This window comes from Carassius auratus, unplaced genomic scaffold, assembly GCF_003368295.1.
Source record: "Carassius auratus strain Wakin unplaced genomic scaffold, ASM336829v1 scaf_tig00214644, whole genome shotgun sequence".
Lineage (NCBI taxonomy): Eukaryota > Metazoa > Chordata > Actinopteri > Cypriniformes > Cyprinidae > Carassius > Carassius auratus.
This window is the reverse complement of record NW_020527747.1, coordinates 12637-156815: the sequence shown is the minus strand read 5'-3', so window position 1 is coordinate 156815 and position 144179 is coordinate 12637. Positions and strand designations below refer to the sequence as shown.

Genomic DNA, 144179 nt, shown 5'->3' with positions numbered 1-144179 from the left:
TATTAACTCACACATAACATTTAAAGTCACTGTATCAGAGTCTTTCTCTCCATGTTTGTTTCTGGACTTGCACTTGTATTCGCCACTGTGATCAGAGCTGATGTTTGAGATGCTGTAGATTCTTCCAGATCCTACAATGTTCCTCCTTTAACCAGCTCATTTCTGCAGGTGGGTTTGAATCACTGCTGCAGATCAGAGTCACTGAATCTCCCTCCACTATTACACCAGATGAACTGATGGACACTGAGACATTCCTAGGGGGGTCTTAAACAAAACTGCATTTAGAAAATTATGTATCTTTTTTTTTTTTTCGTTGAATATCTGTTGTTTCCATTTTGGTCACAATAATAATGCAAGTTCTCACAACAACATTTTTCACTCTTGATTTCCTGTCAGGAGATACTCATTTAAGATGTAATGTTTATAAAATTTATAGTTGATCAGCAAATTATTATATAATATTTTCTTTTCATATTTACAGTCAACAAACTTTTTAACTTTTCAATTATAACCAAATACTCACATCTATTGTTAAACAAGTAATTGTGTGCACATACCACCTTCTGGCAAGTGCAGGACAAAATAAACTACTAAAGTGAAAAAAATTAATATCCACAACACTGCTTTTAACTCCAACACAGCAAAAAAATCTGAGTGAAATTAACTCTACTGGGAGTACATGTGAGACCACACTCAAGAGTGTGAAAGTGTTAAAATAGGAGTGTTAAATTAACACTGAAGCAGAGTTAAAGTAATGAGATAATTAAGTGATTAATTGAGTGATGATTGACCATTATTGACGAGACCTGATGTTAACATGCAGAATCAACAAAGATGAAAATCACTATTTTTATGTCACCATTATAGTGGTCAGTGTTTGCTTTAGTTGGGCTCTTGACCCTTAAAATGTTAAAGTTAGATTTTAATTGGCTGTTATAACTGAGTTATAAACTGATGGACAAGCAAAGACTATTGTTATTCCTGAATTACTGAGTTAAAGTTACATTGTTGATTATTGCAGCCCTGTGATTCTTCAATAAAGCATTTCCAACATTTTAAATACAATCTGAGGAATTTCTTAAAAGTCGTTTGCTCAAAAATCTTTCAAAAGAGTCTTTCTGTAGACACGCAAACATCAAGGAATCAACCTGTGAATCTCAACAATGGTGAAAATCCAAAAAGCATGTTGCAGTGCATTCTGGGTGCCACCTATCAAAATTCATCCATTACTCCCATGATGCTTTGCGGCATTAATAAATTATTATCTGAATTGTTTCAGTAATTTCCTTCATTCTTACTATTCTATTTTTGTTTTTTATGTTACTTTTAGTAGTTTGTTTTCTAATGTTTAGAGTTGTTCTGTTTTTCTGAGTATGCTGTTTGTCACCGTTGGTGAGATTCCTACACAAATCTTTGATGTATGTGTGTGTCTAATACAAGCTTTTTTTAAATTATCAGAACAACTTTCAAGAAATACTTTTAATTAGCAGGTACTGTACAATCAAAGGGTTGTTATAATCAATGAGGTCAATCAAATCTGTTTAGGCTTTAATTGAGTCTTGTGATTCAGGTCAAATGCCCATGTTTGATTTTTTTCTCGTCTGTTTGTTACAATTCAGTTGTAACAGCCAAACCAAATCTCACGTCAACATTTTAAGGGTCAAGAGCCCAACTAAACCAAACACTGACCACTATAATGGTGACATAAACATAGTGATTTTCATCTTTATTGATTCTGCATGTTAACATCAGGTCTCGTCAATAATGGTCAATCATCCCTCAATTAATCACTTAATTATCTCATTAACTTTAACTCTGCTTCAGTGTTAATTTAATACTCCTATTTTAACACTTTCACACTCTTGAGTGTGGTCTCACATGTACTCCCAACAGAGTTAATTTCACTCTGGATTTTTTTGCTGTGCATTTTTAATAAAAGGCAAAGTTTTGACCCTGCTGGGTCTTCTATAGGCAAATTGTGAAAACAATTGAAAAAGGGGAAGTCATGGCCTAGTGGTTAGAGGCATTTGACTCCTAACCCTAGGGTTGTGGGTTCAGTCTCGGGCCGGCAAAACCATGACTTTGGTGTCCTTGAGCGAGTGCCACAGCATAATTGATGCTGTGTGTACTTGTGATGAATTAAATGCAGAGCATGAATTCTGAGAATGGGTCACCATACTTGGATGTATGTCACTTCACTAAAGGGATATATATAAGCCGCCTTGCAATCAACTGACCCACTCTGTTTGATTGGGTCTAAAAAAGCCTTATAGCCCCACCCTTTACTCAATTAAAGCTGCAGTAGGGAACTTTTGTAAAAATATATTTTTCACATATTTGTTAAACCTGTCATTATGTCCTAACAGTAGAATATGAGACAGATAATCTGTAAAAAAATCAAGCTCCTCTGGCTCCTCCCAGTGGTCCTATTGCCATTTGCAGAAATACATCGCTCCCGGTAAAAAATAACCAATCAGAGCTGCGGTCCATAACTTTGTTTGTGTTCAAAATGTAGAAAAATGTATATAATAAGCGAGTAAACCATGAATCCATTTTCCAAACCGTGTTTTTAGCTTGTCCTGAATCACTAGGGTGCACCTATAATAAGTGTTTATATTCGGACTATTTTAGTTTGCTTCGGGGGTACCGCGGTGGAGTAACCCAGTACCTTTGTGATTCTTTATAGACATAAACAGAGAGAAGTAGTTCCGGCTACGATGTTCTTCCGCAAGACGCAAGCAGTTCTGTTTATTAACCGCTAGAGCGTCAAAAGTTCCCTACCGCAGCTTTAACAGAACACTTGCATAGAAAAGCACTCAATGGAAGAAACAGTTCTATATATACACAAGCCAACCCCAAATAATTAGAGAACATTACCCCACATATGCATAAAACCAACTGAAATGTAGTCAGCAGACAATTTCCTACAAAAAATATATATGCACATATAAACACATGACTACTTTTTATAAGAATGGCTTTATATCAAATTCTTCATTAAGACCATAGGGAGACATTATATTTAAATAATGTATCGTAAAATTATTCCCGTTGGAGAAGCCTTTTACCATGATTTCCTCCTCTAGACGGTTTATTGACCTGCTCCACCCCAATATTTCTAAGAGCGCTGACATTATGCCCTGCTAGTTTAAAATAAGCAGCGACAGGGCTGCGTTCATCCCCAGTTCTAATGGTAATTCTGGTCCGTAGCCCTCTTGTTGTTTTGCCCTCATATGATAAGCCACATGGGCAGTGAATAAAATAAATAACATGTGTGGTGCTACATGTAATAACACCACGAATACATAATGTCTTGCCAGTGTGTGGATGATTAAAATTTTTGTACTTACTGTAGGAGCACTGGCCACAAATGCCACATCTAGTTACCATCTGGCCTTCTAAGAAAAGACATTGTGAATTGTGGACATATAGGCCTTTTAAGTTAGGGGCATAATTAAAAATAAGCTTACGTTTTTCTGGGAAGATTCTGATTAGTTTAGGGTCCGAATCAATAATGTGTCAATGTTTGAAAACAAGTGGGGACTATTTTACGCAACAAAAAGGGGACTTGTTTGGATTTTTAGTGCACTTATTTGAGTGAAGATACTCATCTTGTTTACTCATCAAAAAACAATTTGACCGAATCAATACAATCTTGTTTGTACCCTCTATTGAGGAATCTTTTTGTCGAGTCCGCAGCCTTCTTTGAGTAAGATGAATTATCGCAGCATATTGGACATACACAGTTAAACTGACTGATCGGAAGACTTTTGACCAACGGCCCTGGGATGAAAACCTCATGCAATACAGTATTTTGATCCGTGGGCTTGTGAAAAAGATCGGATTTCATGGTCATGCCATCTTTATATACCTGAATATCCAGGAAACTGATGTGATGTTTATCATATTTTAAGTAAATTTCAAATGTTCATTACAAGAGTTCAGATACTCGTGGAAGCCCATTAATGTGCAATCAGTAATAAGAAAAATATAACCCATATGTAAGCAAGGCATAGGGGCCATTTTGCCTCCCATAGCAGTGCCTTTCTTTTGTATATAGAAGTCATCTTGGAAACAAAAAAAGTTATTGGTAAGAACTATGTTTGCCAAGTCTAATATGCACTCAGTGCTAGGTTTTGGCTCAACCTTATGTCAGATGGGGAAATGTAGAGTGGGCTGAGGGATAGTATGGGCTTTGTAATTTGTGTGTTTTATTTCGATTGCAGTGAGATCCTGCTTGCAGTGTCTGTGTGTAAAAGTATTGAGCACGTGTGATGTGTGTTTATAATGAGCACGTGTGTTGTTGACATTGTCTTGTTGGAAGCCTACTGTGGGTGTGGTATGTAATGGACTACTACAGATGGTCCCCATTGACTAAATAGCTGCTACACCTCCCGATCGTCGTAATCATAAACTCACAAGCTCTATAAAATCTACCATAAGGCAGAGCTCTGAACGCTGATTCTCCCTTCCTTACGTGGGTGCTCCTCAGCTGGCAAACGGCACAATCAATTGAAGATACGAGTAAACAACACATGCAGGTATTCTTAGAAACGGACATTCTTTTTCTTCCTCTCTTAATCTAGGGCTGCTCGATTATGGCAAAATCATAATCACATTTATTTAACATGATCATGAGGGGGGCCGTGTGACCAAAACTTTATAGGAGTCATTTATTTAAAGAGTGATAAATATCAAATCTGTATTTCCTGTAAATAAAGTTGCTACAATCATTATATCTGCACTGTTTACTTCACTGGTTTACACTCTTTCTACCATGTGCTGCTTTACTTATCTTTCTTTTTACATGACCTATATGTCCTCACTATAGACCGTATCACTCATCATGTCATCACTCTCTGTCATGTTCGCATGCTTAAACACCAGCAAGAGCCTATTTCCCTGCCTGCCCTTGACCAGGTACGGTAACTATTGACGCTACTGTCGTTCCAAATGTCCAACGAATCGGCATTAGCCGAGAGTATAGGCTCTTGCTGGCGTTTAAGCATGCAAACATATTCATAAAAGACACTAGGCTACTCTTCAAATACAGTTTATCCAAACATGTGTATTATTTTAGGTAGTCATTATCATGATAATCCATGTCCAAGAGTCAATTTCCTCGGATGAGACCGTTTTTTTTCCGTTACTTATTTGACACAATGTTATAAACACACACTGACCTCACCGAGCTTTTTATTTTGGCACTTCCGGTAATTTTTATTTTCAATTTGCATATTAGCTAAATATTTAGTTTCAAGCGAAACATTTAGATTGAATATTTATATTTAACTATTTAAAATATCTCTAAGTTGACAAATATTCATACCAGTTTTTAAACATTGTTTGACGCTAAATGTGACAAAATTTTGCTGTTGTTTTCAGCATGAGCTGCTTTAAAAATGGCAAATGGTGGGGCTATTAGGCTTGTTTAGACCCAATCAAGCTCATTTAAATCACAGGGTGGGTCAGTTGATTGTAAGGCCTATATCGAAACGTTGCCTTTTATTAGAAATGGGAGTTAAAAGCAGTGTGGCAGACTTTATATATAAATAAATATATATATATATATATATATATATATATATATATATATATATATATATATATATATATATAAATACTCACAGGTGACATTGAGCTGAACAGCAGGAGAGATGTAAGTGTGTTCCTGTAGAGCACAGCTGTATCTGCCTGCATCCTCTCTTCTGACTGACTGCAGCAGGAGTTGATTGTTTCTGTCTCTTCTCTCAGTTAATGGCTGTGAGTTTCTGTACCAGATGAATGTTGCTATGTCAGTCAGAGCGCAGCTGCTTTTACATGACAGACGGACTGAATCTCCCTCTGTCACTGTCTCAGGAGACTCCACCTGAAGATCTGAACACAACACACACATTATATCTAGTGCTGCTCTCATACACTGATTATTATTCAACATAATGCACAGAAGAAGAGTTGAAACCTTATCAAAGTCACCTGTGACAGTAAGATTCACTCCTGGATTACTAGTCTGTTCCTTGCTATCATCATCATCATCATCATCATCATCATCATCATCATCATTGTCATCATCGTCATCATCATCATCATCATCAGTTTTATTAGCGATGAATCTGAAATAGTACATGTGTTCATCCTTCTGTGTCACATGACTCAATCTGATGGTGCAGTTCTGCTGTTTATCTCCCAGATACTGAAGCCTCTGACTGTATTCAGGGTCCTCAGACAGATCTGTATGTTGCTCTCCTTCTTCACTTGATTCTTTACTTCCATTTTTAACAAGTGTTTTGGTCCAGAACACTTTCTTGATCTCATCTCCAGTAGGGTATGTATAATTGCAGCTCATTATCACTGATGAGTTCTTTAGTGCACAGATGTGTGAATGACTGTAATTCACACCCCAATCAACACTAGAAACCCCTGAAACACAGAATTCATAAGAAAAGATTAGTAGCAGTTACTAAAAGGTCAGGGTATATTCTGGCAAACAGTTTACAAATCACAGTTTGCAATCGGCAAAGCAATCTGTGGTACACGCCTCTACTAACACGTGATGGGTAACTGGCGAAGCACAATGTTCTCTGTGTTTTCCAGCACTATATCATAGAAAGAACAAGGTTTGAGAAGTAGAAGGTGGGAAAACAGTTAAAATGCTTCAAAGTTAAAGTTCATGCAAACAGATATTAATAAACAAGTTTAGTCAAATATTGATGGTTTAGGCCTATAACAAAACCCAGTGTTTAAGCAGAGTGCAAACAATTATATCACTGTAAAACCCGACAAGTAACTTAACTCAAACCGTTTGAGTAAACAGATTGCCTTAAACCATTTAAGTTTTAAAACTAACAGTTATGAGTACTCTGAACTTAATTCAGTTGAGTTCAGAAAAAGAAGCTATATATTGCAATTAAGTGATTAATTGAGTTATAATTGTGAATTAGTGATGAACACCTGTTAACAAACAGAATCACTGAAGAAAAGTGAAAAAAAGAACTACAACTGACTTCAGACAGCCTTAGATTAAATCAACTGAAATGAAATGCATTAAAGATCTGACCTCAAGATCAGATTAAACAACCCCACAAACAGCATCACCAGCTCCACTTATTAATAACCAGACTGACTTTATTTCTGTCAGACGTCTACAGAAGATCTTATTGAGAATGAACTAAGGTTTAGATGTTGATTTATTGTTTCATTTGAAGTAACCATGTTAGAGATCATTTGTCCTCTTGAAAAATTACACGCATGCGCAGTATCATCAGTTCCTCAGTTCTCAAATCGGACGTGTCCGAAAGAAACTGATGCAACCGGTTCTTATATTCTATATATTTATATGCTAACTACTTGTTTTGTGTGTGTGTGTGTACAGTAGTCAACATTTGAAGTGGATCAAATCCTTTAATCAAAGTTGTCCTAAAACATAAATACAAAATGCGATATTGTAATTTATTTATATAATTTATTTATAATATATATATATATTATATATATATTATATATATATATATATATATATATTAGAGGTGGGCATAGATTAATTTTTTTAATCTAGATTAATCTCACTGTGATCTTGAAATTAATCTAGATTAATCTCACTGTGATCTTGAAATTAATCTAGATTAATCTCACTGTGATCTTGAAATTAATCTAGATTAAAATGGCTCATTGCCGATGGCATTCAGAATATATGTGTTACCCAAATAAAATGGACAAACAGTAAGTCTTTGAGAAGGGGTTTATCAAGCTAGATGGTGCATTAGAACATCGAGTCCGTGCTGCACCACATACGTAACGCACACAGACTGCATAAGCACTGCAGACGGATTATGTGTGAAACAGGCATGAGCAGAGCCGTAGCTGGGGTCAGCGGGGACCCGGTGAAGGTTGTACCAGTGGGCCCTGTTTGAAATTGTTTAATTTGTATGTTCGTTTATTTTTATTTATTTGCGCTATTTACACAATGTTTAAGTTTTTTTCAAGTCTGTAGGTGTCAAGGTACAGATACCAAATAATTAAATGTAAAATAGCACTGGATAGTCTTCAATGTAAAAATGAAATTTTAAAATCAAACCTACATTTATTCAGACACCTTCAACATTTCTCACATTATTACAGTTTTGCTATATATATAAAAATATATATCTGGTGTCTGAATCATTTTTGGTTTGACTGTTAAAACTAAAAAGTAATTCAGTCAAGAGCAGTGAGTGATTTTCCTTCTTTCATTTTCTTGGATTAACATTACAGCAGCCAGTCGCTAAATTAGGTGCGGTCACTTTAAGAGATGATGAACGCATCCAATATAATACTCATCCATTTTTTTCATCAACTGTTTACTTTCACATAAGAAATAACTGACAGTTTTTTCTAGCATAATTTCCAAGGTGGATATTTTGACATATTTTGTATGTATTTGTCGGCACAAAAGCAAAAATAAGCAAATTCGATGTTCAAGTGTTTTTAGACGCCTTTCACTGCGTGAGCCTGAACACCAGACCACCGCGAGTACTGAATTGGGCTCTTTCACATCTTTTTTGTTTGTTCAAACTGCGATTTGTATTCATTCGTTCAGGGGCAGGAGGGACTTTGAGGAGAACTTTTCAGAAGAGAGCTCGGTTCAGTGTCGCTGTCCAGTTATATAAAATATCAAGGTGAAAGTCGTCATAGCTTGCTTAGTATAGACTCAGATCCCAACCCAACTTTGAGAATAGATTAACGGCAATATTTTTTTAATCGCCCGATAAGATAGCACGTTAACGCCGATAACGGCCCACCACTAATATATATATATATATATATATATAAATCTTGCTACTTTAACTGCGTTGGGCTAACCGAGACTTGTCATAGCAATCTGCATTTTGTAGTTTTGACTGCTTTTATTGAGAATGAACTTACTTATTTTACTGAGATGAAGGGTGGGACAAGGGATAGTTCAGGTGGGCTTGGGGTGTATGTGAGTGGGGTTGTTTTTCCCCCCTATATTCTTTTAATGTTCTATTCTTTTTCTATTATATTTTGCAAACTATTTTCTGTTCTAAGAAAGCAACACTAGACACTCAACACGGAATACTCTAAGGAGTATTCAAGCCATGATCTTTAGGCCTACAAGAGGGATGCATTGGGAACAGGATCCCATTGGACCCAGTCCAAATCATGTGGGAACAGGCGGTTTTCCTTTTGCTGATAACCGTGATTTGGCACATAACAAGAATAATGAAGTTACATTAAAACTAGGCTTACTGCGCTGGTTGATGTTACACATTGTTTGGTCATACACTGCTTACATTACTTGACCACCACCCCCACTGTCATTTTGCATTGTTATAGGATCTGCTCCACAGCAGGATTGACAGGACTGCATGACAAAACAAGCCCTATGTCTAGTCAAAAACAGCCCAAAGTAGAGCAATGACCATATTCCAAATATCATTTATATTCCTAAAATAAATATTTTACAGTCACTGTTGTGCAGATTGATCATAAACACAGTTTAAAGGCTTCCTTCCAGTGCCCCTCCTTCACAAAACTTAACATCCAGCACAGTTTTATCATAAGTACACTCTCAGAAAATAAAGTACATAATTGTACCTTTAAGGGTACAATAGCTTGTCACTGGGGCTGTACCCTCAAGGGTACAGCTTTTGTACCCTTGGCATAGGGTAAAAATTTGTACTCTTGTGATTTGTACCTTAAGAGACCAGTTTTGTACCTGTGGTGACAATTTTGTACCTTTGTTTAACAGTACAAAAATTCACCCTTCAAAAAGAGTATAATCGTTGACTATAATGAGAAAATATTTTATATATATTACCACACACGCTGAATTAAAATCAGAATTTACTTAATCCTTTTCATTTTAAAAACAATGTCTAACTATAACATAGAAATGCTCATCTACTGAGTGAGTGTAAATTGTCTGTAAATCCATTTCATCTCATGGTTTCAGTATAGTCCCTTTTTATCAGTCTTGACACTGCATGCATGAAAGTGACACTCATAGGACAAAGTATTCAACATTTTTCCACAAAGGATCCACATGGTGTCTATGTTAAAGAGATACTTGATTTGCCAAAACAATGGAATAGACTCAGAATGCAGTACATCTCGAGTTGGTTACTTCTATGCCTGCTTCTGATATTTTTTGAAGGACCTCCTTGGTTGAAAGCCCTGTAATAACCAGAGGTGTAAAGTCCAGGGGCCAAAGAGTAAAAGTCATGCCATATTTTTGTTCCACCCATGAACTCAGCAGCCAATTTCACCAGAAGAGGAACCACCCAAGTCTCAAACGAGTCTTGAGTGAAATCCCAAGTCCTCAAAGAGTTAAAGTTAATGAGATAATTAAGTGACTAATCAAATGATGATTGTGCATTAGTGATGAACATCTGCTGTTATTGAGTATTACAGAGGATCAGATGTTGATGTTTTATTGGTTAAAATGATGCCACCATCATAGAGTTCAGTGTTTGGTTTAGTTGTGCTCTTGACCCTTGACTTGTTGTGTCAGATCTCTCTCTGTAGCTCTGCATGTTGTGTTGTGGAGAAGAAAGAACAGTGATATATGAAGAACATATAGTCACAATGAGCTGTTTTAACTGTATCTCAGTTTTTTTGTCTTTCTTATCACATGTTTAGGTTTTGAATAATTCCAGTGGAACTATAGCATGCACACAAAAAAAGCATTGCTCTAATATTTACAGGGTATTATTTTTTTATTTGTAACACACATATAAGTCTGCACTCCAGTGCTTTTTAGACACACACATATATCAAGAACCAGCATATTAATCTCTACAATGGTGACAATCAACAAACTGCTTCATGTTGCAATACATGAATTACTCCCATAATGCAATAATGCACTCATGCATACTGAGTTTTTTACACTGTTAAAGAGTTGGATTCCCATGCTAAACATGGACAAAGTTTCAAAAATTAAGTTGTAAGTTTGAAGGAGTATTTTTGGAACAAAAATACTCCTTTCGGTTTGTCACAAGTTTAAATATCTCTGTGTTGTTAACTTAGCTATCGGCGCGTAAGCACATCAAGTAAACCTTGTACACCTTTAAAGGAAAAAAAAGACGACATAAAGTGGAACTTAGTCATTTTCCAAAACCGCTAAGCAAATATATACAGTTTCAATACATACCACATAGAGATGCTGTTGTAGTCATTGCTGCTGCTGCTCTCGTTCAGTTTCAGCCTCTGGATCTGATTCTGGATCATAAATAAATGGCTGAATCTGACTGTTATCCATGGTTTGTTTTGGATGATGTTTTTTTTTTCCTCACGGTAATGTCACAGCTTCCAAACGCTCTCAACGCAAAAGCCTACTGGCGCTCGTGATTCTTTAGCTCCGCCCACACGTCACGCCTCCAGCCGCTCGTGTTTTTCCAAAAAAAATCGGCACAGACTATTTTTCTCTTAGAAATATAATAAAACTAAAGACTTTTTGGAGATATGAAGGATGCAGTACTACTCTGTAGGTACTCAAGATTAACAGAAGATTGAGTGAAAATTAGTGATGTGTCGTTCGTGAACGAATCGTTCTTCTTGAACGAATCTTTTAGGTGAACGAATCGTTCTCGTTCACGCTATCCACTGACTCATATTTCTCGTTCAGTGAAGTTCCTCCCTCCACAGCAGCGCGGCGCTATAAGCAGCGCATGCGCAGCTCGGTGAACCGGGTAACAAGCATTTCATCTTGTCAAAGAATTACTCAACCTCGAGCCAATAGCCTTCGAGTATGAGATGTGACAGAGTATGTGATTTGTTCAATGTAGTGAACGAATACGCCCTTCAATGAACGAGTTTCATATGAGTCTGAACGAGATCTAGAGATCTTATCGTTCGTGAACGAAATGACTGAACTGGTACCCATGTCGTTCGTGAATGAGTTGAATGTGATACATCTCGTTCGTGAATGAAATGACTGAACTGGCACACATGTCGTTCGTGCACGAGTTGAATGATACATCTCGTTCGTGAATGAAATAACTGAACTGATACACACATGTCGTTCGTGAATGAAATGAATGAGAGTAAACCGGGTTAGTCTGCCATTTAGCATGTCAATCTCGCAAAAATGCAAAGCGCAGTTATAGTTACTGTACTGTGCACATACGCTTGTTTTGATATTTAGCAATTCCACGTTTAATCCCCGATTTATGAATGTGAATATATAATATACAAACTGTCGGACCAAACAATTAAAATGCTAAGAAGGCAAGAAAACCTTGTGCTTTGTTCATCTGAACAACTTAATTAGACTTTATATATTAAATGCGATTATACACACATTAATAAAGCCAGATCAGTTTTTGTAACAAGTGAATATGTTCGTTGATTTAAGACATAACACATAACACACTCTTTTTGCCACCTGCTGGCTTATTTTGTGTAATACGAAGAAATGGTCACTGAACGAATCAGTGAACGATTCTGAACGAATCATTTTGGTGAACGAACTGAAAATGAACGAATCTCTAGAAAGAATCATAATTTCCACCACTAGTGAAAATGAGCATTTCACCCCCCTTTAAGTATGCTGACCCATACTCAGAATTTGTACTTTGCATTTAACCCATTCAAAGTGCACACACAGAGCAGTGAATACACGGCGGTTATCTCTAAGAACTAAGCCACAAACTCTTCACTTCAGACATATAATCAAAAAATGTAATCGAGATCATACAGTCATCAAAAGCAGAAGTCATCTGCTAGATCAAGAGTTGTATCAGCATTGCACAAATGTTTTCTGCAAAACAATAATGCAATTGTTCAGAAGCAAATTTATAAAAACTGCTTAAAGGCTCAAGAGCTCAACTGAAGCAAATACTCACCACAATTATGGTGGCAAAGGTTGTTTTTTTGACACTCAAAAAGGTACATACATGTACCTTGAGGTCCAATAATAAGCCCTATGGGGTACGTTAGTGTAGATTGTACCTTGGGGGACAGAAATTGACTCCTACTGTATCCCTATTTCTGACAATGTAGAACACAAAATATTTCACTACAAGCATTTTGATTAAATTTAATTGATGCAATATTTCAAACCTTAATAAATCCAACTGCAACAGTTTAAAAGCTGTCCAAAATGAACTTGGAAACCCTGCTTCCAACACGATTATTCACCTTATTTTCCATATAAAAGCAGTAATTTGTCAATTGTATGGGTCTGGCTTCCAGTCTCATCCATGTCCAGCTATTTTTAGCTGTACAAATCAGCTTGTTTTGCTGCTTGAGATTGCAAATTGGTGTGTCTTACCTTAATACATTAATTAATAATTACTACATTAATTACATTACTTAATACATTAATTACGAACACCGTTAACTGCATGTTGTTATTCTTCTGTTATTTCCCTACAATGGCTAATGAACCAGAAGTCTTGCCCATAGGCTTACAACTGAATATCGCAATGCTTTTGTGACCGGCCAATTACAAAAAAAAAAAAATATAAATCTGATGTTTTTACGTTTTCCGTGGCGTGAGAACCTGAAAAAGATACACTAAGCCTAATCTGAGTGGTCAGACGGAAACGGATTTCCAGAAGGAAATGAAAATATGAGGATTCTAATCGGATATGCACAAAAATCTGAAAGTCTGAACAAGCCTATTAAGAAGCATCAGAAACTCACTGTGAATCATGAGAGAGAAGATGAGAGGAAGAAGTAGAGCCATTCTGACTGACATCACCAAAGAAACACCTGCAAATTCCAATATGGTTAAGATTTACCAGAAAATCTATTTCAGTTTTTCTACCTCAAAATTGTAATTGTAATTATTTGTGAAATTTACTAGCAATTTCTGAGTGAAATTTTTTTTTGTTTTTTGTTAAGTGTAGAAACATTGAAAATGTATAAACAAACAAACAAAACATGATTAGAAACTGGTCATACCGTAGTGCAGGACGACTCATCAGCTGAAAGCAGATGACACATGAAGAGAAATAAAGAAGGTTTAGCAGCCTCATTTATAACCAGAGTGGCGTCATTTCCACCTCATTTCCCCTTTCCTCTCTCCTTTTAACCTCTGATTAGTGACGTAAAAATAGTACATTAAAAAGACACTTAATATAAAATATTTTAAAAACACATATTATTTAACATGATTTGAGAATTTCTTTATAACATTTAATGTATTATACCTTCAGTAAAACATTTGAGTTTTTTTAAGCTGTTATTATGCATGTTTTAGCTTGAGTTTTGTTGCATTTACACACTTTTGACCAGCAGGCATCACTAGTGTGGGGTGTTTGAATCCTTTGAATCAGTTAATTATTTTGCGAGACAATTGGTTCAGCTTATTTGAGGCTTCAAAAAGGTTTGTTTCTCCCATCACTACAATAATGTAAAATTACCACACCACCCATATAATCAGAGACTGGACTCAGAATGATGTAAGGTATAACCATACGGTTTATGTTACAAAAACATGCCCAACAACTTAACATATTTCTGCTGTTTTCTCTGCCATATAAATGTGTTTAATAAACGTATAAACTCTTTCCTTCAGTGATTCTGCTTGTTAACATCAGGTGTCTTCACATGGTCAATCATCGATCTAGTAATCCCTTATTCTTATTAACTTTAACTCCAGTTCAGTGTTTATTTTTAAGCGTAGACTCAAATAAACTCAGTTTTTGCTGTGTGTACATCTGCTGACATATGAAGGCCCACGTATAGTTATTATTTATAGATTCTGTGACAATCCATTAATAGTCAAATAAAACAGCGGCTGTGTTTTCTGTTTCACATACGTACGTCTAATGAGCAAATCTCCAAAGGGTCGAAAAAAAATCAGCAAAAGTTTTTGTGCCTTGTGGCTGTTTTGCTGCTTTGATTTTGAATGATTATATGTTTAAAAAGTTTTAATTCAGTGAATTTCATTAGACACATTTAAAATCAGTATCATTCCAGTTAACCTTAAATTTGGTTTTGTTGGTGTAACCTTTGTATATATATATATATATATATATATATATATATATATATATATATATATATATATATATATATATATATATATATATTTCACTTCCCTGACACCTACCACAAGCTATAGTGAGACTTCTAGTCACTCACACTAAACAAAGTACTGACCAACGCCAGTGTTATTAATATGCCTGAGTGACGGAAATGGGCCTTAAAGGTTTGAAATAATAACTCACTCCATTTAACAATGGAACAACTTAGTCATCTGCATCATTCAAACAAAATTACCTCTACAAGGATCTGTGCAATTTTAAAGACATCCATATTGACACAATCAGGTCAAATAGGAAAATATATTGGCTATATCGCAACATGTATCCTAAGATTATTTTGGATATTGTGCTTACAGTAGGCAGGTCATGAAAATTATGACATTATGAAAATTTCTGCCAAAGGCTGACAGATAATTTATGATGTGGCAAGCTGTACATATTCCTGGTCTTGTACTGAGAGACTGTGCAGTGGAATTCACTGAAGTCTCTTCAACATCTCACTTAGTCAGGCCGTTGTCCCCACTTGCTTCAAAGCTACCACCACCATTCCAGTCCCGAAGAAGCCATCTCCATCCTGCTTCAGTGACTACCGCCCAGTTGCACTCATGAAGTGCTTTGAACGGCTAGTCATGCACTGTATAAAGTCTGTCCCCCTTCCACCCCTCACTGGACCCCTTCCAGTTTGCATATTTTAGTTTCCAACCGCTTTAACCGCATCACTACCCTCCACTCAGCACTCACACATCTGGACAAAAAAATACTCATACGTCAGAATGCTGCTTATAGACTTAAGTTCAGCATTCAACACAAGAATCATCCCTCAACAGTTCATTTACAAACTGATCCAGCTGGGGCTCAACACTTTGCTGCTCAACTGGCTGTTGGAATTTCTGACTAGAAGACCTCAGGCAGTACGGGTTTGCAGCAACCAGAGGTGGACACTCCAGGGGTCAGAAAGTAAAATTCATTCCATATGTTTATTCCACCCATGAACTCAGCATCTGATTTCACCAGAGGAGGAATCAAGTCATTCCTTCCAAGTCACCAACAAGTCTCAATTTAAATCCCAAGTCCTCAAAGAGTTAAAGTTAATGAGATAATTTAGTGACTAATTAAATGAAGATTTAATTAGTGATGAACACCTGCTGTTAACAATCAACATCACTGAAGAAAAGAGAAACGCAAGAACTATAACTGACTTTAAGCACAGCCTTGGATGAAATCAGTTGGAAGGAAAATAAAAAATAACTTTGTCGCCATAATTTTGGTGAGTATTTGCCTCATTTGGGCTCTTGAGCCTTTTAACAGTTTTGATAAGTTAGCTTCTAAGCAAATGCATTACTGTTTCACAACAAATATTTGTGCAATGCAGAAACAAACTAGCTGTAACTTATGCTTTTGATGACTGTATGATCTTGATTCAAATGTATTATTCTTAAAAAAAGTGATATTTTATTATATATTGCCACCATAATACTTCAATATTAAGGGGGGTCTGTTTAGGATTATGCATTTATTCATGATCATTTATCATATGATCCTCAACAGTGGTGATGAATAATTATTCATACTGCAGTGTGTTATGGGAGTTTTTCATGTATTGCAACATGAAGAATTTTGTTTTGTGCAATAATGCACAATCATCATTTAATTAGTCACTTAACTATCTCATTCACTTTAACTCTTTGAGGACTTGGGATTTAACTTGAGACTCGTTTGTGACTTGGAAGGAATGATTTGGTTCCTCCTCTGGTGAAATCAGCTGCTGAGTTCATGGGTGGAAAAAACATATAGCAGGACTTTTACTTTCTGACCCTGGAGTGTCTACCTCTGGCAGCAACACATCCAACACCATCACACTGAACACTGGGGCTCCCCAAGGATGTGTGTTGAGCCCCCTCCTCTTCACTTTGCTGATCCAGGACTGCACACCGTCACACAATTCCAACCTCTTTATTAAGTTTGCGGATGACACGACTGTGGTGGGTCTCATTAGCAACAGAGATTGAGACAAACTACAGGAACGAGGTGAGCCGCCTGGCCGGATGGTGCAGTGACAACTATCTTTCTCTGAACGTGGAGAAGATGAAATAGATTTTTGTTGACTTCAGGAGAGTGCACACTCAGCATGTTCCTCTGACCATCAACGTTGTGACTGTGGAGAGAGTGAGCAGCACTAAGTTCCTGGGTGTGCACATCACAGAGGACCACTCATGGACTGAAAACACAGCTGCACTGACAAAGAAATCACAACAGCGTCTCTTCTTCCTCCGCGTACTGAGAAGAGCCAGAGCCCTGCCCCCCATCATGTACACCTTCTACAGAGGCACCATGGAGAGCATCCTGTCGAGCTGCATCACTGTGTTGTATGGCACCTGCAACACTTCCTGCCAGAAGTGATACACCCCCCACAAGAAGTTTACAGAACCTGTCTCACTTGCAAAGCCCTCTGTATTGCAGGTGATCCCACACACCCATCACACAGCTTCTTCAGTCTGCTGCCATCAGGGAGGAGACAGCGGAGTCTCCAGGCCAGGACCAGCAGACTTAAAGACGCTTCATTCATCAGGCTGTCAGGAAGCTGAACTCCCTCCTGACCTTGCTCCACTCCTTTCACAATTTCAATTATCTGTATGTATGTGCTGTACATGTGGAACAATTGACAAAAAAGCAGGCTTGACTTGACTTGTTGGCAGAAGCGTCTCTAGACAAAGCATGCCCAATTTCATTCAAATTGAATGAGGAGTTTATTCTTTTTGAGGGTTTACCAACAATAATATAGATAAAAATAACATAGTCATTATATTTCCAAAAATCAGAAGTGTAAAGTCCAGGGGTCAGAAAGTAAAAGTCCCGCTCTGTGTTCAAGAGTGAAATAAATATGGCAGGACTTTTACTTTCTAACCCCTGGACTTTAAACTTCTGCCAAAAGTTAATCTGCTTTTACCAACATTTTCTGGGTCTCTAGATTTCATACAAACTGGACAAAGAATTCAGGATCTCAGCAATGTCCTGATCAGAGGACCAGTGAGAAAATAAATGCCCTTTGCAAAAACAAGGACTAATCCAGCTCATAGCTAAAACTAAAAATAATAAAATTACATTTCAGTATCAGACAAGCAGTGCCACAGTCCCCCACACGAGGGCGATGTCAACATGCAGATCAGTTTTCCCAGTAACAGCAGTTTCACCAAACTGATCTGTTGATCATTTGACTGCGCTGTAAATCACTGATTGATCCTCCACCATCTGATCAGTAGATCTGTGAAATGGAAATATCCAGAGATAATTACTGTACCAATGATCTTTAAAGATGCCTATTAATAATACAACCTCAACCAGTGCTGGAGCAACATTCAAAAGTGCTCAAAGTGTTCTGATGATTCAATTTAAAATATGTTTATTACGTTATGAACATGCTATGTTTCTCACCTCCTTGCAGCATCAGTCTGGTATTTTCTAATGTTGTCGTACTGGCTTTCATTCTCTTCCGGTTGGTTCATCTCATTGTTTCTATGATACAGGACAGTTACATACTGGACCTCTTCTGTATCTTCAGAATCAGACGCTTTTTCTTTTGTCTGATTGTGACTGAAATTGCTGAGAGTAATTAAGGAATACAAGGCATCGTTTTGATTTGTGGCATCAGATTCAGATAGAGACCCATTGTGAGCTGATACATTAGCATAAAGATAATCCTACAATGAGAGAAACATATTTGTTACACTGTATTTATGCCAAAAATTATTAATATCTTTGAGTATAACATTTGCTTAATACTCATTTAATAATTTGCTTTACCTGCTTTTGTGTGGTGTGAGTAGGTCTCTGTTTTTTCCTCCTGCAATAGAGAATCATCTAAAATGCATTTAGGAAATATGCTTGGTATACTAATGTGTTTCCTGACACACAACATGAACTTACATGAGCAACACAATGATGAAAATGAAGATTAAAACTCCCAATCCTCCAGTGACTCCACCAACTGCATATAGAAAGGTCCTTCCTACAACAAGACAAGTCACAAGACCGTGCTTTTATCTTTATACACCATGAGAAAACAAAATCATGATTCATAGTGTACAGCTGCATTGCAACACAATCCCATTTTCATGTCTGGTGCCCCCTTTTTTACATTTGAATGGATTTTTATCACTTCTTATGTTAACATCTGTGTGTATTTTGGAAACTCTACATTTATTGTAGATGGCACACATATGTTTACAATATGTCTGTTAAAGATCACTTGATCTGGAAAGCATCTGCTGCCTACAAAAGTCTGACATACATCTTTAAGATGTCGGTTTTACATAGACTCTAAATCATAGACATCTTAAAGACGTCTAATAAATGTCTATTTAACATCTGATTGGAAATATCAAATAGATATATTGCAGATGAGCAAACACTTATAAATACATCTTGCAGATGTAAATGCAGACATCAGATAGATTTCTCTGTGATGAACGTGCTATCGGGAGCTCACAACTCTTTTGTGTATTCAAATATCTGAAACTTCAAATAAACATGTCGTGTTTTCAACCACGTTATAATTTAGATTATATGAGAAGCGCGTCTGCCTACGGCTCAGTGCCAGCCAAAGTGCAAAGGCAAATTTTGAGTTTGGCAGTTATGTGACGTTATTGACCATTCTGAATCACATATGTGAGACTGTACTCCCAGGGGCACAGATATAACAATAAAATTATAATGCTCAAAAGGTTAATAAAATGTGGAAATTAAAGCAGACTAAATGCATTATAATTGTGTCTTAAAGGGACTGTTCCAACTCCAAACTGAGTCTGCACCAAATGTTGTTGTCTTTCGGAAATTGTATAAATACAACAGATTTTATCATTCTTGATTCCCCTCACAGACATCTTCTTTTCATAACTAATCAGTAGCATACATATTTGTCCAGTCACAGAATGACTCAGTGATACACACCATGTACAGTGACAGTAACAGCATCTGATCTCTGAGACCCGTGTTGATTGTGAGCTTCACAGTAGAAGCGTCCACTCTGTAGTGCACTGAAACTCTGTCCAGATCCAACAGAGGAGCTTTGATTCTCCTGAAACCAGGTGAAGTTCAGAGCAGGAGGGTTTGAATCACTGCTGCAGATCAGAGTCACCGAATCTCCCTCCACTATTTCACTAGATCCATTTATGAACACTGAAACATTCCTGGGTGGGTCTAAAACAGAAAAAAAAAAAAAAAAAAAACATATAATTTACAACCACAATAAATCCCACAGACAGTTACTGAAGCATCATTAACTTACACATTATGTTTAAAGTCACAGTATCGGAATATTTCTCTCCATGTTTATTGATGGACTTGCACTTGTATTCTCCACTGTGATCAGAGCAGATATTTGAGATGCTGTAGATTCTTCCAGATCCTAAAAACATTCTTCCTTTAAACCATCTGATTTCTGCAGGAGGGTTTGAATCACTGCTGCAGTTCAGAGTCACTGAATCTCCCTCCACTATTTCACCAGATGGACTGATGGACACTGAGACACTCTTTGGTGGATCTAAAAAGGACAAGAAATGAAATGTCACAATAAATATAAGAAAATTATGAATTTGGAAATTTTAACAATGTACAGTAAAAATGGTCATTAACTCACACATGATGTTTAAAGTCACAGCAGAGTATTTCTCTCCATGTTCATTGCTGGACTTGCACTTGTATTCTCCACTGTGATCAGAGCTGATGTTTGAGATGCTGTAGATTCTTCCAGATCCTACAGTCGTTCTTCCTTTAAACCATCTGATTTCTGCAGGTGGGTTTGAATCACTGCTGCAGCTCAGAGTCACTGAATCTCCCTCCACTACTTCACCAGGTGGACTCACTTCTACAAAAGGTTCCTTTGGAGGATCTATAGGTCCAGTATAAATGAAAATAATATGAATAAAACTTTAAATATTTCTAATTTGATTTGGTTGTTGAAACGTTTGTAACACTTTATTTTGATTGTCCCTTTTGAGCATTCTTTTGACAATAAGTAACTTGGCACCTACATGTCAACAAACTATCCGAGTGTTAGTAGATTGTGTGATTAATATCTGCTAACTCTTTACTGTGATGGTTTCCCAGACATTCTTCTGACTATAAGTAACTTTACAAGTACATCTCAACTTATTCTAACCCTAATCCTACCAGTGTACTAACCAGAGGTGGGACTTTCAAGTCACAAGCAAGTCTTCAAGTCATATCCCAAGTCCTCAAAGGGTTAAAGTTAATGAGATAATTAAGTGACTAATTAAATGATGATTGTGCAAAAGTGATGAACATCTGCTGTTAACAATCAACATCACTGAAGTAAAGAGAAACACAAGAACTACAAATGAATTTAGCCACAGCCTCCAACTGAAAACAACAACAACAACAACAACAACAACAAAACACTATGCCACCATAATTGAGGTAAAGGTTTGCTTTAGGGAGTCTCTTGACCCTTTTAGTAGTTTAAAGCAATTGCAGTATTGTTTTCGCAACAAACATGTAAGTATTGCTGAATCAAACCTTGCAATAATTTTTATTTTATGTTTTTTCTGCTTATAACTCATGATGACTGAACATCATTAAATAGTCTTTATCTTTAGATTGTTGATTGACACTCTATTACTGAAGTAAAAAATTAAAAGAAGAAAAAGCTCCTCCAATAAACACTAGCGCAATGCTTCAACATTGAAAGACAAAAAAGGGAGCTGTCAGTTCAGGCTTTTAGACATGCAACCTTACCATACGATCCTCATCAGTGGTGACAGTTTTTCATACTGCAGTGCATGATGAGGTTTTACTATGGTGTTACCCAGCATGCAACATTTTATTGATTGTCACCACTGTTGAGAGTGAAATGTTGGTTCTTTATGTCTGTGTGTGTCTGCAGAGTAGTGGAGCTCCAATTTTGTATTCACTTAGTAAATTTAAAATTCAACGACTGTAATTTCTTTTGCACGCTGTAGTTTTATTTGGTCAATTATGTGAAACTCAAATAAAACAGATGTCCATTTTACTGTTATCAGACCAGGTCATGAATACTAGCTTATCACATACAGACAGTTAATATTTTCTTCTGCTTTACAGCATCTCATGCAAAGGCTACAGAAAGAGATCCAACACAATAAGTCAAGGGTCAAGAGCTCAACTGAAGCAAACACTGATCTCCATGATGGTGACATCATTTTAACCAATAAATCATCAACATCTGATAATCTGTAATTCTCACTAACAGCAGGTGTTCATCACTAATGCACAATCATCATTTAATTGGATACTTAATTATCTCATTAACTTTAACCCTTTGAGGACTTGGAGTATGACTTGAAGACTTGCCTGTGACTTGAAAGTCCCACCTCTGGTACTAACACTTCACTGAGAGTAGGGGTGCTCCGATCACGATCGGCCGATCGTTATGCGCATCTCGTCAGTAAAGCCGGTTTTCTAATCAGCGGTTAATTCCATCAGGTGCGTGATTTCACATAGAGCAGCTGTTACTACACAGAGCCGTTGTTAATAGAGAAGATGCGCAAATCCCGTTAATTTTCAGCGTTTTTTGGCGCATCTTCTCAGTTAACAACGGCTCTGTGTAGTAACAGCTGCTCTATGTGAAATCACGCACCTGATGGAATTAACCGCTGATTAGAAAACCGGCTTTACTGATGAGATGCGCATTAACGATCGGCCGATCATGATCGGAGCACCCCTAACTGAGAGTTAGTAGATTTGTACAGTAGGTGCAATGTGAATTATAGTCAACAGAATGTGTTAAAGGGACCATCAAAATGAAGTGAAACCAAAACTTTTGCATAATCTGAATTCTCTGCTGTGTGATATTTAAACAAATTTACTCAGTTGGCCAAAATGTATGATTGAACCTGTACTCACATGTGACATTGAGCTGCACATCAGTTGATTTGAGATAGTGATTGTGTCCCTGTACACCACAGCTGTATCTGCCTGCATCCTCTCTTCTGACTGACTGCAGCAGGAGTTGATTGTTTCTGTCTCTTCTCTCAGTTAATGGCTGTGAGTTTCTGTACCAGATGAATGTTGCTCTGTCAGTCAGAGCGCAGCTGCTTTTACATGTCAGACGGACTGAATCTCCCTCTGTCACTGTCTCAGGAGACTCCACCTGAAGATCTGAACACAACACACACATTATATCTAGTGCTGCTGTCATACACTGATTATTATTCAATATAATGCACAGAAGAAGAGTTGAAACCTTATCAAAGTCACCTGTGACAGTAAGAGACACTCCTGGAACACCAAGCCATTTCTCACCAGGTTTATTAGTGATGAATCTGAAATAGTACATGTTTGAATCCTTCTGTGTCACATGACTCAATCTGATGGTGCAGTTCTGCTGTTCATCTCCCAGATACTGAAGCCTCCGACTGTATTCAGGGTCCTCAGACAGATCTGGAGGCTCTTCACCCTTCACAGGGTTTTTGGTCCAGAACACTTTCTTGATCTTATATCCAGTAGGGTATATATAATTGCAGCTCATTATCACTGATGAGTGCTTTAGTGCACAGATGTGTGAATCTCTGTAATTCACTCCCAAACCATTTTTACTGAAAGCATCTGAAATTATTTATTATTATTATTATTATAATTATTATTATTATTCAAATGAACAACATCTGTCGAGCTGGAGGATGTTGAAAAGCAGAAATAGTTCAGACTCACTGTGAATCACAAGCAGAAAGATCAGAGGAAGAGGAAGAGCCGTTCTGAATGACATCACCATAGCAACACCTGCAACACAATCAATGTACCGTGCCTTATATTTTAGCTTCAGTGAAGGTGAGTCGCATGAAATCCATCAAGAACAAGATCAGGCCATTGTAAGATTTTTGTCATTAGAGTAAAATAAGTACACCATATATATATATATATATATATATATATATATATATATATATATATATTAGTGGTGGGCCGTTATCGCCGTTAACATGCTGCGTTAACGCAAGACTCTTATCGGGCGATAAAAAAAATATCGCCGTTAATCTATTCTCAAAGTTGGGCTGGGAGCTGGGTCTATACTAAGCAAGATATGATGACATTCACCTTGATATTTTATATAACTGACTGGCTGACAGAGGTGGATACTCCAGGGGTCAGAAAGTAAAAGTCCTGTCACATTTTTGCTCCACCCATGAACTCAGCAGCTGATTTCACCAGAGGAGGAAACAAGTCATTCCTTCCAAGTCACAAACTAGTCTCAACTCAAATCCCAAGTCCTCAAAGAGTTAAAGTCAATGAGATAATTAAGAGACTAATTAAATGATGATTGTGCATTGGTGGTGAACACCTGTTGTTATTGTGCGTTACAGAGGATCAGATGCTGATATTTTATTGGTTAAAATTATGCCACCATCATGGAGATCAGTGTTTGCTTCAGTTGGGCTCTTGACCTTTGGTTTCTTATGTTAGATATTTCTCTGTAAAAGTACATGTGCTGTTATAAAACAGTGCGATCAGTGCTGTGCAGAAAACCATTACTAGCTGGTTTTACATGATGTAGTAATTATTAGGCATCAGCCTGTTTATTTCCAAAACAATTTTATGTATTTATTATTAACAAATGTTCAGTTTTTAAATAACCTACCTTGTGGAACCGTTGGTTTAATTACTATAATGAATACATTTCCTAATGTATGTAATAAATATACATTTTTGAAATCTTTTCCTAATAAGACGCACAGACATCATGACCCAGCATATGAATCTCAACAATGGTGACAATCAACAAAACGCTTCAAGCTGAAGTGCATGCTGGGTAACACCATAGTAAAAACTCCGATTATGCACTGTAGCATGAATAATTATTGTAACCACTGTTGAGGATCATATGATAAGTGCTCATGTCTAAAATCCCGAGCCTGTACAAGTTTTTTTCCCCCCAATATTTAAGCATTACAATAATATTTGTTTAATAGGACTTTTTTTGTAGTTCAGTAATTGCTGAACATAGTTTAACAAACCAAAGAGAGACATCTTCATGAAGTTAATTAAAATGTTTTAGATAAAAAAAGGGCAATTAAATTTTCTACTTCAAGCTTTTAATTCAGCAATGTGTTAATGTTTACTACGTAACACAACCGCAAGTGTTTAAAAGCGAATTATTTTGAACTATTAAAAGGGTCAAGAGCCCAACTAAAGCAAACACTGATCTCCATGATGGTGGACTCACCACAATTATGGGGACAAAGTTTTTTTTTTCTTTTTTTCTTCCAGTTGATTTCATCCAAGGCTGTGCTTAAAGTCAATTGTAGTTCTTGTGTTTCTCTTTTCTTCAGTGATGTTGATTGTTAACAGCAGGTGTTCATCACTAATGCAGAATTATCATTTAATTAGTCACTTAATTATCTCATTGACTTTAACTCTTTGAGGACTTGGGATTTAACTTGAGACTTGTTTGTGACTTGAAAGGAATGACTTGATTCCTCCTCTGGTGAAATCAGCTGCTGGGTTCATGGGTGGAATAAACATATGGCAGGACTTTTACTTTCTGACCCCTGGACTCTCCACCTCTGCACTTTGTGATACATTTTGGAAACAGGAGATGAGCCCCTTTTCTAATGCACCACCTAGCTTGATAAACCCCTTCTCAAAGACTTACTGTTTGTCAATTTTATTTGGGTAACACACATATTCTGAATTTCTTCGGCAGAATTCGAATGAGCCATTTTAATCTAGATTAATCTAACGCCTTATATGTGTATATATATATATATATATATATATATATATATTTATTTTGTTTGTCATTAGAGTAAAATAAGTACACCCTATATATATACTGCCAGAGAAAACACAAAGACAGAAATCAAGGGTCAAGAGCCCAACTAAAGCAAACACTGATCTCTAACATGGTTACTTCAAATGAAACAATAAATCAACATCTAAACCTTAGTTCATTCTCAATAAGATCTTCTGTAGACGTCTGACAGAAATAAAGTCAGTCTGGTTATTAATAAGTGGAGCTGGTGATGCTGTTTGTGGGGTTGTTTAATCAGATCTTGAGAGATTTCATATATTTTATTTCAGTTGATTTCATCTAAGTCTGTGTCTGAAGTCGGTTGTAGTAGTTCTTGTGTTTCTCTTTTCTTCAGTGATTCTGTTTGTTAACAGCAGCTGTTCATCACTAATTCTCAATCAGCACTTAGTTAATCACTCGATTACTTAATTGCAAAGTTTTAAAACTTACATGGTTTAAATCAAGGCAATCTGTTTACTCAAACGGTTTGAGTTAAGTTTACTTGTCAGGTTTTACAGTGCATGTACTCATTTGGCAGATGATTTTTACTTTGGTTGTTCGTTAAAAGCAGCTTTATTAAGGAAAAAGAAGCAAAACACAAAAACAGCAATAAATGTTTTGAAAAGTCCCGGTTTGTCTAAAACCAAACATGTAGCAAGCAAACAGAGAAATTATCTTACCGTTTTTCAGGGATGAATACAGTAAAGAACAAGTTTACAATCATTAGATGATTTCTCTTGAAGATTAATGATTTATCTTCATTTTATCAAGTACATTTACTCTCAGACTCTGCTTAAAAAGCAACTTTGTTTAAATCATTTAAAACATATTTTGATAATGAACAAAAAAATCTCATCATAAAAAGGACAGGGTAAATGAAGCACCATCCCCCAGTGCATGACAACTAGTGAAACGGGGAAAAAGAGGAAGTGAAAAGAGAACAGCATGCAAAGTTTTTCACATTTTCAAAGCAAATATCTTATGCAGTGGAGCTTTTAATTTCTCAGACAGGATTGTCCACAGATACTGAGTTCATTCACAGAGAACAAATGCAATCATGGGATCTTTCTTCTTCTTCTTCTTGGAGTTAGTTTAATGAGTTTTGTTGGAGCTCTTAAGATCATACAATTCTGTTTTACACTAAGTTTCTCTTCCTCTTTAGTCTGTTGATAAGAGGCCAGTGGACTACATCAAACCTTTATGCAAATCCCCAACCAACAGTTTCTCTCAGAGCTTCAAGGGAGCTCAGTACCACAGATACTATCTATCTATCTATCTATCTATCTATCTATCTATCTATCTATCTATCTATCTATCTATCTAAATGAAAAATAAATCCAATAGTTCGATTTTGTGATTTTTTTAATACACAGTTGTTGTAATAAATTATTCAGTTTTCAATACATACAGTGAAATACAGAACAACAGTTATTTCTGGTCCTTGAACTTGACCGGCTGAGAAGAGTGTGATATTAGTGTGCTATCAGATCTCCAACAGCAGTTTCACAGTTTGTATCACTCCCCTAGCAAGTGTCATGGAGAATGCCCAAATCCAGTGTTATTTTAGAAATATTACTGTTTTTGTGTCACAAAATGTATTTTTAAAAGATTTTCAGGCAAGAGTTTACCTGTTTACAGTTCAGATATGCAGCTTATCAGTAAAGATAATATTTATTTTATAATTTGCTTTGAAATTTTTGGACATGTGAGCCCCAGTTGTTCTGCACTCATGACACCTGCAGGGTCTTCTGTAATGGGATGCTGGCTCAGATGTCTCTGTAGTGGTTAAACATGATGTAACACCAAGCTGAAATGTTCAGCAGCCTAGATAGGAAATTTTTTATATTTATACATATGTAATATATGACATATATGAGAATATATACTCATAGTGGGCAATATATGTTACCTATAAGGCCATATACTGCAAATAATTGTCCTGGTAATTCACAGTTAATACGGCCCCCACACACACACATACACACACACACACACACACAAGCCAGTTAGTTACTATTAATAGTACAATTTTACTTTAAGGTTTAAGGTGATTTGGATAAACCGAGTGCCTTATATTGGCATACAGCCATTTAAATTGCATTAAAGATCAGACCGGTGAGTTTGTTGTAAGGTCTGGTGTAAAACGGCTCCTCCTCCAACATGAGGCACTCTGAGCAGCAGGCTAGTCCATTTTGCCAGCAACTCAAAATGGTACTAGTTTGTAAGGCCCCCGCGTGCTTGTATCCATGACAATGTCGGGGCATGCTAATAGGGCTGGCTGCACACTAGAGGATTTTGTGTCTGATGTTAAGCATAATTTGCACCCCTGAATGATCAGGGGGTGTGGCATCATTATAATAATAATTAAAAATTCCTTACATTTATATAGTGTTTTTCATATCTTATTTTCTTATTCTCATTATCAAAAAATATTTGCATTCAGTCTAGCCAGAGTTTGGGCCTTCTCAAAAACTCCCATTAAAATCACTCAAGCTGTTAACAGTACACTGTGGAATGAATATCTTACATTTGTATGCACATCAGCACTTTGTTTTTTTCTGAAAAGAATTTGGCAGAGAATTCAGTCTGCGAGCTAACAAAACAGCATTTCAGTGATGACTTATCTGAACTTCTCTGATTGGCCACGGCATTCATGAGCTCAACAGAATCGCATGTGATTGGTTATAATGCAGCACTGTACAAATGCATCTCTCTCTGGCCCAGCGCCAGGCAGCGAACGCAGATTTGAATTTTGCAGCTGATGATGTGCTGCTCTGAACAATCTAATCGCACTGGTGTGATATTATCAAATAAAAAATTTAAATAAAAACACATATTGTCTTTTGGAAGCTGCATTCAAAATCCACATATCACAAATCTATGTCACTATGTGGGAAGATTTGCATAAAGCTGCACAGATGTTCACGCAAATAAAGAAGGTATACCTTTTATTCTCGTTGTACACAGCAAAAAAACCCAGAGTGAAATTAACTCTGCAGTGAGTACATGTGAGACCACACTCAAGGGTGTGAAAGTGTTAAAATAGGAGTGTTAAATTAACACTGAAGCAGAGTTAAAGTTAATGAGATAATTAAGTGATTAATTGAGGGATGATTGACCATTATTGACGAGACCTGATGTTAACATGCAGAATCAACAAAGATGAAAATCACTATTTTAATGGTGTCACCATTATAGTGGTCAGTGTTTGCTTTAGTTGGGCTCTGGAGCCTTACGTTTTTAAAGCCATATTTTGTTATAGTTTAAGCGTAACAAACAGACAAGAAAGAAATCAAAACATGGGCATTTGAGCTGAATCACCAAACTCAATTAAAGCCTAAACATATTTGATTGACCTCATTGATTATAAAATCCCTGTGATTGTACAGTACCCGCTAATTAAAATGATTTCTTGAAAGTTGTTCTGATAATAAAAAAAGCGTGTTTTAGGCACACACACACATAAAAAATCTGTGTAGGAATCTCAACAACGGTGACAAACAGCATATTCAGAAAAACAGAACAACTCTAAATATTAGAAAACAAACTAATAAAAGTAACATAAAAAACAAAAATAGAATAGTAAGAATAAAGGAAATTAGTGAAACAATTCAGCTAATCATTTATTCATGCCGCAATGCATCATGGGAGCCATGGATGAATTTTGATAGGTGGCACCCAGAATGCACTGCAACATGCTTTTTGGATTTTCACCATTGTTTGGATTCACAGGTTGATTCTTGATGTTTGCGTGTCTAACTGAAAGACTCTTTTGAAAGATTTTTGAGCAAACAACTTTTAAGAAATTCCTCAGATTGCATTTAAAATGCTGGAAATATATTGTTGAAGAATCATAGGGCTTTAATAATCAACAATTTAACTTTAACTCAGTAATTCAGGCGTAACAATAGTATTTGCTTGTCCATCAGATTTATAACACAGTTATAACAGCCAATTAAAATCTGACTTTAACATTTTAGGGGTCAAAAGCCCAACTAAAGCAAACACTGACCACTATAATGGTGACACCATTAAAATAGTGATTTTCATCTTTGTTGATTCTGCATGTTAACATCAGGTCTCATCAATAATGGTCAATCGTGACTCAATGAATCACTTAATTACCTCATTAACTTTAACTCTGCTTCAGTGTTAATTTAACACAGCTATTTTAACACTTTCACACTCTTGAGTGTGGTCTCACATGTAGACTCCCAGCAGAGTTAATTTCACTCAGATTTTTTTGCTGTGTAGTATTGTTGTTGCCACTGCCGCCATGTCGCATAGATGCTGTGTGTGTCACTGTGAAAGCGAAACCACTTTGTTTGGCCTTCCAAAAGAGGACAATATCTGCTTTGTCATGCCTGGAGCTGATACATGCTGGTCGCTGAGGAATACATCAATATTTCATCAGCTCTGTGGATGAAATGGAGTCCAGCCTGGGGTCATCACAAGTGGTTGCTGCAAGACCAAAGTATGCTCCTTCATAGGATCTGCCTGCCACACCGTTCTCAAGCTGGTCGCGGCTCACTTTAGGCCTCCAGCCTCCGCTCACTCAAGACCGCAGTGTGACGCAGTTATGGGGAGAAACTACTTTGTTTTTGCATTCCAAAAGAAAACACGACTAGAAACAATGTTTATATCACAGTTACAATGAATAAACACTTTCAGAAAGCGAGACATGGAGAAGAAACAATAATGTACAATGCGGAAATTATTATTATTATTTTTTTAACCTTAAATCACATAAACACATTTCATTACACCAAATACATTAAAAAATATATATTTTTGGCAGCATCATATGACCCCTTTAAGACCCCCCAAAATTTTTTTGGAAAATGAGCATCCGATGACCCCTTTAAAACCAAAGCAGTGGAAACTTATAAACAATTAACAACACCAACTGCTACTTAACTGACCAGGGGTGCGTTTCCGTACGTACAACGACACAACTTGCTGATTAACCACCATAGTACAATGCATTGTTGTTGAAATTAACTAACTAGTTACGACTGTTTCCTGAACACGGTCGCGTCTCTGTCATTCGAACCACATTAGATCAACAACATGGTGGAGAAATAACTTCTGCTATTTAACTGATTAGACGTCTCTAAGATGATGCTGTATTGAACATGGCACCTGATGACTAATTTACTATTTTTTGTTCCCTGTCACTTTGCTTTATTTGATGTTTGATTCATAGCAGGTTCCCTCTTATGCCATACTCCAGAGTTCCTTTAAGTATTTGTCTACATGCGCAGTTTTAGAGGAAGCACAAACATACATAGATTAAAATGCATGTATATTTCGATAGAATGCAATATATAGATTGCACTGCATGTTAGCTTGCTTTCTGTGCCCTATTTATTTAAGCCCATATCCCTTACTAACAAAAAGCTATATTTCTAACCATGCACAGCTCAAGAGCTGTAGTTTCTACCATGCAAATTTGCAACACTGTTGGTGAATGTTCGTTTGAACTATGGTTTCGGGAAACACAGACTCGTTGATCTATGAGGATAACGACGGAACTTGCGACCATAGCTAATGATGCTTTTGGGAAATGCAACACAGATCAATATCCTAGGAGTTGAATTGACTTGATGCTATACTCTGATTACAAAGTGTTTTTTAGCAGTGAATATTGCAATTATCTTACAGTTTATCTTAAGCAATGCTTAAAGAGCAGTGAACATGCTTAAGTGGATCCAAAATAACACATTTAATATGCATTTAGAGAGATGTACAAATAAAATATAATAAATGCATCAATATTAGTACAACTGAAGTTTATTTATTTTGTACATGGGTTGTAACTAGTGATGGGAAGATGAAGCCTCATGAAGCTTTAAGCTTTTCAGCCAAGTGGTTCACAAAAGGGTTAATTTCTGGAAACTTAATTTGCTCACTATACTACCTGGTGGCCAACAAGTGTAAAACAAGCAGATATATTACAGACAGAGGTGTAAAGTCCAGGGGTCAGAAAGTAAAAGTCCTGCCAAAAAAGACGTCATAAAAACTTTTATTCTGGCTCAGTGGACGTCTTTTCAACATCAGCAAAGACATTTAAAAGACGTCCACTGGACGTAACTTGATTGAAGAACAGGTACAGACAAGGATGATTAAAACACAAGTGAACTAAATAAAGTAATAATCTGAAACCATGACAAATAACAATGATCAGGAAAATAGGACAAAGGAATCCAGGAAACTGACGCAAGCAAACTAAAAGCACAAACTAATATGACTGTGACATAGTGTTGCTGCATTAGCTGATTTAAACAGGTAAACTAAAGAAGCAGGAGACACCAGAAATCTTCAGAATAGACAGTTGACTGAGATGTTTATCAGGTCTGTGAAGATAAACATTCTTTAAATACATATCTCTAAACAAAATGTCCTTTTGTAGGACAAAAAAAAAAAAAAAAAAAAAAAACTACAAAAAAACCCTGTTGCTGTCCTGAAACGATGCGTTCAACGTGTTGTTTGACCTGTTCTGTCTTATCAAGAACTTCACGTTTTTTTTTTTTTTTTGTGTGCTTTTAGAAACCAAAGTTATAGAAACCAAACCTGTCTGTCATATTTTGTGCCTTTGCAGTTCATGATAATATTAACGAACCTCATTATTTCACAATCTTGTTTTGCTGACCTTTGGTCACAACCTATGTAAAAAAATTAAATAAAATAAACTTCAGTTCTACTAATATTGATGTATTTAATATATTTTTTATTGTACATGTCCATAAGTGCATATTTTGGATCAGCTTAAGGATGTTCACTGCTCTTTAAGATATGCTTAAAGGTACAATTTGTAAGATATTTGCAGTAAAATATCAAAAAAACACTAGGCTAGTGTTATACATTTTGTCCAGCTGATTACTAACAATATCTCTAATGTTTTATAAAGTATCTTCTATTTATATTAAATATACAGTGGGTACGGAAAGTATTCAGACCCCCTTGAATTTTTTCACTCTGTTATATTGCAACCATTTGCTAAAATCATTGAAGTTCATTTTTTTCCTCATTAATGTACACACAGCACCCCATATTGAAAGTTTTTCACACCTGGATTTGCGGATCCTCTGCCATTCCTCCTTGCAGATCCTCTCCAGTTCTTTTAGGTTGGATGGTAAACATTTCAGGTCTCTCCAGAGATGCTCAATTGGGTTTAAGTCAGGGCTCTGGCTGGGCCATTCAAGAACAGTCACAGAGTTGTTGTGAAGCCACTCCTTCATTATTTTAGCTGTGTGCTTAGGGTCATTGTCTTATTGGAAGGTGAACCTTCGGCCCAGTCTGAGGTCCTGAGCACTCTGGAGAAGGTTTTCGTCCAGGATATCCCTGTCCTTGGCTGCATTCATGTTTTTGTTTTTCAGTCGTCCTGTCCTTGCAGCTGAAAAACATCCCCACAGCATGATGCTGCCACCACCATGCTTCACTGTTGGGACTGTATTGGACAGGTGATGAGCAGTGCCTGGTTTTCTCCACACATACCGCTTAGAATTAAGGTCAAAAAGTTCTATCTTGGTCTCATCAGACCAGAGAATCCTTCCCCACTGGGCAAAGTTACGTCCAGTGGACGTCTTTTTATGTCTTTGCTGATGTTGAAAAGACGTCCACTGAGGAGCCAGAATGAAAGTTTTTATGACGTCTTTTTTTGACGTCTTCTGCACGTCCGATTTAGACGTTCACAGAACCTGCTTAAAAGGTTAAAAACTAGTTCAAAAGCATTCATTAGAAATATTTTCAACATCATTTAAGGTTCATTTAGGCATAAATTATACTGTTTCTGGATCAAATCAACACTCTCAGGATGCATTAGATTTAGAGTCATGTTATATCAATGTAATTTTCAGACACTGTGTTTGTCCTAAAATCAAGAAAATAAAATAATCTTTATGAAATAATGAAATAACTGACGATTGAGCATGTGGTAAAATCAACTGCAAATCAAAGACATTAAATCTCTGAAGATCTCAGCAGAGGAGGATCAAACATCTCCACAAACACAAAATCATTAGATTGACTTTATTTCTGTCAGACATCTAGATAAGATCTTATTGATAATTAACAAAGGTTTAAATGTTGATATTTGATTCATTTGAAGTCACAATTGTGGTGGACATTGTTTGGTTTAGTTGGGATCTTGGTCCAGCTACTTCTTCGGTTAGCTTGTCTCTGACTGCAGTAAAGAGAAACAAAATTAAGAGAGCACAGGTGGTATCAGTTCTTTGTTGATGATGAAAAATTCATCGCATATTAATTACCTGAGGTCATGAAGATAGCTTTGTTTTTTTGTTTTTTCATTTATCACCCCCAAGCCTTTTAAATCTACAGTATAGAAACAAAGAGCAAAATATTTTGATTAAAAGCATCATGTACTCAAACACAGACATCAAGATTCCAGCTATGCATCACAACAACGTTGACAATCAAAACCGCTCCATAGCACAAACTCATCCTTATTTTCCAGACTTTTTTGTTTTGATTGTCACCATTGATGTGATGCATATCCAAAATGATGCATTTTGAAAAAAAAAAAAAAAACATTTCTATCCAAGAAAATAAATATAGCTGCAACAAAAAAACTAATATCTTATTTTGTTATAATTTTGTCACCATTAGCAGCAAGATGTAAACACCTGAGCTCAATGCTCTCTGCCACAATAAGAGTGCTTTATAACACATTTACAACAGCCAGAGACAAGCTAACACAAGAAGTATGAGGACCAAGATCCCAACTAAACCAAACACTGATCACCACAATGGCGACTTCAAATGAATCAAATATCAACATTTAACTAACTATATTGAAATAACACTTCTAAATCCTGAGAGTGTTGATTTGGTCCAGAAACAGTATAAATGATGCCTAAATGAACCTTAAATGATGTTGAAAATATGTCCACTGACCACTTTTGGACTAGTTTTTAACCTTTTAAGCAGGTTTTGTGAACATCAAAATCAGACGTACAGAAGACGTCAAAAAAAGAAGTCATAAAAACTTTCATTCTGGCTCCTCAGTGGACGTCTTTTCAATGTCAGCAAAGACATAAAAAAGACGTCCACTGGACGTAACTTTGCCCAGTGGGTCAGGTGTTTTTTTTTTTTAATCAAACTCTTATGCAGGCTTTCATGTGTCTTGCACTGAGGAGAGGCTTCCGTCGGGCCACTCTGCCATAAAGCCCCGACTGGTGCAGGGCTGCAGTGATGGTTGACTTTCTACAACTTTCTCCCAACTGCATCTCTGGAGCTCATCCACAGTGATCTTTGGGTTCTTCTTTACCTCTCTCACTGAGGCTCTTCTCCCCCGATAGCTCAGTTTGGCCGGACGGCCAGCTCTAGGAAGGGTTCTGGTCATCCCAAATGTCTTCCATTTAAGGATTATGGAAACCACCATGCTCTTAGGAACCTTAAGTGCAGCAGAACATTTTTTGTAACCTTGGCCAGATATGTTCCTTGCCACAATTCTGTCTCTGAGCTCTTTCAGGCAGTTCATGTGACCTCATGATTCTCATTTGCTCTGACATGCACTGTGAGCTGTAAGGTCTTATATAAACAAGTGTGTGGCTTTATTAATCAAGTCCAATCAGTATAATCAAACACAGCTGGAAGGTGTAGAACCTCAATCTCAAGGATGATCAGAAGAAATGGACAGCACCTGAGTTAAATATATGAGTGTCACAGCAAAGAGTCTGAATACTAAGGACCATGTGATATTTCAGTTGTACTCTTCTAATAAATCTGCTAAATTGTCAACAATTTTGTTTTTCTGACAATATGGGGTACTGTGTGTACATTGAGGAACAAAAAGAACTTTTAGAACTTTTAAAAAGAGAATTTTAGATTTTAGTGACCATTATTAAGCCAATTATTTTCAATCAAATAATTCGGGACATTCTGAGCTTAACATAATGTATAATAGACCAAACTCAATAAATGCATTAATAATACAACTTTATACAACTTTATTTTCAAAAAACAAAAAAGTAAAAAAAAAAAAAAATAATAACCAAAACTTCATGCAAAGTCCTTGATAAGACAGAACAGGTCGAACAACACAATGAATGCATCGTTTCAGGAGAGCGACCGTTTTTTTTTTTTTTTTTTTTTTTGCCCCACAAAGGACATTTTGTTTAGAGGTATGTATTTAAATAATATTTATGTTCACAGACCTGATAAACATCTCAGTCAACTGTCTCAATGCAACACTATGTCACAGTTTGTGCTTTTAGTTTGCTTGCGTTAGTTTCCTGGATTCCTTTGTCCTATTTTCCTGCTCATTGTTAGTTGTCATCATTTTCATCTCATTATTTTCGAGAATATAGCCTGCTGCTATATATCGTAAATTAACAACGTTCAAATATTTTTTTTAAGCGTTCAGTCTGGTTAGTAATGTGAATCTGGTGAAGATGTTTTAGGAGTTGTCCAAGTACTAACCAGGCCCAAACCTGCTAATATTCGGAGATCGGGCATTGAGAAAATGGGACAGTGTTTTCTCTACTTGGGACAGTGTTTTCTCTACTTCCTGTTGGCCTTCTGTAGCTAATCGTAGCTCTATGTAGCTGTTTTTGTTTTATTTTTCTCTAGAATCTTTATCTTACTATCATTGTCTGTTTGTCTGTTTTTTTTTAAGTGGTAAAATATAACTTAATTCACACCATATTTCTGATATTATCGATCAATCTTATCAGATTAACTTTGATCGTTCACTTTTCCATAAGTGCAGTACACCTGCAAAGCGTTAGCACTCGTTAGCTTGTCATTAGCATTTTCTTTTCTCCTCTCGCTGCAGTTTTTCACAAGTTCATCAAACTACCGCAGTAAGAATATTTCATCAAGCACGGTGAGTAATGGCTTCTCCTGCTATTGTTATTTGCACCTCTTGCCACATGTACAGATTATCTATCTCTGTCACTGATGAGGGATTCACATGTGATAAATGCAGAGAAAGAGTTAGGCTGACAGAAAAGATTTCAGAATTAGAGACACACATCCAAACTTTAATTGAGAACAGTAAGAATGTTAGGGCTCTAGATACGGCTTTGGATACATCTAGCTCAGGAATTCCTGTACATTGTTCGGTTCCAGGAACAGAGCCCCTGCAGCAGGGCAACTGGGTGACGGTGAGGCAGCGTAGTCGTGGGTCAAAACACCGCTTTTCTGTTCCAATCCAAACATTAAACAGGTTCTCCCCACTCAGTGATGCACCCACTGAGAAACCTGATGAAAGTGCTACACTGTAAAAAAATGTTGCCGTTAAATAACAGTAATTTTCTGGCAGCAGGGGTGCCAGTAAAGTACTGGTAATTTACAGCTCTTAACCATTAATTTACCACTCTTATTTTTTAACAGTATTTTACCGTAAATTCTACCATGGAAATTAACTCCACTCCCACTGCTTCAAACAGTTCGAGTTTTTAAAACTAGCATTCCTACGATGTTAGTACTATGAACTTATTTCATTTGAGTCCACTGAGAAGGAATATTTCTTAATATAACGATGCAAACACTTAATGTGCAGTAATAAAGTAACTAAATACATGACTTTTACTCAAATCACTGCAGCTCATTGTCAGCTATAGCATACATGTATGTGCTGAAGTACTTAACACAGAGATCATCACTGTATCAGTGACTCCACAAACGATGAATATTACCCAGAATGCACTGTTTTACTGAAAAACAGTATGTTACTGTCGAAATTTGGCCGTTTTCGAAAAAAACGGCCAAATTTCGACAGTAACATAATGTTTTTCATTAAAACAGTGCATTCTGGGTAATATTCATGATTTTTGAGAAGGTAGCCTGCTGCTATATATCGTAAATTAACAATGTTCAAAGTCGACACTCAGCGGCTGTGTTTCAAATCACACCCTACACCCTCATTCACTATTCCCTACATGAGTTTACTAATATAGTCCACCTGACAGAGAGAATGAAAATTTATGAGTCAATTCAGACAATGATCAACAGCTGCTGTTAACCATTAGAATCACTGAAGAAAAAAGAAACAAGACACACACAAGAACTACAACTGACTTCAGCCACAGCTTTAGATGAAATCAACTGAAGATTTACCAACTTCACTCATTACTAACCAGACTGACTTTATTTCTATCAGATCAGAGATCAGAGATCGAAAGATCTTACTGAGAATTACAGAGATTTAGATGATAATGTTACTGTTTCGTTTGATGTTACCATTGTGGAGATCAGTGTTTACTTTAGTTGGTCTCCTGACCCTTGACTTTTGCACTTTACATTTTGTTTCATTGCTGTATTTGTATCTTCGTGATACATCTGTTACAGCAGTATTAATTTTGATAGTCATGTGATTATGACTGTTTCTGTCAGGCATGATCTACTAGACTGACTTAAAGTGTTGCTATAGTAATCAAATATTAATTTAGTGTTGAAATATTTGAGTGAATGACACAATTTTCTTTTTGTTTCTTCAATTTTGTAACATTGAAAAGTAGTGTGATAACCAGTATTTATGGATTTAACGACTAGTTTCAGTTAAAAAATATTTCGGGCAGCAGTCTCCACAACACTCAAAGAGAGAAATCAACAATCAGCATATGAATCTCAACAATGGTGACAATCAAAAGGTTCATGATGCAATGCATGCTGGGTACCAGCACAGGATAAAACTCATCCATGATTCCCAGCATGCATTGCGGCATGAATAAATTATGCCCCTGAATTGTTCACTTATTTTCTTGAATTCTTATGTGCTTATAATTTGGCATTTGTTTTAAGTTTTAGTAGCATGTGTTGTGATGTTCAGAACTGATATGTTTATTTATTTTGTGGATTGTCACCATTGTTGTGATTCATACGCTGATTCTTGATGTTTCTGTCTAAATTTCAGCAAAGGTTTTTTTTTTTTTATTATTATGAGTGAAATTTTCTTAACAGTCTTTCATAACTTATGGCTCAGCAGTGTTCCTTCTTATGCTGTAGTATCAATATTCAATAAGAAAAGAGACATGGGATTAGATCAGAAATAATAGTATTTGTTCTTGTCAATCTATAAACAACAATATCAGATTTTTTCTCTTCTGTGTACTTTTGTTTTGCTATAACAGGTTCCAAAGGCGCATTGTTACAGCATGTAAAAAAAAAAAAATACCTTAGTTGTTGAAAAGTCATTTTCAAAAGCCCAACTAAAGTAAACACTGATCTCCATCATGGTAGTGAAAAAAAAACACATAAATGTATTTAACTCTCCATAAGTTCTTCTGTAGACATCTGACAGAAATAAAGTCAGTCTGGTTAGTAATGTGAATCTGGTGAAGCTGTTTTAGTAGTTGTTTAATCAGATCTTGAGAGATTTGATGTATTCTTTTATTCAGTTGATTTCATCTAAGGCTGTGGCTGAAGTCATTTGTAGATCTTGTGTTTCTCTTTCCTTCAGTGATTCTGCAGGTGCTTATCACTAATGCTCAATCATCAATTAATCACCGAATTATCTCATTAACTTCACTGATTCAGTGTTACTCAAGCACTCTGTAGTTTGCACACATTATAAGTGTTCATTTAAAACTGAGGATTTTCTTGTGGGGTTTAAAGGGTTAAAGATTTAAGATCAAGAAAAAACAGCATGAAACATAATTTAACAGTAATAAACTGTAAATAATTTACAGGAAACAAACTGTAGAAAAACAGTTATTTACTGGCACCCCTACTGTTTCTTGCCGTAAATTAATGGTTGCCAGCAAAAAAAAGTGTTTTTCTACAGTTTGTTGCCGTTAAGTCAAGGAAAAACAGTAATATACTGTAAAATGTAAACGTCGGATTTACCAAATGAAAAAAAAGTTAATTTAACTAAAATAATTGTGAACATCCATAGAAATTCTTTTTGGCAAAGTCATACACTGATAATGAGACTAATTACTGAACTTAACTGTATTAATGTGTGTTTGCACAAGAGAGATTGTTTAGTTTAATGTAGTTTTGTTGTTCACCATTGTGCTGGAGAGTAGAGCCGGTGCTTCAGTCAATGATGAGCCGCAAATTCTAATTTTCTGCTGCTTTATATAAAGGCAGTAAATGTGGAGTGGCTGATACAGTGATGATCTCTGTGTTAAGTACTTCAGCACATACATGTGCGGTGTAGATGACAATGAGCTGCAGTGATTTGAGTAAAAGTCATGTATTTAGTTACTTTATTACTGCACATTAAGTGTTTGCATCGTTATATTAAGAAATATTCCTTCTCAGTGGACTCAAATGAAATAAGTTCATAGTACTAACATCGTAGGAATGCTAGTTTTAAAAACTAGAACTGTTTGAAGCAGTGGGAGTGGAGTTAATTTCCATGGTAGAATTTACGGTAAAATACTGTTAAAAAATAAGAGTGGTAAATTAATGGTTAAGAGCTGTAAATTAACAGTACTTTACTGGCACCCCTGCTGCCAGAAAATTACTGTTATTTAACGGCAATTTTTTTTTACAGTGCACTGTAAAAAATTTTACCGTTAAATAACAGTAATTTTCTGGCAGCAGGGGTGCCAGTAAAGTACTGGTAATTTACAGCTCTTAACCATTCACTATTCCCTACATGAGTTTACTAATATAGTCCACCTGATAGAGAGAATGAAAATTAATGAGTGAATTCAGACAATGATCAACAGCTGCTGTTAACGAGTAGAATCACTGAAGAAAAGAGAAACAAGACACACACAAGAACTACAACTGACTTCAGCCACAGCCTTAGATGAAATCAACTGAAGATTTACCAACTTCACTCATTACTAACCAGACTGACTTTATTTCTATCAGATCAGAGATCAGAGATCGAAAGATCTTACTGAGAATTACAGAGATTTAGATGATAATGTTACTGTTTCGTTTGATTTTACCATTGTGGAGATCAGTGTTTACTTTAGTTGGTCTGCTGACCCTTGACTTTTGCACTTTACATTTTGTTTCATTTCTGTATTTGTATCTTCATGATACATCTGTTACAGCAATATTAATTTTGTGAGTCAAGTGATTATGGCTGTTTCTGTCAAGCATGATCTACTAGACTGACTTAAAGTGTTGCTATAGTAATCAAATATTAATTTAGTGTTGAAATATTATATTTTTTATTTCTTCAATTTTGTAAGATTGAAAAGTAGTGTGATAACCAGTATTTATGGATTTAATGATTAGTTTTAGTTAAAAAATATTTCGGGCAGCAGTCTCCACAACACTCAAAGAGAGAAATCAACAATCAGCATATGAATCTCAACAATGGTGACAATCAAAAGGTTCATGATGCAATGCATGCTGGGTACCAGCACAGGATAAAACTCATCCATGATTCCCAGCATGCATTGCGGCATGAATAAATTATGCCCCTGAATTGTTCACTTATTTTCTTGAATTCGTATGTGCTTATAATTTGGCATTTGTTTTAAGTTTTAGTAGCATGTATTGTGATGTTCAGAACTGATATGTTTATTTATTTTGTGGATTGTCACCATTGTTGTGATTCATACGCTGATTCTTGATGTTTCTGTCTAAATTTCAGCAAAGGTTTTTTTTATTATGAGTGAAATTTTCTTAACAGTCTTTCATAACTTATGGCTCAGCAGTGTTCCTTCTTATGCTGTAGTATCAATATTCAATAAGAGAAGAGATACGGGATTAGATCAGAAATAATAGTGTTTGTGCTTGTCAATCTATAAACAACAATTTCAGATTTTTTCTCTTCTGTGTACTTTTGTTTTGCTATAACAGGTTCTAAAGGCGCATTGTTACAGCATGTAAAAAAAAAAAAAAACCTTAGTTGTTGAAAAGTCACGTTCAAGAGCCCAACTAAAGTAAACACTGATCTCCATCATGGTAGTGAAAAAAAACACCTAAACTTATTTAACTCTCCATAAGTTCTTCTGTAGACATCTGACAGAAATAAAGTCAGTCTGGTTAGTAATGTGAATCTGGTGAAGCTGTTTTAGTAGTTGTTTAATCAGATCTTGAGAGATTTGATGTATTCTTTTATTCAGTTGATTTCATCTAAGGCTGTGGCTGAAGTCATTTGTAGATCTTGTGTTTCTCTTTCCTTCAGTGATTCTGCAGGTGTTTATCACTAATGCTCAATCATCAATTAATCACCAAATTATCTCATTAACTTCACTGATTCAGTGTTACTCAAGCACTCTGTAGTGTGCACACATTATAAGTGTTCATTTAAAACTGAGGATTTTCTTGTGGGGTTTAACCTGTTAACTGTCACTCACGTTTTTGAAGATAGACATGAATGTGCATGATACAAACCTAAATTTTTATAATTCATGACTGAAAACATTTTGTAACATGATTCTGATGTGCCATTTACATGGTAATGCAATGTCTGATTTTAAAATGGGTTTTGAAGGATGAATTTTGAGATTTTATGTTTTCAAGTGATATATAACTTCTGATGATTTCTAAAATGTGATAGAGAAAAAGGCAACGAGGAAGTCTTTTTTTTAAACAAAGGTCAAAGCTCCTTTTGTAATGTAGATTTCTGAGGGTGCACTCTTGTCATAAATTCATCTATTACTTTTCCTACATAATTTTTAACAAAAAATATTGGTAAAATATATATTTGGGAGTCTTAGACCTTTCCAACGATATATAGTTTGTCAAGATTAGATTAGATTTGATTGTAATATAGTATAGTCAACGAAGGCGTCCCGTATACGGGACGGGGTGACATTTAACAGGTTAAAGGGTTAAAGATTTAAGATGAAGAAAAAACAGCATGAAACATAATTTAACAGTAATAAACTGTAATTAATTCACAGGAAACAAACTGTAGAAAAACAGTTATTTACTGGCACCCCTGCTGCCAGTAAATAACTGTTTTTCTACTGTTTCTTGCCGTAAATTAATGGTTGCCAGCAAAAAAAGTGTTTTTCTACAGTTTGTTGCCGTTAAGTCAAGGAAAAACAGTAATATACTGTAAAATGTAAACGTCAGATTTACCAAATGAAAAAAGTTAATTTAACTAAAATAATTGTGAACATCCATAGAAAAAAAATTAGGCAAAGTCATACACTGATAATGAGAGTAAATACTGAACTTGACTGTATTAATGTGTGTTTGCACAAGAGAGATCGTTTAGTTTAATGTAGTTTTGTTGTTCACCATTGTGCTGGAGAGTAGAGCCGGTGCTTCAATCAATGATGAGCCACAAGTTCTGATTTTCTGCTGCTTTATATAAGGGCAGTAAATGTGGAGTTGCTGATACAGTGATGATCTCTGTGTTAAGTACTTCAGCACATACATGTGCGGTGTAGATGACAATGAGCTGCAGTGATTTGAGTAAAAGTCATGTATTTAGTTACTTTATTACTGCACATTAAGTGTTTGCATCGTTATATTAAGAAATATTCCTTCTCAGTGGACTCAAATGAAATAAGTTCATAGTACTAACATCGTAGGAATGCTAGTTTTAAAAACTAGAACTGTTTGAAGCAGTGGGAGTGGAGTTAATTTCCATGGTAGAATTTACGGTAAAATACTGTTAAAAAATAAGAGTGGTAAATTAATGGTACTTTACTGGCGCCCCTGCTGCCAGAAAATTACTGTTATTTAACGGAAATTTTTTTTACAGTGTAGCAGCAGGCTACCTTCTCGAAAACGATGAATATTACCCAGAATGCACTGTTTTACTGAAAAACACAGAGGTGGAGAGTCCAGGGGTCAGAAAGTAAAAGTCCTGCCATATGTTTATTCCACCCATAAACCCAGCAGCTGATTTCACCAGAGGAGGAATCAAGTCATTCCTTTCAAGTCACAAACAAGTCTCAAGTTAAATCCCAAGTCCTCAAAGAGTTAAAGTTAATGAGATAATTAAGTGATTAATTAAATGATAATTCTGCATTAGTGATGAACACCTGCTGTTAACAATCAACATCACTGAAGAAAAGAAAAACACAAGAACTACAATTGACTTTAAGCACAGCCTTGGATGAAATCAACTGGAAGAAAAAAAGAAAAAAAAAAAAACTTTGTCCCCATAATTGTGGTGTGTCCACCATCATGGAGATCAGTGTTTGCTTTAGTTGGGCTCTTGACCCTTTTAATAATTCAAAGTAATTTGCTTTTAAACACTTGCGGTTGTGTTACATAGTAAACATTAACACATTGCTGAATTAAAAGCTTGAAGTAGACAATTTAATTGCCCTTTTTTCATCTAAAACATTTTAATTAACTTCATGAAGGTGTCTCTCTTTGGTTTGTTAAATTATGTTCAGCAATTACTGAACTAAAAAAAAAAGTCCTATTAAACAAATATTATTGTAATGCTTAAATATTGGGGGAAAAAAAAATGTACAGGCTCGGGATTTTAGACATGAGCACTTATCATATGATCCTCAACAGTGGTTACAATAATTATTCATGCTACAGTGCATGATGGGAGTTTTTACTATGGTGTTACCCAGCATGCACTTCAGCTTGAAGCGTTTTGTTGATTGTCACCATTGTTGAGATTCATATGCTGGGTCATGATGTCTGTGTGTCTTATTAGGAAAAGATTTCAAAAATTTATATTTATTACATACATTAGGAAATGTATTCATTATAGTGATTAAACCAACGGTTCCACAAGGTAGGTTATTTAAAAACTGAACATTTGTTAATAATAAATACATAAAATTGTTTTGGAAATAAACAGGCTGATGCCTAATAATTACTTCATCATATAAAAGCAGCTAGTAATGGTTTTATAACAGCACATGTACTTTTACAGAGAAATATCTAACATAAGAAACCAAAGGTCAAGAGCCCAACTGAAGCAAACACTGATCTCCATGATGGTGGCATAATTTTAACCAATAAAACATCAGCATCTGATCCTCTGTAACGCACAATAACAGCAGGTGTTCATCACCAATGCACAATCATCATTTAATTAGTCTCTTAATTATCTCATTGACTTTAACTCTTTGAGGACTTGGGATTTGAGTTGAGACTAGTTTGTGACTTGAAAGGAATGACTTGTTTCCTCCTCTGGTGAAATCAGCTGCTGAGTTCATGGGTGGAGCAAAAATGTGGCAGGACTTTTACTTTCTGACCCCTGGAGTATCCACCTCTGACAAACTACAACTAGTCCAAAATGAAGCAGCAAGAGTTCTTACTAGAACCAGGAAGTATGACCATATTAGCCCGTCATCACTGCACTGGCTCCCTATCAAACATCGTATAGATTTTAAAATATTGCTTATTACTTATAAAGCCCTGAATGGTTTAGCACCTCAGTATTTGAATGAGCTCCTTTTACATTATACTCCTCTACGTCCGCAATGTTCTCAAAACTCAGGCAATTTGATAATACCTAGAATATCAAAATCAACTCCTTATCCTATTTGGCGCCTAAGCTCTGGAATAACCTACCTAATATTGTTCAGGAGGCAGACACGCTCTTGCAGTTTAAATCTAGATTAAAGACCCATCTCTTTAACCTGGCATACACATAACATACTTATATGCTTTTAATATCCAAATCCGTTAAAGGATTTTTAGGCTGCATTAATTAGGTAAACCGGAACCGGAAACACTTCACATAACGCCCTATGTACTTGCTACATCATTATAAGAATGGCATCTACGCTAATATTTGTCTGTTTCTCTCTTGTTCCGAGGTCACCGTGGCCACCAGATCCAGTCTGTATCCAGATCAGAGGGTCACTGCAGTCACACGGATCCAGTACATATCCAGACATGATGGTGGATCAGCACTTAGAAAGGACCTCTACTGGCCTGAAATACAGCGGAGACCAGGACAACTAGATCCAGATCCAGATCCCCTGTAAAGACCTTGTCTCAGAGGACCACCAGGACAAGACCACAGGAAACAGATGATTCTTCTACACAATCTGACTTTGCTGCAGCCTGGAATTGAACTACTGGTTTCGTCTGGTCAGAGGAGAACTGTCCCCCCAACTGAGCCTGTTTTCTCCCAAGGTTTTTTTCTCCATTCTGTCACCGATGGAGTTTCGGTTCCTTGCCACTGTCGCCTCTGGCTTGCTTAGTTGGGGTCACTTCATCTACAGCAATATCGTTGACTTGATTGCAAAAAAATGCACAGACACTATTTAAACTGAACAGAGATGACATCACTGAATTCAATGATGAACTGCCTTTAACTATCATTTTGCATTATTGACACACTGTTTTCCAAATGAATGTTGTTCAGTTGCTTTGACACAATGTTTTTTGTTTAAAGCGCTATATAAATAAAGGTGATTGATTGATTGATTGATTGAGTTGTTTAATCAGATCTTTAGAGATTTGATGAATTATTTTATTTCAGTTGATTTCATCTAAGGCTGTGGCTGAAGTCAGTTGTAGTTATTGTGTTTATCTTTGCTTTAGTGATTCTGTTTGTTAACAGCAGCTGTTCATCACTAATGCTCAATCATCAATTAATCACAGAATTATCTCATTAACTTCACTGATTAAGTATAACTCTAACACTCAGTGTTACACTGCACACATTATAAGTGTTCATTTAAAACTGAGGATTTTGTTGTGGGGTTTAAAGGGTTAAAGATTTAAGATGAAGAAAAAACAGGGGTGCCAGTAAATAACTGTTTTTCTACAGTTTGTTTCCTGTAAATTAATTACAGTTTATTACTGTTAAATTATGTTTCCTGCTGTTTTTTTTCTTCATCTTAAATCTTAAACGAGTGTTAACTTTTATAAAGAATATATCGTTGGATTTGAGACTTCAGTCTTTGCAACTTCACAGATCGTCTTTATTTACCAATAACTTGTAACACTCCTAAGAGAAAGGAACATTTGAAAATGCCTCATATGACCCCTTTAATGTGTTAGTGTGCATTTGTGAAGTTACCATTGTGCTGAAGAGTAGAGCATGTGCTTCAGTCTAGCAGAAGATCAGAATCTATTGATGTTTTGCTGAATGTTTGACATATAATTGCTTTGTATCATGCATGCTGTTTAAGATATTTATAAAACAGCAGTTTTTCTGTAAAGTTTTTTGTTGTTTAAATATGTGTCTATTTATATTTTAATAGCTATTATTTTTTTTTTTACAATTAAATATTTTTTTTTTGCCTAATAATTAAATAATTTTTTTTAATCCTCTATGGTCGGAGTTGCCACATGGCAACCATTAATTTATACTCATTTCCTTGTTATTCTGAAAAAAAAAACTACGATATATCACATTATGGGAATTAAAAGGGTAGGCCCTAAGGTAGCCAATGATGTGCTGTTTTTTAAATTACATAACAACTGAATGTCCTCCCAAAACTCTTTTTTCCCATGGTCAACCTCACACAGAAGACACCTGTTGAAGTGCTCCAGAAATTGCTCTATTAATCTAATTTCTAAACATCTTTTCTCAAGGGCGATTTTTTTGCAACATCTTTGGTAAGTAAATTAGATATTTTAATTCAGAAATCAATTTTGTCTAACATAGTTTTACTGTAATTTAAGAAAATATCAAGGTTGCCATATGGTAACTCTGTACCACAGTGGAATTGCAGTAATGTATTTAATGATTTGAAGTGTTTATTGTACTATAGTATTTATGTATAAATAACAAAATTATGTCTTCTTTTCAGAAAATTAATAGAGCTATATTTTATGGAAAGGGCCATAGGAAGAGTGCAGAGTTGACCTGCAAATACCCTGGCTGCAGGTGGATCGTCCACATGAAGTGAAGCAAATGTGACTTCACAGCTGAAAAGAACTGCTTTTTTGCAGTTTCATGGGATGTCATGAAATTTGTCATGAGTTTGATTGAGACGGGTGCACATGGATGGACTGGGAAAACCCACACTGAGGGGCAGCTGTGCCCTAATGGTCAGAGTGTTGGACTAGTTACCCATAGGTCACCAGTTTGAGTCTTGGTGCTGGCAGGAGCTGTAGGTGGGAGGTTGTAAATGAACAGCGCTCTCTTCCACCCTCAATACCCATGGTTGAAGTGCCCTTGAGCAAGGCACTGAACCCCCATTTGCTACCCGGGCACTGGATATATAGCTGCCCACTGCTCCGTATGTGTGTTCATGGTGTGTTCACTTCTCACTGCTGTGTGTGTGCACTTGGATGGATTAAATGCAGAGCACCAATTCCAAGTATGGGTTACCAAACTTGGCAAATGTCACAACTTTCACTTTTCACTTTATTTCAGGGAACCGCCTATCGTAATACCTGTATTTTATGTTTTCATGTTCTACATGGTACACAGCAAAATATCCAAGGCCCGGTTTCCCGATAACGCTCACTCTTAGCACGCTAAGAAGACCTCAAAAGATATATCTTACCAAAGTTGTTTATGTTCCTAAGTGTGTTCCCCGAAGTGTCCCTTAGGAAGCTCTTAACACGCTGCCTCTTACGTCCGACGTAACAAGAGCGCTGTTCAAAGTGAGGGTGCTGAATTAGTTGGCATCGATTGCTCATGAATCGATTTTCCACTTCACGCGATGGTGCAATACAGCTGTTACGAATAGATTCGCATGTTGCCAGGGTAATCCGCAGCGTGTGTGTAGGTTATCTTCCTGTCTGTGTTTCCCTGTCTCTCTCTCTCTCTCTCTCTCCCGCTGTCTCTTTAATTGATTGTAGGTGTCGCTGATTGGGACTGAGCTGGTTGGTGACTGGAAGGATCGCGGCAGTATTTAAGCCATCCGGCGGAAGGAAACGTTGGCTCCCCGCTCTCCTGGTGTTTTTATAGTTGATCTTGCGGTGTGATCCGTGTTAGCGATAGATCACTGTTGTAGACATTTGTTGTCAACCATTCACTCAAATAGTGGCTTGATTGTTATATTGCTTTATGTCCGGTGTTTCGCTCCCCCTCCATGTTTAAGTGGCGCTTGGTAGGGAGGTGGCTGCCTGTTTGTTATGTTAGTTTTCTCCTGTTTATGTTGGCAGGGAGGTAAGCATTTGTGTTTTATTTGTTATTTGATTTTCAGGTTAGTTGAATATAAAATTAGTTTTGTTTATTGTAATTTACTTTGGCATATTGCCCCTCCCGAAGTTATGATGTTTCTTTTGTTTATCTATTTGAATAAATTTATTATCTACTCTTTAATTCCTGTGTGGTGGTTGAGATTAACGGGGATGAGAGCGGGGACCCCAGGGATCTTTCTTAGAGGGATCCCTGTTAATTGTTACGGGTTACTTTTATTAGGTCTTTGAGTAGACCCTTTAGTTAGTCGTTCGTAACACAGCGTTAAGAAAGACAACATGTTCTATGCAAATGAAATATTCCTCAAATTATTATAGTAACATTTATTTTAACATATTTTAGTTTATCAGTAGAATATAGACTATACATTTAATTATCAAATTGTCAGTAATATGTTCACACGATATGTTGTGACGGTTAGACTAACCGGGTATCCCTCGCTAATCTTCCACCCTCCTTATCCCGTTGTGCCACTTGTGCCCCTTTTGACATGGGTTTAACGACTTATAAAAATTATATAATACAATTTTATATTAATGGTAAGGTACTTTACAATCAGAATTGATTGGCAAGCAGCTGCAGTTACTTATGTTTAAAGCGGTATTGATTGCAATTGGTTTATGTTTTTAATAAAAAGCAACCTATCTACAATGAACAGAAAGAGAGAGAGTTAGATACAGAATATGCTGGGGAAGCAACGTAAAAAAGGGCACCAAGCCTCTACCTCAGAGGAAGTTGAAGTTTTGCTGGACCTTGCCATGAGGTCAGATATCACACCCCAATGGTCCACTATAACCTGCACGTTTATGGCCGCGAATCCCGTTCGCGATAAGTAGCCTATGCCTGATCAATCACTGATGGATTGGCGATAGGGACGAGTGTGCCATCCACCAGGATGTAATCCCCGGCATGGCGCAGAAGGGCGTTGGTGACAGTGTGGACGCACCTCCACACAGAGGTCTTGATTAGACCGTAGCCCTCTCCCACATCCTCGATGAATCTCTCTGTAGCAAAAAAATTAAAAGAAAAAAGAAATAAAAAAAAGTAGCACTGGGCATCAGTGCTTAAAGCAAAATCCCACCGCGTTTGCCTGGCAAGCGCAGGTCTGAGAAGGTCCAGCAGCTCCATAATGAGCTGTCTTGGGAGGCAATTTTTTTTTTTTAATATAGCCACGTCAGGCAAAATGTCAAAAGGGCTTAGGTTTTGCCGAATAAAAAAAATTAACATGGACTAAATGGATCCGCGTCCGGCTCCGTCTTTGATTCAATACAAGGACACGTTGGATGGCTGCCATAGTTGGTCGCTTACAGGACACCACGATGCTTACACGTTTATAGATCTTAGCCATTTAGAGCCAAATTGTTTGCCAGATTTTAATTATAAAAACATTTATTGTCAATTCGCTTTAATTACATTACGAAAAAGCCTAGGCTAATTACCACCATATTAGTTCTGATACCACATAAAGTCAACTTCATAAATAGGCCTGTATCCATTGCGAACATAATTTATTATGAGTCTTAAAAAATAACATAAAATCATTGTTGAGCCACAACATTGTCAAAATACCATAGTTTGACTTGTACTTCGCTGCGCTGATTTCTAAAGACTGCTGTACAGTAGGGTCTTGAGCTCAAACAACGCTAAGAGAGAGCTTACGAATGGTCCAGACCAACCTTACGAAAGTGTGACTTACAGAAGATATACTTAGCGTACGAAGCTGTCGGGAATCGTGCCATAAGGTTAAGAGAGAGGTTAAGGAATAGGTTAAGAACCACTTAGTGATAAGAACGTTTTGGGGAACCGGGCCCAGTTAATTTAACACTCTGAGTGTGGACTAATATAAACACTGAAGCAGTGTTAAAAGTAACACTGAAGCAGAGTTGAAGTTGATGAGATAATTAAGAAGTTAATGGAGTTATGATTGACCATTATTTAAGACACCTGATGTTAACAAGCAGAATCACCAACCGAGAAAATCACAATTTGTGTGTCACCATTATAGTGGTCAGTGTTTGCTTTAGTTGGGATCTTGAACCTTCAGTTATTTTCTTTAGACTTTGTGGGGCTGTGGTAACAGAATTATAACATAGAGACCAGAGCAAAGGCAATCATGTGTGCTATTGATTGTGGTTTGAACTAATTGTCATAGAGTGACCTGAATGCGTGAGTTCAGTTTTTTTTTTACTGTGTACATAAATTAGGTGGATAAAAAAGATAGCAATCCAGCATTTTTGGCATAATATGACATGTTTTTAAAAGTTAGTTCTACATAAAGAAGGGGTTCTTTAGTTTAGATACACAGACATCAAGAATCAGCGTGAGCATCACAACAACGGTGACCATCAAAAAAGCATGTTGTAGCCAATTAAAACTCATCCATGGCTCCCATCATGCATTGCAGCATTAATAAATTATGAGCTGAACTGTCTTTTTAACTTTTTATTCTAACTATATTTTATTTTCGCTGTTTTTATGTGAATTCTTAGTATCTAGTTTTGTGATGTTCAGAGTAGATCTGTTTATCTGAATATGGTGTTTGTCACCGTTGTTGAGATTCATACGCTGATTCTTGATATCTGTGTGTGCCTGAAATAAAGACTCTTTAATAATAATAATAATAAAAAAAAATAGAATCACTTTCAAGAGATGGCTACACAATGCATAGAAAATGCAGATGCTTTCATTGAGGAATCAAAGCTGTTAAAATCAATAATGGAAGTTCTATTTATAGAAAACACTGTAAATTAGTTCAGTAACTGAGGTCTAACAACAATTACGTTAAAGTACAGTCATCACTACCCAATGACTTTTGCTCTTTGCTTGCCAAACAAATTTTAAAAGTAAAAAGCCACAAGCCAAGATCACAACTAAAGCAAACACTGACCACTTTAATGGTGACACACAAATTGTGATTTTCTCGTTTGATGATTCTGCTTGTTAAAATCAAGTGTCTTCAATAATGCTCAATCATAACTCAAGTGACTTCTTAATTATCTCATTAACTTCAACTCAGCTTCAGTGTTACTTTTAACACTGCTTCAGAGTTTATATGAGTCCACACTCAGAGTGTTAAATTAACACTGGAGATTTTGCTGTGTATTAGTGCATGTTCCAAGCTACCATGCATTTACTTAACTTAAAATAAACTATAAAATACTTTCAAAAATATTTGTTTTGTTGTTGTAAACTTTGTGGATGTAAAACAATAAAAAGTTGACAAATTTGATATCCATATATGGTATTTTTTTGTCCATTTGCAAGCATTATAATAATACTTCTAAGTACCATTTTGAAGGTTAAATGATAGGAACCTACCTACTTTTGGTTTGCATGAGTTCCAAGTATAACAGTCTATAAATATATAAAAGAAATGTCAATTTGAATAGAAAAGATAATCATAATTTAATAGAAAACTACTTTTTTGGCCATTTTCCATTGTGGTTCACTGTTGCCATATGGCAACATTTCCTAAATACCCCACCCCCAAAGAAAGAAAAAAAAATGGATTTGTATAATTGCAGCTATTTCATGTAATAAAAACTTATTTAAAAAATATTTCATGGTTAGAACATAATGCGTACCGTAGAGGGTTAAAATAACCTTGCTTATATGCAAATATGCAAATTTAAATATATCCTGTCTGGTGGAATTTATTAATTCACAGCATTAGCCCTTCCCTGAAGCCATATTCCACTGTATGTTTTTGCCCTTGTTCTCTGTGCTCCATTTATCTAGAAATAAAATGTTGAAACCCTGACGTTGTCCTGCCTTTTTTTTTCAATACAACTCATCATTTTCAGAGCTGTACAAACATGTTCCTCACTCACAAGCTGACGTAAAATAGGAGAACAACAGACATGGTCACGCCGTCTGAGAAGAAATCAAATGCACCAGGTAATTATGAGTCTATGGACATTATTACATTTTTCACAATATGGGTCAAATATATGTTTAATGTTTTAACGGATTTTAAAGTTGATAATTTATATGTTTTATCAGTCTGCAGATTAAGACCATGTGCATTACTACAGGCTTGTTTAATTTGGACATTTTTCTGTTTGGTAAGTTTATGATCAATTTTAAAGCTGATGTTACAATAAAGATCAGATAAATAAGCATTTTATTTCTCCCTAAAATAATAACATTAATAAGATCATAATTTCTGTGTGATGGCATTTAACTCATTTTGAATTCTGAAATATATTTTTTAGTTTCAATTGAATTCACAAATCATAATTTAAGGATCAATAACAAACACATGCAGAATTAGAATGTGTACAAATTGGTGTAACAGCTGTAATTTTGGTTTTAAAGTAAATTAAGTTTTAGTCGGAATCTATGAAGTTGTAATTTTGATATACGTTTGCACTTTTTTGAAATATTTGAGTTGTTTTGATGTTTGTTTTTCTCAGCTCTTAAATATGTTACACTGTTGGGTCTTTATTTTTAGGCTAAATATTAGAAAATGGCAAGATTATTTCTGTTTAGCATACAGGCTTTGCAGTTGTGCCAAACAGATGGACCACAAGGGAATACTGTAATGATTTTGACTAAATACTTTTTCTAATTTCATTCTTTTTTTCTTCTTGTTGGAAATTAAATGTGCATATAAAGAAATTTGTTTTCTGAAGTTAGGGGGAATCACACGTGACAACCCTCAGGATGGTTTGTGCAAGTAAAAATGTGTAACAGGACATTGCTAACAACACCTTTTTTCACTTCACTAAGTACTTGTGTACCAGGAATTATATTTATTTATATGTTGTAAAAACATGTACAAAAGTAATTGGAACCATTTGATCCAGGGGGTGGAGATGGGAACACTGAAAAATAATGCTTTAAAATAAATGACATATTCTGACAGTGACAATTTGTATTTATTTTTTTACTAAAAGTGCAAAGTCCCGTGGAAAAAAAAAACTGCACTCTGGACTGTAAACATTTACTGTGTAACTCACAGTAACTTATTAATAGTGATGGCTGATGGCGAGAAGAAGCCTTATGAAGCTTTCAGCTTTTTAGTGAATGGTTGACAAAAGAGTAAATTTTTGGAGGCTTAGTTTGCTCACAACACCATCTGGTGGTCAAAGAGTGCAAAAAGCAGATATATTTATTACAGACAGAAGTGTAAAGTCCAGGAGTCAGAAAGTAAAATAAAAATATATCATCAGGTGATGTTGGTCACTTACTGGTATAAAAAAAAAAAAAAAAAATTCCCATGTAACAATCTGGTCAACTGGATTTATCAGAGATCCAACCGATGCAATCAATTTAATATTAATGACAATATCAGATGTGTTGCATGATTGTTCATGACTCACTCTGAACTTCAGCTTAGACGCACAGAGACTTCAATAATTAGTGTATGAATCTCAACAATGGTGACATGCTTCATGCTGCAATGCATTATGGGTGCCACAGATGAGTTTTGCATGATGTACCCTGAATAAATTGCAGCATGAAGCATGTCACCATTGTTGAGAGTCATACACTCAATCTTGGTGTTTGTGTGACCAAGAGAAGGTTTTTTTTTTTTAAATTACCTGATATTAATTCAGCTGGGTGTTATATGTTGACCCATTGAATCACTTTAACAAAAAATATATTTAATCTTTTAGCCAGAACCACCATTATGGAAATCAAAGCTGAAAGTGCATCTAACTTATAATTGTAACAGTTTCCTACTTCACTGTGTTACAAACATAATTTTGGAAAGAAGACCCTTTGGGCTTTGCTTGTTATCAACCAGATTTAATAATGCTCAAAAATATTAAAAATTATAGACACTGAAGTGCATTTTATTTTTTTTAGCACCAAATAATATAATATAATTTTTTACCATACTTAAATATTTTTTTATTTGATATAAAAATACATTAAATGAGTCCTGGAGCAATCTAGAAAAGTAATGGGTTGAAAGCCACGTGTCTCATGAGTTACTATTTCAAATCTGAATAAGATATCATGAAAAATGAGACTCCTGCAAATATTTTTTTATGAGACTATGACTAGACCCCCCATCCCCCCAAATATACAAAAATATATTTCCCAATAGTATTGAAGGCTTCTACAAACTATTTAGTCAGTAAACATACCACTGCATAGTTTTTTTCAATTATAAAACACTAGACAGAAACTTAAACATCATATATGTGATTTATTTGAGAACTAGAAAAATACAATAAGAATAATTTGAGTAAGAAAAACAAGAATAATAAGAAAAATAAAAAAAGATTCAACTTTGTTTGCCAATTAGAGAAAATCATGAGATTGCTAGAAATGCAGCATTTACAATGAATTACGATGCAAATAAATGCTGATGTGCTGATGGCCACTTATACAGATGGTAATAACACAAATGCATCATATAGTAAATAATCCACTCTCTCTATTCATATAGAAGCGTTCACTTTGATAGCTGTGATTAGTGATGGGAAGATGAGGCCTCATGAAGCTTTAAGCTTTTCAGCCAAGTGGTTCACAAAATGGTTAATTTCTGGAAACTTAATTTGCTCACAATACCACCTGGTGGCCAACAAGTGTAAAAACAAGCAGATATATTACAGGCAGAGGTGTAAAGTCAGAAAGTAAAATGCATGCCATATTTTTGTTCCACCCATGAATTCAGCAGCTGATTTCACCAGAGGAAACGAGTCATACCTTTCAAGTCACAAACGAGTCTCAAGTTAAATCCCAAGTCCTAAAAGAGTTAAAGTTAGTGAGATAATTAGGTGACTAATTGAATGATGATTGTGCAGTAGTGATAAACACCTGTTGTTATTGAGAATTACAGAGGGTTGGATGATTTATTGTTTAAAATGATGCCACCACCATCATGGAGATCAGTGTTTTCTTTAGTTGGGCTCTTGACCATTTTAATAATTCAAAGTAATTTGCCTTTAAACACTTGTGGTTGTGTTACATGGTAAATATTAACACATTGCTGAATTAAAAGCTTGAAATGGCAAACTAAACTGCCCTTTTATCATGTAAAACCTTTAAATGACATTCATGAGGGTGTTTCTCTTTGGTTTGTTACATGATGCTCAGCTGTTACTGAACTACAACAAAAGTCCTATTAAACAAATATTATTGTAATGCTTAAATATTGGGGTAAAAATTGTACAGGCTCAGGATTTTAGACATGAGCACTTATCACATGATCCTCAACAGTAGTTACAATAATTATTCATGCTACAGTCCATGATGGGAGTTTTTTTTTTTTTTTAACCATGGTGTTACCCAGCATGCACTTCAGCTTGAAGCGTTTTGTTGGTTGTCACCATTGTTGAGATTCATATGCTGGGTCATGATGTCTGTGCGTCTTATTAGGATAAGGTTTCAAAAAAATGTATATGCATTACATACATTATATTTCAAATTAATTATCACTGTTAAACCAACAGTTAATTTGCATGTGGCAGTTCCACAATGTAGGTTATTTAAATACTGAACATATGTTAAATTATATATATATATATATATAAAATAAACAGGCTGATGCCTAATAATTACTTCATCATGTAATAGCAGCTAGTAAGAATTTTCTGCACTGCACTGATTGCACTGTATTATAACAGCACATGCACTTTTGCAGAGAAATATCTAACACAAGAGGCCAAAGGTCAAGAGCCCAACTGAAGCAAACATGACTTGGTTCCTCTGGTGAAATCAGCTGCTGAGTCCATGAGTGGAACAAAAATATGGCAGGACTTTTACTTTCTGACCCCTGGACTTTACACCTCTGTCTATAATATATCTGCTTGTTTTACACTCTGCTTTTGTTGGCCACCAGGTGGTATTGTGAGCAAATTAAGTTTCCAGAAAATAACCCCTTTTGTGTACACTGAAAAAAGTAATAAGTAAATTTACTTAATTTTTATTTGGCAAGTTTTTGCACAAGCATTTTTCAAGTAAATTTAACACATTTGGAAATTAAGTAAATCTACTTAACTAAGTTAAGTAAAAAAATAAAATAATAATAAGTACATTTTATTGAGTAAAATTTAATTAAATAATATTAAATTAATGCATTTAGCAGACACTTTTATCCAAAGCAACTTACAGTGCATTCAGGCTAACAATTTTCACCTATCATGTGTTCCCGGGGAATCAAACCCACAACCTTACACTTGCTAATGCAATGTTCTACCACTGAGCTACAGGAACACTTCAAGATCTTGTGAAAAATAAGTGAAAATTTCACTTACTTACTTTTTTATTTTGGAAAAGTTTTTACTCTAACACAAAAGCCCGAAACAGATATTCTAGAAATTTCTAAATGTAAAATTATTTTTTTCAAGTTTTATCAAATGAGGGTAAATAAGTCTCTCACTTCTGTCTCTTTAAATCAGTTTACAGCAAAGACAGCACGAAGAACTGGATGCACATGATAAATATTCTGCAATTAAGAAAACAGAAAAAAGATATAGCACTGTAAAACCTGATAAGTAAACTTTACTCAAACCGTTTGAGTAAACAGATTGCCTTGATTTAAACCATGTAAGTTTTAAAACTTTGCGATTAAGTAATTAAGTGATTAACTAAGTGCTGATTGAGAATTAGTGATGAACAGCTGCTGTTAACAAACAGAATCACTGAAGAAAAGAGAAACACAAGAACTACTACAACTGACTTCAGACACAGACTTAGATGAAATCAACTGAAATAAAATACATGAAATCTCTCAAGATCTGATTAAACAACCCCACAAACAGCATCACCAGCTCCACTTATTAATAACCAGACTGACTTTATTTCTGTCAGACGTCTACAGAAGATCTTATTGAGAATGAACTAAGGTTTAGATGTTGATTTATTGTTTCATTTGAAGTAACCATGTTAGAGATCAGTGTTTGCTTTAGTTGGGCTCTTGACCCTTGATTTCTGTCTTAGTCTTTTCTCTGGCTGTTATAACCATGTGTTTCTAAAACATATTTGTTGTAACTCAAAAGCCCAGAAGAAATATCATCAGGTGTTAACCTGTACCCAGGTGTAGGATGTTATACTTTATATTGGTGATGATAATCATTAATTACTGAACTGTACAGAGTCTAATCTCTGATGAAGTAGGTGTTGTGTAAAAAGTAGAAGTGGTCCTAGTAAAAGTGACACTAAGAGCCAGTGATGCGGTGATAATCAGTTAATATAAAAATGACTTTCTAAATAGTTTTGTATCAATCAATCAATCAATCACCTTTATTTATATAGTGCTTTAAACAAAATACATTGCGTCAAAGCACTGAACAACATTCATTTGGAAAACAGTGTGTCAATAATGCAAAATGATAAAGGCAGTTCATCATTGAATTCAGTTATGTCATCTCTGTTCAGTTTAAATAGTGTCTGTGCATTTATTTGCAATCAAGTCAATGATATCGCTGTAGATGAAGTGACCCCAACTAAGCAAGCCAGAGGCGACAGCGGCAAGGAACCGAAACTCCATCGGTGACAGAATGGAGAAAAAAAACCTTGGGAGAAACCAGGCTCAGTTGGGGGGCCAGTTCTCCTCGGACCAGACGAAACCAGTAGTTCAATTCCAGGCTGCAGCAAAGTCAGATTGTGCAGAAGAATCATCTGTTTCCTGTGGTCTTGTCCTGGTGCTCCTCTGAGACAAGGTCTTTGCAGGGGATCTGTATCTGGGCTCTAGTTGTCCTGGTCTCCGCTGTCTTTCAGGGCAGTAGAGGTCCTTTCTAGGTTCTGATCCACCATCTGGTCTGGATACGTACTGGATCCGGTTGACTGCAGTGACCCTCTGATCTGGAAACAGACTGGATCTGGTGGCCACGGTGACCTCGGAGCAAGAGAAAAACAGACAAATATTAGCGTAGATGCCATTCTTCTAATGATGTAGAAAGTACGGTGTTATGTGAAGTGTTTCCGGTTCCGGTTTCCCTAATTAATGCAGCCTAAAAATCCTTTAACGGATTTGGATATTAAAAGCATATTAGTATGTTATGTGTATGCCAGGTTAAAGAGATGGGTCTTTAATCTAGATTTAAACTGCAAGAGTGTGTCTGCCTCCCGAACAATGTTAGGTAGGTTATTCCAGAGTTTAGGCGCCAAATAGGAAAAGGATCTGCTGCCCGCAGTTGATTTTGATATTCAAGGTATTATCAAATTGCCTGAGTTTTGAGAACGTAGCGGACGTAGAGGAGTATAATGTAAAAGGAGCTCATTCAAATACTGAGGTGCTAAACCATTCAGGGCTTTATAAGTAATAAGCAATATTTTAAAATCTATACGATGTTTGATAGGGAGCCAGTGCAGTGTGGACAGGACCGGGCTAATATGGTCATACTTCCTGGTTCTAGTAAGAACTCTTGCTGCTGCATTTTGGACTAGCTGTAGTTTGTTTACCAAGCGTGCAGAACAACCACCCAATAAAGCATTACAATAGTCTAACCTTGAAGTCATAAATGCATGGATTAACATTTCTGTATTTGACATTGAGAGCATAGGCCGTAATTTAGATATATTTTTGAGATGGAAAAATGCAGTTTTACAAATGCTAGAAACGTGGCTTTCTAAGGAAAGATTGCGATCAAGTAGCACACCTAGGTTCCTAACTGATGACGAAGAATTGACAGAGCAACCATCAAGTCTTAGACAGTGTTCTAGGTTATTACAAGCAGAGTTTTTAGGCCCTATGATTAACAGCTCTGTTTTTTCTGAATTTAGCAGTAAGAAATTACTCGTCATCCAATTTTTTATATCGACTATGCATTCCATTAGTTTTTCAAATTGGTGTGTTTCACCGGGCTGCGAGGAAATATAGAGCTGAGTATCATCAGCATAACAGTGAAAGCTAACACCATGTTTCCTGATGATATCTCCCAAGGGTAACATATAAAGCGTGAAGAGTAGCGGCCCTAGTACTGAGCCTTGAGGTACTCCATACTGCACTTGTGATCGATATGATACATCTTCATTCACTGCTACGAACTGATGGCGATCATATAAGTACGATTTAAACCATGCTAATGCACTTCCACTGATGCCAACAAAGTGTTCAAGTCTATACAAAAGAATGTTGTGGTCAATTGTGTCAAACGCAGCACTAAGATCCAATAAAACTAATAGAGAGATACACCCACGATCAGATGATAAGAGCAGATCATTTGTAACTCTAAGGAGAGCAGTCTCAGTACTATGATACGGTCTAAATCCTGACTGGAAATCCTCACATATACCATTTTTCTCTAAGAAGGAATATAATTGTGAGGATACCACCTTTTCTAGTATCTTGGACAGAAAAGGGAGATTCGAGATTGGTCTATAATTAACAAGTTCTCTGGGTCAAGTTGTGGTTTTTTTATGAGAGGCTTAATAACAGCCAGTTTGAAGGTTTTGGGGACATATCCTAATGACAATGAGGAATTAATAATAGTCAGAAGAGGACCTATGACTTCTGGAATCACCTCTTTTAGGAGCTTAGATGGTATAGGGTCTAACATACATGTTGTTGGTTTAGATGATTTAACAAGTTTATACAATTCTTCCTCTCCTATAGTAGAGAATGAGTGGAACTGTTCCTCAAGGGGTCTATAGTGCACTGTCTGATGTGATACTGTAGCTGACGGCTGAATGGTTGCAATTTTATCTCTAATAGTATCGATTTTAGAAGTAAAGTAGTTCATAAAGTCATTACTGCTGTGGTGTTGGGAAATGTCAACACTTGTTGAGGCTTTATTTTTCGTTAATTTAGCCACTGTATTAAATAAATACCTGGGGTTATGTTTGTTTTCTTCTAAAAGAGAAGAAAAGTAATCAGATCTAGCAGTTTTTAATGCTTTTCTGTAGGATAGGTTACTTTCCCGCCAAGCAATACGAAATACCTCTAGTTTTGTTTTCCTCCAGCTACGCTCCATTTTTCGGGCTGCTCTCTTTAGGGTGCGAGTATGCTCATTATACCATGGTGTCAAATGGTTTTCCTTAACCTCCTTAAGCGTAAAGGAGCAACTGTATTTAAAGTGCTAGAAAAGAGAGAGTCCATAGTTTCTGTTACATCATCAAGTTGTTCTGAGGTTTTGGATATGCTAAGGAATTTGGATACATCAGGAAGATAACTTAAAAAGCAGTCTTTTGTGGTAGAAGTGATGGTTCTTCGATACTTGTAACAAGAAGTAGAATTTACAATTTTGGCTATATGAAGTTTACACAGAACTAAATAATGATCTGAGATATCATCACTTGGCTGAATAATTTCAACACTATCAACATCAATTCCATGTGACAGTATTAAATCTAGAGTATGATTTCGACAATGAGTAGGTCCTGAAACATGTTGTCTAACACCAATAGAGTTCAGAATGTCTATAAATGCTGATCCCAATGCATCTTTTTCATTATCGACATGGATGTTAAAATCACCAACTATTAAAATTTTATCTGCAGCCAGAACTAACTCGGATGTAAAATCACCAAACTCTTTAATAAAGTCTGTATGGTGCCCTGGTGGCCTGTATACAGTAGCCAGTACAAACATAACAGGGGATTTATCATTAACATTTGTTTCTCTGGATAATGTTATATGAAGCACCATTACTTCAAACGAGTTATACTTGAAGCCTGCCCTCTGAGAAATCCTGAAAACGTTGTTATAAATTGAAGCAACTCCTCCCCCTTTGCCTTTTAGACGCGGCTCATGTTTATAACAGTAATCTTGGGGGGTGGACTCATTTAAAATAATGTAATCATCAGGTTTTAGCCAAGTTTCTGTCAAACAGAGCACATCTATATTATGATCAGTTATCATATTATTTACAAAAAGTGTTTTCGTAGAAATGGATCTGATATTCAATAAGCCAATCTTTATTATTTGTTTATCCATATTGCATTTGTTTTTTATTTGTTGAACCTCAATTAAATTGTTAACCTTAACTTGGTTTGGACGTTTTTTGTATTTTCTAGTTCGGGGAACAGACACAGTCTCTATAGTGTGATATCTAGGTGAAAGAGTCTCTATGTGCTGAGAATTAACTGACCTCTGTGACGGGAGGGAGCTAGCAGACGGTCGGTTTAGCCAGTCTGTCTGCTTCCTGACCTGGGTCCCAGTTAGTCAAGTATAAACACTAAGACTATGTGCCATATTTCTAGACAGAAGAGTGGCGCCACCCCAGGAGGGATGAAGACCATCTCTTTTAAACAGGTCAGGTCTGCCCCAAAAGCTCGTCCAATTGTCTATGAAACCTATGTTATTCTGTGGGCACCACTTAGACATCCAGCCATTGAGTGATGACAATCTGCTATGCATCTCGTCACCACGGTAAGCAGGGAGGGGACCAGAGCATATTACAGTGTCTGACATCGTGCTTGCAAGTTCACACACCTCTTTAAAGTTATTTTTAGTGATCTCCGACTGGCGAAGTCGAACATCATTAGCGCCGGCATGAATAACAATCTTACTGTATTTACGTTTAGCATTAGCCAGCACTTTTAAATTTGCCAAGATGTCAGGCGCTCTGGCTCCCGGTAAACATTTGACTATGGTGGCTGGTGTCTCTATATTCACGTTCCGTACAATAGAATCACCAATAACTAGAGCACTTTCATCAGGTTTCTCAGTGGGTGCATCACTGAGTGGGGAGAACCTGTTTAATGTTTTGATCGGAACAGAAGAGCGGTGTTTTGACCCACGACTACGCTGCCTCACCGTCACCCAGTTGCCCTGCTGCCGGGGCTCTGTTTCCGGAACCGGACAATGTACAGGAGTCCCTGAGCTAGACGCATCCAAAGCCGTATCTAGAGCCCTAACATTCTTACTGTCCTCAATTAAAGTTTGGATGCGTGTCTCTAATTCTGAAATCTTCTCTGTCAGCCTAACTATTTCCCTGCATTTATCACATGTGAATCCCTCATCAGCGACAGAGATAGATAAACTGTACATGTGGCAAGAGGTGCAAATAACGATAGTAGGCGAAGCCATTACTCACCGTGCTTGATGAAATATTCTTACTGCGGTTGTTTGATGAACTCGTGAAAAACTGCAGCGTGAGAGAAGAGAGGAGAGGAGAAAAGAAAACGCTAATGACAAGCTAATGAGTGCTAACGCTTTGCAGGTGTACTGCAGTCACGGAAGAGTGAACGATCAAAGTTAATCTGATAAGATTGATCTATAATATCAGAAATATAGTGTGAATTAAGTTATATTTTACAACTTAAAAAACAAAGAAACAAACAGACAGTGATAGTAAGAAAGATTATAGAGAAAAAATATAAAATAAAAACAGCTAGACGGAGCTATGATTAGCTACAGAAGGCCAACAGGAAGTAGAGAAAAAACATTAATATTTCTTCTATGCCAGTAGTTGGTCAAACACAGACATCAATAATCAGAATATGAACCTCTACAATGGTGATGAAAAAAACATGCTGCAATGCATTCTGGGCACTATTGTAGTACAGAACTCATCCATGGCTCCCAGCATGCTCTGCAGCATTTTTTTTTAATGGTCACCATTGTTGAGGTTCATATTCTGATTATTGATGTCTGTGTGTGACTGTTTGACAACGTAGAAGACCAAACTGTTTGAAAAGTCATTCAGATTAACTGATTACCACAGAACCACTTTCTCTTAGAATCACTTTTACTATAATCAATCAAATTACACAACACCCATTTCATCAGAGATTAGACTCCATACAGCTCAATAATTTATGATTATCATCACCGATACAAAGTATAAAAACCTACACCTAGGTACAGGTTAACACCTGATGACATTTCTTCTAGGCTTTTGAGTTACAACAAATGTGTTTTAGAAACACACAGTTATAACAGCCAGAGAAAAGACTAAGACAGAAATCAAGGGTCAAGAGCCCAACTAAAGCAAACACTGATCTCTAACATGGTTACTTCAAATGAAACAATAAATCAACATCTAAACCTTAGTTCATTCTCAATAAGATCTTCTGTAGACGTCTGACAGAAATAAAGTCAGTCTGGTTATTAATAAGTGGAGCTGGTGATGCTGTTTGTGGGGTTGTTTAATCAGATCTTGAGAGATTTCATGTATTTTATTTCAGTTGATTTCATCTAAGGCTGTGTCTGAAGTCAGTTGTAGTAGTTCTTGTGTTTCTCTTTTCTTCAGTGATTCTGTTTGTTAACAGCAGCTGTTCATCACTAATTCTCAATCAGCACTTAGTTAATCACTTAATTACTTAATCGCAAAGTTTTAAAACTTACAGGGTTTAAATCAAGGCAATCTATTTACTCAAACGGTTTGAGTAAAGTTTACTTATCAGGTTTTACAGTGCAATTTCTTTTGTCTGTTTTCTTAATTGCAGAATATTTATCATGTGCATCCAGTCCTTCGTGCTGTCTTTGCTGTAAACTGGTTTAAAGGGACAGAAGTGAGAGACTTATTTGCCCTCATTTGATAAAACTGTTTTGAAAAAAAATTAGTTTACATTTAGAAGTTTCTAGAATATCTGTTTCGGGCTTTTTTTGTTAGAGTAAAAACTTTTCCAAAATAAAAAAGTAAGTAAGATAAATTTTCACTGATTTTTCACAAGATCTTGAAGTGTTCCTGTAGCTCAGTGGTAGAATATTGCATTAGAAAGCACAAGGTTGTGGGTTCAATTCCCCGGGAACACATGATAGGTGAAAATTGTTAGCCTGAATGCACTGTAAGTTGCTTTGGATAAAAGTGTCTGCTAAATGCATTAATATAATATTATTTCATTAAATTTTACTCAAAATGTGCTTATTATTATTTTTATTTTTTTTACTTAACTTAGTTAAGTAGATTTACTTAATTTCCAAATGTGTTAAATTTACTTGAAAAATGCTTGTGCAAAAACTTGCCAAATAAAAATTAAGTAAATTTACTTATTACTTTTTGAAAAAAGTAATAAGTAAATTTACTTAATTTTTATTTGGCAAGTTTTTGCACAAGCATTTTTCAAGTAAATTTAACACATTTGGAAATTAAGTAAATCTACTCAACTAAGTTGAGTAAAAAAAAAAAAAAAATAATAAGTACATTTTATTGAGTAAAATTTAATTAAATAATATTAAATTAATGGATTTAGCAGACACTTTTATCCAAAGCAACTTACAGTGCATTCAGGCTAACAATTTTCACCTATCATGTGTTCCTGGGGAATCGAACCCCCCAACCTTGCACTTGCTAATGCAATGTTCTACCACTGAGCTACAGGAACACTTCAAGATCTTGTGAAAAATAAGTGAAAATTTCACTTACTTACTTTTTTATTTTGGAAAAGTTTTTACACTAACAAAAAACCCGAAACAGATATTCTAGAAATTTCTAAATGTAAAATATTTTTTTTCAAAACAAGTAAATAAGTCTCTCACTTCTGTCCCTTTAAACCAGTTTACAGCAAAGACAGCACGAAGGACTGGATGCACATGATAAATATTCTGCAATTAAGAAAACAGACAAAAGAAATAGCACTGTAAAACCTGATGAGTAAACTTTACTCAAACCGTTTGAGTAAATAGAGTGTCTTGATTTAAACCATGTAAGTTTTAAAACTTTGCATTCAAGTAATTAAGTGATTAACTAAGTGCTGATTGAGAATTAGTGATGAACAGCTGTTAACAAACAGAATCACTGAAGAAAAGAGAAACACAAGAACTACTACAACTGACTTCAGACACAGCCTTAGATGAAATCAACTGAAATAAAATACATGAAATCTCTCAAGATCTGATTAAACAACCCCACAAACAGCATCACCAGCTGCACTTATTAATAACCAGAGTGACTTTATTTCTGTCAGACGTCTACAGAAGATCTTATTGAGAATGAACTAAGGTTTAGATGTTGATTTATTTTCATTTGAAGTAACCATGTTAGAGATCAGTGTTTGCTTTAGTTGGGCTCTTGACCCTTGATTTCTGTCTTAGTATTTTCTCTGGCTGTTATAACTGTGTGTTTCTAAAACATATTTGTTGTAACTCAAAAGCCCAGAAGAAATGCCGTCAGGTGTTAACCTGTACCTAGGTGTAAGGTTGTTATACTTTATATAGGTGATGATAATCATCAATTATTGAACTGTACGGAGTTTAATCTCTGATGAAATAAGTGTTGTGTAATTTAATTGATTATAGTAAAAGTGATTCTAAGTGCAAGTGGTTCTGTGAAAATCAGTTAATCTGAATGACTTTTCAATCAGTGTGGTCTTCTACGGTGTCAACCAGTCACACAAAGACATCAATAATCAGAATATGAACCTCAACAATGGTGACCATAAAAAAATGCTGCAGAGCATGCTGTGAGCCATGGATGAGTTCTGTACTACAATAGTACCCAGAATGCATTGCAGCATGTTTTTTTTTCATCACCATTGTAGAGGTTCATATTCTGATTATTGATCTCTGTGTTTGACCAATTACTGGCATAGAAGAAAAAATGTATGTGTACAAAATGTTTAGAAAGTCATTTTTATATTAACTGATTATCACAGAATCACTGGCTCTTAGTGTCACTTTTACTAGAATCACTTCTACTAATTACACAACACCTACTTCATTAGACTCAATACAGATAAATAATTGATGATTATCATCACCAATATAAAGTATAACAGCCTACACCTAGGTACAGGTTAACACCTGATGATATTTCTTCTGGGCTTTTGAGTTACAACAAATATGTTTTAGAAACACATGGTTATAACAGCCAGAGAAAAGACTAAGACAGAAATCAAGGGTCAAGAGCCCAACTAAAGCAAACACTGATCTCTAACATGGTTACTTCAAATGAAACAATTAATCAACATCTAAACCTTAGTTCATTCTCAATAAGATATTCTGTAGACGTCTGACAGAAATAAAGTCAGTCTGGTTATTAATAAGTGGAGCTGGTGATGCTGTTTGTGTAGTTGTTTAATCAGATCTTGAGAGATTTCATGTATTTTATTTCAGTTGATTTCATCTAAGGCTGTGTCTGAAGTCAGTTGTAGTAGTTCTTGTGTTTCTCTTTTCTTCAGTGATTCTGTTTGTTAACAGCTGTTCATCACTAATTCTCATTCAGCACTTAGTTAATCACTTAATTACTTAAATGCAAAGGTTTAAAATTTACATGGTTTAAATCAAGGCAATCTATTTACTCAAACGGTTTGAGTAAAGTTTACTTATCGGGTTTTACAGTGCTATTTCTTTTGTCTGCTTTCTTAATTGCAGAATATTTATCATGTGCATCCAGTCCTTCATGCTGTCTTTGCTGTAAACTGGTTTAAAGGGACAGAAGTGAGAGACTTATTTACCCTCATTTGATAAAACTGTTTTGAAAAAAAATATTTTACATTTAGAAATTTCTAGAATATCTGTTGGGTTTTTTGTTAGTGTAAAAACTTTTCCAAAATAAAAAAGTAAGTAAGTGAAATTTTCACTTATTTTTCACCAGATCTTGAAGTGTTCCTGTAGCTCAGTGATAGAACATTGCATTAGCAAGTGCAAGGTTGGGGGTTCGATTCCCCGGGAACACATGATAGGTGAAAATTGTTATCCTGAATGCACTGTAAGTTGCTTTGGATAAAAGTGTCTGCTAAATGCATTAATTAAATATTATTTAATTAAATTTTACTCAATAAAATGTACTTATTATTATTTTATTTTTTTACTTAACTTAGTTAAGTAGATTTACTTAATTTCCAAATGTGTTAAATTTACTTGAAAAATGCTTGTGCAAAAACTTGCCAAATAAAAATTAAGTAAATTTACTTATTACTTTTTTCAGTGTACTTGGCTGAAAAGCTTAAAGCTTCATGAGGCTTCATCTTCCCATTACTAATAGTATATGAGTATGAATGGGTAATTTTGAGTAGAAAATAAACTTCAGATGTCACAAAAAAGTATGTTACTAAACCTAACATCAAAAGCAACCATAAAACAGTATTTACCCTGTTTTATGGTTGCTTTTGATGTTAGGTTTAGTAACATAACTTTTTTTCAAAAAAACTGTGAAAATTTTAACATTTTTAATTATTCATGCCCCAGTGCATGATTCGAAATATGGGATCATAACTTAGATTTTTACTTAAAGAATCCTTGTAAACATAACAAATGGTCCACATATGAGTTCCAACTTTAATTTCTACAAGATTTAATTGAGTAATAACGTATAATTTACTTTTTTTTATTATTCTTGCCTTAACTAAAGAATTTAATGTAGAAATTACACTTGTTTTTATGTAGTATTTACTTCACCACAAAATCATTTTATCAGTGTGGAAAAGCACAATTCTGAAATCACGTACTGCACCTGTAAGCCGGTAGAGAACGTATGTTAAAACTGAAAAAGTTTCTGTTCTTTAAAGTAAACTTCACCTCTAAGTACTCTTATAATAAGAAGTCGGGAAGTGAATGGAACATTTGATAAGCAGCAACTTGCTGTTTGATTTTGATTGTTGTATATAGGAAACTTTTTACTTGGTGCTTTTGAACCCAGCCCGTTCACAGTTTTTGCATGGTTTTAGACCATCTACAGATCTACATCTTTTGTAGTATTATCCAAAAAGTGTGTTTGTACCTAAAATGAACATGGGACATTTACATAAAAAATTTAATTTGTTGTGAATGATATCTTGGTTCTCTCTCAGGCTCTATGGGCATTGAATGGTGGGATCCACATCAAACAATTTCAGCCCCCCAGACCTAAAACAGTTCCTCGCAATAACAGTTCATCCATAATATCTGCGTTTGACATGGGAATCAGTGATGAGGAGTGGGAAAGACTACAGAAGGCTATTGACTGGCCTATTCCAGATCAAGAAATCACTTATCTGAATCAGAGCACAAGTCCAGTTCACTCAACTTTCTCTATTGTGGGACTCAAAGAGAGTTACCAAGTGGGAGAAAAGATCTCTGTTATTATCACAGCCAGAGACCACAACAAGGACCTGAAAAGATATGGAGGAGATTTTTTCAAAGCGAAACTTTTCAATGCAGAGCTAAAGGTGTGTTTGTTTTATAATATATTATTTTTGAATTTTTTTTTTTTTGAAAATATACAAATAAATAAAATCATTATACAGCAATTTGTCATGTTGTTTCACTTGAGACAGTAGTTTATTTGCATACTATTACATATTGTGCTTGTTTTTAAAAGCTTTAAAATGTACTTTACCAACATACACTAGTTTTTTGCATTTAATTTGTAATTTTCTATTTATCTTAAAGGCGAGTGTTTATGGGGAGGTTGTGGATCATCATAACGGGACTTACTCTGTTGAACTTCTTCTGCCGTGGGAAGGTCAGGCACAAGTGTTTGTACGTCTAGAGCACTCCAGTGAGGTTGTGCAGATTCTTAAAAAATACATGGAGTCTTCATTCCCACGCACCCACTTCAATGGATACTTTGAAGGGCCAGGACCCAATAAAACCAGGATCAGTGAAATAGTAGAATGTAATATTAAGTGGGGTGCAGATGGAAATTGGAGGAAAGGCGACTGCTGCTGTGAGCATAAGGATATAAAAACAGGAACGGTGTGGCAGTGTGAGAGACCGAAGAAACTTTCCTGTGACAAACTGGTTCGTCACGCAGGCGGACGTTTGGAAAACCCATTAAATCCTTTTGAGCTGCAGCTTTTTACACAGTAATGATTCAATGTGAATTTCAGAATAATTTTAGAATTTTAAAACAAACAAACAAAAAAGTCTACAAAACCTCTCTCTCTCTCTCTTTTTACAGAAAATTAACAAATGTTGTTATTAATGGAGACAAAAAAATCATAAATATTCTTCCCAGCACTGCACCCATTGGTATGTTTACATAATGATGTCTGTGCATTTTGACCAGAGGTGGGAAATCCAGGGTCCAAAGAGTAAAAGTCCTGCCATATTTTGGCTCCCACCATGAACTCAGCAGCTGAATTTACCAGAGGAGGAACGAAGTCATTCCTTCCATAATATTATGAAGCTTCAGACTCGGAGCCTGAGCCTGCTGCATCTACAGTCCCACATCCAGAGTCCCGCGTTCTTAGCCACCTCGTAAAATGCATACGAATTGGTAAATTTGTCTAAACCCCTGTGCCTGTGAGTTCCACTCCCTGACAGTGGACAGTCTTTTCTCTACGTCCTGTTTGCCTTCTGTAGCTAAACGTAGCTCCGTGTAGCTGTTTTTATTTATTATTATTTATTTCTCTAGTATCTTTATCTTACTATCACTCTTTGTTTTTAAGTGATAAATATAACTTAATTCACACCATATTTCTGATATTATCGATCAATCTTATCAGGTTAATTTTGATCGTTCACTTTTATTTTATATCCGTGAGTGCAGTACACCTGCAAAGCGTTAGCACTCGTTAGCTTGTCATTAGCGTTTTCATTCGAACCTATTGCTGTTTTCTTTTCTCCTCTCCTCTCTCTCGCTCCAGTTTTTCACAAGTTCATCAAACAACCGCAGTAAGAATATTTAATCAAGCACAGTGAGTAATGGCTTCTCCTGCTATTGTTATTTGCACCTCTTGGCACATGTACAGTTTATCTATCTCTGTCGCAGATGAAGGATTCACATGTGATAAATGCAGGGAAAGAGTTAGGCTAACAGAGAAGATTTCAGAATTAGAGACATGCATCCAAACTTTAATTGAGGACAGTGAGAATGTTAGGGCTCTAGATACGGCTTTGGATGCGTCTAGCTGAGGGATTCCTGTACATTGTCCGGTTCCAGCAGAGCCCCTGCAGCAGGGCAACTGGGTGACAGTGAGGCAGCGTAGTTGTGTGTAAAAAAAACACTCTTCTGTTCCGATCAAAACATTAAACAGGTTCTCCCCACTCAGTGATGCACCTACTGAGAAACCTGATGAAAGCGCTCTAGTTATTGGTGATTCTATTGTACGGATTGTGAATATAGAGACACCAGCCACCATAGTCAAATGTTTACCGGGAGCCAGAGCGCCTGACATCTTGGCAAATTTAAAAGTGCTGGCTAATGTTAAAACGTAAATACAGTAAGATTGTTATTCATGCTGGCGCTAATGATGTTCAACTTCGCCAGTCAGAGATCACTAAAGATAACGTTAAAGAGTTGTGTGAACTTGCAAACACGATGTCAGACACTGTGATATGCTCTGTTCCCCTCCGTGCTTACCGTGGTGACGAGATGCAGAGCAGATTTTCATCACTCAATGGCTGGATGTCTAAGTGGGGACCAGAGAATAACATAGGTTTCATAGACAATTGGACGAGCTTTTGGGGCAGACCTGACCTGTTGAAAAGAGATGGTCTTCATCCCTCCTGGGGTGGTGCCACTCTTCTCTCTAGAAATATGGCAAAGAGTCTTAGTGTTTATTCTTGACTAACTGGGGCCCAGGTCAGGAAGCAGACAGACTGGCTAAACCGACCGTCTGCTAGCTGCCTCACGTCACAGAGGTCAGCTAATTCTCAGCACATAGAGACTCTTTCACCTAGATATCACACTATAGAGACTGTGTCTGTTCCCTGAACTAGAAAATACAAAAACGTCCAAACCAAGTTGAGATGAACAATTTAATTGAGGTTCAACAAATAAAAAACATGTGCAATATGGATAAACAAATGATAAAGCTTGGCTTATTGAATATCAGATCCCTTTCTACGAAAAAACTTTTTGTAAATAATATGATCACTAATCATAATATAGATGTGCTCTGTTTGACAGAAACCTGGCTAAAACCTGATGATTGCATTATTTTAAATGAGTCCACCCCCCAAGATTTCTGTTATAAACATGAGCCACATCTAAAAGGCAAAGGGACAGGTGTTGCTTCAATTTCTAACAACGTTTTCAGGATTTCTCAGAGGGCAGGCTTCAAGTATAACTCGTTTGAAGTAATATATAACATTATCCAGAGAAACACTTGTTAATGATAAATCCCCTGTTATGTCTGTACTGTCTACTGTATACAGGCACGGGCACCATACAGACTTTATTAGAGAGTTTGGTGATTTTACATCTGAGTTAGTTCGGGTTGCAGATACAGTTTTAATAGTTGGTGATTTTAATATCCATGCTGATAATGAAAAAGATGCATTGGGATCAGCATTTATAGACATTCTGAACTCTACTGGGGTTAGACAACACGTTTCAGGTCCTACTCATTGTCGAAATCATACTCTAGATTTAATACTGTGTAACAACAATGAGTTTTACGTAGTAATTAACTCAAATGATATATAGGGAATTTGAATAATTAATCAGGAATATGATTAATATAGCTCTCAGGTGACAGTTACATTTAAATTTATTGATCATGAAAAATAGCTCAATTGTCTATACCAATAACTAATCACAGGGCACTGTAACTTACTCATTAATATGTCAATATTCTATTCTTCATATCAATTATTGTGATATCTCTTACTGTAAATCACTGCAAATCAAATATATGGTTTGTCCAGCAAACCAGATTGAATTTCAATTTCCAATAACGTTATCACTTTTTATAATTCAAGGAAAAATATTCTCTGGCCATGAAAACATTATCCTATCATTATGATAAATTTAGTTTCTAAATTTAAAGCTTGTAGCTAAAGACCAAAACATTTCAGTGACTCGTAATGTGAGTGGGGTGGAGTCCAAGCCAATCATTTAAATATGGGTTTTAATAATTAAACTAATAATACATCAAACTACAAATCACACAGAGTAAATATGCGTACGAAAATAGACAATAAACTTACAAGACATAACAGAATCCAAATAGAGAGAGAGAGAGAGAGAGAGAGAGAGAGAGATGGAGAAAGCGAGAGAGATCACAGAATGAGCTCAGGTATGAAAATCAGTCAGTAAACCTTAGTGAAACCAACAACGAATCAAATAATAGCAACACTTTAAAGCAGCATTTAAATCTCCATAGAAAACGATACTTGCATGGCCCAGTGGGTGAGCGTGGTACCGGCGACGCACGTGTGTTGTCATGTGGTCCTTTGAAAACTGCGCGCGTGGGCCGGAGGCCGTGTGACGCGCAAGCTGCGCTGGATCTTGGCGTGAGCGTGGAGTCACGTGGTCCTTTGTTGCAAAGAGATGTTCGTACATCTTCGCGCGGTGTTTGAAAAGTTCAACAAACAATGTTCCAGAATTCGTCTTCCTTGTGTGGAGAGGCGAATAGTTGAATAAACTTAGTAAAGAAAAGAAAACAAAACAACGAAAATGAAAGTTTCCAAATGAGCCATGAAAATGGCTTTCCTCTCCTCAGTCCGTGTGCTGAGGGGGAGGGAGGAGAACCAAGCGCGGCCTGAGGCCGCGCGGAGCGACGTGTCCGAGAACGCACAGGTCGGAAGAACGAGAAAAACTAAAAACACTAGGCGGGCCTTGTTCGGTCGACCCTTATAGATTGAGATGGTTCCCGCCCCTTTTTGCGTAAACAGCCAATGAACATCCGAGATCTAAAGTGGAGGGAAAGTTCCTTTGTCTCGTGAACCAACCCCCCTGGATGATTTAGGACTTGAGATTTCGTAAAGGGATTATTCTAGCAAGTTTGTAATTCAGATTACATTTTTCATTACTTTGCTCTAGATAAATGGGTTTGTCAGAACATGACGATCACAACGATACTAAACATATGTATAAATGATCAAAACATGAAGTTACATTCAAATGCAGAATTACACATATTTAAAGATTTGATTAACACATGATAACACTGCAAATAGTCCCAATTTATATGGGAAACATCTCAAAGCACTAACAAAAACAATACTATGTACTTTTAGACTACGTCTGAGGTAATATTTTACCATTCTTTTGTAAGGGTTAGAATTCCTGTTGCCCCGTGGGGTCATAAAGCTTTACGACCTGGTCAGGAGAGGGGGTTGCAGAAAACATGGCTCTCTTGAGAAAGAGTTAGACTGAATTCAGACATTTCCACTTATAAGTCAGCACTTTAACCATTTACACAGGATTAACCATTTTTATGCAATACACAAACATTCAAAATACATATTAATAAAATTATGAAGATACAGAACCTTAAGGAAGGTTTGTTTGTGTGTGTGTGCTTGTGTGTGTGTGTTCAGGAATGTGGGGGTTTTCATGTCCCCTTTGAGGCTCGCATGGGTATCGTAAAATAATTTAAGTCCAGCCAGGCTGGCGCCAGGCCAGGCCAGGGTTTATTTGTAAAACAGAATTTAACCCATGAATCGCTGACCTGCATATCTGTTACATCTCCCCCTTTCGTCAGATGAAGTCCCTGTGTGGACATCATCGGACGGCAATCATCAGGATGGGCAGATGACAGGTGAATCGTGATGGTCATGTAGCAGGTGGGTCATGATGGCAGGTGGTTCCTGAAGCTGAGGACTCAGCTTGATGAGGTTCGGTGTTGTCTTTGACCTGGCACCCCCTTTTCCGGGGATTTCATCGGAGACCTCCAGCCACAGTTGTCGTGAGTTTGGCTGTAGAGGTTTTCATCTCGTTGAGTATCCTGTATAGGATGAAGGTTACACCAAGAGTAAGGGCGGGACCAATGACGGTGGAGATGCACAGTGCGGTGTCGGGAGCAGTCCAGGCTCGGACCGCAGATGACGGGTTCAGAACGGGCTGTCGAGACTGTGCTTGGAGGGCTGTGTCGACGGGAGTGATGTCAATGTGTTGGGTGGTATCCTTCAGTACTTGGTCAAGCAGGTTGGCGCGGGTGGCGGTGTCATGCTGGTTGTAGCTCAGTGTAGCTGAGCGCACAGGAGTGTTGACGAGCCATTTGTTACCCACAATCTCTGCTTGCGTTTCTGTGACTTGTGTAAGAGGCTTGGCTTCGGCAGGGCAGCGCGTATCGCTGACCCAGGGTTGCAGCTCGCAGATTCCTTCAGAGTTGTGTCTGAGGAAGGGTTTGCTAAGGCAGAGATAATGAATGTCTTTGGACAAAGTACACATGGGCATGTTTGAGGCCAGGTACAGTTGTGTGTCGCTGTCATGGTAGGCCACCACATTTGGAATGTGCGTCTTGATGTGGGTGTTGCTTTTCCAAAACCTGACACTGACAATGTCTTTAGGTCTGTAGACTTGGCTTGACTCGCTGATGGGTTGGTTCAGGAGCACATTCACTTCTCTCTGTTTGGGGTTGACGTGCCGAAGGATGGCACTATCCAGAGAGTTGGCCAGGTGTATTTGTAGCAGGTCAGCTGGCATGGCGATGGCGTAAGACAGCACAGTTGACACAAGGCTTAAAGGTGTCATGTATGGTGGGGTTTTACTCGTGGTTAGGCTGTCATTGGAGGAGCTAACCTCCCACAGCATGTCTGTTGTTAACGCTGTAAACAGCTGAGTCTGGGTAAAGTTCTTCTGGAAGACAGTAAACAGTGGTTTCAAGGAGTTTACGGTCTGGTTCGCTGCATTAACACTGGACATAACAATGTTAAACATTCTGGCGGCAGCAGCGGCTCTAAGCAAAACTCCCGGGAACTGTTTGGAGCGGTGGTGGTGTCCACTTAACTCCATTTGTGTAACAGTCACTTTCTCATGTTGGCTGAACATGTGTTTGACATCGGCCTCAGTGTGAGTGAGGGAGTCCTCTCTCCATCGGAACCTTGTACAGCTGTACAGCTGTTCCGTTACAGTGCTGGGGTAGTGTGTCCTGTCATCGGTGATCAGGAGTCTCAGCGGTTTTCTCGGTGGCAGTTGTCCTCTCTTTGGCTGACAGTACGGCACGGCAAACCACAGCAGCATCCTGGTACAGATAATAGGGAGAGAGAGAGAGAAAGGGGAGAAAGAAACAAACGAGGGCTGTCTTTGGTCGGACAGGGCAGCCTCTTTGCTTAGTGGGCGGCGACTGGGTTTAGCTCGCCCTCGCCCATGTTTTGCCACATCTTGCTGCTGGCATGACGCTTGCTTCAGTGTTTTGTCAGTGGCTCTGGTGCTGCGTGGTGCAGCACATGCTGCGTCATGGAAATATATTGGCATTATCCCCCTTTTGCTCCGTGGCATTACAAGCCCTGGCATTGTGATGTCAGACGGTGCACAACCCACAATATTGTTCTGTGCACGTAGCATGATTTGTGTATCATGCAGTGGTCTGGGGCTTTGGTTGTCAGGGACTGTAGACTGGTTGTCAGGGTGGATGGAGGGGTCTGAGAGGTGGTAAAGCAAAGTCATTATCGAGGTTTCAGAAGCCCGCATGTCCGCTTTGTTGGTCTGTGTAGACAACGGAGCCAGCGTAAGCAATTCTGAGGTAGGCAGTTTAGCTAGCAAAGTTCTTATGCTGTGCGTAATCACTTCAACCTTGAATGTGGGTGGGTGGGTTGGGAGTGACCACAGAATGTTGTTTAGTGTGCCAGTTTTGGCAAGGGTGTCAGTGTGATCTTTAAAGTCCTTGCCTAGACTTGGTATCTTCGAGTGTCCTTTTGCCTTCTTCCAGTACACGATCACATTGTGTGTTTTTGTGATGTTATCACATTGCTGGAACAGGTGTTGGTGTTTGACATGCTTGTTGTTTGCAAGTGTGAGTCCGAGTTCCACACATTCAGGTGAGGATTGGAAGAAACCCAGCGTGTGGTGTAAGGTTTGAACACATTGCAGGTTAAGCCGAACAGCGACCCCTTTGGTGTAAGTTGGTACCACCGTACCATGTATGTTGTCTAGGGTACAGAGGCATGAACTTGAGCTTGTCGTAAGGGTGTTGTACTCATGGCTGGCTGCTGGGGTTCCCGTGACCTCTGTGACCTGACCGTCTGGCTCTGTGGGAATTAAAGGTTCTCACACTTGAGCAAAGTCTTTTAGCTGTTTGAAGTTCAGAAAAGGGTCAAAGTGTTCTAGCAGGTCTTTGTCGATGAGAAATGTATGAGTGTTCATTGGTGGGACATACATTGGACGTATAAGACTCATCAGAACGATTGTCAGGTGAATGGAAACAACCTGTTCAAACTGGATGTCATTCTGTCTGTACGCCTGTACATTCAGTTCATAAGTTTGAGGTGTAAGAGTTCGATATTGTCTCTTAGCTTCAAATTGGAGTCTTTTGAAAAGGTGAGATGGGATCACCGTCAGGTTAAATCCTGTGTCGATCAGGTCTTCCCTGCTGACTCCTTTTCGGTCCACCCCCTTTTTGACAAGGCTGCCCAGGAATGTTGGCATCAGGGCAGGTGTGATGATCAGTGGGTGGTGAGGACCGGTCTTGTGTAGCTCGCTGCGAAGGCAGGTAGTCAAAACAGCATTTTCTGGTACCTTGTGTTTGTGGTACCTGGTGTGAGGACCTGTGCTGTCTCGTTCAGGGTGTGCAGCTGTCAGCTGTGGAGCTTGGGTGATGCTGTCACCTTGTGCTGTGACGGTTAGCTCTGTGGTCTGTAGATGACAGGCAGTGTTCTGGGTGCTTGGCTCATCTTCCTTGTGAGTTTTCATGTGAAGAAGCTCTTTCAGCACCCTCAGGATCTCTGCTGTCTCAGACGTGGCTGCACTGTGTTTTTCTGACCTGGGCTCAGGGTTGAGCTTACCAGTGTCGTGTCGAGAGTGGTTCCACTGCCGGCTGTTGGGGCTTTGTGTCCTGGCTGGTAGGAATCGCTCGCTCTGGTGCGTTGGATGAGCACCACCACGATTGTGTTGCCCTCTGCTGGCTTGGAACGGTATTGACTCTCTGTGAAAATGTATGTGACTGTGGTGTTGTAGGGCGCCATCTAGGGATAACTCCAAGCAGTGTTCAGAGACAGAGATTTTGGGGTTTTTCACAGTCTTTTCACAAATAGTCTTTTGCTCGGTGCAAGCTTTGTGGGCTAAGTTTCGTAACTCTTGTGTAGTCCTGTTACGTGGACACGCTGGGACTCTGAGATGAAAACTCCAACTGGCATGTAGGTTTAGGAGGAACAGAGTTTTTAAGTTGACATCCTGTTCCATACCTGGTTCGTTGCATGCTCCGACGTAGGCTTTTCGTAGCGGACTACAGAAAGTCTGTGGGTTTTCAAATCGGCCCTGTTTGAGGTCCATAGCAATAAGGAGCCCATGGTCTGAGTTTGGATCAGAGAATTCAAGAATCAAAGTCTGTAGCGGTTGCTGGTAGCACGCTTTGACAGTCTCTGGTTGACGATCCAGAAAACACTGCACATCACGGCTGGACGTGATTTTTAACAGGTACAATGTGTTCACATCTGTCACGTTGGCGACAGTTTGCAAATGAAAGTCAATGGCTTGTAAAGAAGCATGAACGTCATGTCCTCCTGCAGGATCTAGATTGAATGTAGAGATGCTTCTGGCTAGCTTGTGAAGTTCTCTGTGAGCAGTGCAGGGTTTAGTGACATGCGTTCTCTGGAAGGGTTCTCTCCCCTCCGTTGTTGACAGGTGTTCTTGTAAGCTGGCTGGTGATTTCGTTAGAAGTGAGCTTACACCCCCTTTTTCAGCTCTGGGTTCTTGGCTGAAAGGGTTGGAGTGGCGGGCCGGGAGAAACTTTGTGGTGTGCGTTTCTCCGATGCAGCCACTCTGTAATCTGTGAGATTGTCTCAGTTCTGTGTGAACAGTGTCAAGTTCATCTTGGAGCTCATCTCTCTGCAGAGTAAGCTCGTTGATATTAGCTCGGGCCGCTTGCAAGTGTGTTTTGCAGGCCCAGGTTTTATAGTCTCTTTCTTTCGGTTCAGTCTCTGCTCCTTTTAGGAGAGCGTCACCTCGCTGGAGTTTTTTGTTGAGTTCTTTTCTGGCTTCTCTCTCCAGCTGTTCTTTTTGATCTGTGTCGAGGCGAAGATCTTGCAGGGCATTGTGAAGTCTTTCAACTCCTTTCTGTAGCTCTGGATCTGTGTCGTCCTCTTTCTCGCGCTGGTTCTGGGTCTCGAGGAGGAGCTGATCAAGATGACTCTGGGTTGGGGCCTGGTCCTTCCAGGCCTCCTCCGCGATGTTGCTCCGTTCACTGAGCCGTGCCTGGGCGACGAGAATGTGAACTAGGCTTCCGAAGATCCTGGTGAGTTCTTTGTAGTAGTCGCTTTGGGTTGGATCGTGTGCCGTCAGTTCATCTAGCTCGGTGTCTAGTTGCTCTGGGTGCTGCAGGTTACTGGCATCCTTGGGCAGGAAGGGGGTCGTCACTGCTTTCAAGCATGTCGAGAGGTGGCCCCCATGGACTGCTGGACTGGATGCCTGGAACATCCTGACTCTCTGTCGGTGAGAGAAGCACAGCACACACACAAAAAGACCAATGCAAGTTTGTTCTACGTTTAACGAGCTATACTCATACGGGCTGTGCCGTTTATGAGAATTTTGGGGCTAACTGATGCAAACAGTCAGACAGTTAAGTAGCCAATTAACTTGGGTCAACGAAGGACCTGAAATGGAGATTTGAGAGGCAGTAGCCTAGCGGGTCGTGTGATGACACCGGCTGCTGGTGGTCGCTCTACTATTTCACTTCGTTGGTGGCTCACAGGTTACTGTCTCTATGTGAAAATGAAAGAAACAAATCACAACAGAACAGAGGGTGGAAAAAAAAAATCAAAGTGAAACAACACTTGAAATGAGATAAAAACAATAGAAACACAATGTGTTAGTGAGAATAAGGAGGCCTAAGCCTACTGCTAGGTTTTAAGATAGGGCCAACAGGTGAGTGGGCTATCTGGGTAGGAAACCTAGAAATATGGTGTGGCTTAAAGAAGCAAAAGGGTCAAACACTTAAAATATATCCGGGGGAATATCTAATATTCTGTGGCTTATAATAAGTGGATGGGTTTTATCACATTTGGTTCACCTGCGTGGAATCCAGCGGCACGGTCAGCCTCCCTGGCGCTCCCAAACACTCAACCGCAGTGTCCCTGGCCCTCTGTTACTCTGACGCTGCGCCCTCTCAAACAGCTTGTGACTTTTAACACAACCGGCAACACCAAGATGTCAACCGCCAGACAGCACTACAAAATTGGGCTGTTCCCCAGAACCCTCTCTTCGAAAAGAAAGTGGGCCCCGATTTAGCCCCCGGTTTAGGTACTGGTCCCAGAGATTGCGTCGTGTGTCGGCTGGACTGATTGATCACCGTTGGAGTGCCAAATTGCTGATGTCTCCACTGCGTGCCGCAAACGAACAGAGATAAGAGGGACCGAGTTTCACTCACAGCCAGTGTTGGTAACGCCGGTCGGCCCCCTTGCTCACTGGAAACCGGAGATGACTGTCCAATCACCAAGGGAGTTCTACAATCAAATACACAAAGGATGAACAAAGGAAACTTTAAGTTAATTAAGGTTTGGTTTGTTTAACATCAATTGAGTAACTATGTAGAAAGGAAAGGTAACAGCTTTACCTAATAATGATAAAACAAAGAAAGGGAATTATAATAATGGTAATTATTAAAATAACCTAAGCCAAAAGAGAGAAGAAAAATAATAAAAATCTAAATAAAAGACAGGAATGAAACCAGGGAGAAGGAGTAGCTGGTTTTCACCACAAGGGGGGGAAAGTACTGCTTCTCTGTCTTTAACCTGCTGAGCAGAAAACTTAATTCAAATTAAAAATTCAAAACTGGTTTAAATCAAAATTTAAAATAAGCATGTAAGAATTAAAAGGAAAATCTGAATAATATCCTATAATAACCCATGATAGCTTGTAAGTTATCATTAATAATTATGAAATTAATCAAACAGGGTGAGATTAATCAAAAAGGGTAAAAGTGGACATGCACTTCAAAACAGAATGGAAAAGACAGAGGTCTGTTAGTCGATTTAACAGGGGACTGCCACTAGATGGCTTACCTTCTAAGTGGGTCAATCAGTAGTTGACCTGAAACATCTAGATTTCCACTATTAAACAATTACATTTTAATTCAAATCGTGTTTGAACCAAACTCAAAGTAAATGTAAACAGTCAAAGGCAGGGAAAATTTTGTTTCCCTGTAATAATATTCGCACGAGCAAAGCTGTAAATGCAAATAATTATTGAGAATTTAAACAGCTAATTCAATACATCCCAAGGGAAAAAGATTAGCAATTAGAGCGCATTATCTGAAACGGCCACGGGATGGCGGACTTGCACTCATGCAAGCTGGAATCAGAAAGCAGGGCGTAACTTGAAACTTCTAAACTTCCCTCTGGTGTTTAGATAGCGAAATTACAATTTCAATATGACTTAGAAATTATCTGATCGTTTGTCAGGCTGATTTTCTGCATCAAAAATCACAAGTAACAAACAGAAAGTTTTGATTCTGTGGTGCTATATTAAACATAGGGTGAAGGAAGGATCCGTTCACTTCCAAAACACAAATGTAACAAAACAGGAATTTTCCATCTGTTGACTCCAATAGACATTTATCAAAATAGCACTTATGATTTAAATGTTTTAGGTTTAAAAATCGGGTAGCTAAACCAATTTTAGACCAGGAGTTTTTATCGTTTATTTTTTTGAATATCACTGTGGTTCACCACAAATTCTATAACGATATTTAATAAGCAAGGCCTTTTAACTGAATCAGAGGGACATCGCTCATGTTCAGATTTACATGTTGCAACTAATAAAAGATTTCTTCATCTTTTAATTATTCATATTAAAATGTTCTCACTGTAAAAAGATTTTGGTCTTTCTTAACAGGATACTTTTAATATTATACTGCAGTTTACTTTCATTAAAAATAACAGTGACTATACTGTTAAGTTTCTATAAATACCTAGGTGCTTACTGACCAGCTTTTTGCCTCAGTCAGTTAGGAGTGAGTTCGCGTCTTGCGACTTATCTCACAAGTAACGTTACATAATTTCATAGCGCACGTGCAGAAATTATTAAAAACCATATACACAGATTGATTGCTCACAAAACGAAGTTTGAAATAGCCGCGTTCCTCCACCATTAAATGTAACAACAATGAGTTTTACGTAGTAATTAACTCAAATGATATATAGGGAATTTGAATAATTAATCAGGAATATGATTAATATAGCTCTCAGGTGACAGTTACATTTAAATTTATTGATCATGAAAAATAGCTCAATTGTCTATACCAATAACTAATCACAGGGCACTGTAACTTACTCATTAATATGTCAATATTCTATTCTTCATATCAATTATTGTGATATCTCTTACTGTAAATCACTGCAAATCAAACATATGGTTTGTCCAGCAAACCAGATTGAATTTCAATTTCCAATAACGTTATCACTTTTTATAATTCAAGGAAAAATATTCTCTGGCCATGAAAACATTATCCTATCATTATGATAAATTTAGTTTCTAAATTTAAAGCTTGTAGCTAAAGACCAAAACATTTCAGTGACTCGTAATGTGAGTGGGGTGGAGTCCAAGCCAATCATTTAAATATGGGTTTTAATAATTAAACTAATAATACATCAAACTACAAATCAAATATGCGTACGAAAATAGACAATAAACTTACAAGACATAACAGAATCCAAATAGAGAGAGAGAGAGAGAGAGAGAGAGAGAGAGAGAGAGAGAGATGGAGAAAGCGAGAGAGATCACAGAATGAGCTCAGGTATGAAAATCAGTCAGTAAACCTTAGTGAAACCAACAACGAATCAAATAATAGCAACACTTTAAAGCAGCATTTAAATCTCCATAGAAAACGATACTTGCATGGCCCAGTGGGTGAGCGTGGTACCGGCGACGCACGTGTGTTGTCACGTGGTCCTTTGAAAACTGCGCGCGTGGGCGGGAGGCCGTGTGACGCGCAAGCTGCGCTGGATCTTGGCGTGAGCGTGGAGTCACGTGGTCCTTTGTTGCAAAGAGATGTTCGTACATCTTCGCGCGGTGTTTGAAAAGTTCAACAAACAATGTTCCAGAATTCGTCTTCCTTGTGTGGAGAGGCGAATAGTTGAATAAACTTAGTAAAGAAAAGAAAACAAAACAACGAAAATGAAAGTTTCCAAATGAGCCATGAAAATGGCTTTCCTCTCCTCAGTCCGTGTGCTGAGGGGGAGGGAGGAGAACCAAGCGCGGCCTGAGGCCGCGCGGAGCGACGTGTCCGAGAACGCACAGGTCGGAAGAACGAGAAAAACTAAAAACACTAGGCGGGCCTTGTTCGGTCGACCCTTATAGATTGAGATGGTTCCCGCCCCTTTTTGCGTAAACAGCCAATGAACATCCGAGATCTAAAGTGGAGGGAAAGTTCCTTTGTCTCGTGAACCAACCCCCCTGGATGATTTAGGACTTGAGATTTCGTAAAGGGATTATTCTAGCAAGTTTGTAATTCAGATTACATACATTTTTCATTACTTTGCTCTAGATAAATGGGTTTGTCAGAACATGACGATCACAACGATACTAAAAATATGTATTAATGATCAAAACATGAAGTTACATTTAAATGCAGAATTACACATATTTAAAGATTTGATTAACACATGATAACACTGCAAATAGTCCCAATTTATATGGGAAACATCTCAAAGCACTAACAAAAACAATACTATGTACTTTTAGACTACGTCTGAGGTAATATTTTACCATTCTTTTGTAAGGGTTAGAATTCCTGTTGCCCCGTGGGGTCATAAAGCTTTACGACCTGGTCAGGAGAGGGGGTTGCAGAAAACATGGCTCTCTTGAGAAAGAGTTAGACTGAATTCAGACATTTCCACTTATAAGTCAGCACTTTAACCATTTACACAGGATTAACCATTTTTATGCAATACACAAACATTCAAAATACATATTAATAAAATTATGAAGATACAGAACCTTAAGGAAGGTTTGTTTGTGTGTGTGTGTGTGTGTGCTTGTGTGTGTGTGTTCAGGAATGTGGGGGTTTTCATGTCCCCTTTGAGGCTCGCATGGGTATCGTAAAATAATTTAAGTCCAGCCAGGCTGGCGCCAGGCCAGGCCAGGGTTTATTTGTAAAACAGAATTTAACCCATGAATCGCTGACCTGCATATCTGTTACAACTGTCACATGGAATTGATGTTGATAGTGTTGAAATTATGCAGCCAAGTGATGCTATCTCAGATCATTATTTAGTTGTGCAAACTTCATATAGCCAAAATTGTAAATTCTACTTCTTGTTACAAGTATGGAAGAACCATCACTTCTACCACAAAAGACTGCTTTTTAAGTTATCTTCCTGATTTATCCAAATTCCTTAGCATATCCAAAACCTCAGAACAACTTGATGATGTAACAGAAACTATGGACTCTCTCTTTTCTAGCACTTTAAATACAGTTGCTCCTTTACGCTTAAGGAAGGTTAAGGAAAACAGTTTGACACCATGGTATAATGAGCATACTCGCTCCCTAAAGAGAGCAGCCCGAAAAATGGAGCGCAGCTGGAGGAAAACAAAACTAGAGGTATTTTGTATTGCTTGGCAGGAAAGTAACCTATCCTACAGAAAAGCATTAAAAACTGCTAGATTCGATTACTTTTCTTCTCTTTTAGAAGAAAACAAACATAACCCCAGGTATTTATTCAATACAGTGGCTAAATTAATGAAAAATAAAGCCTCAACAAGTGTTGACATTTCCCAACACCACAGCAGTAATGACTTTATGAACTACTTTACTTCTAAAATCGCTACTATAAGAGATAACATTGAAACCATTCAGCCGTCAGCTACAGTATCGCATCAGACAGTGCACTATAGACCCCCTGAGGAACAGTTCCACTCATTCTCTACTATAGGAGAGGAAGAATTGCATAAACTTGTTAAATCATCTAAACCAATGACATGTATGTTAGACCCTATACCATATATGCTCCTAAAATAGGTGCTTCCAGAAGTCATATATCCTCTTCTGACTATTATTAATTTCTCATTGTCATTAGGATATCAGAATCAGAATCAGAATGAGCTTTATTGCCAGGTATGTTAACACATACAAGGAATGTGTTTTCGTGACAGAAGCTCCGCAGTGCAACATAACAGCGACAGAACAAAAAACACATTAAGGAATAAAAAAAAAACAAAAAACAATACAAATAGGTGGGTATGGAATGACAATATACAAATTGACAATGTATGGCAGGTATATTACAATGAATATTTATGTATGTACATGTATATTATTTGCAAAAAATTTAAGTGTATGCTAAGTATGTGTGTTAGATAAATAAGTGTATGTGTATATAAATAGTGTAGTGTGTTCCACAGTTATTATCAGCTGTTCATAATATGGATGGCCTGAGGGAAGAAACTTGTCCTGTGTCTGGTCGTTCTGGTGCTCAGTGCTCTGTAGCTTCGACCAGATGGGAACAGTTCAAAGAGGGAGTGTGCTGGATGTGAGGGGTCTAGAGTGATTTTTACAGCCCTTTTGCTCACTCTGGATAAGTACAGTTCTTGAATAGATGGTAGGGTTGTACCAATGATTCACTCAGCAGTCCGGACTACCCTCTGTAGCCTTCTGAGGTCCGATTTAGAAGCTGAGCTGAACCAGACAGTTACTGAAGTGCAGAGGATGGATTCAATGATGGTGGAGTAGAACTGTTTCAGCAGCTCCTGTGGCAGGTTAAACTTCCTCAGCTGGCAAAAGGAAGTACAACCTCTGCTGGGCCTTTTTCACAATGGAGTCAATGTGAATGTCCCACTTCAGGTCCTGAGAGATGGTGGTGCCCAGGAACCTGAATGACTCCACTGCAGTCACAGTGCTGTTCATGATGGTGAGTGGGGGGAGTGCAGGGGGGTTTCTCCTGAAGTCCACGATCATCTCCACTGTTTTGAGCATGTTAAGCTCCAGGTTGTTGAGAGTGCACCAGGCAGCCAGCTCTTTAACCTCCAGTATGTAAGCAGACTTGTCACTGTCCTGAATGAGGCTGATGAGTGTGGTGTCATCTGCAAACTTCAGGAGCTTGACAGAAGGGTGCTTTGATGTGCAATCGTTAGTGTACAGGGAGAAGAGCGGGTTGGTTGCAGGAGTTGTGAATGGTGAGAGCGGTTGATTGGAGAGGTGATCAGGATGGATTGCAGGAGTTGTGAATGGTGTGAATGGTTGTGTGGGGAGGCATTCAGGGCAGGTGATGGGTGTTCTTTCAAACCTGCAGTAAAACTCATTCAGATCGTCTGCCAGTCGTTGATTCTCCACAGTGCTGGGGGTGGTGTCTTGTAATTGGTGATCTTCTTTAGATTTTTACACACTGATGTGGAGTCGTTCGAAGTGAACTGAGTCCTTATTTTTTCAGAATAATTCCTCTTTGCCACTTTGATCTCCTTTTCCAGTGTGTATTTAGCCTGTTTATACAGGACATTTTCCCCCTTCACGTAAGCATCTTCTTTGGCCCGACGGAGCTGTCTGAGTTTTGCTGTGAACCACGGTTTGTCATTGTTGTAATTTAGTTGAGTCCTGGTAGGAATGCATATATCCTCACAGAAACTGATATATGATGTTACAGTCTCTGTGAGTTCATCCAGATCGGTGGCAGCAGCTTCAAATACACTCCAATCAGTGAGGTCAAAACAAGCTTGTAAATCCTGCTCTGCTTAATTAGTCCATCTTTTTACAGTCCTTAATACAGGTTTAGCTGATTTTAGTTTCTGCCTGTAGGTCGGTATAAAATGAACCAGAAGGTGATCAGAACGTCCCAAAGCTGCTCGTGGAACAGAGTGATATGCATCCTTTATTGTTGTGTAACAGTGATCCAATATATTACTGTCTCTTGTGGGACATGTGATGTGCTGTCTGTATTTCGGGCAGTTCACGGGAGAGATTGGATTTATTAAAGTCCCCAAGAATGATTAGAATGGAGTCCGGGTGTTGTTGTTCTGTCTCTGTGATCTGCTCAACGAGTTTCTGTAAAGCTGAGCTCACGTGCACTTGCGGATGGGTGTAAACACTCACCAGAATGAACAAATGAAACTGAGCAGCAGAGTTTAAGAAAACCTTATTTGTCCGTTTTGTAGGGTAGAGAGCGGAGATTTGCCAGATGAATGCTACACTGTTAGCAATTGATGTAATTTTACAATATATTTTACAACAATACACTGTATTCATGGTTTTTATTGTAAATGCAAATGCATGATGGGAAATTGATGGACAGTCCTGTAATGTTATTGTAACTACACTGTAGAAGCATTATTTTACAGACACCACAAAGCATTGTGGGATAGCATTAAAACTGGTACTTTCTTATTCTTTCTAACATAAAAAGTCCAGTTTTCTTAACGTTAAAATAAATTTTTTAGGTATGATGTTTCTCAAACATTCTTTCAACTTAATTTTGATTTAAAAATTCAACATTCTAGGAACGTTGATTTGTAACATTCCAAGAACATAAAAAGGTCCAGTTTCCATATTAGTATAATGTTATTTTAAGGTTAGTAACATGTTCCTGCAACATTCTCTCAGTCATTCAAACACCTGCTGTGATCAAGCAATAAAGAAAGAGAAATAATAATACAAACTACAACTTTCTTCAGCCACAGTCTTAGGTGAACTGAAGATACAATACATTAAATCTCAAGATCTGAATAAACAACTCCACAAACAGCATTACCAGCTTCACTTGTAGTAATACTAACCCGAATGATTTTATTTCTGTCATGCATCTACAGAAGTTCTTATTGAGAATTCACAGAGGTCAAGATGTTGATGTCTTAATTAAAATTTTATTTTGAGATCATCATCATAGAGATCAGGGTCTGCTTCAGTTGTGCTCTAGATCCTCAACTTTTGCTGCAATACTTTTTTCTGCTGTTGTAGTTGTTTTCAGAAAATGTGTCTGCATATATAAAGCGGATCAACAAGTCTTTTTTAATAACAACCAACTGACTGCACTAAAATGGTTTAAAAGACCCAACTGATATAAAAATAAATCATCTGATGTTTAAGAGTGAATAAATATTTTTTTTGCTAACTTTTTGTTAAAAAACATGTTTTAGATTATTAATACACTCTAGAGTTGTGACGTTCGCGAACGAACCGATTCTTTTGAACGGCTCATAAACATGAACGATGGGAGCCGAGTCGCGCTGGAGGGGAGCCGTTCTTTCTGTCATTCATTTTCCCTATGCGTGTTTCACACAGATGCACTCAAATAAGCTCCTCCGTGAGACAGAACAGTTATAGGGGGAGGGGCGCACCCAGCGTGATGATATTAAATTTGCCCAAGGACAAAAAAAGAGAGGCAGAAAAAGCCATAAAGTAAGGAACTGCTATGTATTTATTTACATTGCATTTTGTGTTCATTTAAAACTTGTTCTTTTAAAAACATTAAAATGTTCTTTTGTGATACTGTTCTTGTATAGAAATGTTTCACTAAAAGCTGTTTTGCACAGACATTCATTGCAGCCCACTTATTGTTCATTGACTTGAAGGGGCTGATGTCCTATTTGCAAAGTTTACAGTAGTAATAGTATGTAGACATTTCCATTTTATTTATTCTAATTTTATCTACTTTAAATATTTTTTTGTTTTCTATCAAAATGTTCTTGTGTGGAAGTGTTTGTAGATCCGGATCCCCTCAAAAAGCCATAAATCCCATCACTAATACACTCACAGACATCAACATTTGGCGTATTAAACACAACAATGGTGACATGTTTCATGCCAGCATACAAAACATGTTCATGGCTCCCAGCATGCATTGCAGCAATTTTTTTTTCGGGATTGTCACCACTGTTGAGGATTGTACGACAACAATACAAAATACAACATTTTATTGTATTAATGCTATTGTAATCACAGCAACACAGCTGTATAAACAGAATTTTATTGTATTAAAACAACAGTATATTTCTTGTATGTTGTGTACTGTAAATTCACGGCAATTAGTTGCCAGGAGTTTCCTGTAAAAATACAATACATTTTTAACAGTGTAGGCAACGTCGTTTGAAATCTGCGTTTTCTGACTCTCACGAGCGCGCCAACTCTTTTTCCCCGTCTGCGCGTCCTCTTGAAGCATGTGATAAGAATGTTTAGCAAAACATCAGAATAGTCGAAAACTGGTGATATATCGGGAGATGTGTGTTGCCGAATGTCCAGCAATTCGTCCCTGGTGAAACTGATTGCAGGAATATAACTAAAGACAAGACAAACTAACAAAAACAACTGCAGAGCACATCACGGAGGCAGCCATCCTGTATCGGCACCAGCGATTATTTACTTATAATACTTATAATAATTATATGTACCCAAAACCTTCAAACTGGCTGTTATTAAGTCTCTCATCAAAAAACCAAAACTTGACCCCAAAGAACTAGTTAATTATAGACCAATCTCGAATCTCCCTTTTCTGTCCAAGATACTAGAAAAGGTGGTATCCTCACAATTATATTCCTTCTTAGAGAAAAATGGTATATGTGAGGATTTCCAGTCAGGATTTAGACCATATCATAGTACTGATACTGCTCGCCTTAGAGTTACAAATTATCTGATTTTATCATCTGATCGTGGGCGTATCTCTCTATTAGTTTTATTGGATTTTAGTGCTGCATTTGACACAATTGATCACAACATTCTTTTCATAGACTTGAACACTTTGTTGGCATTAATGGAAGTGCATTAGCATGAGTTAAATTGTACTTATATGACCACCATCAGTTCGTAGCAGTGAATGAAGATGTATCATATCGATCACAAGTGCAGTATGGAGTACCTCAAGGCTCAGTACTAGCACCGCTACTCTTCACGCTTTATATGTTACTCTTGGGAGATATCATCAGGAAACATGGTTGTTAGCTTTCACTGTTATGCTGATGATACTCAGCTCTATATTTCTTCGCAGCCTAGTGAAACACACCAATTTGAAAAACTAATGGAATGCATAATCGATATAAAAAAACTGGATGACGAGTAATTTCTTACTGCTAAATTCTGAAAAAAGAGAGGTGTTAATTATAGGACCTAAAAACTCATAATAACCTAGAACACTGTCTAAGACTTGATGGCTGCTCTGTCAATTCTTTGTCATCAGTTCGGAACCTAGGTGTGCTATTTGATTGCAATTTTTCCTTAGAAAGCAAGGTTTCTAGCATTTGTAAAACTGCATTTTTCCATTTCGAAAATATATCTAAATTACGGCCTATGCTCTCAATGTCAAATGCAGAAATGGTAATCCATGCATTTATGACCTCAAGGTTAGATTATTGTAATGCTTTATTGGGTGGTTGTTCTGCACGCTTAGTAAACAAACTACAGCTAGTCCAAAATGCAGCAGCAAGAGTTCTTACTAGAACCAGGAAGTATGACCATATTAGCCCGGTTCTGTCAACACTGCACCGGCTCCTTATCAAACAACGTATATATTTAAAAATATTGCTTATTACTTATAAAGCCCTGAATGGTTTAGCTCCTCAGTATTTGAATGAGCTCCTTTTACATTATAATCCTCTACGTCCGCTACATTCTCAAAACTCAGGCAATTTGATAATACCTAGAATATCAAAATCAACTGGGGGTAGCATATCTTTTTCCTATTTGGCGCCTAAGCTCTGGAATAACCTACCTAACATTGTTCAGGAGGCAGACACACTCTTGCAGTTTAAATCTAGATTAAAGACCCATCTCTTTAACCTGGCTTACACATAACATACTAATATGCTTTTAATATCCAAATCCATTAAAGGATTTTTAGGCTGCATTAATTAGGCAAACCGGAACCGGAAACACTTCCCATAACACCCTATGTACTTGCTACATCATTAGAAGAATGGCATCTACGCTAATATTTGTCTGTTTCTCTCTTATTCCGAGGTCACCGTAGCCACCAGATCCAGTCTGTATCCAGATCAGAGGGTCACTGCAGTCACCCTGTCCCAGTACGTATCCAGACCAGATGGTGGATCAGCACCTAGAAAGCACCTCTACTGCCCTGAAATACAGCGGAGACCAGGACAACTAGAGCCCCAGATACAGATCCCCTGTAAAGACCTTGTCTCGAAGGACCACCAGGACAAGACCACAGGAAACAGATAATTCTTCTAGACAATCTGACTTTGCTGCAGCCTGGAATTAAACTGCTGGTTTCGTCTGGTCAGAAGAGAACTGGCACCCCAACTGAGCCTGGTTTCTCCCAATGTTTTTTTCTCCATTCTGTCACCGATGGAGTTTCGGTTCCTTGCCGCTGTTGCCTCTGGCTTGCTTAGTTGGGGTCACTTCATCTACAGCAATATCGTTGACTTGATTGCAAATAAATGCACAGACACTATTTAACTGAACAGAGATGTTTAATGTATGCGGATGACACTGTTTTATTTGTTCATGGTCGCTCTAAAGACATTGTTGCAGATAAACTTAATAAAGCAATGACTCGTGTTACATCCTGGCTGCAGGAGAACTGCCTGCAGCTAAATATTTCGAAAACTGTTGGTATGTTTCTCAGTAAAACCAATACAGCTTCATTTAATCCTGACATAATAGTTGGTGGAGAAAAATTACGAATCATAAATCAATATAAATATCTTGGCTTAGTAATAGATTCACAACTCTCCTTTAAAGCCCATATTGAAAAATTATGTAAAATAATCAAGTTTAATCTTGCAAATTTCCGCTCAATTCGAAATGACATGTCAACCGAAGCTGCACAAATTTTTCTACATTCCATGATTTTCAGTCATCTCAACTACTGTTTTACAAGTTGGTCTCAAGCCAATCAGAGCGCAAAAAGACCTTTGGAAACATTATACAAACAAGCCATTAAAATCATGGACAAAAAACCAAGGCACTATCATCACTGTGCAATTTTAAAAAAATACAGCCTTTTAAACTGGAACAGTATTCATAAGTTTTTAAATTTGAATCTCATATACAAAGTGACACATGATTTGGCACCAGCTCCTCTGGCTGAGTTCATCAGCCAAAGAAACAGTTCTGAGCGCGTTACTCGAGGCTCTGCCAGAGGGGACTGTGTCATCCCTCTGCGCAGGAGCATTTTCAGTCGCTCGGCCTGGTCAGTGAGGAGCGCTACTGAATGGAATTCTATACCTGAGGAGGTTAGACAGCTCAACACTTACAAGGCCTTTACAAAAAAATTGAAAATTTGGCTCATTAACAATTATGTCTGCCAACATTAAAAGATGAGCCTATTGAGCTGTATTATATATTAGATACACTATAGCCATTTTTGAAAATGTGTTTTTTGTGTGTCTGATTATTGTAACAGGTACAATGTACCTTAAGTTATTTTACAGTGTCATTTATATTGTAGTCAATTTGCCTTAGACTTGTAAATGTATATTTTTGTTCGTATTTTAATGCTTTTTTTACATCTTGGCCAGGGGACTACAGATGAAAAATAGCCTTTTGGCTAATTCTGGCTTTTTTAACCATGTTTGTTCATGTGTTTTATGAAATTGCATTGTCCCCTTTTAAATAAACCATTAAACAAACAAACAATAAACAGATGACATCACTGAATTCAATGATGAACTGCCTTTAACTATCATTTTGCATTATTGACACACTGTTTTCCTAATGAATGTTGTTCAGTTGCTTTGAATCAATGTATTTTGTTTAAAGCGCTATATAAATAAAGGTGACTTGACTTGACTTGTTAGGCTTAGGGGCAATGTTAGGTCTAGGTCATTCGTACATATTCATACAAATTGTGCAACTCGTAAAATATGCATGTGGTCATACGAATTCATACGAATTAGCCACCTCCTAAAATATGTATGAATTGCCATGAGAACGGATTGCAAGGGGTCTGAGAATGCGGAACTCTGGGTGCGGGACTGTTTTGCATTATTGACACACTGTTTTCCTAATGAATGTTGTTCAGTTGCTTTGAATCAATGTATTTTGTTTAAAGCGCTATATAAATAAAGGTGACTTGACTTGACTTGTTAGGCTTAGGGGCAATGTTAGGTCTAGGTCATTCGTACATATTCATACAAATTGTGCAACTCGTAAAATATGCATGTGGTCATACGAATTCATACGAATTAGCCACCTCCTAAAATATGTATGAATTGCCATGAGAACGGATTGCAAGGGGTCTGAGAATGCGGAACTCTGGGTGCGGGACTGTAGATCCAGCAGACTCCTAGCCTGCAGCTTCATACTTCTCTCCTTCCAAGTCACAAATGAGTCTCGAGCCAAGTCCCAAGTCATCAAAGAGTTAAAGTTAATGAGATAATTAAGTGACTAATTAAATGATTGTACATTACTGATGAACACCTGCTGTTATTGATAAATCGCATGCGATTGTCATGCGTGTCTTGTTAGTAAAACTGGTTCTGTGATTAGCAGTAAATGTCCATCACCTGGTTTCAAATGAAGCTGGCACTTTCCAGCTATAATTTTCTCTGTTCTAAAAATGTTCTAAGAACATTCCCATGGATTGTTCTAACAATGTTTTTAGCGGGTAGTTTTATTTTCGTTCCCAGAATGTTCACTCAAAAGATAGGATAACATTCCCTAAAATCATTCAAAAATTTCATTATTTCATTAATTCATTATTAGAACATTATCCCCTAACATTCTAATTAAGATTTAAGCAGCTGTTTAGATGTGGATGTGGATGTTGATGTCCGTTTAAAAGTAAATTTGGTTTGATGTCACCATAATGGTGTTAAGTGTTGGTTTTAGTTGTGCAATTTGACACTTGACTTGGCAGTGTTGTTCTTTAACTGCTCTAATCTTTATTGTGGCAATAACAGCGAGAGAACTTGCGGTTTGATGGTGTTGATTGCTTGCTGATGATTAGTGTGTCATCACATATGTGGTCTGATTACTTGTTTTTTACCAAGCTAATGTGTAGTGTTAGTTGAATATTATTTATTAAAGTGCCTCAATCGGTCAACAGCCTGACACCCATCTGAATTATTAGCAGATAATTTCATGAATTGGAAAAAAAATACTTTCCTTGTTGACACAAACACCAAGATTCAGTGTATGACTCTCAACAACAGTGACATGCTTCATGCTGCAATATATTCAGTGTACATCATGCAAAACTCATCCATGGCACCCAGAATGTATTGCGGCATGAAGCATGTCACCATTGTTGAGATTCATACAATAATTCTTGAAGTCTCTGTGTGTCTAAGCATTCTGAGGTTCAAAGTGACTCAAGAACAATGTAATTAAAAAAATAATATATCATCAAGTAACCAACACTACCTGTTGATATCTTTCTCTTACTGTTTTTGTTCTAACAAATATAGTTATAGCAGTTAAAAAACCAGTAACACTGAAAAGACTCATAACTGCCTAAGTACTGATTACCATCAGGGTGACTTCAAACTAAACTATTATTTTCAATAAACCATCCAACACCTCTGTTAATCTCGATAAAACCCTTTTTACATTTATGACTTAAATCTTGTTTATAATAAGTGAAGTTGGTAATACTGTTTTTGGAGCATTTACGCTAGAGTTTGACAACAATCAGAGGTTGGTTTTTCACTTTCAAACAACATCTGACTTATGAGCAATGTCAGTCGACATCTAGTGTGATGGGAAGCTTTATTAGAATGTTAGAGAATAATGTTGTAACAATATTATCAATAGACATTTTTAGAATGCTTTTAGAGATTGTTATCCTACCTTTTAGCAGAACATTCTGGGAACTAAAATAAAACTTAACACTGAAAACATTCTTAGAACATAAAAAAATTCTAGGTGGGTTACTACGCAGAGCCGTAGTTCGCTGACAAGCTACGCAATATCGCGTTCATAATCGCAGGTGAATCGCATGATGTTATGAACGCAATATTGCGTAGCTTGTCAGCGAACTACGTCTCTGTATATTAAGTGCGGCTCCATTTGAAAGCAGCTGATGGACATTTACTACTAATCACAGAACCATCTTTACTGACGAAACACGCATGACAATCGCACACAATTAATCGTGCAGCCCTGAGTTAGACATTGCTTTTAATATATATATATATATATATATATATATATATATATATATATATATATATATATATATATATATATATATATATACACACACAGGTACAAAACTGGTCTCTTAAGGTACAAATCACAAGGGTACAAATTTATACCCTATGCCTTGAGGCAAGTGACAAATTTATACCCTATGCCTTGAGGCAACAGCCCAAGTGACAAGCTATATTACCCTAAAGGTACAATTATGTACTTTATTTGCAGTATATATGCAGTATATACAGCATGTCACATATTGCATTTGTCTATGGACTTCTTTGCTTTTCTTCCAAAAGAGAAATGGTCAATACATAAACAGACAACATAGCAGAGGATGGATATCATCTGAAATTCAATTTAGTTTCAAAATAATTCACATAGCTACAAAACCTTTAATATGCATGTTTCTTTGTTTTAGGCACAATGGAGAAATGCAGGTCTGGCATGAAGACACCGGTTCCTGCTGGGTTTTATTTGAAAGATGTCTGGAAGTCTTTTGTATGCAACACTCGACAGTTCAGTCCTGCACAAATGGCAAACTGTCTTAAAAACAAGATTGTCTATTTGATGGGAGACTCCACCACAAGGCAGTGGTTCGAGTTCTTAGAAATAAAAGTGCCAGGCAAGTATGACTACATTTTCAATGTTCAATTTAAGACTTGCTAGCATGAATGTAATATATATATATATATATATATATATATATATATATATATATATATATATATATATATATATATATATATATATATATAATATATAATATGAATAAAACAAGAAAATGATTTACAGAGGCCTGCAAAGGATATGGGCAATTAATCTGAATTAATATGAATGGCAGCTGTTCATAAATACTCAATCGTCACTTAATTAATCACTTAATTATCTCATTAACTTTAACACCGCTTCACTGTTGCTTTAACACTCTTTTATAGTGGGACCATATATGCCTCGAGCAGTATTCATTTACTGTGCATTAAGAACTCTATATAAATCAGTGCAGGGACAGTTTGACCAAAAATAAAAATTTGGTCATCATTTACTTACACACTTATCGTTCAAAAGTTCAAGCTATGGTTATAATATTTATTTCACATATCTTGATTAGGCATAAAAAGAATGGACCTCCACACTCATCCTGGGGGTGGCCCACTAATGGCTGTGGAGCTGAAAAATAATATCATTGTTCACTGGAGGGTACATGGTGTTCCTTTGCGATTTGGTAAAATAATGCCTATCATTGACCTACATTACATCAGCAATGATATTGATGAAATAGCCGGTGGGGCTCATGCAGTCATTGTCTTCACATACTGTGCTCACCTGGTTTTTCACCCAATAACATTTTACATATATGAAGTGGCCAAAATCCGCCAGTCTGTTGTTGCACTGCTGAGTCGTGCTCCAGAGACAACCGTCATCATCAAGTCTGGAAACACTGCTGGACTAAAGGTACACTTGCTCACTTTCCAATCCTAATGGGTGTTAAACTCTTTGAAATGAATTGTTGTAAATCTGAAAGTAATACACTACTTTATTATAGTAAACTATAGTTACTTGACTAGTATAACTCAGGTTACTTGTAATGTGTTACCCCAACACTGAAAGTCTAGAAACACTAAGGCTTAAAGATGTGTGCTTTGTTCAGGCTCAAGCGGTGAATCATGGTACTCACAATTCCCATTTTTTTATTCATGTATTTATTTTTGTCATTTGTAAAATGTATGTTTTATCTGCTCTCCCAGTTGCCTAGAACAAATTTCTTCTATGGGAGAGAAAAAAAGAGAAACTTAACTTAACTCCCAGAGATGTTACCATGCTTGAACTGATATAATTTTAAGGTTTGGATGAAAATAGATGATTTTTTGGGGCAAACAATTCTTTTATCTCTACTAATGTATTGTTTTCTTTCCATGTAAGGAAATGTATATTATTGTTTGTGCAAGCACACTTGGCAAAAAAGTGTTTCTGATTCTGTTCTGTGTTTTTCCAGAATATTTATCAAAGTGATTGGCACATGTTGCAGTTGAACACTGTGATGCAGGAGATGTTCAGAGACATTGATGGAGTCATCTTCATAGATGTCTGGCAGATGACTTCCTGTCACTATCTACGTGAAAACATTCACCCAGGACCCGTCGTCATTGGCAATGAAGTTGACATGTTGTTGTCATATATCTGTCCTGCCTGAGGCCTGTTCAAGTTGATTTGGTTCTATTTGGAAACCTACCTGGTCGGGGGAAGACTAATCAAGTTGTTACTTAACCGGATTTCCTCTAATACTGACCTGATGAAAAGATCTCTTGGTTATCAGATTTGTTTGTAGAGTGTACATATAAACCTATTACTGTTCAATGTAGATTTAAAAAAAACAAAAAAAAAAAACAAAAAAAAAATGGTCGATTACTGTCAGATACGGCTGCCAAACAAAAAAACTAAAATTAATGTAAAATATCATTTCATTAAATAAAGTGCAAAAAAACTTGAATAATTTTAGGATAAATGTAATTCTAAAAATCTAATTTAAAGTAAAAAATAAACAGGAAAACCACAAAACTGACACAAAAAGATGTAGTATACATGCCATGCAACAATACATTTATTAATTTGTGTTAATGTTAGTTAATAAAAACACAATCGTTCAGTGTTTGTACAAGATTTTGTTACTGTTACGCGTGACTAGCAGCAGGACGTGGGCTGATGACGTCGTCGTTTCAGAAAATATACAGATTCTTTGTCCACATGAAATGTAATCGTGGTGGTTTCAGATTTATCCACTCTTGAAACCGGTAAAAAAAAAAAAAAAACAGTTTCAGTCTCCCAAAAGGCTCCATCCATGTGGACGAAATGCCTATACAATACAAAAATTATGCATATACAGTTAAACGTGTCTCCACTGGACTACCCACCTCTGCAGTTTATCCAGATTAGGATATACTTAAATTTTATACTTAAATGTTTTAATTAATTAATTTTTTTTTTGCCACTGCTGCCAGCCATTTGACCATTTTTATTCATTTATTTATTTATTACGATTTTTAAAAAGGTGTTGGTGTTGGTCATAATTTGGTAAATACCTGTAAAAAACTTTTTTTTTATTTTTTATTAAGATATTTTACTTTAATTTTAAGGTTTTTTTTTTGTTTGTTTTTTTTGTTTTTTTTATGGCAGCCGCTACCGCAAGTCATTTGGCCATTTATATATATATATATATATATATATATATATATATATATATAATTTTTTTTTTTTTTTTTTTTTTTTGGCAGGTAGTCCTGGTTTTCAGCATGCTTTGCATAGGACTGGATAAGGAAATAAAGTACAATAAAGGGATTTATTTGTTTTCATTTGGAAAGGGGAAATATCTGTTGGTGTTTAATGCTGTTATGTTTCACATTTAAAAGACTTTAACTAATGTTAAAGTTTTTGTATTTACCATTGTATCTTTTTTTTTTTTTGGCTGTCTAATTACAGATTATTTCATTATATTAGAAAAAAGCTGAAACACTGTATAAAATACCGTTTTATTTCTCTATAAAAAAAACTACAATTACTGTAATGTCTTGTTAATGTCACAATACTTAAAATAACAGCCAATTTGTTAATTTACAGATACTGTTGGTAATTTTACAGTTTTGACTAAAATTTAAAAGAAAATATTTTTTTTTTATGTTAGATAAAATAGATTTATTTTCTGCCCTGAAAACACAAGCAATAAAAAAACTTTATTTATATATATATATATATATATATATATATATATATATATATATATATATATATATATATATATATATATATAATGCATATAGCAAACAGGAAAGCTGCTTGCTGCTAATGCTACTGCTGTTATATGAACAAGATATACTTATATATAGATATATATGATATAGCCAACACTAATATATGTTACAAAAACATTATTTATGAATGTTCACTGAATGTTTAAAATATCCCGTTTTTAAATATGCATTAGATTACATTGATGAGTTTATGTTAAAACTATATAATCTAAATAATTGGAAATTTAATTTTATTAAATAGCTGAATAATGAATTGAGGCTTAAACAGTGGTATATAGCCTACTATTTCATCAGTGCTCCCAACCATGTACTGTACTGTACTGTAAGCCATGTACCATTTATGTATTCATATTTTCACTTTAGGTACTTATAGGCACATTTAAAAAATAAAATGCACTCTTTAGGGGTTGATAAGAAACAAAGGTGTGTCTTTTTAAAAGGTACATGCCAATGACAGCTTGAGTACAAGTTCAAAGTACTAGCCCTTCCCTGGAACTATAGTCATTCCACCGTAAGTTTCTGTCATGGTTTCCTGTGCTTCTCTTGCAATAAGATAGTAAATTTGTTGACTCTCCTGTTATTGTTTTATTCAGTAATCTACATTCATCTAAATTAGAAATTAAACAAAGCCAAGTTAAAGTGCATTACTGAGTTACTGAGGACAGCCTTGGTGGTTTTTTTTTTTTTTTTTTTTTTTTTAACTGCATGTCATGTGGGCACACCTCGTTTTCAGAGCTGTACAAACATGTTCCTCACTCACAAGATGACGTAAATTGGGGGAAAAACAGGCATGGTCATGTTATCTAAGAAGAAATCAAATGCACCAGGTAATCATGAGTTTATTTACAGTATTACATTTGTCATATTATGGGTCAAAATCATTTCATGTTTTGAAGGTTTTCGAAGTTGATAATTTCCATGTGTTATCAGTCTGCAGGTTATGCAGTCTGATATGCAGACCATATGCATTACTACAGGCTTGTTTCCTTTGGACATTGTTCTGTTTGGTAAGTTTGTGAGAAAGTTTAAGATGTTAAAATGATCAAATAAATAAACATTTTATTTCTGCCTAAAAATACAATAAAATTATTAAGAGTTTAATTTCTACTTTACAATGTGCCATTCAACTCAGTTTGATTAAATGTATTTTTCAATTCCAATTTCATTTATAAATCAGAATTTAAACATCATTAGCAAACAAATACAGAATTTGAATGTGTACAAATCTGTGCAAATGCTGTAATTATGATTTTAAAGTAAAACAGGTTCTAGCATGCTACATTCATCTAAAGCAGAATGTAACAAAGCTAAGCTTTGTCAACCATACAACTTCATTGATTCCTGCAAGAATCAATGGTGTTGTATGGTTGATATATGCTTATGCTTTTTGAAACATTTAAGATGTTTTGTTTGTTTGTTTTTCTCAGCTCATAATTACATTGCACAGTTGGGTCTTTATTTGTAGGCTAAATATTAGAAAATCACAGGATTTTTTTTCTGTTTAACATAGGCTTCGCCTGTGTGCCAAACACAAGGAGCACAAGGAAATAGCACATTGATTTTGACTAAATACTTTGCCTATTTATTTATTTTTTTTTCTTGTTAGACATTAAACGTGGGTGTAAATTTATCTGTTTTCTGAAGTTAGGGGCAATGCTAGTCCACTGTGGAACTCCAGCAGGAAGTGTGACAGGAGACAGATGATTGTTCAATTGTTTATCTTCAGGATGTATCACTTTACATTATCAAGCATTGCACATTCATTAGGAGGTGGTCAAATGTGGTTTAGTCTGTAATAAGATGAATCAGTATGCATAACAGTAACATTTGGTTTAGTGTTTTTGTAATAAGATGAATTAGTTAGTAAACAGAAACATTTACATTAGTATACATATTTTTATGTGTTAAAGGGATTGTTCACTTTGACATAAAATTTTGTTATGTTTTCGCTTACCTCAAGGGCATCCAAGATGAAGGTGTCTTTGTTTCCACAGTAGTTTCAATCTTGATATTTTTAGGTCAAACTGTTGTTGTCTGTGACTCATATAATGCAGGTCTATGGTCACCATCTCAAAGAGCATGCACAGAGTAGTCCAAATTAAACAATTCCCCATCGTAAGTACACATTGATGACCTAAGACATGAAATGAGCGGTTTGTGTGAGAAAACGAACATTATTTATATAGTTTTTACCTCTTGTACACAACCACGTCCAAGTGATCTGAGGACGCGCGCACTTCCTGGTGTGTGACGTGTGCGCGTTCTGGCTTAGTCTGCGCAAGCGCTGGAATTGATCTCTCACATGTGTACGTCACTCATTGTTTACTGTTTACCACACGATATGCCACCAATATGCACTGCCTGAAATATAATGCAGTAATTGTAATTAATTAATTGGCTTATAATGCCCCCTATAATTGTTGTGATAATAATAAAATTACAACACATTACTCAATAAATTGACAGCATGCCATTGGGTCCCTCTGGCCTTGGACATCGCCTCCAGTTTATACGTGGCAAACTAAACAAAACGTGCAAAATGCTGCGTCTCAACAGCGGAGAAAACACAGGAACTTCAGTCAGGCAGGTGTGTGATGCGATAATGTCTATGTCCTTGTCTAGTAGTTGTGGCATTGCTATGTTCCATTCGTGACAACATACGCTCTCCACTTCTGTTGGCATCTCACAACACTTGCTACTAAAACACCACCAATTTTGAAGATATCTCTGTCTCTCTGAGGCCTGAAGACGTGCTGCTGCAGCGGATCGCTCCTGAATACTTGATCTGTGTATTCTGGTTCAAATAAATATGGTTGTGAAAAAATTCAACGTTGTCTGTTGATATATCGAAATCATCTTACATTGTGATTTCCTGTACGTCTAAATATGTTTAGATCTTCACAGTGAAAGGTAACACTCCCGAAATCTCTGTGTAAACAATGAGTGACGTACACGCGCGAGAGATCACTTCCGGCGCTTGCGCAGACTAAGCCACAACACGCACACATCACACACCAGGAAGCACTCGCGCCCTCAGATCACTTGGACGTGGTTGTGTACAAGAGGTAAAAATTATTTAAATACTGTTCGTTTTCTCACACAAACCGCTTGTTTCATGTCTTAGGCCTTCATGTGTACTTACGATGGGGAATTGTTTAATTTGGACTTCTCTGTGCATTCTCTTTGAGGTGGTGACCATAGACCTGCATTATATGAGTGAAAGACAAGAACGGTTTGACCTAAATATACATTATCACAATATGACAGATAAAATGTTCAAACTGTAAGACAAATGAATGTGTTTTATGAAATCAGTAACAGTAAGGAGACTTAAGGGGTTAGTTCACCCAAATAAATGGATGAATAAAGGCCTCTTGTTGTGAATCAATACATTTTTGTAAGAGAAATATACATATTTCCAAACAGTAATCTCTTGCTTCTGCTAACTGTCGTGCGCACATTCACAGTAAAAAGCAGTTCCCGGCCAATAACGTAGGATGATGATTAAACGTAAGTTCCGGTGAAAGATGACGAATGCGGAATCGCAGAAGAGAGAGCAAAACAGAACACTGACTTGAAAAAAATTAGGATTTGGAAAGGAAAAATCTGACTCCTGCAAACAAATGCTGGTTCTTGGTGAGACTAGCATATTCTCACTGAAGCTTATGCTATGCCTACATCCCAGCAAACAAAAAATAACATCCCCTAAATGACCTCTGTAAACATGTGTGACCTCTGTCCTCTAAATGACCCAGAACGTGCCCTAAATGACCTTTGTGAACGTCCTCTGGACGCAAGCATGTAGAGTTCCCTTTACATCGAGCCAGCATGAAGACATTCAGTAGTTTTAGAATTTTATATGTCTAGGATTATCATTTGTCCATTGATTTTTTATTTTTTTTTTAGATTGTTGACAATTTGGATTTAGACCAAGCACTCCAAAGTTAGCACACATATGATGATAGGCTGTCCCAAATGGGCTTTTTCTGCTGCATATAGTCAGTGTGTATTTGTGCCATATGGAAATTCAATATTTAAGTTCAATATCTGTTGATATAGACACTTTTAATCATTTAAGCTTTACATGGTAACGTTAGGTTTTAAAGTCTTCACATAGCGGTCAGCAGCTGTACATGACGGGTAACTTCAGCAAATGTTTAAAAAAGTTAACTTTTTATAAAATGTAAACATTACGAGATACACAGTGGTTATATGGTATCCAATGTCTATAAATCTAAAAGTAAAAATACGAAAACTAAAACTTAAGGCTGTGTCAGAGGAAATCACCGGGAGGACAATTAACTGTCACTACGAAGCTGAGTGTTGCCATGAATACATGCCCATACCCGAAAGTGAATTAATAAGTTTGATTATGCATTTGATTGTCACTTACTTGTTTCTCCCAATCTGGCTATATTATGGCGCTTTCCATTACCAGTACCAGCTCAACTCGACTCGACTCACCTTGTCTCAGTTCGCTTTTCGCTCCATTTTCCATTGTAGTACCTCCACAATAGTACCTGGTGGTCATAGCAACATGGCAGGAAACTGCCGTGACGTAATCTTCTACGCAGCACACACCCATTACCCACACACAGGACAATGGAGGAAATCGAGCGTGTGCTGTTTTTGATCCCTGGAATGTGGCTGTTTCTCACAGCAAGAAGACAAATGTTGTTCATGAGAGACTGGTCACATTTTAGTATTGGCTCAGCTCACTCAGAACCTCTACGGAGGTGATACGGAAAAAAAAAGGACCTGGAAACAGGTAAATGGACAACTTGTGGAAAACAGTGGAAAACCAAAAAAAAAGGTGAGGCGAGTTGAGTCTAGGTGAGCTGGTACTGTGCAGTGGAAAAGCTCCATTATATAATACTTTATTTAAATATTTGAGCTGCACATGCATTAAAAATAATCATAATTATTATTTCTTACATTTATAAAGTGCTTTTCTTGGCACTCAAAGCACTTTAGATATATGGAGGTATGCATAGATGTGCAGAATCCACCTGGAAGATGCGACAGAAGCCACATTTTGCCAGAATGCCCACCACACACCAGCTTATTGGTGGAGACAGAGTGATGAAGCCAATCAGCAGATATGGGGATGGTTAGGAGTCTATGTTGGTCAGAGGCCAATTGACAAATTTGGCCAGGATGCTAGGATTTCTAATGACCACAGAGAGTGAGGACCTTGTTTTAATGTCTTGTCCAAAAGACGGTGCTTTTTGTCAGTAAAGTTTCCCTGCAGTAAACTGGGGTGTGAGGACAGACCACAGTGTTAGCACCCCCTACTGGCCTCACTAACTCCTCTTCCAGCAACAATCTAGTTTCCAAGCCTGCTTAGCTTCAATGGGCAACCAGTCTTTAGCTGCAGGGTGATATGACTGCTAATCCAATCTTTACTAGACTTCAGTGCAACAACTAAAATTACATTTTCCTGAAGTAACTTTTCTTGTTGCCTGACCAAACAGTTTAACAGTAAACAAATTTGTATATAGGTAGTATTCATTTATTTGTATTACCTGTGTTATTTTCCACTTTCTTTTCCAGCAATGTGCTTTTCCATTCTTCATGATTTCTTTGGCTGCATTCATCAGTCGACTAACAATCTTTTATAGCTCCTGCAGGTTTTAACCTTATTTTCTTCATGCACGGGGAATACATAGTCTAGCCATAAGGCAAGAAAATAAGGTTGAATCCCAGGAGAACTATAAGCATGTTAGAGTAATGAATGCAGCCAAAGAAACATGTAGAATGGAAAAGCAAATGCTGAAATCATTTTCTTCACCTGCAAGCTGGGATAGAATGTGTTTTAACACTGAAAAATTACAAACTTCATTCAGCTTTAAGTACTCTCATAATTAGTAGTTGGGAAGTGGATGGCACATTTGACAAGCAGCAACTTGCTGTTTGATTTTGATTTGTTGTGCATAGTAAACTTTTTACTTGATGTTTTTGAACCCAGCCCATTCACACTTTGTGCATGATTTTGCAAAACGCCTATAGATCTAGAACTTTTCTAGTATTATCCAGAAAATATGTGTAACTACAATGAACATTAAACATTTGCACATAGAAATAAATGTAATGTGGTGTGAATGATATCCTGGTTCTTTCTCAGGCTCTATGGACATTGACTGATGGGATCCACATCAAAATATTTCAGCCCACCAGACCTGAACCAGTTCCTCGCAATAACAGTTCATCCATAATATCTGCGTTTGACATGGGAATCAGTGATGAGGAGTGGGAAAGACTACAGAAGGATATTGACTGGCCTATTCCAGATCAAGAAATATTTTATCTGAATCAGAGCACAAGTCCAGTTCACTCAACTTTCTCTATTGTGGGACTCAAAGAGAGTTACAAAGTGGGGGAAAAGATCTCTGTTATTATCACAGCCAGAGACCACAACAAGAACCTGAAAAGATATGGAGGAGATTTTTTCAAAGCAAAACTTTTCAATGCAGTGCTAAAGGTGTGCTATATTATATATTATTTTTTAAATATATTGTTTAATTAAAAAATAAATATTGTTTCAAATATTGTTTCACTTAACAGCAAAATATTACATATTATATTTAGGTTTAGGTTTTTTTTTTTTTTTTTTGCCAACATACATTATTTTTTTGCATCACTTTATTCTTTTCTATTTATCTTAAAGGCGAGTGTGTACGGGGAGGTTGTGGATCATCGCAATGGGACTTACTCTGTTGAACTTCTTCTGCTGTGGGAAGGTCAGGCACAAGTTTTTGTACGTCTAGAGCACTCCAGTGAAGTTGTGCAGATTCTTAAAAAATACAGGGAGTCTTCATTCCCACGCAGCCACTATAATGGCTACTTTGAAGGGCCAGGACTCAATAGAACTAAGATCCATGAAGTAGTAGAATGTAATCTTAAGTGGGGTGCTGATGGAAGTTGGAGGAAAGGCGACTGCTGCTGTGAGTATAAGGATATAAAAACAGGGACGGTGTGGCAGTGTGAGAGACCAAATGAACTTTCCTGTGACCAACTGGTTCATCACTCATACGGACATTTGGAAAACCCATTAAATCTTTTTGAGCAGCAGCTTTTTACAAAGTAATGACTCAAAAAAAAATCCAAAATTTTTGAATTGTAAAAAAAACAAACAAAAGTCTACAAAATGTGTGTGTGTGTTTTCTCCACAGGAATTTAACAAATGTTGCTATTAGTGGAGACAAAAAAATCATAACTGTCCTTCGCAACACTGCACTTATTGGTACGTTTAAAGGTCTCTGAGCATTTTGACCATCTCTTTTCCTGTTTGATAAAAAATTTATAAATAATGGCTTTTTTCAGTGTTAAACCTTAGGTTTAAGTTCTTCTTTATCTTTATGGTTTGCAAATTGATTCATGGCATTAATATTTGGCATTTCCGTGCCCATTTCCCTGTGTTTGTTCCTTTCGTGTTTAATCTTGGATTGTTTATACCAATTGTGATTTTCTGCTGCCTGCCCCGACCTCTGCTTGTTTCTGTTTTCGATTTTGGATATCCCTTGAAATACCTGATGCTGTAAAGGCAGAGATATGTTATATGTCATTATAAATATGTTGGCATTGCATATGGATCCGAACGTCTCTGACTCCATGCTACAGAAGACTTCACCAAATCAGGATCTAGCAGCCATAAGGAATACATGAAGGTCAGTCATGCATCCAGTAGCACAACTTATGTGACTACGTCAAGGAGATCGGCCCATTAAAGACTTTGTTGAACTGGTTCATTTAACATCTATGGACGAGATGTTCCACATGATATTTTTCAGGGGAGGCCTAGCTGAACCGCTGCAATCGATTATGCCACTGGATGATCCAAACTGGACACTGGAGTTTTACATAGATCTGGCACAAGTAAGTGGCTCTGCCTTAACTGTGGGTGTTGTGGATGAGGAACAACACAGTCCTGCAGTATCTCCCACTCCAGAGTGTCTTCCCAAGATGGCTGCCAGTCGAGAAACGTTCCACAAAATGGCTGCCATTCCAGAGTGTCGTCACATCATGGCCGCCATTCCAGAGACTCATCACGACATGTCCGCCAGCCCAGCACCACTGCACAAGATGTCAGAGGCAAGTCAGGTCCCCATTGATCTTCCAGAGTCAAGTCAACTCCCCATTGATCTTCCAGAGTCTTCCAGAGTCAAGTCAGGTCCCCGTTGATCTTCCAGAGCCAAGTCAGGTCCCCGTCGATCTTCCAGAATCAAGGTCCAGTCAAGTCACTGCTGACCGTCCAGAGTCAGGTCAAGTCACCATTAACCCCCATGAGTTAAGTAAAACCACAGTAAAACTTCATGAGTCAAGTCAAGTCAACGTCGATCTTCATGAACAAAGTCAAGTCACCATTGGTCTTCATGAGCAAGGTCAAGTCACCACCAATCTTCATTAACTAAATCAAGTCACAGTGGATATTTATGATCCCATTCAAATCCATATTAGCCGGCAGCCATATCACCCTGGAGCCAAAGACCGGTTGCCCACTGAAGCTAAGCAGGGCTGAGCCTGGTCAGTACCTGGATGGGAGACCTCCTGAGAAAACTATGTTGCTGCTGGAAGAGGTGCTAGTGAGGCCAGCAGGGGGTGCTCACCCTGTGGTCTGTGTGGGTCCTAGCGCCCCAGTGTAGTGATGGGGACACTATACTGTCAACAAGCACCGTCCTTTGGATGAGACGTTAAACCGAGGTCCTGACTCTCTGTGGTCATTAAAAATCCCAGGATGTCTTTCGAAAAGAGTAGAGGTGTGACCTCGGCATCCTGGCTAAATTCGCCCATTGGCCTCCGACCATCATGGCCTCCTAACAATCCCCATATCCGCTGATTGGCTTCATCACTCTGTCTCCTCTACACCAGTAAGCTGGTGTGTGGTGGGCGTTCTGGCGCAATATGGCTGCCGTCGCATCATCCAGGTGGATGATGCACACTGGTGGTGGATGATGCACACTGGTGGTGGATGAGGAGATACCCCCTGTCTATGTAAAGCGTTTTGAGTGCCTAGAAAAGCGCTATATAAATGTAAGGAATTATTATTATTATTATTATTATTAAATCACCACAGATCTTCCAGATATTCAACACGTCTCAGCTGATCATCCAGAGCCTCATCTCATCCTGTCTGCTGAGCCCAGCAATGTTCTCTCAGCCTGTTGTGTTGCTGTCAAGGAGACTGTTACTGCTGTGGAACCGCCAGAGGTGGCGGCAACTGCTGCAGTACCTTCGGAGGTGTCAGTAGTATCCATCCAGGAACTCCCGTCGTGTTCTGTCACGGCTATGGAGGCCGTCTATGAACTCATTGCCTGTCCTGTCATGGCCATGGAGGCCACCCACCAACTCACTGTCTGTCCTGTCACAGCCACGGAGGCCATCCTTGAACTCCCCGCCTGTCCCGTTATGAACTCTCGTTCTGTCCTGTCATGGCTATGGAGGCCGTCTATGAACTCTCGCTCATTCATGTCATGGCTATGGAGGCCATGTGTGTACTTTCTACATGCCTTATCATGGTCACAGAGGCCACCATTAATCTGTTTATGTTATCTGTTCCAGTCCCTCCTAACCAGTCTTGCTCTCCTGTGCAATCGACTCCACTGTGGCGGTCCTCTGCTCCGCCCTGGTGGGCTTCTGTCTCGTCTGTTTGACTGTGGTGGTCCTCTGCTCTGCACTGGTGGGCTTCTGTCCCATCTGCTCGGCTGTGGTGGTCCTCTGCTCCACCCTGGTGGGCTCCTGCTCCCCTTGCTCCACCCTGGTGGGTTCCAGCTCAACCTGCTCAGCCCTGGCAGACTTCAGCTCTCCTCCTGGTGGGTTCCAGCTCCACTTGCTCTTCCCTTGTGGGGTCCAGCTCTGCCCGGTGAGCTCCTGTTCCCCTGTTAAGCCCAGGAAGGGCTCCTGTTCCCCATTTTAAGCCCAGGAAGGGCTCCTGTTCCCCATGTTAGGCCCAGGAAGGGCTCCTGTTCCCCATGTTAGCCCCAGGAAGGGCTCCTGTCCCCTATGTTAAGCCCAGGAAGGGATCCTGTTCCCCATTTTAAGCCCAGGAAGGGCTCCTGTTCCCCATGTTAGGCCCAGGAAGGACTCCTGTTCCCCATGTTAGTCACAGGAAGGGCTCCTGTCCCCCATGTTAAGCCCAGGAAGGGCTCCTGTTGCCCATGTTAGGCCCAGGAAGGGGTCCTGTTCCCCATGTTAGCACCAGGAAGGGCTCCTGTCCCCCATGTTAAGACAAGGAAGGGCTCCTGTTCCCCAGTTAAGCCCAGAAAGGGCTACTGTTCCCCATGTTAACCCCAGGAAAGGCTCCAGTTCCGCCTGATCTACCCTGGCTTCCTACGCTGCTGGTTTTGCCACGGTCCCCGGCCACTCCATTTCCACACGGACCTGGCCCTCTGTCCTTCCGTCTCTCCCCCTGTTCCACCTCCACTCCACCAGCCTGCTAGATTGTTTAGACTGAGCGTCTGGAAGCCCTCCTTGTGGGGAGGGGGGGTGAAGCTATGTCACAATCATCAGCTGGAGTGCCCCTGAACTCCAATAGAGGGCACTCCACTCAGGACTCTGGCATTCTTGTATTTCCATTCCAAACTCCATTTCCCATAATCCCATGCTTAGGGCTAATAACCACCAGGTGTTCCCCATTACCACTCCCCTATATAAAACTGTGTTTGGATGCTCAATAAGGGCAATGTCTTGTTTAGTTCCTGCTGGAATGATTCCGAGCGTTTCCCTGTGTTTGTTCCCTTTTGATCACTGCCTGTTTGACCATTCTGATTATAAACCACTGCATATGGATCCGAATGTCTCTGACACCACACTACAGTATGGGTCAAAATTATTGATTTCTCATTTATGCCAAAAATCATTAGGATATTAAGTAAAGATCATGTTTCGTGAAAATATTTAGTAAATTTACTACCATAAGTGTATTAACACTTAATTATTGATTAGTAATATGCATTGCTAAGAACTTCATTTGGACATCTTTAAAGGCGTATTTTGATTTATTGAAAAAACTGACACTGACTGGTTTTGTGGTCCAGGGTCACAATATCCTCAAGTCGTGACTCAAAGCATAATGGCATAAACATACACATACATTAACATACAGATTTTTGAATGCATGTTGCATATGTAAACAAAATTGTTGCTGCATATAATATCATAAAAATATCATCATATATTGTTAACGCGTATACAAATTACACGATGGGTATTTTACATATGTTATACAGTACATTTATATCTTCATCTACCCAGATAATTTAAATGTGTTAAAATTACATATGGCAGTATCATTCTCGGTATAGAGTAGGGCTATATGTCATGTTACATTTCTGTATGGGTTCCTTTATTTCATATAGGAAATGGTAAAAACCTACATATACCACATATCAGAGGACATATATTATCTGAAATCAAATGTAGTTTCAAAATAATTAATATAGCTACAGCAGTCTTTTCTTTTTGAATGTTTCTTTGTTTTAGGCACAATGGAGAAATGCAGGTCTGGCATGAAGACACCGGTTCCTGCAGGGTTTTATTTGTACGATGTCTGGAAGTCTTTTGTATGCAACACTCGACAGTTCAGTCCTGCACAAATGGCAAACTGTCTTAAAAACAAGACTGTCTATTTGATGGGAGACTCCACCACAAGGCAGTGGTTCGAGTACTTAGAAAGAAACGTGCCAGGCAAGTTTGACTCAGTTTTCAATATTCAGTTTAAAACTTGATAGCATGTATATTATAAATTTAAAACTGTACTGATATACAGAGGCTCCTCAAAAGATATGACCACTTAAAGAATTAGTTTACATCTGAATTAAATATGTCCTGATAATTTACTCATCTCATTTTCTCTTCCAACATCAAAATCAAACAACATTGATTTTATCACTTGTAGAGATAGACCACCCACAAATGAAAATTTGCTCATCATTACTTACACACTTGCTTTTCCAAAGCTGTGAATGACGTTCTAAAGCTATGATTATAATATTAGTATGGTGTATGTTTATTAGGCATAAAGAGAATGGACCTCCACACTCCTCCTGCAAATGGTCCACTGATGGCTGTGGAGTTGAAAAACAACATCATTGTTCACTGGAGACCACACTGTGTTCCTGTGCGATTTAGTAAAATGCCTATTACCGATCTGCACTATATCAGCAATGATATTGATGAAATAGCCGGTGGACCTCATGCAGTCATTGTCTTCACATTCTTTGCTCATCTGGTTTTTCACCCAATAACATTTTATGTGTATGAAGTGGCCAAAATCCGCCAGTCTGTTGTTGCACTGCTTAGGCGCGCTCCAGAGACCACCATCATCATCAAGTCTGGAAACACTGCTGGACTCAAGGTACACTTGCTCACTTTCCAATCCTACCTTGATCTCAACAAAAAATACAGTATGACAATTGTTATGATATTTGCTGTACATGAAAGTATGCAGTGTTGGGGAAACTTACTTTCAAAGTAATGCATTTAAATATCGGGCCCTATAATGCACATGGCCCAATGCAATGCAAGGCTCAGCGCAAGTGTGTTTGCAGTCTGGCGCTGTTCATATTTTCCCGTCCAGCGCCACGTCATTTAATTAGCAAATGCATTTGCACCCATTTGTGCATTCATGGGCATGCTGGTCTATAAAAGAGGTGTGTTCAGGCGCATTGCTGGCTCAATGCTATTTTAAGGAGCTGAAAATAGACTGCGCCATAGACCAACTCATTCCTGGTCTAAAGTCTGGTGCAATGTTCTTTCTTTGTTATTTAAAGAGCATGTTAGTATAGGCGGGTCCACAATGTGCCTTCACGCTGCTTACTAAACACAGGGATGGACAGCAACAAACAAACATGCATGGATTTGAAAACGCCGTGCGCCTTGTGCTTTACACTTTGCGTTTATATCATTTAAGTAGGGCCCATTGTGTTACTCCACTAAAAAGTAACTAATTTTGTAATAGATTTGAAAGAAATCAAGTGCTATGCACATGCAGTATTGGCCATTACTTGACTGCAAAAACAAATATAGAAATAAGACAAGTTAAGTTAGTTACCAAAATATTCACCCTTTATCTAAATATCTAAATATATTAACACAGAAAACAGCTGATAACAGGTTAATGTAACACACTGAAAAAAGTAATAAGTAAATTTACTTAATTTTTATTTGGCAAGTTTTTGCACAAGCATTTTTCAAGTAAATTTAACACATTTAGAAATTAAGTAAATCTACTCAACTAAGTGGAGTAAAAAAAATAAAATAATAATAAGTACATTTTATTGAGTAAAATTTAATTAAATAATATTAAATTAATGGATTTAGCAGACACTTTTATCCAAAGCAACTTACAGTGCATTCAGGCTAACAATTTTCACCTATCATGTGTTCCCGGGGAATCGAAACCCCAACCTTGCACTTGCTAATGCAATGTTCTACCACTGAGCTACAGGAACACTTCAAAATCTTGTGAAAAATAAGTGAACATTTCACTTACTTACTTTTTTATTTTGGAAAAGTTTTTACACTAACAAAAAACCCGAAACAGATATTCTAGAAATTTCTAAATGTAAAATAATTTTTTTCAAAACAAGTAAATAAGTCTCTCACTTCTGTCCCTTTAAACCAGTTTACAGCAAAGACAGCACGAAGGACTGGATGCACATGATAAATATTCTGCAATTAAGAAAACAGACAAAAGAAATAGCACTGTAAAACCTGATAAGTAAACTTTACTCAAACCGTTTGAGTAAATAGAGTGTCTTGATTTAAACCATGTAAGTTTTAAAACTTTGCATTCAAGTAATTAAGTGATTAACAACCTTACACCTAGGTACAGGTTAACACCTGACGGCATTTCTTCTGGGCTTTTGAGTTACAACAAATATGTTTTAGAAACACATGGTTATAACAGCCAGAGAAAAGACAGAAATCAAGGGTCAAGAGCCCAACTAAAGCAAACACTGATCTCTAACATGGTTACTTCAAATGAAACAATAAATCAACATCTAAACCTTAGTTCATTCTCAATAAGATCTTCTGTAGATGTCTGACAGAAATAAAGTCAGTCTGGTTATTAATAAGTGGAGCTGGTGATGCTGTTTGTGGGGTTGTTTAATCTGATCTTGAGAGATTTCATGTATTTTATTTCAGTTGATTTCATCTAAGTCTGTGTCTGAAGTCAGTTGTAGTAGTTCTTGTGTTTCTCTTTTCTTCAGTGATTCTGTTTGTTAACAGCTGTTCATCACTAATTCTCATTCAGCACTTAGTTAATCACTTAATTACTTAAATGCAAAGTTTTAAAACTTACATGGTTTAAATCAAGGCAATCTATTTACTCAAACGGTTTGAGTAAAGTTTACTTATCAGGTTTTACAGTGCTATTTCTTTTGTCTGTTTTCTTAATTGCAGAATATTTATCATGTGCATCCAGTCCTTTGTGCTGTCTTTGCTGTAAACTGGTTTAAAGGGACAGAAGTGAGAGACTTATTTACCCTCATTTGATAAAACTGTTTTGAAAAAAAATATTTTACATTTAGAAATTTCTAGAATATCTGTTTCGGGTTTTTTGTTAGTGTAAAAACATTTCCAAAATAAAAAAGTAAGTAAGTGAAATTTTCACTTATTTTTCACAAGATCTTGAAGTGTTCCTGTAGCTCAGTGGTAGAACATTGCATTAGCAAGTGCAAGGTTGGGGGGTTCGATTCCCCGGGAACACATGATAGGTGAAAATTGTTAGCCTGAATGCACTGTAAGTTGCTTTGGATAAAAGTGTCTGCTAAATGCATTAATTCAATATTATTTAATTAAATTTTACTCAATAAAATGTACTTATTATTATTTTATTTTTTTTACTTAACTTAGTTAAGTAGATTTACTTAATTTCTAAATGTGTTAAATTTACTTGAAAAATGCTTGTGCAAAAACTTGCCAAATAAAAATTAAGTAAATTTACTTATTACTTTTTTCAGTGCATTTCCCATTCCATGTCTAGTAAAATAATCACAACTTACTGTCTGTATAATAATAAACATGGTTCTCCTCAGAGATTAGGGAACAATACTGACAACTTGAGGTCAACCAGGTACTGGTGCTGAAGTATTGTCACAGTTTGTATTGTCTGGTTTGTGTTCCCTGGGTAACCACTAGATGTCCTCCTTCCCCACGGTATCTGTCACCTTTTGAACTACATTTCCCACGATCCTCGTGTCTTCATTGCACTCAGCTGTCCCTGGTCACTAATCATTGCACTCAGCCAATTGCCCATGAGCATTATCATTTCCCTTTGTATATATATATATATACCCTGTCTGTTTAGTATGTGTTACTGAGTCCTTGTATTTATCACGCCTCTTCTGAGTTCTGTTCTTGTCCGTTTGTTTTGTGCCTGTTGATTTTTGATTGCCACTTTGGTTTTGACTCCTGCCTGGACTGGATTTGATGTAACGGTTTTCCCTTATTAAAAGACTTACTGCTATTGTATCTACCTGTCCTCTGTTCTCTGTTTACATATTGTGTTATCATAAGATTCCTGTTCATTTTAAATATTGTGGTTATCGCCAAAACTATTATAGTATCACACCCTAATTTAACACAATGTCGATATATCATGCCCTGAATAGCATGATTATCATTAATATATAATAGTAATAGTATATTCTGACACCCTAAGTCCAAAATAGTGTTCATTTAATTTAAAGTCTTCAAACTGATGTTGCAATTCACATTGCAGTAACATAGGATTTGTAATTTAAAAAAATGAATTGTATTCAATACAAATATATATATATATATATATATATATATATATATATATATATATATATATATATATTGTGGAGTTGTTTAATCCTCCTCTGCTGAGATCGTCAGATATCTAATGTATTTTATCTTATGCTGATTATTTCTAAGGCTAGGGCTGAAATCAGTTGTTTATGTTGTATTTATATTTCTCTCTTTTTTCTGTTCTCTTCTTTCTTATAGTGATCATACACGACGATGGGCTTATTTTTATTCTTCTTATATAGATCTGACTCCATATTTAATACACACAATTTTGTGGTTTATTTCTTTGTTCTTGACTGACATGTGACATTGTTATGACCTGCTTATGACCCAGATCTGGCAAAAAGGAGGTTTGCTTGAGTGCCATCATTCCAAGCTACATGAGGGCCAGATTATCATTCCACATGTGCCAGATGTGGACTGGACCTGGGTCAGACTATATATTGCTGTCTGGGTTGGCAATAAAATTCTGATTTTGATCTGTTTTTTTTTTTACAGAATATTTTTCAAAGTGATTGGCATGTTTTGCAGTTGGACACAGTGATGCGGGAGATGTTCAGAGACATTGATGGAGTCATTTTCTTAGATGTCTGGCAGATGACTTCCTGTCACTATCTACGTGAACACATTCACCCAAGACCTGTCATCATTGCTAATGAAGTCAACATGTTTCTCTCACATGTTTCTCCTAGCTGCGGCCTGTTCAAGTTGAATTTGTTTCATAAAGAAAATGGGAAACTAACCTGGTTAAGTGAAGGCTAAGTGCCTTACTCTCTGGCAGGCTTCAATTATATTTAACTTTATCAACCACTATCAGTCCAAACATTTTAAAAGTCTGCCTAAACAGATGCAATTCAGAGTATGTGGTTTTGAACAGCTGCTCAGTATATTGTCTTTGTGAAATGTTGTTAATCTAAAGTTTTTAATTATAACAGTTCTATGATTATACAGTATTTGATGCAGCAGTGACATTAACATTTATATAACATTTTAAAAGTAGGATAAAACACAAACACATTGAACTACTTTGTCATTTAAACACAAAGAGACATCAGGAATCAGTGTATGAATCTCAAGAATGGTGACAATCAAAAGCTTCATGATGGGTACCTAGTTTCTGTGCAGAGAGTGCACTTTGACCTCACAATAGTCTTGTTTGAGATGAGCAAAATCTGTGCAGAACCGATCACCAGTGATCACCGCGAGATGCATGCCGGTTAGAAAAGTGTCCAAGTTAGTCTGCCTTGCTCTGATGTCATGCTAACGCATGTCTGATGTCATAGAAGCATGTTGGGAAACGACTGACTGATTAAACAGCTTCATGCTGACTGGAGAAGGGTCTGTCTGCAGATTGCAAGAGAGGGGCGTAACTTGAAGTGGGCATAACTTGACGCAAGAGGCGTAACTTAAAGTGGTCCAAATTACACAGAATTACGTGATATGTCAAAACGAGTTTTTGTCTGGCTGCGTTCGAAACCACATACCCTTTAATTAGGCACTTAATTTCAATAAGTACTAACTTAATGAGCGCTAAAAGAGTACATACTCTACAATATACCTGAATAATTATGTATGTATGAAGTATGAATGCGATTTGAATATCTTCATCCGCTATGTTCATGTGACCTACAAAGTAAAAAAAGCGCAAAAACTTAAAATATATGAGTGACAGGTTTAATTAATGTATTTGTAAGTGTTTTGATAATGACGAAACTTGACCATGTTGTTGTCTTGTTGAAGAAACGGCTGCCTTTTTATTTTGTGTTTGTTTGTTTAAGTTTTTTGTTGTTTTTGTATAGTATCTCATACTTTGATGAAAAGTATGTTTTTTATGAAATTGTTTTTTATGAAATATTTTCTAAGGCCATGTCATGTGTGTTTTTAGAGAAGGCTAATCTGATTGATTTATGGCACTTGTCATCTCTATAAAATCACACATGTACACTCCTGTGTGCTTTATCTGTGTTTTAGTCTCTGAAAATTCCATTCGTGATTCTTTTGTTCTCACCAAACGAGTCTTTCACACCTCCGCCAGGTATGACACATTATCCACATTGTTCTTTTATCAATATTATTTTGCTTTTGTTCCACCTTTTTTAGCCTTTGTAACAAAGTTTGTTGTGGCATTTCAAGCTTTACAATCCACTAAGCTGCAATCTCACTTCAGTCTCAGTATGCATTTAGCCCTTATTTATCAAAAGTCTTACTATAAAAATACAACATAACATTTTCTTACGACCTTACGTCAATTATTGTGACAGAAATGCATCATGACGAAGAAATGCAGCTGCTATTAGCAGCATTAGAGCTAACGTTAGCATCAAGGTACATCAGACAATTTATGAAATTATTAGTACACTTTTACTGAAAACTCACTTTAAACCATGATCGAGTGTTTGTAATAACTTCCTTTTATGATCACGGATGGAATTTGGTCGTTTACTGTTGTAAAAATATGCTATTTATAGCCTTTTACATCACTACACAAGTTAGCATTGCAGATGTACATTTTAATTTCTTTTTTCAAAAAACGCCCTGAATCTCAAGAAAATCTCATACCAAGCTTTACTATCATAATCACGGGTTTATTATTCGGATATTTCATGTGTACAGAGGTGTATCAGTATTGTTATGGGCAGATAACTACCAGGAAGTGTACAGGAAGCATGTTACACGATGTGGTGGTGTCCGGTTATGGCACTCTAAGATTGACAAGGCGAAGGACCAATCGGAGTCTGTCGGATACACAGCACAAGCACTGAGGAGCAAACACACAGATACGGCACTGGGAGAGGCTGTTTATCATCAGATTGCGTAAATCAGTGGAAAATGAATAGAAATTACGATTCTGTCTGAAGAAAAAGTAAACATCATTAAATATATCCATATATTTCCGCAGATATGCATATTTGGTCTATAAATCCTTATTGAAGTTGTTCAGTGAGTCTATGTGAACACAAATAAACCGCTGCTGACGTGACTGAATATGAATGAGTTGTGAATTTCTATTCAAAATGTGGCATAATACGGATTTATTATTTTGCACTCCTGACATAAATCACTAAATATCTGTCACTGCAACAATGTTTTATCAAAACATTGGTCAAATATTGAAGCTGGAGTCTTTAAACTTTCAATTGATGCACAGTTTGTCCAGATCAAGTAAGAGAGTGATGTTTAAAATGCTTTGAAAGTGAAAAAATTATAAACTGCGGCCATCTCCGATCCCAAGAATGGCAGGTAAAGGTAGGAGAAAGATAAAGTTACATTCATATGCAGAATTACACACATTTAAAGTTTAATTAACACACAATAAAATTGAACATACTCCAATTTGATATGGGAAAATACAGTCAATACATTTAAAATACTTTCCTTTTTCCTTACAATAATTCCTAGCGAGCTGGGCTCTCATGTTTCTCCCAGTTGGTTCATAAAGATTTATGACTTGGTCAGAGGCAGGGTTACAAAATCATGACTCTTTTTGAGAACATTAATTAGGAGAAACATTTCCAAGTTACAAATCAGAAAATCATAACCATCGCATAACAGGGCTAACCAGTTATCCAACGCACAAATACATCTTAGTAATGACTTACATGATGCGTGTAAAGAAACATTTGTGTTTGTGTGTAATAGGTGCAGAGAGAGATCGTTATCTCTCTGCAGCTGCTCCCGTGACTTGTGTGGAATGTCTGTTAACACTCCTTGGTGTCATAAGCAATTTAAACCCAGCCATGCTGGCAGCAGTAAAAGAGCTGTAATAGCTGTTTAAATTTACATTAATTAAAATAAACTACAACTTAAGTTTTAAAATGTTTCATTTATTTTTGTACTGTACTTAACATATCCTGTGATGGCGGCATTTCTTCATCAGTTACTCAGCACTGGATAAACACACGTGTGTCTCATCTGTCCCTGTAACATCCAGACAAGAGTCAGTCTCCTCTGTGATTTATCTGTGATATAATGCATCTACATGTTGAGTTAGTTAATGATATAACTCGTTTTTTATCCAACACAAATGTTCCTTAAATTATCAATATTGCAAATGGACAAATAAAATAGATAATGTATGTTTAGTTATTTCATTTAGATTTGTTTGTGTACATGACTTACACTCATCTAAAGCAGTGTTGACAGTGAATTCTACACAATATCAGACACACGTGTTCTTCCTTATTGTAATTTTCACTTTGAATTAATAAATCAATCCATTAGAAATATACATGCACACATACATATCTAAATTGACTGTTCAGCCATTATGCCTCATCTTTGTGTGGTTTCATCTGACAAGTGACTGGGTCTGGCTTAAAACAAGGGAAGAAATTCTGAAGAATGTCTGATACAAAACAGCTTTGACTTGCGTAGTTTGGAAAAAAATACTATGGATGTGATCCTCACATGATGACAAAACAATGGTATTTCGATTACATCCACTTCGTCAGTGAAAAAAAAAAAAACACAAACGCGATCTCCTCCATCGTTTGCAGGCGACAAAACAGCAAGATTCAGGAAGTGTCCGACTTCAAAGGTCTTTTTTGACCCCTCCCCTTATTGCAGCCGCCTACTCTCGCCTACAATTGAGGCGAGGCAAGGCGCATCTCAAACAAGCCTAATATTATGAGCATACATTGAAGTCGCTGTCAGGTTACACTTTTTTTTATAGCACGTATAACAATTACCGAACATGAACAAAAAAAAAAAATAAATAAATAAATAAAATGCCAGGGTTAAAGATACATACATGCAAAATACCAAAAAAAAGTGGAAATTAAACTAAATAGACCAATAAAAGGCTTTGACATTTCACAAAATTTTAAAAGCATTCAACAAAAACATGGTTTTAACAGGAAAATTGAATTTTTTTAATGGAAACCATCTAATTCTTTCAATACCACAGAAAAAAGGTTCCTGATTAGTAAATTTACACCGATGAATGTGAAACTTATGTAAAATATTCAAAAGATTAAAAATATATGCTTCCTTTTTCATACTTAAGAAAATTATATTCCAATTTTTTATTTATAAATTTAGAAACTTCCCACCACAAACTTTTTGTATATTGACAGTGCCAGAAAATATAAGGTACAGTTTCTGGTTGCAAAAAACACAATGAATAATTTACTTCTATGTATTTGTTAAATTTGGATAGAAAATGGTTAGCAGGGTAAATTTTATGCAGTATCTTAAAGGAAATTTCTTATTTGTAATAATATATTTTTTAGGTAACAACTAAACCTTATTCCAATAAATACTTCCAATAAACCTTGACCAATAGGAAATGACATGTGGTTTACTGACTAGTTCTTTTTGAAAAAGGGAACATATAGCCTTATTATTTTTGGTTGTCGAAAAACAAACATTACTACAAATCGTATCAGTTAGATGCAATAAAGACACATGTTTAGAGTATGAAATACCTCTACATAAAGAGACAACACCCAAAGAGATAGCACCAATTACAGAGGCAAATTGTTTAGGGGAAACAGGGAGGTTTAAGTGTGAAACAAACTCATCATAAGTCATTAAATACCCCTGATAATTCAACAACTGACCAACTACATGAATGCCCTTATCAAACCAGTTTTCAAAAATATACTCATGTTTTTACAAAATATAAAAATTATTCCAGATGTAGTATTATGTAGAGAAAATTATGCTTGTAAATTAACTTCCAAGACAAAAGTGTTTGCCTGTGATAAGCTCACAGTTTAACTGGAAGTTTCTTGATTCTGTAATCACACATAAGCAAAAATGAAAGGCCACCAAATTTGTCAAAAAACTATTTAGAAATCATATTCCACACAGAATCATTTTTTATTTTATTTTATTTTTTGAAAATATTTCAACCAGTTTTTTTTTTTTTTTTTTTTTTAAAGTGCTATTTAAAATAGAAAAATCTAAATAATCAAGCCCTCCATTTTTATAAGAATTAAAACTTTCTAAAGTTACCAGCCAATCAGAATTTCCACTAGCCATTTTTTTTTTTTCGGAAAAAATAACAAATGATGAGTGCCACTGAATGAATTTGACCATTTTATTAACATTGTTGGCATGAAAAACACATATAAAGTACAATGCATACAACAAAATATACACTGACTCAAATTTAAAATGATTAGTTCCCACCACGAAATTGCTTGTTTTTTTTGTTTGTTTTTTTAACTACATGCGGCAATGCTGATAAAGCATTACAAGATTCTTGTGATCAAACACACACAATTCATGACCCGTTAGCTATTTGGCATTACATTTTATTTTCTTTGTTTCTCTGTCGATAACATACGGAGCCCCGCACGTTACCTGTAGGAGAAAAAAAAATCAATCCGTGGCTGACGGTTTTGCAATCCATCCCCTCAGTTTATAAACCGTACTCACAAATTTATAAACTGTTCCCTCGGTTTAACAAATCATGCCTAAGAATATCCAATCCGTGCGCACAGATTTTGTAAACCGTACCCTCGGTTTCTGAATCCGTACCCACAAATTCATAATCCATGCGCACGCTTTCGCAATCCGTTGCCACGGATCTGTAAACTGTACTCACGGCAGCAAGCTCCTGTTAACACACAGTTTTATTGAATATTATTATGTGGAATAGGTTTAATAATAATAAAAGAATAATCTTATAATAGCACTTGATTATTATTGTACAATAAACCTGCCATTGTGACTAACTCTGGGTAATTTTTTCCTCGGTTGTAAATTGTTTTGGATAAAAGATTCTTATGCATAACCTGTATAATAATATATATTATTGATAAAAATAAAGTTATTTTTATAATTTTAATTTGTAGGCTAAATAAATGAGTAAAAGAAAATAATTCATGAATTGCTTTATTTTTAAATAAACTTTGACAGTTTTGTAAATGCTTGTGTACAATTCTTTCTTAATATGCATGAAGACTTATTTTTGTGATTTTATTATACTAAGCTCCATCCACCCCACCTGCCTGAGTTTCACTGTTAATGTTATTATTAAATACTGAGGCCAAAAATAACATTGCATTCAGGTAGAGAGAAAAGGAATGAAAACATAACCGGCATATTATTTGTTTTGTATTGCTTTTTACCCTTATTTTCTTCTTCTTTTTAGCGTTTATTTTTTTGGCCATAAAACACAGGCGGCTGTGTCTTATCCTATTGGTGATTAATGTAAAATAAACACTCAAAGACTCATTGGATACTATGGAAAAATAATGTTTAATAAACAGAAATGAATCTGCCGGTGGGGGCGGAGCTACAAATGCGCGTCAGTTTACAAATCCGAGGGAATGAATTGCGAAAGCGTGCGCACGGATTAATATGAATTCGTGGGTACGGATTCAAAAACCGAGGGTACGGTTTACAAAATCTGAGCGCACGGATTGGGAATTCGTGGGCACAGTTTGTTAATCCGTGGGTACGATTTGTTAAACCGAGGGAATTGTTTATGAATTCATGAGTACGGTTTATAAACTGAGGGGACGGATTGCAAAACTGTCGTCACGGATTGATTTTTTTCTCCTACAGGTGACGTGCGGGGCTCTAATATCCTCATCCCCTGCCTCGTTCCTCTTTTCGCCCCCAGAAATCTGTCCCAATCACCGCCGCATTTAGTTTAATCTTATTTTTTTTCTTTAATAGCTAACTCCCTCCTCTTTCAGTCTATGCTCCATGCTCTGGATCCATTCGTTCCCTCTCGAGGCGGTAACTCAACATTACGTCAGCTAAGACGTATATGGGAACTCTTCCCTTCTCCACTTTCACTGAAATCTTATTGGCTAACGCCAGCTGGGGACAGCTGGCCAATTGACGCGAAGCATGCAAATACTGGCGGGTAAGCGTGCAGTATAAATTGCATGGGCGCGAAAATTACGTCAGAATCTCTTTCTTCATGCTAGAAGTCTTATCTAAGTCATCGTGGAAGTTGCAATAGAGGACTACTCACCCTGTTTTTCCTCTCCGCATCCGATGGCTGCTAATGCTAGATTCGGACCTTCACCAGTTCTGTGTGACCTGCCTGGGATTCTCAGACGGACCACAACTTGCGCCCGCTGTACCGAGCTGCCAGTGCGCGCCCTCAGAGCCAGAGAAAAGAGAAATGGCTCGGAGGACGGCGGGAATGAGGCCCACTGCCGCCAGCGAGCCGCTGGTGGGCCCTCCCCCGCCCGAAGACGAGTTTGACGTCGGCGTGGTGGACTATAGCTTCCGCGAACTTCGTCCTCTTCGGAGCTGGCGAGGAGAACGACTCCATGTCGCTTCGACGTCGAAAAAGGTTTGGGTCTCTCAGTGGGACCGCCCCGACCAAGAGGGCCCTGAGACCTCCAGGAGAAGCTCGTCAGGGTCTTCGGAAAGGTCGTCACGGAGCTGAGTCTCGCTTGCAACGCACATGACGAGCCCGTGATAGGTCACTAGACTCGTGGCTCCTCCAGTCAAGCTGCTACCAGACGGCATTGAGGCGTGCGAGAGCTCGTGGTGAAATCGTGGGCTGCACCCCAATGCACCCCAAACCAGCAGTGGTAAGAGCCTGGAAGGTAACGTCAGGGACAGTTGAGGACCCCGCGCCGCGAGAGAGCCAGCGCGCCATACGAGCCGTCTCCCTGACGGTGAAAGAGTGAGTGAACGGGAGGCCCCGCCCCCAAGTGCAATGTTCAGATGCATCATGTCCCCCATGTTTCTTCGGGCGACGATTGCTATGTCTGTTTGGATGCTGTTTGTGTGAGTTCCACAATAAAAGCATGTTACAATCAACTAAAGAGCTTTACTTCCTCTTACACTCATCTCTGTGTCACTCGCCCTGTCTCAGAACAGTGCAGAGTCACAACCCATGATTATACTGGCCTCGCGAGAGTGCCAACACCACATAAACACGGTGTCACCCTCAATGTTCAGATGCATCATGTCCCCCATGTTTCTTCGGGCGACGATGGCTATGTCTGTTTGAATGCTGTTTGTGTGAGTTCCACAATAAAAACAGGTATACAATCAGCGAAAGAGCTTTACTGCCTCTTACACTCATCACTGTGTCACCCGCCCTGTCTCAGAACAGTGCAGAGTCACAACCCATGATTATACTGGCCTCGCGAGAGTGCCAACACCACATAAACACGGTGTCACCCTCAATGTTCAGATGCATCATGTCCCCCATGTTTCTTCGGGCGACGATTGCTATGTCTGTTTGAATGCTGTTTGTGTGAGTTCCACAATAAAAGCATGTTAAAATCAACAAAAGAGCTTTACTTCCTCTTACACTCATCTCTGTGTCACTCGCCCTGTCTCAGAACAGTGCAGAGCCACAACCTATTATTATAATGGCCTCGCGAAGGAGCGAGAGTGCCAACACCACTAAGACACATGCATCATGTCCCCCACATCACTATGGGTGACGATTGCTATATGTGTTTAAATGATGTTTTTGTGAGTAAAAATTGTACTGAAGATGCATATATACAAATTATTGCACCCAACGTTGTGTCACTCGCCCTGTCTCAAACAGCGCAGAGCCACAGCCCATGATTATAATGGCCTCAGGATGGCGCAAGAGTGTCACACCATGGCCCGCCCTCCCGCCAGTGCTTCCAGCCTCGCGGGGGCGGGGCCCTGATTAAAAGAAGCCATCAGTGGCTTAGAGGTAACGCGTCCGCCGTGTCATCTCATGGACGGTAAGAGGGCTATCCCGGGCGTTTCACCGTGGATACTGGGAATAATTCACGACGGATATTCTCTCCAATTCAAACGCAGACCTCCCCGCTTCAATGGCGTGGTCCCGTCCCTGACTTTGCCCCAAAACCGTCCTGTTCTGCGACAGGAAGTTCTCAGTCTGCTCGAGAGAGAGCGATAGAGCGAAATTTCCCCTCAGACCCAAACTGCAAGCCTTTCGGTCGAGATTGGAGCGGAAATATGTACTGATTCAAACCGACAACACGTCTGTGGTCTCGTACATAAATCGCCAGGACGGCGTGCGCTCCAGAGCTCTATTCAAACAGGCAGCGAGTTTCCTGTTGTGGGCGGACCGACACTTAATCTCCATAGGAGCGTCGCACATCCCCGGTACTTTGATCCGTGGAGTGAGCATGCTTTTGAGGAACGGGATTCCTCAAGGAGATGTTGGCTTCACCCAAGATCAGATCTAATTATTTGGGAGGGAGGAAGTGGATTTGTTTGCCACGAGCGAGAACACGTTTGCTATCTCACTCCCCCCTGCTGGGAGATGCTCTGACATCGCGCTGGCCGGAAGCCAGGCTTACACATTCCCTCCTGTGAAGATTCTGCCTGTGTTGTGCAAAATCAGGGAGGAGAAAGCATCAGTTATACTCGTGGCCCCGAACTGGCCGAATCAGCCCTGGTTCGCGGACCTGAGAGAGTTACTGATGGCTCCCCCATGGCGAATCCCCCTCAAGCAGGACCTGCTGTCTCAGGCGAATGGCACAATATAGCACCCCAGCCCCGAGCTGTGGAACCTTCATGTGTGGCCGCTGCGGGGACCCTAATGAGCGGGACTCTCTGCACTGACGAGTGCTAAACATACTTACTGAGACGCGAGCATCATCAAACATTCGCTGCTACGCGCAGAAGTGGTGAGTTTTCTCAAAATGGTGCGAGAACATTTATATTGACCCGGGGACCTGTTCCGTGTCGGATGTTTTGCGCTTTCTACAGCACAGTTGGATAGCGGGAGTTTGAAACCATCCACGCTGAAGGTGTATGTGACTGCTATTGCCGCTTTCGTTCCCCGGTTACGGGTAAACGATCGGTAAGCACGCTCTGGTATTCAGTTTTCTCAGGGGAGCAAGTCGATTGTGCACTTCATGGCCGCCATCCGTGCCGCCGTGGGATTTCGCTCTAGTTTTGAGGGCTCTGTCTCTTACTACCGTTCGAGCCATTAGCTTCGATTGCGGTTAAGGAGCTTCCCTGAAGACTGCCTTGCCTCTTGCTCTCGCCTCAGCGAAGTGCCTTGGAGAATTTCGTGAGTGTTTGGTGAACGATATTGCATTGGTTTCGGGCCTGGCGACTGTAATGTCACTCTCCGGCCGAGACCGGGTTTCGTTTCGAAGTCACTCAATACACCGTTTTGTTTCCCTGCCCGCCTTATCTGTTGAGCCGTCAGCCTCGCGTGACGCTGATACTCAGAGCGCCGGGACCCTGTTAGGGTTTTACGGATGTATATGAATTGCTCGGCCGCCTTTCGTCAGTCGGACCAGCTGTTCGTGTGCTTGGTGGATGTATAAGGGACGTGCTGTTTCTAAACAGAGACTTTCTCACTGGATCGTGGACGCTATCAAATGCCAGGGGAAGGATTACCCCCTCAACATCAGAGCTCATTCTGCGAGGACATTATAAATGCTTCCTGATGGGCCTGGTCTAGAGGTATGTCTGTCCAGTATTTATGTTTTGCTGCTGGCTGGTCTTCCCAGAACACAATCGCCAGGTTTAACAAGCTGGATGTTCCCTCTGTAGCGTCACATGTTTTTCGGTGAGTTAAGTTTTATTCTTTAAAGCTGTTATAACCAGCTATACAGTAGTTACCATGGCTGCTAACTCTGTGTTATGGTTTAAATGGTTTATGCAGCAGTCACCGCAAACGCCGTCGACTCTGTTTAACTCTCATGCTTGAGTGCTTATTGCTTTGTGTCTGCCCTGTTTAGTGCAGATTTCGATATATTGCTTGAAGTTATGCATATTTTGTTAGGGTCGGAGCAGATGTCTCATTGGCCTAGTTCCGCCTATCAAATGCAAGCACTCTTAGCGACACGGCCATTGGCTAGAACTGTACTGCTTGTGTGAGGGTGATTGACTCCGTTCAGGGCTTATCTTCACTGCTCTCACGGCGGGATTTTATACAGTTCCCATATACGTCTTAGCTGACGTAATGTTGAGTTACCGCCTCGAGAGGGAACGTCTCCGGTTACTATCGTAACCTCGGTTCCCTGAGAGGCGGGAACGAGACATTACGTTAGCCGCCGTGGTCGCTGTTTGATCAGCTGTGCTAGCGTTCAGTCGTGATTCTGACGTAATTTTCGCGCCCATGCAATTTATACTGCACGCTTACCCGCCAGTATTTGCATGCTTCGCGTCAATTGGCCAGCTGTCCCCAGCTGGCGTTAGCCAATAAGATTTCAGTGAAAGTGGAGAAGGGAAGAGTTCCCATATACGTCTTAGCTGACGTAATGTCTCGTTCCCGCCTCTCAGGGAACCGAGGTTACGATAGTAACCGGAGACGTTTTTCTTCCTTGTGTTTTCTGATAGACGCTCTATTCCTTTCCATGTTTTTTCACGCTGGTTTCACTGCAAACTGCGTGCAGCCAATGGGCATATGAAACGTCATCACGTAGCATTACAGCACAGTGTTCATGGGAAATGTAGGAAGTGCTGCCAGGGGGATAAATGACCGAGAACAGAGCCTCATGTCATGCATTACCAGCCAAACTGGCTAGTAAGTTTTAATTAACACCCGCCAAAATTAATTTTAACCCGCATTTGGCGTGTTGGCGGGTGTTAATTTAGAACCCTGGTATATTATATTAATTCATTAGACACAGACTGATATATTTCAAATGTTTTTTTATTTTAATTTTGATGAATATAACTGGCAACTAAGGAAAATCCCAAATTCTGTGTCTCAAAAAAAAAAAAAAATAGAATGTAACGTAAGACCAATACAAAAAAAGGATTTTTAGAAATCTTGGCCAACTGAAAAGTATGAACATGAAAAGTATGAGCATGTACAGCACTCAATACTTAGTTGGGGCTCCTTTTGCCTGAATTACTGCAGCAATGCGGCGTGGCATGGAGTCGATCAGTCTGTGGCACTTCTCAGGTGTTATGAGAGCCCAGGTTACTCTGATAGTGGCCTTCTCTTCTGCATTATTGGGTCTGGCGTATCGCATCTTCTTCTTCGCAATACCCCATAGATTTTCTATAGGGTTAAGGTCAGGCAGGTTTGCTGGCAAATTAAGAACAGGGATACCATGGTCCTTAAACCAGGTACTGGTAGCTTTGGCACTGTGTGAAGGTGTCAAGTCCTGTTGGAAAATGAAATATGCATCTCCATAAAGTTGGTCAGCAGCAGGAAGCATGAAGTACTCTAAAACTTCCTGGTATACGGCTGAATTCAACTTGGACCAACACCAGCAGATGACATGGTAAGCGGACTGCAATTATATAGCGCTTTCAACAGACATGGCCATCCAAAGCGCTTTACAATTTGCCTCACATTCACCCATTCACACACGGACTGCGGTGTCAGCCATTCAAGGCACCATCCAGCTCCTCGGGAGCAGCTGAGGTTAGGTATCTTGCTCAAGGACACCTCGACACTTGGTCAGGTGGAGCCGGGGATTGAACAACCAACCTTCGGGTTTGTAGACAACCTACATGAACCACTGAGCCACTGCCACCCCTACATGGCTTACATGGTGGGATAATCTGCCTGCTTCCAGTTACTGTTGCTGAGTACACACCAAAAGATTTTTTACATCTTATAAGATTTTCAAAATGTGATAGACCACAAAAATGAGGATAAAAAACACTAGATTTTACAGTTTTTCTCCTATAGTTTGTGGTGTGCATTGATGTGACAAAGACAGCACACCACACACAAACCAGAGTCTCGACTGTGAACACAAGAAATCTCGCAAAATCTTGCGAGAATTCAGAATAAGCATGATGGATGATATGCAGGAATAAATTGCAATGATAGTGTTTGGAATGATTTTCACAGCAAAAAAATAAATAAATAAAAAATACTAATAATAATTTGTCGTGGAGACGGCGGGGACAGAGTGAGCTAGAGGCGAGCAATGGTGAGCAATGGTAAATCATACAGCTATGTTTTTTTTTTCATAATTGTTGTTCTCAGTTCTCTCTTGGAAAAGAGATCTTATTCTCTTTGAAACTGCCTTATTAAATAAACTTAAAATTATTGTTATCAGATCTTACATCACTCTTTAAGAACATGATAATCCCACTTTCTGATTGGATATTGTTTTGTTTGGGTTGCCCCACACATCAGGATTTCTGATCGTAAATATTAAACATGATTTATGATTCACTATCGGGACGGCTCCAACATTCTTCCGATCAGGTACGGACAGTTTTAACACACCCAACACCAAGATAAAATCTGATAAAATAATCTCTAGAACCTTCAAGATAATCGGGAAATGGTATGTACCCAGCATTACACACACACACACACACACACACACTGGTTCCACTGACGTATGCGCACAGCTGAGGAACCTTTGCGCATGCGTTGTAAAAGTATAACCTGTGGGGGAAAAGGCGTTTTAAACCTTATTTTGACACAAAGTCATCAAATTTTTCAGCGATTTTTATAATATTTTACTGTTGTTTCTATATATGCAGTTTTTATGTCCCGGTGACCAGTGAAAGTGCAGTTCTGACTCTATGCCCATTCATTTAGATAGGAGCCTGGTCTTGTTAGTCTGAAATAGCTGCCCGGAGCCATTGCCAAGATGGCTGGCGAGTGGCACGACTTGCCTAAAAGGACTTTGATATCACCCATTCACCGTGATTATAAAGCTTGGAAGAGCTAGGACATTTTTAAATAAAACTCAAAATCTCCAGTGTTAATTTAACACTCTGAGTGTGGACTCATTTAAACTTTGAAGCAGTGTTAAAAGTAACACTGAAGCAGAGTTGAAGTTAATTGAGTTATGATTGAGCATTATTAAAGAAACCTGATGCTAACAACCAGAATCAACAAATGAGAAAATCACAGTTTGTGTGTCACCATTATAGTGGTCAGTGTTTGCTTTAGTTGGGATCTTGGCTTGTGACTTCTTAAGTTTAAAATTTGTTTGGAAAACCAAAAACAAATATCACCAGATGGTGATGATTTTGTTTTAATGTAATCATTTTTTGAAAGCAAACACTGACCACTACAATAATAACACACAAATTGGGATTACTCAATAACTCAATTAACTTCTTAATTATCTCAATAACTTCAACTCTGCTTCAGTGTTACTTTTAACACTGCTTCAGTGTTTATATGAGTCCACACTCAGAGTGTTAAATTAACACTGGAGATTTTGCTGTGTATAACATTTACACATTTTACACTTTAACTGTCATTTTACATTTTTGACAAACTGTTTTCCTAATTAATGTTGTTCAGTTGCTTTGACAATCTTTTGTTTAAAGTGCTTTATGAATAAAGGTGACTTGATGACTAATAATTCAGGAAATACTTCTAAAACAATAGTGATATCTTCATCTGTAAAATGTTGACACACCTGTCATTGTGTTCCTGCATTTTTTTTTTTTTTATACAATTCATTTTCAGAGCTGTACAAACATGTTCCTCACTCACAAGCTGACATAAAATAAGGGAACAACAGTCATGCCATCGGAGAATAAATCAAATTCACCAGGTAATCATGAGTTTATTGACATTTGCCATATTACGGGTCAAAAACGTTTCATGTTTTAAATGATTTTGTAGTTGATCATTTCCATCTATTATCAGTCTGCAGGTTAAGATCATGTGCATTACTACAGGTTTGTTTACTTTGGACTTTGTTCTGTTTGGTAAGTTTAATTGTCATTTAAAATTTTAATTGTCATTATTTAAAGCAGATGATGAAGCAATAATCAAATAAATTTGCATTTTATTTCTGCCTAAAATAACAATATATATATATATTTAAATTCTGATTGAATTCATAAATCTGAATTTTACCATCAATAGCAAACAAATGCAGTATTTCAATGTGTACAAATTTCTGTAATAGCTGTAATTGTGGTTTTAAACTAAATTAAGTTTTAGTTGGAATTAATGAAGTTGTACGTTTGATATACATTTGCACTTTTTGAAACATTTGAGATCTTTTTTTCTTCTCAGCTCTAAATTACATTGCACAGTTGGGTCTTTATCTGTAAGCTAAATACAGATATTATTTCTGTTATACACAGGCTTCACAGGTCTGCCAAACAGATGGAGCACAAGGGAATAGTGTAATGATTTTGACCAAATGCTTTGCCCTAATTTATTTTCCTGTTTGACATTAAATGTTTGTGTAAAGCACAGTAAAACCCCCAGTGTTAAATTAGGTGCATTCGACTTCACGCAGCATTGCGCAAACCAATCGCAGTCTGAGTTGAAGCAGCGCATGCCGGTTAGAAATGTTGTTTGACTTGAGACGGCGCCAAAACCAGGCGGCGAGGAAGTCGACCGGAAGTTGAAGTCGGCCGGGTGCCACCATCTTGTAGCAGAACTAATTCCCATTGACTCCCATTCATTTTGGCGTCACTTTGACAGAGAATAACTTTACATCTGAGGCGTTTAAAGACTCCGTTTGTCCATTATTTATTTCTAAAGATACACGACAATGTATAAAGGGCTCCATTACCTTCTATGTTACATTATGGACCCGTAGAAACAGTTTTTGCAAAAATAGGCTAATGATTGCATCATAACCACGCAACTCTCTGTCACATTACTGTACAGGAGGAGAAGCTCGCAGGCAATTAACTTAATATGGTCTGCGCATAAGAAACGGAAGTGCTAAAAATGGGCTTCACTTGTCTCAATTGAGTACCAATGGGGTCGCTGTGTCCATTTCTTTTACTGTCTATGGCCAAAACCACATGACTGTCACATCACATGTGGCATCAAAGTACCGCGAGAGTGTTTCGAGAGCAGCCGACTGACTCAGCCGCCGCAGTTTGTCCAGAGCGGCTGCAGGAGCACTGATGATGACACATCTGCATTCATGATTGGCCAGATGCACCACATGACAACGATCACGTGTTTTTTCGGGATAGACAAATCTTTTCAGTTCCAATATTGGCAACAAATCTGTGTTTTTAGAACGGTAAACGCTTTTTTTGTATTGTAGTCGCACTGTTGTATTGAGTCACGTTTATCATACAACACTGATAAAAGCATTTTATTAGTATTTAAATTATATACGATTATGTTGAACTTTATTCTTGAAAATATGGCGCTGTATTAAGCAGTATGTAAAAACTGTTTCTGTTGCTCGTGAAAACATTTCTAAATCGTCTGTGCATTTTACAAATACTGCATTTAATTCATTCCAATTTCATCTGTGACAAACACCATGTGAGTGTCACTAACGGGAGCAGAAAGCGCGCACATTGATGGCTCCGTTTTCAACTCCGCCCCCGACTGCAAGTGGCTATACTCTCTTTGATCGCTGTCTGTAGCCGAGCTTCAAGTCGAACGCACCCATTAACACTGCCAGTGTTTGTATAATCCACACTCAGAGTCTTAAAAAAGTAACACTGAAGCAGTGTTAAAGTTAATGAGATAAATTCATTTAGTAATTAAGTGATGATTAAACATTATTGAAGAACATCTGCTGTTAACAAACTGAATCAATGAAAGAAAGAGAAACTAGAACAGACAAAAATAAGAGCAGAAATACCAGAACTACAACTGACTTTAGCCACAGCCATAGATTAAATCAACACAAGACAGAATACATTAAATCTCTCAAAATCTCAGCAGAGGATGATTAAACAACTCCACAAACAGTATCACCAGTTTCAAGCATTGAAACAAAAATTCACTTTAGATGTTGATGTTTAAGTTTTGAATTATTTTTTAACTAATTTACCATGTTAGAAGTTGAGATTTACAAAAATAAAAGGCTGATAAAATGAATTAGTCTAATAAATTAAGTGTGAGTAACTAAATTAAAGAAAATAAAACAAAACAAAATAAACAAAAATTCCTGTGTCTTAGAGGTAATTAGTGTATGTTTTTGCTAAATCTCTTGAAAATATAAGATTCCTTTCAGGTCATACATACCCCTTAATATTAGAATAGGTACCCCGTTGTCTCAAAATACTTATAGCAAAAATAATTTTTAATTTGGCAGTTTATATTACCCCTTTATTGCCCACATTTAGCATATTATTCCTGAGGTTCTGAGTAGGTACACTATAATTACAAAAGATTTATGCTGTAAATTCTGTTTACTTACACAATATGTTGCGGTTGCAATCTAAACCATAGATGGCATGGTTGACATGCAAATTTAACTTGATGTTTGTTTTTGACTTGTGAAAAATACACTTTTTACTTGATGCATTTGAACCCAACCATTCACTGTTTGTGCATGATTACGCCGAATTCCTATGGATCTATTTACATTTTCTAGTATTATCTGAAAATAATCTGTGTCTACAATGAACATTAAAGGGGGGGTGAAATGCTATTTCATGCATACTGAGTTTTTTACACTGTTAAAGAGTTGGATTCCCATGCTAAACATGGTTTCAAAAATTAAGTTGTACGTTTGAAGGCGTATTTTTGTTCCCAAAATACTCCTTCCGGTTTGTCACAAGTTTCGGAAAGTTTTTTTGAGTATGGCTCTGTGTGACATTAGATGGAGCAGAATTTCCTTATATGGGTCCTAAGGGCACTTCTCCCGGAAGAGCGCACGCTCCCGTATAGCAGAGCACTGAGAGCAGAGGCATTCACTGATCAGAGCGAGAGTGTCGCGAAAAGTCACAAAAGAAGTGTGTTTTTGGTTATCAGGGCAAGACAACCCTGCACAGATTACAAAAAAAAACAGCATTAAGGGACCAGTGGATGGAGTTTATTTTTACAGAGCATCAACGAGGTGTGCAAGTGTTTGTGTTTGTTCCCTGCATTTCGAAGATGCTTGTTTTACAAACAAGGCCCAGTTTGACGACGGATTTGCGTATCGTTTATTTCTTAAGGATGATGCAATCCCAACAAAAAAGGGTCACGATTGTATGTTGGAACTGCAAGCGGTGAGTAAAACTGCTTAAAATATCTCTGCCTCCTTGTTAGTGCGTCTGCCCTCCCATGCCGGAAACCTGGGTTCGAGCCCCGCTCGGAGCGAGTCATTGCTGCTGCTGCTCTCGTTCAGTTTCATCCTCTGGATCATAAATAAACGGCTGAATCTGACTGTTGGCCATGGTTTGTTTTGGATGATGTTTTTTTTTTCCTCACGGTAATGTCACAACTTCCAAACGCTCTCAACGTAAAAGCCTACTGGCGCTCGTGATTCTTTAGCTCCGCCCACACGTCACGCCTCCAGCCGGTCGTGTTTTTCCAGGAAAAATCGGTACAGACTATCTTTCTCATATGAATATAATAAAACTAAATACTTTTTGGAGTTATGAAGGATGCAGTACTACTCTATAGGTACTCAAGATTAACAGGATATTGAGTGAAAACGAGCATTTCACCCCCCCTTTAAACATTTGCACATATAAATAAAAGGAATTTGGTGTAAATTATATCCTTGTTCTCTATCAGGCTCTATGGGCGTTGAATGGTGGGATCCACATCAAAAAGTTTCAGCCTCCTAGACCTAAACCAGTTCCTCGCAATAACAGTTCATCCATAATATCTGCGTTTGACATGGGAATCAGTGATGAGGAGTGGGAAAGACTACAGAAGGCTATTGACTGGCCTTTTCCAGATCAAGAAATCACTTATCTGAATCAGAGCACAAGTCCAGTTCACTCAACTTTCTCTATTGTGGGACTCAAAGAGAGTTACCAAGTGGGAGAAAAGATCTCTGTTATTATCACAGCCAGAGACCACAACAAGGACCTGAAAAGATATGGAGGAGATTTTTTCAAAGCTAAACTTTTCAATGCAGAGCTAAAGGTGTGTTGTTTTATAATCTTAATTTTTGAAACACATTTTAGAAAATAAATAAAATCAATATACAGGCATTTTTCATGTTAAGTGTCAACCAACAATCAACCAACAACCGTCGCAAGGATTATCACAAATTATTACATATTATGTTTAGGTTTAGAAGCTTCAAAATGTACTTTACCAACAGACATTAGTTTTCTGCATTACATTTATTATTTTCTATTTATCTTAAAGGCGAGTGTGTACGGGGAGGTTGTGGATCATCGTAATGGGACTTACTCTGTTGAACTTCTTCTGCCGTGGGAAGGTCAGGCACAAGTTTTCGTACGTCTAGAGCACTCCAGTGAGGTTGTGCAGTTTCTTAAAAAATACATGGAGTCTTCATTCCCACGCACCCACTTCAATGGATACTTTGAAGGACCAGGACCCAATAAAACCAGGATCCGTGAAGTAGTAGAATGTTATCTAAAGTGGGGTGCAGATGGAAATTGGAGGAAAGGTGACTGCTGCTGTGAGCATAAGGATATAAAAACAGGGACCGTGTGGCAGTGTGAGAGACCGAAGAAACTTTCCTGTGACAAACTGGTTCGTCACGCAGGCGGACGTATGGAAAGCCCATTAAATCTTTTTGAGCAGCAGCTTTTTACAAAGTAATGATTCAAAGTTAATTTCAGAACAATTGTATAATTTAAATCAAACAAACAAAAAAAAGTGTATAAAAATAAATAAAAAAATCTCTCTCTCTCTCTACAGACAATTAACAAATGTTGCTATTAGTGGAGACAAAAAAATTATTAATGTCTTTCCCAGCACTGCACCTATTGGTAAGTTTACATAATGATCTCTGTACATTTCGACCATGCAATTTGGGGGGGTTTGGGGTATGTCAGTTTAGACAGAAAGGAAACAAAATGACATAGAGAAGCGAATGTGATTGAGAAAGATGCTTGAGACGGGCCCTACAAATTTCAGCACACTCTAAAAAATGCTGGGTTAAATAGAAAAAGCGACAACCCCAGCGGTTGGCAGAGTTATAAAGTCCAGGGGTCATTAAGTAAAGTCCTGCCATATGTTTATTCCAACCATGAAGAGAAGGAATCAAGTCATTCTTTTCAAGTCACAAGCAAGTCTCAAGTCAAATCCAAAGCCCTCGAAAAGTTAAAGTTAATGAGATAATTCAGTGACTAGTGATGAACACCTCTTCTGTGAATCTACAGCATGTAAACAAAGTACTGTTCTAATAAATAGATTTAATTAATTTCAAAAATTGTGAAATACGCTTTAAAAAAATGTAACTTCTTTATTTTCTGTACTATTCAGACACACACATACATCAAGAACCAGCACATGAATCTCAATAATTTTAATCAACAAAGCGCGTCATGCTGCTATGTGTGCTGGGTAATGCCATATTAAAAACTCACATCATACGCTGCAGTATGAAAAATTATTGTTACCACTATTGAGATTCATATGATAAGTGTTGATGTTTAAAAGCCTGAGCTGATCCACCATTTAAAAATTGTATTTTTTTTTTCCATTTTGTATCATGTCACTGTCAGTCAATAAACCAAAGAAAATAACAATTTTATGATGTTCCTTCATTGCTAAAAAAGCAGATATTACAAAATTAATCTGCAACTTCAACTTTTTGATTAAACGTAGTATAAATGTTTTCTGTGAATCTTACAGAAAATAATTAGAAACAAATTACTTTTTTTAGGATATTAAGTAAACCTTGACCACATTTATGGTGACATCTTGTGTGTGTTCATAAAAAAAATATCTAATGCTGTGGCTGAAGTCAGTCGTAGCTCTTGCGTTTCTCTTTTCTTCAATGATGTTGATTGTTAACAGCAGATGTTCTTCACTAATGATCAATCATCATTTAATTAGTAAATTAATTATCTCAATAGCTTTAATTCTTTGAGGGCTTGGGATAAGTGATGGGAAGTTCGATTCTTTTCAGCGAACCGGTTCTTTCGGACGGTTCGATTCAATAAACCGGTTGAAAAAAAATGGTTCACCGGTTATTTTATGCTCGACGTAATGATGTCATTGGCTATGACGTAATGGTGTCAAGTCTATCAAACATTAAAATATCTAAAGTCAGTAATCATAACTTTAGTCAGTTAAAAACCTCATAATCATGAAAAGTTTACAATTAAGTTTTGCAACAATGCACCCAAATACAGTAACAGCATAACATTGGCACAGAATCAGTTCAGAATCAATCACCAAATCATCTAAAAAAAAAAAAAAAAAGCAAAACAAATATAGTTATTTTATCACACTTTCCGATGTTTAACAAAATACTTGATAAATTACACGAATGCGTAGTATCATCAGTTCATCGGTTCTCAAATCGGACATGTCCGAAAGAAACGGTTTTTCGGTTCAGTGTACTGGTGATCCAAAAACCGATGCAACCGGTTCTTGACTCGAGAACGAGAACTGCTACAGCAGTGTGTGTGTACGTTCATTATCTGGCTCGGCTCAGTGTTCATCTTCAGTTCGGTCTTCACAGCAGTTCAGTCAGTGTACTCCGGGATATTGGTTTATTCTGACTCAGGGAGTGTCAGTCACGTAAAAAAAAAGTTAAAAGCTTAAGTAATTTGTGGATTAATGTTGACTGGAGACGCAGACCATTTCAAACTATTCAGTTTGATTTGGTGAACTGGTTTCAATTGATTCACTGAGAAGAACTGGTTAAATTGAACGATTCGTTTGTGAATCAGACATCACTACTTGGGATTTGACTTGAAACTTGCTTGTGACTTAAAATGAATATCTTTGCTCCTCCACTATGGAGGACCAAACCTGCAGAAATAAAAAATAAATAAATGTAATTTAAAGGAAAATAAGTAAATAAATGATGTGATAAAAACAAAAATAGGTCATTTGTAATTACATTTTATCCTGAATTTATATTTTAAATTTCTTTTTATTCCTTCCTTATTCCTTTTATTTTACATTTATTTTTTTTCTTTTTAACTTTTATTTACTTATACTTTCATTCATTTTTATACGTTATGTATTTATTTATTTTTAAATGTATTTATTTGTTTATTTATTTATTATATGTATTTATTTATTCCCACAGTATTTATTTTCAGATTGATTTATTCATTTATTTATTTTTACTTTTCTGTGTGCAACATGGAAATGAGGGTGGCGGTCCTTGTGGATCACCGGTGAATCATTGGTTGAGAGCTCACGCAGAAGCATCAGATTTGCGAGTGTATTTTGCCCATGCCTTTATACAGTATATTGTTGTGCTATATCAACTGGAGAGATCCAATATATTTTCACAGATTCACTTTATTATTTCTAATTATTTAATAGCGAACAAATTCAGTTATTTTTACTCATAGTTACATAATTAAGCCCGAAACCATCAACATTGTCTATGAGTTTGTAGGTTGATGACACTAGACACTTGATGGAGGTTTGTAAGACCCATCTTCAGTTTGTAATCGCAGAGAAAAGACTCCCAAAAACATTGTGAGCATAAGGTTATCATAAAACCAGTTGCACTAAATATCTTGACAGTCTACTCAGGCTCATAAGGTTTTTGGAAACGCATCCGACAAAAATCTAAACCCACATCCCCCATAAAGTTGGATTTGGCGCTAGACGCTAGATATTTTTATAGTTCACCCAAAAATGAAAATGATGTCATTTATGACTCACCCTCATGTTGTTCCAAACCTGTAAGACCTCCATTCATCTTCAGAACACAGTTTAAGACGTTTCATATTTTGTTCAAGAGCTTTCTGTCCGTCCATTGAAAATGTATGTATGGTATACTGTCCATGTCCAGAAAAGTAATAAAAACATCATCAAAGTAGCCCATGCGACATCAGAGGATAGGTTAGAACTTGTTGAAGCATCGAAAATACATTATGGTCCAAAAATAACAAAAACTATGACTTTTGCAGCATTGTCTTCTCTTCTGAGTCTGTTGTGAGCGCGTTCAAGTGTAGTGATTTTTTGTAGCGGATCTTATGTAAGATGTAACGGTTTGCGAATGACTCATTTGATTTAACTAGTTCTTCTTGAACCAGTTCACCAAATCGAACTGAATCATTTTAAACGGTTTGCGTCTCCAATACGCATTAATCCACTAATGACTTAAGCTGTTAACTTTTTTAACGTGGCTGACACTCCCTCTGAGTTTAAACAAACCAATATCCCGGAGTAATTTATTTACTCAGTACACTGACTGAACTGCTGTGAAGAGAGAACTGAAGATGACACAGAGCCGAGCCAGATAACAAACAAAAGATTGACTCGTTCGCGAGTCAACAACCAGTTGCATCGGTTTTTGGATCACCAGTAGTGATGGGAGGTTTGGTTCTTTTCTGCAAACTTTTTCTTTCAGACAGTCCGATTCAATAAACTGGTTGAAGAAAACGGTTCACCAGTTCTTTTGCACTCTACGTAATGACGTCATTGGCGATGATTGCCCTTCATTCAAGCCTTTGGTTTACCCGCGCTCAGCACTGAATCAGTTCAGAATCAATCATCAAAAGAACGAGTTCGGTTCAGACGCTCTGTGTCGGTCTGCTTCACGCTGAATCATGCATTCGCGGTATCATCATCTCCTCGGTTCTTGAATCAGACACGTCCGACAGAAATTGTTCTCAGTTCAGTGTACTGGTGATCCGAAAACCGATGCAACTGGTTCTTGACTCGAGAAGTAAATAAAGTAATTATTTTATTTGTTATCTGGCTCGGCTCGGTGTTCATCTTCAGTTCTCTCTTCACAGCAGTTCAGTCAGTGTACTGTTTGAGTAAATTGAATAAAGCTCTTGGACTAAATCTAAAATATCTTAAATGGTGTTCCGAAGATGAACAGAGGTTTTACGGGTTTGGAAAGACATGAGGGAGAGTCATTGATGACATATTTTTTGGGTGAACTATCCCTTTTAGTTTAGGAAACATCTCTAACATCACATATAACATTGGTATATCTGTTCGATTTTTTATATATCTAAAATAAACTTGAATAAAATGTAAATATTACTGAATATACCTTACTCGTAAAAGAACACTTTACAGTTGGTTTTGTGACTGTAAGCTATTCTCTTAAAATGCTATTGGAATTAGAAACTTTATGTTTTTAAGTTTAGAGATGGGCCCTGAATGAAAAAGAACTGTGAGCCTGAGTAGACCGTATACACCTTATGTTTAACTGGTTTACAATAAACTTGCTCACAACACGAACATTGGCCTTTGACGATGTTGATGGTTCCGGGCTTAATGATGTAATATGAGTCGATCAAGCACATCCAACTCTCAAATTCTAATCATTGTTATTAGTTTAATCAGAGGCTTGGCTTCTGCGTGAGCTCTCAACCAATGACTCACTGGTGATCCACAAGGACTGCCTCCCTCATTTCCATGTCGCACACAGAAAAGTAAAAAGAAATAAATGAATAAATAAATACATAAATCTGTAAATAACTACACGTGAGAATAAATAAATAAATAAATACATATAATAAATAGATAAATAAATGCATGAATAAAAACATTTCATAATAAATTAATATAAGAAATAAATTAATTAAATATAAAAATGAATAAAAGTATAAGTAAATTAATGTTAAAAAAGAATAAAAATAAATGTAAAATAAATACATAGAGAAAAAAAATTGAAAATATAATTTTGGATTACATTTGATTTCAAATGAAATATTTTTGTTTTTATCACATCATTTATTTATTATTTTCATTTTATTACATTTATTTAATTATCTATCTATATATTTATTTATTTATTTTTAATTTCTGCAGGATTGGTCCTCCATACTCCTCTGCTGAGTTCATGGGTGGGATAAACATATGGCAGGACTTTTACTTTCTGACCCATGGACTTTATACCTCTACCAGCCGCTGAGTTTGCCCCTTTTTAACCCAGTGCTGATGTATATTACATTTCTCTTCTTTGCTTTTTTTCCAAAATTTAAATGGTCAAAACATACACAGACCACATATCGGAGGATGGATATCAACTGTAATCCAATGTTGTTTCAAAAGAATTCACGTAGCTAAAAAACCTTTAATATGCATGTTTCTTTGTTTTAGGTACAATGGAGAAATGCAGGTCTGGCATGTCGACACCGGTTCCGGCAGGGTTTTATTTAAAAGATGTCTGGAATTCTTTTGTATGCAAAACTCGACAGTTCAGTCCTGCACAAAAGGCAAACTGTCTTAAAAACAAGATTGTCTATTTGATGGGAGACTCCACCACAAGGCAGTGGTTCGAGTACTTAGAAAGAAACGTGCCAGGCAAGTATGACTAAATTTTCAATGTTCAATTTAAGAATCAATAGCAAGAATGTATAATATAAATGAAACAATGAAATGACTTACAGAGGCCCTGCAAAGGATATGGTGCATGTAATCTAAATATATATATATATATATATTGGCCATTGATGAAAATATCAAAAACTGGTGCATTGTTCAGGCAAACTTGCAAAATGTTATTACAAATATGATTTATATAGGGGAAGTCAGTTCTGAAAAAAGCTCATCTTGTTTGCAGATGCTACTTGGTTTAATAGTTTCCATCTAATGCAATCAAATTGAGAACTTGATATATATCAGTTCAGGGAGAGTTTGCCCAAAATAAAATAAAAAAGGTGATCATCTACTTACACACTTATCATTCAAACGTTCAAGCTATGGTTATAATATTTGTTTCACATATCTTGATTAGGCATAAAAAGAATGAACCTCCACACTCATCCTAAAGGTGGCCCACTGATGGCTGTGGAGCTGAAAAATAATATCGTTGTCCACTGGAGCATGCATGGTGTTCCTTTGCGACTTGGTGTAGTTATGCCTATCATTGACCTACATTACATCAGCAATGATATTGATGAAATAGCCGGTGGGGCTCATGCAGTCGTTGTCTTCACATACTGTGCTCACCTGGTCTTTCACTCGATAACATTTTACATATATGAAGTGGCCAAAATCCGCCAGTCTGTTGTTGCACTGCTGAGTCGTGCTCCAGAGACCACCGTCATCATCAAGTCTGGAAACACTGCTGGACTAAAGGTACACTTGTTCACTTTCCAATCCTAAAAAAATCTCTTTGAAATGTTGTAGTTAGTATGGTATTAGATGTACATTAAATTCTACCATTTGGGGAAACAGGAAAGAGGTGTCAGTCAATAAAGGAGAAAAAAGTAACTTGAGTTACTTATTAAAAAAAAAAAAAATGTTTGAATGTAATGCACTACTTTACTATAGTAAACTATAGGTACTTGACTCGTATGACTCAGGTTACTTGTAATGTGTTAACCCCAACACTGAAAGTCTAGAAACACTGGGGCTTAAAGATGTGTGCTTTGTTAAGACTTAAGCAGTGAATCAAGGTGCACACAATGTCCACTTTTTTTTTCTTGTTGTTGTATGTTTGATCTGCTCTCCTGGTTGTTTATAACAATTTTTTTTAAGGGATACAATAAAAGAGAAACTTAACTTAAAATCATGGGTTTAACTCCCAGTGAAGTTACCATGCTTGAACTGATATAATTTTAAGGCTTGGATGAAAACAGATGATTTTGTGGGGGGCAAACAGTTCCTTTATCTCCATTAGTTTACCTTCTTCCTTTCCATGCAAGGAAAGGTATTTTATTGTTTGTGCAAGCACACTTGGCAATAAAACGTTTCTGATTCTGTTCTGTGTTTTTCCAGAATATTTATCAAAGTGATTGGTACATGTTGCGATTGAACACAGTGATGCAGGAGATGTTCAGAGACATTGATGGAGTCATCCTCTTGGATGTCTGGCAGATGACTTCCTGTCACTATCTACCTGAAAACATTCACCCAGGACCAGTTGTCATTGCTAATGAAATCGACATGTTGTTGTCATATATCTGTCCTGCCTGAGGCCTGTTCAAGTTGATTTGGTTCCATGAAGGAAATGGGAAACCTACCTGGTTGGGGGAAGACTAATCAAATTGTTCCTTATCTGGATTTCCTCTAACACTGACCCAATGAAAAGATCTCTTGGTTATCAGTTTTGTTTGTAGAGTGTACCTCTAAACATATTGCTGTCCACTGTAGATAAAAAAAAAAATAAAAATTATATATATAAATTAAAAACACAGTCATTCACTGTTAGGTACGGCTGCCAAACAAAACCCCTCAAATTAATACAAAATATTCTAATTTAAATAAAGTGCAAAAAAATTCAACAGAGTTTCCTTTTTTTATACAGAGAAATAAAGCCATTTTAAAGATATTGCCCAAATTATTAGGGAAAAACGCACCAAACTCTATGCTACTGTCTTTAAAATAAAAAAATAAAAAACAGGCAACATAAAAGTAATTACTCTTACTCTTCTGCAGGACTGAATCACAGGCTCTACTCTTCAGCACAATGGTAACTGAACAAACTCACAGAAACACTTAAAATTCCAACAGACCATTAACACTAACGGATCTCTCTAGATCTCAGCATCTTCACTTATTACAAACTAGGTCTACACGATTAATCGCATGTGATTGTCATGCGTGTCTCGTCAGTAAAGATGGTTCTGTGATTAGCGGTAAATGTCCATCAGCTGCTTTCAAATGGAGCAGACTAGTGATGGCAAGATGAATACTCATGAAGCTTTAAGATTTTCAGCCAAGTGGTTCACAAAAGGGTTCATTTTAGGAAACTTAATTTGCTCACAATACCACCTGGTGGCCAACGAGTGTAAAACAAGCAGATATATTACAGGCAGAGGTGTAAAGTTCAGGGGTTAGAAAGTAAACGTTCTGCCATATTTTTGTTCCACTCATGAACTCAGCAGCTGATTTCATCAGAGGAGGAGCCAAGTAATTCCTTTCAAGTCACAAACTAGTCTAATCAAATCCCAAGTCCTCAAAGAGTAAACACTAATCTCCATAATGGTGGCTTGGGATTTAACTTGAGACTCGTTTGTGACTTGATTTGGACGAGTTTTCAAAAATGTATATTCATTAAATACATTTGATTTCAAATTATTTCATTATAACTATTAAACCAACAGTTAATTTGCATGTGGCAGTTCCACAAGGTAGGTTATTTAAACACTGAACATATTTTAAGTTAAATAAAATTGTTTTGGAAATAAACAGGCTGATGCCTAATAATTACTTCATCACGTAAAACCAGCTAGTAGCAGTTTTCTGCACAGCACATATACTTTTGCAGAGGAATCTCTAACACAAGAAGCAAAAGGTCAAGAGCCCAACTGAAGCAAACACTGATCTCCATGATGGTGGCATCATTTTAATCAATAAAACATCAGCATCTGATCCTCTGTAACACACAATAATGGCAGGTGTTCATCACTAATGCACAATCATCATTTAATTATCTCATTGACTTTAACTCTTTGAGGACTTGGGATTTGACTGAATACTTGCTTGTGACTTGAACGTTTGTGACTTGGAAGGAATGACTTGGTTCCTCTGATGAAATCAGCTTCTGAGTTCATGGATGGAACAAAAATATGGCAGGACTTTTACTTTCTGACCCCTGGACTTTACACCTCTGTCTGTAATATATCTGCTTGTTTTACACTCTGCTTTTGTTGGCCACCAGGTGGTATTGTGAGCAAATTAAGTATCTAGAAATTAACCCTTTTGTTAACCACATGGCTGAAAATCGAAAAGCTTCATGAGGCTTTATCTAGCCATCACTACTGACTTACATTTCAAAATAAAACTATAAATTAAATATTGTTTCTAGTTTCTCTAAAATAAAATAAGCTATATAAATAAATTTGCATGCATGTCTCTTAATGGGAGGAAGCCAAGCCCAATTTTGGAGTTCCCGTCTCTATTTGGAGATCTCCAGGCTGCAGTTATACCCTTCTCATGAGATTATACTTTTAGCTCACTGTGACCTCAGATTGTGACCTCATCACGGATATCCTCGGAGCTCATGGTGACATCACTGTGAGATCAAATTGTTGACTGGGAATACTCCGGGTGACAGCGTCAGTGTGAGTGAAGGTGCCGCAACATACAGTCACATTCCGCTACAGTGACAGTGACACTGACACAATCCATCAGCACATCACATACCACTCTCCAATGACACATGTCAGTGAAAACCGGAAGTGTCACATGATTAACTATTAATAAATATTTTCTATTTGAATATATTTTTAAATGTAATTCATTCCTGTTGATTTTCAGCATCATTACTGCAGTCTTCAGTGCACGTTCCTTCAGAAATCATTCTAATATACTGATTTAGTGTTGATACTGATAATACTGATTTTTATTGATACTTAATTATCAATGATGGTTCTTATTATTATCATTCGTAAAAAAAAAAAAATAAAAAAAAAAAAATTGTCTCTTTGCTGCAGAATATTTCCTGGAAACACAAAGAACATAATTTATTTGAAATGTATATATTTGTGCAACATTATACATGTTTTTACTTTTATCATTTTAATGCCTTGATGCTGAATAAAAAGTCATTTATTAAATAACACACATCAAACATTTGAATGGTTGTGTACAATGGTTTCTAAATATAAAGGAGCATAACTCTTTTTTTCAAATATAGATAATGATCAGACATATTTCTTGAGGAGTCATGAACACTGAAGAAGAGTAAAACCTCATCAAAGTCACCTGTGACAGTAAAAGT

General features: G+C 37.3%; 5 protein-coding genes and 1 long non-coding RNA gene across 6 annotated transcripts; 4 read left to right on the top strand and 2 right to left on the bottom strand.

The window, feature by feature from the left end:
• Positions 1-18581: 18581 nt before the first annotated feature.
• LOC113092534 (uncharacterized) lies at positions 18582-18994 on the bottom strand. Its single transcript, XR_003287597.1, has 3 exons — positions 18921-18994; positions 18798-18837; positions 18582-18694 (listed from the first exon to the last, which is right to left on the bottom strand). It is a non-coding gene; the product is annotated as an uncharacterized LOC113092534 (long non-coding RNA).
• Positions 18995-19929: 935 nt separating this feature from the next.
• Positions 19930-50051, bottom strand: LOC113092533 (B-cell receptor CD22-like). The gene is made up of 5 exons (XM_026258142.1): positions 50012-50051; positions 23703-23771; positions 23250-23597; positions 22896-23150; positions 19930-20192 (listed from the first exon to the last, which is right to left on the bottom strand). Exons 1-5 carry the CDS (start codon positions 50049-50051, stop codon positions 19930-19932), a joined length of 975 nt encoding a protein of 324 aa, XP_026113927.1.
• Positions 50052-52506: 2455 nt separating this feature from the next.
• Positions 52507-69278, top strand: LOC113092532 (NXPE family member 3-like). The gene is made up of 4 exons (XM_026258141.1): positions 52507-52600; positions 52706-52767; positions 68279-68635; positions 68859-69278. The coding sequence occupies exons 1-4, from the start codon at positions 52564-52566 to the stop codon at positions 69276-69278; spliced, it is 876 nt and encodes a 291-aa protein (XP_026113926.1). The 5' UTR covers positions 52507-52563.
• A 26017-nt stretch (positions 69279-95295) lies between these two features.
• LOC113092536 (NXPE family member 3-like) lies at positions 95296-96632 on the top strand. The gene is made up of 2 exons (XM_026258143.1): positions 95296-95764; positions 96306-96632. Exons 1-2 carry the CDS (start codon positions 95432-95434, stop codon positions 96501-96503), a joined length of 531 nt encoding a protein of 176 aa, XP_026113928.1. The 5' UTR covers positions 95296-95431; the 3' UTR covers positions 96504-96632.
• Positions 96633-98905: 2273 nt separating this feature from the next.
• Positions 98906-115188, top strand: LOC113092531 (NXPE family member 3-like). Its single transcript, XM_026258140.1, has 8 exons — positions 98906-98942; positions 99046-99122; positions 104240-104596; positions 104783-105198; positions 105288-105358; positions 109594-109797; positions 110127-110467; positions 114391-115188. Exons 1-8 carry the CDS (start codon positions 98906-98908, stop codon positions 114652-114654), a joined length of 1767 nt encoding a protein of 588 aa, XP_026113925.1. The 3' UTR covers positions 114655-115188.
• Positions 115189-122132: 6944 nt separating this feature from the next.
• Positions 122133-141470, top strand: LOC113092530 (NXPE family member 3-like). Its single transcript, XM_026258138.1, has 8 exons — positions 122133-122251; positions 122318-122486; positions 133166-133522; positions 133751-134166; positions 134270-134340; positions 139610-139813; positions 140247-140590; positions 141233-141470. Exons 1-8 carry the CDS (start codon positions 122133-122135, stop codon positions 141428-141430), a joined length of 1878 nt encoding a protein of 625 aa, XP_026113923.1. The 3' UTR covers positions 141431-141470.
• The last annotated feature ends 2709 nt before the right edge of the window (positions 141471-144179 follow it).

Bases quoted from the DNA above. Each gene is read 5' to 3' on its own strand.
- LOC113092533 (XM_026258142.1), bottom strand. From the start codon at position 50,051: ATGGCTAAGATCTATAAACGTGTAAGCATCGTGGTGTCCT. The intron at 23,151-23,249 runs GTGACTTTGATA...TGTTGTGTTCAG, and splicing joins AGTGTCTCTTACTGTCACAG to ATCTTCAGGTGGAGTCTCCT. The intron at 20,193-22,895 runs GTGAGTACAGGT...TTTCTGTTTTAG, and splicing joins TGTGCAGCTCAATGTCACAT to ACCCACCCAGGAATGTTTCA.
- LOC113092532 (XM_026258141.1), top strand. From the start codon at position 52,564: ATGGTCACGCCGTCTGAGAAGAAATCAAATGCACCAG. The intron at 52,601-52,705 runs GTAATTATGAGT...ATGTTTTATCAG, and splicing joins GAAGAAATCAAATGCACCAG to TCTGCAGATTAAGACCATGT. The intron at 52,768-68,278 runs GTAAGTTTATGA...GTTCTCTCTCAG, and splicing joins TTTGGACATTTTTCTGTTTG to GCTCTATGGGCATTGAATGG.
- LOC113092536 (XM_026258143.1), top strand. From the start codon at position 95,432: ATGGACCTCCACACTCATCCTGGGGGTGGCCCACTAATGGCTGTGGAG. The intron at 95,765-96,305 runs GTACACTTGCTC...GTGTTTTTCCAG, and splicing joins GAAACACTGCTGGACTAAAG to AATATTTATCAAAGTGATTG.
- LOC113092531 (XM_026258140.1), top strand. From the start codon at position 98,906: ATGGTCATGTTATCTAAGAAGAAATCAAATGCACCAG. The intron at 98,943-99,045 runs GTAATCATGAGT...ATGTGTTATCAG, and splicing joins GAAGAAATCAAATGCACCAG to TCTGCAGGTTATGCAGTCTG. The intron at 99,123-104,239 runs GTAAGTTTGTGA...GTTCTTTCTCAG, and splicing joins TTTGGACATTGTTCTGTTTG to GCTCTATGGACATTGACTGA.
- LOC113092530 (XM_026258138.1), top strand. From the start codon at position 122,133: ATGTCGCTTCGACGTCGAAAAAGGTTTGGGTCTCTCAGTGGGACCGCC. The intron at 122,487-133,165 runs GTGAAAGAGTGA...GTTCTCTATCAG, and splicing joins TACGAGCCGTCTCCCTGACG to GCTCTATGGGCGTTGAATGG. The intron at 140,591-141,232 runs GTACACTTGTTC...GTGTTTTTCCAG, and splicing joins GAAACACTGCTGGACTAAAG to AATATTTATCAAAGTGATTG.